General features: G+C 42.3%; 1 protein-coding gene across 1 annotated transcript; it reads left to right on the plus strand.

Moving 5' to 3' along the window:
• Positions 1-1,814: 1,814 nt before the first annotated feature.
• Positions 1,815-84,465, plus strand: SLC7A11 (solute carrier family 7 (anionic amino acid transporter light chain, xc- system), member 11). The gene is made up of 12 exons (XM_015411578.1): positions 1,815-2,091; positions 4,993-5,119; positions 12,681-12,796; positions 23,375-23,500; positions 28,727-28,826; positions 30,650-30,694; positions 64,215-64,338; positions 64,701-64,804; positions 65,599-65,695; positions 68,109-68,258; positions 72,129-72,306; positions 84,398-84,465. The coding sequence occupies exons 1-12, from the start codon at positions 1,815-1,817 to the stop codon at positions 84,463-84,465; spliced, it is 1,512 nt and encodes a 503-aa protein (XP_015267064.1).
• Positions 84,466-122,402: the final 37,937 nt, after the last annotated feature.

A 122,402-nucleotide genomic window follows, 5' to 3' on the forward strand; every position in this document is an offset into this window, starting at 1 on the left:
GAAAGAGGGGAAAAGAGTAAAAGAATTATGGAAAGGAGTAAGGAGAGAGACAAGTACACTTCTCCAGATACTTGCATACAAAAGCTTATACCTTGAATAAAACTTTGTTGGTCTTAAAGGTGCCACTGGAATCAAACTTTGTTCTGAGACTGAGAGAGTGAGTGAGTGAGAGAAGGGGTGAACATAAAGCCATAAGAGCCCTGCTGGCAAAGGTCCATCTAGACCAGTATCCTGTCTCACACAGTGGCCAACCAGTTCCTCTGGATGACCAACAACAGGGCATAGTGGCCGAAGCCTTCCCCTAATGTTGCCTCCTGGCTCTGGGATTTAGAGGCTTAGTGTCTCTGAATGTGGAGGTTCCCCTCAGTCACCATGACTTGTAATCATTGATAGACTTATCCTTATTCAATCTTCTTTTAAAGCTGTTTATTCCTGTGGCCATCACTACATCTTCTGGCAGACAGGGTGGGAGACAGGAGAGGAAGCAAAGGCGGGGGGTAAGGAGGTGGCAGCTCCCCTACTTGTCTAACTCTATTAGTAACTCCTCAACATTTCAGGCAGAAGCTCTGTTTAACACAATGCCTATTAATCTTCACAGCCAATCAGAAGGCCTGATGGGCAAAGGCCCAACCTAGCCTCACCCACTTTGAAAAAGCCATTGGTGGGCACTAGGAAAGGTGTTGGCGGGCACCATGGCACTCCTTATTGTGCCATGTTTACTTTTTCACACTTTCACTCAGCTGAAGCAGCAGCAAAATCAAAGCAATGAGAATGCATGAACTTATCAATCAATCAATCTGTTTAAGAACAATCTGTAATTGAAATCCCACCTCTCCTGCATTCAGTGACACTATCCTCGGGTCATTTTTACAAGAAGTAGGGGTACAAGGTACAGTGATTTCATTATGACTGAAAATAGCATTTTCATCACTGAGGGATCCATTAAAAAGACATGCAAGCACCAAAATACATATGAGGACTTCCAAATTATAGGAGCAAGGCAGGCTCCATTTGTCTGATTCGGCTGTGTTGCTAGGCAACATGGGGTAGCAAAAAGGTTGGCATGCACTTGCTTATGTAAATGTATGTGGTCTTGATATAAAATGTTGAATTAGATCAAACAAAAATGACTGCCTATCACCTCTATTAGCTTTTAATAGTTGGGATAAAACATTTGGAAAGGAACCAAAAAATGAAACATTCTCCTTGTTTTCTTCCCTTTACAAGCGATGTAGTGCTGTGTTTGAAAACAGATATTTGTTTCTCACTAGGAGTCAGCAAATATTTGGAAGTGTGCCCATAGTAACTCGCGAACTAAGGATTGGTTAGGATTCCCTTTGTTCGTTCTAAGGAGCTCAGGTTAGTTGCTCAACATCCTGTTACTGTGAACAGCAAAAGTGCTGAGTAATGCTACAGCCTCTTTTCTATGGCTGATGCAAACCTGGAGAATTTGCATCATCATTCAGCAAGAATAACTTGGTATGACAGGAGCTTATATACAAGTCCACGCGGAAGCTAGCTGGCTTCCAATGACAGAACGACACCAAGGTAGCCGTGTGAAAGAGCAGGTGTTCCTGAGGAGCATTTAGATAGCAGCAAAGGAAAAAAAGTCCAGGACACCTGAAGAGTTTTCTACCTGTTGGCACAAGTGGGTTGAAAGGCTAGAGGCAGTGAGTTTGTGTGTGTGTATGTGTGTGTGTGTGTGTAAAAGCAATTAGCTACACGGAGGCACAGAGAGGAACGGAATACCTGAAGTGCCTGTTGGAGAGTTTTTAAAAATCCTTTTGTCTTGAGTGAGTTGGCAGTGCTGAAGCATGTTTAGGAAAACGACTGTGCCGACAATCTCTAATGGCAGCTACCTGGAGGAACAATCAAATGGCAGGTTGGTCTCTGTGTGCAACACCAAAGCAGTGCAGGGAGACAAAGTGGTCCTGAAGAAGAAAATCACTTTTCTGAGAGGGGTATCTATTATAATTGGCACCATCATTGGAGCAGGAATATTCATCTCTCCCAAAGGAATACTTGAGAACACAGGCAGTGTGGGAATGTCCTTGACTGTCTGGACTGTCTGCGGCATCCTTTCACTCTTTGGTAAGTTTGCAAAAGTTTATAATTGATCCTTGGAGGCAGCTAGCAGATTTTAAAATGTTTGATACCGGATGTCAAAAGCCTGGTTGCAGACACTGGACTAATAGTGCTCCAGAATTTGGGAGGCTGTTCTGCTGCTTGGCAGGTGCTGTAAACTGTACAGGTTGTCATGCAAAACTCTGCTGAACAGTTCAAATGGGATTGCTTATGATTCCCTGAAGTAGCTGGAGAGAGGAGTTTCCTTTATCGCACCGTAAAGCTTGCCATTTGTGTTGGCTTTCTGCTCTGAACAAGTTACAGCATGCTCACAGAGCATTGGCAGCTGGGGAGAGGAACCACTCAGTCTGAACACCTGTGAAATGTGTACCTGGACTGACCCAGTTTCCCACTGGATAAATGAAATGGAGTAAACTTCTACTGAATGGTTTGCTGGAAAGAAGGCAGGAGTGGTGTGAGAAAATTTACATTGTTAAAAGGCCATTGAAAAGGTTCTGGTCTGCCTGGAACTTGTGCATGCTGACCCATAAGCCTCTCCTCTTGACGCATGCTCTAGTCCATGAAAGTTTATGACACAATCTGTTAGCATTTAAGGTGCTGCCAGTCTTCTGGTTGTATTGCTGCAACAGACTAATGCTTTAGAATATGGTGCCTTAATATATAGTTCACTCACTAGTGAAAACAGGATACTTTATGTATGCTCAGAAATACTGTTATGTTGGTAGTTCCAGCATTGAATCCTGACATGTGAAGGAGGTTGTGGAGCTCTCAGATTAGGCCTTAAGAGTCATTATTACTAGTTGGCCTGGCTGTTTTAGAATTGACATTACTGTGCTTCTTTAAAGAAAAAAACCAGGTTTCCCCATATATCAACATAAAGAATACAAAGAATTACATTCAGACCAGTCATACCAAACAATGAGTCCCTTGACTACTTTAATAAGTTAATCTGAAGGAAGCCGAAGGCCCGCATGACTACTGGCATCATGATCAGCCCAGACTACTTATTTTCTGGTATTAGGAACTGTGGGTGCTGTGAGCGAGTGTCAAATATCCACTTCAAACACGTGAATGTTTGCCTGCGTAAACTTGCACACTTCGAACTTCATAGAAAAGGCTTCATCCACCCTTACTAAACATACAGTTGAACCAAGTCAAAAGAGATTTTCCTCAGAAGCTGAACATATTGTTATTGCTCCAACAAGAGTCTAGAGGGACGTTTTAGGGATTAGCCTCAAAACCAATAACATTTTTATAGGCAGAAGATAGAATTTATTTGTATCTATGCTACATTTTAATTGACTGAAGTAACAGAAAACATACACTGCTCTGGAATTTGTAACATTTATAGCTTTTGGACTTTGTAACATTTATAGCTTGTTCTAAAATCTGTTAGAAAGATTTGTCCCATAAAGGTCTTCTTAATGCTCTCTGAACATTTTTGACTACAATAGTATTGCTGCTGCCTTGAAACGTTGCCACCTTCCATTTGTCTCCCCCATGGACTTTGCAGAGAGAATTCTAATAACAGAATTTTAAAATAAAAAACAAATAGCTGTGTAACGCTTACACATAATTCTTCTACACAAGCCTCATACAAAATCAGACCATTGATCCTGCAAGGTCAGTACTGTTTACTCTGACTGACAGCAGCTCTCCAGGGCCTCAGGGAATCATGTCACCCTCTGCTTAATTCTTTTTGACTGGAGATGCCAGAGATTGAACCTGGGACCTTCTGCATTCCAAGTAGACATTCTACCACTGAGCCAAGGCCTCTATATAAGGGTAAGCAGTGTTAATTTAAGAGGAAAATTTTCATATAGGGTTGCTATCTTTCTCAGACAAATTATTATCATGCATTCTGGCTTTCACAAGAATAATAGATAAATAGATGTGCATTCAGGATTAAGAGAAATGTTAGGTATATGCATGTAGGTATATGTATTCCAGTGGTAATAGAGGTGAAAATTAGCTCACTGGAGTGTTTCTTTACTCCAACAGGAAACTAATGCAATGGCTGAAGTCCTGGTTTTCACTTTGGCAAACTCCTTATCATTGAGAGATGAACTCTCATTTCCTACCGTATCACCAGTATCTTTTAGATAACATTTTATCCTGATAAAAGCATGAGCTCTTGTTGGCATCCTCAAAAACGATACTCAGCAGCACACCAGTGTTATAGATTTGAGGAAGGTGAGCCCCTCAGTGCTGTGCTTCCCTAGTCCACATAATATTTAGATTTATATTCAGACATGATGCTATTAATCATTTGTGGATTAATATTCAAATGGAATTCCTTTATCCAGTGCCAAATACAGTCAGTACTGAACAAACGTTAAGACTACATGTTCTCAGTTAATTGGGGGGGGGGGGAAGAGAGGCAGACCTGGATACCTTCAGCCAATTTACCTGTGTTTAGTCAATATCTGAAGGAAGAGGGTGCCAGTATGAAAAGTAACTGATATAGATTTTCATCCATCTTTGGATAAAACTGGTATCTGGCATATTCTGGTCTTGTGCAAACCTAAACCTGTTAAAACAGAAGGTACCAGTTCCACTGCTCTTACTGCTTCTGATCTCTTCAGGACTCTGTGGCTGAATGTATTTGGAAATAATGAACCGCCATGTCCCAAGATCACCTTCTGAAAGCTCTTGGTCAAGAAAAATCTGAGGACCAAACTGGGCTTTACTTGGGATGTCTGCAATAAGATCCCTTAACTTTTTATAACAATAAATCCTGAACAATACTTTTGCGGACACTTGTTAGTGGTCTGAAGAAAGCATAATATATTTGAAAACAATGTTTATTGAGAACAAATAGGAGACCATTTTAAAACTATATATTAGAGTGGTTTTTGGTAAACAGTTGATCTGCTTTTTAAAAAAACATGACCTATGTTTTTGAAGGTGCTCTCTGTTATGCTGAACTGGGAACAAGTATTAAGAAATCTGGAGGGCACTATACATACATCCTGGAAGCCTTTGGCCCATTGCCTGCATTTGTAAGAGTCTGGGTGGAGCTCCTCATCATACGGTAAGTAAACTTTGTTTACATTTTGTATCTTACTGCTAGTGCACAAAGGCAAAGAACATTTTTACATAGCAGGTATGTGGACATAGTTAAATGTGCTTTGTCTCTTAACCCGTGCTCCTCCTAGCTGCCTCCAAAAATATTTTGATTGTTGGTGATGCAAAATAATTTATAACTACATATTATGACAGACATGGCTCCAACCCATGGGGGGGGCTGTTTCAGCACGGCTCAGAGGGAGGAAACAAGATCATTTGTTGCCACCCTGCCATGAGCCGTAATAGGACTGGAACCTCACAGCAATTTTTAAATGGCTAAATTTGCTTCTAAAATGGTGTTGGTGGTCACAGGTTGGACTCATGGCCATCATCACATGTAGTTTGGCTCTGTGTTTCTCAATCTGGGGTCAATGGTCCCCTGGGGGTTCACATTGGTACTTTAGGAGGTCCACCTGCGGGATCCTCAAGAACAGAGGGAAAGCTCTTTCATACCCACCTAGCTAATGTGAAAAGTGAACCCTCTCAGTTTTCTAGGAATGGGACATTGTGTGTAGAATTTAAATGTTTATCAAACTAGAGTCTGGGAGACTCAGGTTCAAATCCCCCTTCTGCCATGGAAGCTTGCTGGGTGACCTTGGGCCAGTCATACAATTTCAGGCTAAGTTACATCACAGGGTTATTGTGAGGATAAAACAGAGGAGAGGAGAATGATATAAGCTGCTTTGGGTCCCTATTAAGGAGAAAGGCAGGGAATAAATAAATTAAGACTAAGGAGAAGAAGGACAGAAATGATCTTTCAAAGAGCAGGACTGAGAATTGCCATAGTCACCTGTCTTTCAGAGCAGAATGCTATTCAGTTTGTTGTTGTTCATTCGCACAGTCAAGTCCGACTCTTCGTGACCCCATGGACCACATCATGTCAGGCCCTCCTGTCTTCTGTCGAGCTCCGGAGTTTCCTTAATTTCATGTTTATTGCATTGATAACACTGTCTAACCATCCCATCCTTTGCCGTCCCCGTCTTCTTTGACCTTCAATCTTACCCAGCATCAGGGTCTTCTCCAGTGAGTGCTCCCTTCTCATTTGGTGGCCAAAGTATTTGAGCTTCAGCTTCAGTATCTGGCCTTCCAGGGAACAGTCAGGGGTGATTTCTTTGAGGATTGACTGATTCCCTCTCCTTGCAGTCCAGGCATTCAGAAAACATGTTATTGGTTGCTGGGATCCATTAGCTCTACCCTAGGAATTCTAATTGGATGAGTGGCACTGAGGAGTACAGTCCTAATGGTGCACTCCTTAGTGCCACTCAGGTTGAACAAAGCTGGTTTCACTAGGAAGATGCTGTTCACTGATCTCTGAACTCAAAATGGTTGTTATAGATGGATACGGCTCCATTTAGGACTTTAGGGTCAATATAAGCACTTTTAATTGAGCCCAGAAACAAATTAGTAATTCTGTAACAACTGAAGTTTCAAAGGCAGCACCACTTTCATCAGGTTACAGTAATCTAATTTGGTTGTAATTAAAACATGTGTGGCTGAAGCAAGGTCCACTTTTTTCTAGGAACAGGCACAATGCTGTATTAGCCTGTGCATACAGACTCAAGAATCATGGTAGATACATGCAGGGCTAGTATGCTAGTATAGCCATTGTGATATATTTAGAATATGTATAGGATGAATATGTGGAGGGTTGTAGGATCATACTGATGACCCTATCCTCAACCGTAATGTGTTTGGCTCTAGGGAAATGTTTTATACAAACTGGTTCTGTATATATGATGGGGACTCAGAAAGATGCTCTGTTGAAGCATCTATGTTTTATTGTATTTACTAGGAAAAAGGCCCGTTGTGGAAATAAATACAACGGCCTCTAGAAAGAGGCTCTGGGTGGGTGCCCCGGCCTTGGACACTCAGTGTTAATTTGCTGTGGCGACCTCAGCAGGGTATAATGACACTGAGTCCACCATTTTCTCCAGAGGAACTGATCTCTGCTACCTAAAGGACAGTTGTAATTTTGAGTGATCTCCAGTCCTCACCTGGAGATTGGCAATGATGGTTCCCCAGAAGGGAATAGTTGGTTTGGAGGGTGGAGTCTATGGCTTTGTACACTGTCCGAAATCCCACACCTCCTGAAACCTCACCCTCTCCAGGCTCCATAAGTAACATTTCAAAATTCAAAACTGATTTATATTTTGACTCAGTTAGTGGGTTGGTACAATAGACCCATGGAGCTCTATAGGTGGTTGCAGGTGGGTAGACTGAGTTTTGGGACAGTACCCTAAAAGAAATGAAAGAAGATGGTGACTGTCAGAGGTCTCACAGAGTCTGTTCATTTGGGCCCTTCTTGAACAAATGCAAAACTTCCTTTGCAGTGTCTTTCAGTATAATGTGGAAATCTGTATTATATTCATTTGGTTGCCCTCTACAATTGGGAGATATTATGCTTCTTCTACTATTATATTCCCTGTGTGGAAAAGGAGAAGACCAGGCTAAACTGGTTCAGCAGCACTCCCCCCCCCTCCGAGATATAACATTTTTAGATGGAGTCTTAGCTGACCAGGAGCAATCTTGTCAAGTACAATTTACACCGGTAATCTCCTGCAGTGAACAATCACACAGTGTCCAGTTGTGTGAATTACTTCATACATTTGTGCTAAGTAAACAAATGTAGCTTAAGTGGCCAGCTAGGTAATCAAATGATATGCCCGGGATTTAGCCTCTCGATCTGTTTATCTTGGTTCTGTGTCTGATTGTCTCATATTACTGAACATAATTCACTCAAGTGGAACAAGCTTGTTTCCTCATTTCCTCCCTCCCCCAGTCTTGACAGCTCATATGGGCTGATCTTATTGCTACATGCACAGACGTAACAAGCCGTAGTACTGAGTGATTTGATAAAAAAGAAGACAAAAGAATACTGCTAAGTCACTATGAGCTTGACATTTCAAATGTGTCACTTTCCCAGCAGTATTTTGAAAACACTAAATTAATTATCAAACACTAACATGGTCTGTCCAGGAGATGCAAATAGTGCATGAGAAGAAAGACAAACTCTTTTCCTGCCATGAAAATTGCCATATGACTTGGGAGGTGTACTATAGTTGTCTAATTGTTGTTGTTCAGTCGCACAGTCGAGTCCGACTCTTCGCGACCCCATGGACAATCTCCCGCCAGGCTCTCCTGTCTTCCGCCGTCCTCCGAAGTTGGCTCAATTTCATGTTCGTTGCATCGATGACACTGTCTAACCATCTCATCCTTTGCCGTCCCCGTCTTCTTTGACCTTCAATCTTTCCCAGCATCAGGGTCTTCTCCAGTGAGTGCTCCCTTCTCATTTGGTGGCCAAAGTATTTGAGCTTCAGTTTCATTATCTGGCCTTCCAGGGAACAGTCAGGGTTGATTTCTTTTAGGATTGACTGATTTGATCTTTTTGCAGTCCAAGGGACTCTCAAGAGTCTTCTCCAGCACCATAGTTCAAAAGAATCTATTCTTCGGCGCTCGGCCTTCCTTATAGTCCAACTCTCGCAGCCATACATGACTACTGGGAATACCATTGCTTTGACCATGCGGACTTTTGTTGGCAGGGTGATGTCTCTACTTTTTATCATGCTTTTTAGGTTCGCCATCGCTTTCATCCCAACGAGCAGGCATCTTTTAATTTCATGGCTGCTGTCACAGTCTGCGATGATCTGGGATCCCAGGAACGTGAAGTCTGTCACTACTTCCATGACTTCCCCTTCTATTTGCCAAGGAGTGATGGGGCCGGATGCCATGATCTTAGTTTTTTTGATGTTGAGCTTCAAGTCCACTTTTGCACTCTCCTCTTTTACCCTGAGCAAGAGGCTCTTTAGGTCCTCTTCACTTTCTGCCATTAGAGTGGTATCGTCTGCATATCTGAGGTTGTTGATCTTTCCTCCAGCAATCTTAATTCCCACTTGTGATTCATCCAGGCCAGCATTTCGCATGATGCACTCTGCATATATATTAAATAAGCAAGGTGACAATATACATCCTTGTCGTACTCCTTTTCCTATGCTAAACCAATCACTTGCTAGCGTGTGATATGAGTGCAATTGTGCAATATTTTGAACATTCCTTGGCATTGCCTTTCTTTGGGATTGGAATGTATACTGACCTTTTCCAATCCTGTGGCCACTGTTGCATTTTCCAAATTTGCTGGCAAATTGAGTGCAGCACTTTAACAGCATCATCTTTTAAGACTTTGAATAGCTCAGCTGGAATACCATCACCTCCACTAGCTTTGTTGTTAGTAATGCTTTCTAAGGCCCATTTAACTTCACCTTAGAACACTTACCTGGGAGTCAGCCCCGCTGATAGTCTTGAGTAGAATCCTTAGTAAACATGTTTAGGGTTTTCACTGAAAATCTCTCTCTTCCTCTGCATTAACTGTGAATGGATTTCTGATTTCCACTATCAATTACAACAAAAGTTTGTCCTGTGTTATACCTCAGTATTTATATAAACATTGGGGAGAATTCCCAGAATCTAAAGAAGTCAGTTTGAAGAGACTGGAATTCTGGGCAAATAAGTAGGGAGGGGTTACTTAACCCTTTACTTAGGTTTACACTCCAAATCACAATCCTGGGTGCTTTTCCTTCTGTGGGCTCCAAAATGCATGGGAGATAAGGTGGAACCTTATGATACTCCACACTGGAACCTGGTTCCCTTTATACCTATCTTGGCCAATCAGTCCAGGAGAATGGCATGATAAATGGGAACAAAAGTCACCAAGAAGTCAAGGAGAATCAGAGAGAGGTCATCCATGCATCAAGGTAACCAAAGCCATGTCAGTTCCAAAATCAATTTGGAAATTAATTAAAACTGGTTTATAATCTGCCTAATCCTAGAAAACTTGCACAGTTATCACACACTTGAGTATCTCACTCCCTCAAGGGATATTTGCTACTGAATTATAGTTATTTAAAGACCACAGGTGGTTTCTCCAGAGAGATTTCACAGCCACGTCCCACAAGGTGATTGGCGTTAGCCCCCTTTCAATCAAGTATTCAGTACTCCCAAACACATCCCCACTGGCAAGATATAACCGGTTAGCTTTGATGGGAAGGGTTGAGCACTGCTCTATGCCATTTATTCACTTCCTCAGGCTACAATATCTAAAAGCCATAGTGGCTTGTCCAAGCCCTGATAACATCCTATGATTGAGCAACAGAATTACTGGCATCTGTATTGTCATGGATATAAGAAATTTTATCAGTGAAATGTTTAGCAAACAAGTCACAGCTAGCCTCCGCATCTTCCATAACCAGGGGGCTTGATGAAGAGCTCAGCTAGAATGCTTTACACAGATTCACTGGTGGCAAAGAAGTATAAATGCTTCCTTGCCACCACTGCCATAAAATACACCCAAAGGTGAGTTCTAACCTGTGTTGAGTTGTATTTCCTTTGAGTTCTCCTCCATTTATACTCATTGTTTCATCTCCCCAAGTTCCATAGTAAGTCAAAGGGCAGAGTGGCCTCTGCAAGATGGTGAAGGCTCATACGGGCAATCATGCCTACCCACAAATGGACCAGGGTTTAATGACTGACTGTGACAGAGGTAGACTGAGATATAGTGGTTTTGTTACTCCAAATGGTCTGTGTCATCCCACAAGTGGGATTGTCTCCTATTAGAGTTGGGGAATTAGCAAGGAGACCAGGGTTTGCAGGAGGGGGGTAATCTAGTGAGATCTTTCCATTACAGAACTCTCAAATAACCAGTCTGTTGCTTAACCAAAAGGGTTGTTTTTATTAAATGAAAACATTCTAATAAAATGCACACATACTGAAATAAAACTAAAACATACACAAAAGTACTGGAAATACAGAGATGAGTGGGACTCATAGGAGGCTTTTGGGAGTTATAATTGCCATTCCAGATGTGCAGACGTCCATGGAGAAGGGGCCATGAAGATGGAAAGGTGCCAAATGAATTTGGGGGTGACCTGTGAATAGGTGCCCAGGATAGACACACTGCAATGGAGAAATGCTTGTCCAGATATAGGGCAAAATGATACCTCAGGGCATGGTGACGTGTTTGCCCCTTGAAACAATGTACTGAAGGGATTAACTGGGACCAGAACAATGTGCAGGGGAAACTCTGAGTAGCATTCCCAGGAGAAGACAAATACATTGTCATACTTTGCATTTGTGTGGATGAATAAATTTCCTGGTGCAAACAGGAACTGTTAATGTTTTTGTTGGAATGTGGCTAGGAATATGAGAAGTTAATGATCCACTGATGATCCCTGATTGCTGGAGAAAAAAGGTTACCCAGTTATGTGAATAGCCTATTGATTAGAATGATTTGACCAGGAAGGGATGAGCCAGGTGATAGGGTTTTGTACCTGGGAGGAGATCTTCTTTCCTGTGGGCTCCAAAGCCGAGGGAAATATCTCTTTGTTTCGGATGGGGGAAAAACTATTAGTCTGACAGATGCCCTAAAGCCACCTCCCCAACATAGCAAGTTCAGACTTGTCCTTTGCTGCTAGGAACCATTTTTTTGGCTCTGTTTCATCTTGGTGTATGTTTCCAGGCCACCATGTATACAAATACATGGTTTGTACTGAGCATCATTTGCAATGTAAATCACAGTTTGATTTTCCAAATAATCAGGCAAACCATGTTTAGCATTCCCATATTGCAGCAACTTCCAGGGGTTTAGCAATGACTGGCATTGCATTTGCTAGTATTGAGGACAAAATGTGCAGCTTGCACAGGGATGTAAACAAGCTGGGAATAATTGTAGACCTGGAATGTATCACTCACAGACCAATAAGTGTAGGGTACAGCTTACTTTCACCATCCCATATAATACTAGTATTTGTTTCATTTTTTTCTTTCACCTGTTGTTTCACCTGGGCTTGACTAGTAATAGATAGGAGGTAAAGGAAGATCAGATAGTAGCAGGAGTGTGGCAGGAGTGGAAAGGAATGGGGCTGGGTGTGGAAACAAACCCTAAAGTGAAGAGTTGTATCAATCCTGAATTGTACTTATTAAGGGTGGAGTTACTTTCTTGTTTGAATGGTGCTTTTTCTGTAATTTGTTTTCTCTTTCTGCGGCAACTACTTGCACAATTAATTTTCTCTCAAAACAATAGACCTTTCCCCTGGTTTCAAGGCTTGGTGACTTTATCTGTAAAAGACATAGAAGTGAGGCTCATGAAAGGCTCAAGATTATGAAGGGATTAAAAAAACCAACAACCCGGTGACTCAGACGTATGGTACTGCATCACGCCAGCCATTACTTCTGCTTTCCAATGAAGAAACAGAGGGGAAAAATTGTCGTCAATAAATTGTTAGTTTGGCTGGACATTTTGCTGTTTTTTATTTTTATATATTCTTTTACAGGTTATTTCCCAGTTATTATGATTTCTGCTTTGTATAAAGCTATCAAACTGTTTGATATTTTTGTATATTTTGTATATTAAGCCCATGAGGTAATTTGTTGCATGCAATATATTTGATGTAGCTAGCAGTTAATATAGACATGTATAAAATGGTATTCCTGTTCATTAGTAAAATGACAGTTTCCTTCTTTTTCTCTGTTGTTAGCCCGGCTGCCACCTCAGTGATATCCCTGGCATTTGGACGCTACATTCTGGAACCATTGTTTATGCAGTGTGAAATCCCAGACCTTGCTGTTAAACTTATTACAGCTGTGGCCATCAGTAAGTGCTAGAGTTTAGAGAAAACAGGGTGAGGCAAACGATGCATCCAGTGTTTTGACAAGATACATATTATTTGAATTGCTTTTCCTTCTTGGTACCCAATTTAATACAAAAATGTAACTTTTAATTTTTCTAATTGTTACCTTAAAATAGCTGGGTTTTTTAAGATTCCTCACAGGGACCATACTGTAGTCCTAAAAGTATACAATATGTAAGTGAATCTATGTGAGTAGATCTGGGAAGGGTGGGGAAGATATGGGCAAAGGACTTTTAGCAGTGAGAAACAGAATTCACTATTCCGTTGCCCTTGTCAAGAGTTGAAGTGGCTGATACAATGTGTTGGCAGCTGCTGAATCAGGTACAGCAGAATCCCAATACAGATGGAAATAAGAAGACCAGGTTAGGCAAGGTGAGGTACAAGTGCAGATACAATAAAAATTAATGGCTCAACTGCTGCAGGGAACAAGAGTAGGCTAATCCCTTCTGCTAGTCAAACAGAGAGCTCCGAACATAAAATATGTAGCCTTGAGGGCAGCTACATAAGTTAAGCCATGTCAGTTAAATGGCATCCTGTTGTTAGCATGCCTGAAAATTCCATGGTGAGAGGTATAATTTGGCAGTTTTAAACTCCTTATTACTGATGGGACGAAGAGGCTAAGTGAGGCTTGTCTACTGTGGCTGACTAGGATTGCCAGCTTTGGGTTGGGAAATTTCTGGATATTTGGTAGCAGGAGAGGGTGGAGTTTTTGGGAGGGGAGAAAGCTCAGCAGGGACAGGATCCCATAGCGCACGCCCTCCAGAGCTGCCATTTTCTCCAGGGGAACTGATCTCTGTAGTCTGGAGATCAGTTGTAATTCTTAGAGAACTCCAGGCCCCATCTGGGGGTTGGCAACCTAATGGCAATTATTTTAAGACAGAAAAGTTTGAGTCTTTCATCAGTCTTTTCCCAGTATTTCTGAGCCTTTTGCTATAGCTGATTATCTGGTGTTTGTTGGTCAAATGCAGGAAGTACTGGAGTCTCCCTTGGGCTCCAATAAATGTCCATTTTATGTCCTCCATTCCTGTATAATTAAACTCCATACTCTAGCTTCAGTATAGTTCTACGGAGACTTGATATAGTTGGGGGACTGGATCTGAAAAAGCTGACTGTAACTAAATCCAGCCAAATCTGAAATATTAATGTTTGAAGGTCCTGTGTCATGTAGAGAGCATGGACTCTTGCCTTTGGTGGGATCTGGCTTCGTTTTGGAGGCCCACTGCAGGAAGCTTATTACACAGGTATTTCCAAGTTAGCCTCTGGCTTCCTGTACCTTGTCCAAGGAAAGTGCATATTTTTTTCCATTTTCCTTAGACAGCTCTAAATAGCATGTATGAGAAATTCTCTCATTCCCTACTTGTCGCTCTTATCTCATTGTTGCAAAAGAGAAAATAGGTTTAGACTTCAGCTAATGCTAAAATTAAGTGTGCATCTTTTAAGACAAGATTTAAAGTTTAGTACATACAACAATGTCTAATACTAAAAGAAAGAATCAGGAAAAAAGACAGATCCACAATTTTGTTTTCTTACATTTTCCATCTGCTGCACATATAGCTGATGTATGCCTTGATAGTAGTAAAATGCTGTGATAACAGGTTGGCTTCTTATACAAGTATGAATTAGAAAGCAGCACCCAGGCCAGGGACTAGAAAGAAAATTAAAAGCATAGAAGAGTAGGGAAGTCATGCAAGGCAATTCTGGTTACATAAGGAAATGAAATCATTTGGCACTTTCTCAAGTTGAATTGACCTTGCACTTCCAGCCCCCTAAAGAAAGAAAGAGAAAGAGAGAGGTTATTTGCAGATGGGCTTTTCCACCAAGGTAAAAAGACAGAATGAATCGATACTGGCCTGCATTTCTTTTCTCCTAATTATGTTAAAACCTGAAGATCCATCTGAGTAATTGAATTAAGATTGTGTTTTACAGGTTAATGCTTAAAATATTTCATGGAAAGATAGCTGTAAAATGGATGTTTGAAAACTACAAGGACTCTGAGAAAGAATTGGGGGGGGGGGTTCCATTAGAAATAATTTCCTAAGCATATGTAATTTGCACCCAATAACAGAATCATCTGGTATGGGATTTCATTATTGCTAACTTAATGGGAAAATCTTTGGAGATAAACCAAGAGTTTATACAGTAATTTTTTTTAAAAAAGAGAAAGAATCAATATTGTAGGAGGGTGGAGTTTTCCTGTAATAAAGACACCCTCATGAGGAGTTAGGAGTGAACAGCAAATCGTTGCCATGGGAACCAAATGAGAGGCTGTGTTGAGTAAGTGAGATGACTTTGTTGCTTCAATGAAACCGGATTCCTTTAGGAAGCCCTTTGAGAGTAAACCATACTGCTCTCAGGAGAGGCTCTGAAAGACATGGGTGAGGAAGTAATTACAGCAAAACTGAAGTGAGAGGACTCCTGCAAGCGTGGGGCATAGCAAACTGCAGGGGAAGTCAATTTGTCATTGGAGAACAAAAAACAAAAAATAATCTTTGTACCTGTGACTTAATATGGGAGTATGTCTGCCCCTAAATGTACGAGTAAGAGCCACCACACAAGCTCTGTGAGGTGGTGTTAATCCTTACCTCAAGTTGCTCTTGATGTTTGCTTATATTTCCCTGTCCCCACCTTGGAGCTAGCTGCAGCTTTGTGGGGACAATTCAGAGACCAACCCTAAGGAGGTCTGCACAAATTCCTCCCAAGAAAATGTTGTTAGGATTGCACTGTTAGATTAGGAAAACAGAAGAGCGGGAATGGTTCAACACTCCATTCTGCCACCTTTAGCCATGCACCTCTGCTACATTTGAGTAAAACAAAACAACGTAGGAAGACAAGCTCTGGATTCCCCCTTATTACCTGCAGTGTGGCTCTTATAGAGCTAAGATACAAAATCTAAACAAGGGTCCCTTACAGCTTGCGTGCTCTGCAAGCTAACCTTTGCAAAGGTTCGGTGCTGAAACTGGGATGGACATACACAAAACCTTAATGCAGGGTAATACATAATATTTTAGGGACATCTTATAGCGATTGAGATTAACCTCTGTGCGGTAGAAGAAAAGAGTTAAGGGGAAAGAATGATTAAACCTAAAAGAAAAAACGGTTTGCCTGGCACTGAAATATTTCAAGAGAAGGCACTAGGTGAAGGGAAAGGGAGCATTCTGAAGCAGGAAGGCCACCCATGAAAAGGCTCTCTCGAGTGCAACCCATCTCACATCTCAAGGTGGGGGGATACAAAGAAAGGCCTGTAATGATGAATGTCCTAGCCATGCAAAACTATATATTCTTACCCATTGAAATCTAAACGGCAAAGTAATTTAGGTGGATTCCTTCTGTTCTGGCTTGTGTCAATGTTATGGATTGGTAGGAAATCAGAACTGTTGCTACTTCTCTGGATATAGTCCATGTTTTGCAAAGTCAGGGCTATGTAAAAGTGGACTGAGAAATGTAACCAATTAAGTCCTTGTCATGTGTGATTATATATCCACGGTGTGGCTCAGTGAAAGAACCTCTGCTTTGCATGTAGAAGGTCCCAGGTTCACACCTTGGCATCTCCAGTTAAAAGGACCAGGCAGTACAGTTCTCTCTAAGATGCACTAGGGGGCACTTTCACACAGCATTTCGGAAGCCAGCTCAGAGGATTTCTGCTTCAGCTCACAAACAATGGAGGATGGAGGCATCTCTTTCTGGGGCCCATAGAATTAGACCCCCTAGTCCAATCTTTTTGAAACTTATTTGGTGTCTCTGCTTCAAACACACACACACACACACACACACACACACACACACACACAAAACAGCCCTCCCGAGCACCAGGTACCCCTGGATCAATTCTCCATTATAGCCTATGAGACCATTGACTATAATGGCCCCCTTAGGTTATAACTGAGCCAGGGGAAAAAAACTGATTTTTTTTTTTACACACCCCTATCATGCTTTTCAGTATGATTTGTAAGCTGCCTTGAGTCACAGGGAAAAATGGGATATAAGTATTTGAATAAACAAGTAGTTTGGGCAGGTTGATAACATATAAGCAACTTCCTGTTTGTTAGGTTAGGCAGGGTTCTGACAGTGATTGTTCCTCTTCTGTTATACTTGACCTGTAACCCACCTGGAGGTTGGCAACCCTGGAAGTAGGGCAGACCAAGAGAGACAGTGGCCGACCCAAGAACACCCACTAAACTTGGGTGTTAAATGCAGATTAGTATCAAGATTTCTAAACTGAATCTAACCACTACACCGCACGTGTTCTCCCTATTGGACATGACTGCTCAGGCCCTGTAGAGAACAATATTTTGTCTAATGATTCTGTTTTCTCTTGTAATATATAATTTTTTCTTAAAAATATAAATTATAGCTTAAAAGAATTCATTCTGAGATTTTTACAAGGTTATGTAAATAATCTAAAAATAATTTACACAATAGTCCAATTTAGACTTACAACTTTAATGCTACTAGCTTTTTTCACTCACAAGGTAGAATTTTTTCTCACAACACTGTGGAGATCAGAGGGAACATTGCCAGGCAGTAGGTGATGTGAAAGACCTCAGCCTGATATCTTGGAGAGCCACTGCCAGTCTGAGTAGACAGTACTGACTTTGATGGACAAATGGTCTGATTCAGTATAAGGCAACTTCATGTGTGTTCAGTCTTTCTCATGATTGAGATACCTTGTTTGCAATCCCTGCCTTTCCAAGTATGATGTTACCCACCTCTGCCTTTGGGCTTTAGTTGAAAAGCTACCATTAAAGTTAGGATTGTGCAGCTGGCTGATCAGACAAATGTAATTACAAAAGCAAGCCTGTATGTTGTAATGTTAAATTATATCTTTACCCACTTCATGTCAAACTACAAAGCCACAGTAGAATACCCACTAAACAAAACGAAACAAAACAACTGGCAGCTTCATGACTGGTCTGCACATGGTAGATCTTATAATAAAACCAAGCTCTAAATACAGATCAACTGTTCTCATACAGAAGCTGGATTTTTCATTGAAAATGAGTTTGATTTATTTAAGCAATCTGAAGAGAAACCAGAGTAGGTCATGATTTATATTCATGATTCATTTGCGTGATTGCTCAGATAGAAAGCCATAGGATACTGCCATTCACATAGCTCAGGTCCTCACTAGCTATTATCTATTGGTTATCTTGTACATACTACAAGGTGGGTCACTGTATTGAAATAAAAGTGTTAGTTGAGGTCAGTTCTCATTAAAAAAAGATGCTTCATGTTGCTTATTCATACCTGAGTTGTATAATAGAGTTCAAGGCAAAGTAGCTGAATACATCATATTTAGATGTTTACTTTACCTAACAAGCTGGTGTTTACCTCTTTGCAGACACTTCATCATGGCTTCTAGTCAGCCTGTACATCCCCTTATGAATCCTCATACTATCAGATATATTGTCCTTTTTCACAATTGAAAGAGGAAGGGTGAGACACCTCTAAAAACTGTAAAAGAAGAGGTACAGAGTACCAGAGGTTATAAAAAGACACAGTTAATAGCGGTTACTAAAAAAAAAATTCCAAAGACAGTCAGGTGACGAGAGAGGAGGTCCTAAAACTGATAGACAACTCAAAAACCGATAAATCACCAGGCCCAGATGGCATACATCCAAGAGTTCTGAAAGAACTCAAATGTGAAGTTGTGGATCTCCTGACAAAAATATGTAATCTTTCCTTAAAATCTGCCTCCATTCCTGAGGATTGGAAGGTAGCTAATGTCACTCCCATCTTTAAAAAGGGTTCCAGAGGAGATCCGGGAAATTACAGGCCAGTCAGTCTGACGTCGATACCGGGTAAATTGGTGGAAACCATTATTAAGGAAAGAATTAGTAGGCACATAGATGAACAAAACCTATTGAGGCAGACTCAACATGGGTTCTGTAAGGGAAGATCTTGTCTCACTAACCTATTAGTGTTCTTTGAGGGGGTGAACAAACATGTGGACAAGGGGGATCCAATAGATATTATTTACCTTGACTTCCAGAAAGCTTTTGATAAAGTTCCTCATCAAAGGCTCATAAGTAAGCTCAAAAATCATGGGATAGAAGGACAAGTCCTTTTATGGATCAAAAACTGGCTAGTTCATAGAAAACAGAGAGTGAGTGTAGGTGGGCAATTTTCTCAGTGGAGGGTGGTAAGCAGTGGGGTACCACAGGGATCAGTACTTGGTCCACTGCTTTTTAACTTGTTCATTAATGATTTGGAGATGGGAGTAAGCAGTGAAGTGGCTAAATTTGCGGATGATACAAAGTTGTTCAAGGTGGTGAAAACCAGTGAGGATTGTGAGGCACTCCAAAGGGATCTGTCAAAGATGGGCAAGTGGGCGTCAACATGGCAAATGGGGTTCAATGTGGCCAAGTGCAAGGTGATGCACATTGGAGCCAAAAATCCTAAATATAAATACACATTGATGGGGTCTGAACTGGCAGAGACTGAGCAAGAGAGAGATCTTGGAGTTGTAGTGGATAACTCACTGAAAATGTCGAGACAGTGTGTGACTGCAATAAAGAAGGCCAATGCTATGCTGGGGATTATTAGGAAGGGTATTGAAAACAGATCAGCCAATATAATAATGCCCCTATATAAATCAATGGTGAGACCTCATTTGGAATACTGTGTGCAGTTCTGGGCACCACACCTTAAAAAGGATATTATAGCTTTGGAAAAAGTGCAGAAAAGGGCAACTCGAATGATAAAAGGGTTGGAACACTTTCCCTATGAGGAAAGGTTAAAGCGCTTAGGGCTCTTTAGCTTGGAGAAAAGACGACTGAGGGGTGACATGATCGAGGTTTATAAGATTATGCATGGGAAAGAGCAGGTAAAGAAAGAGGTACTTTTCTCCCTTTCTCACAATACAAGAACTCGTGGGCACTCCATGAAACTGCAGAGCGGTCGGGTTAGAACGGATAAAAGGAAGTACTTCTTCACCCAAAGAGTGATTAACACATGGAATTCACTGCCACAGGAAGTGGTGGGTGCTACAAGCATGGACGGCTTCAAAAGGGAATTAGATAAGCATATGGAGCAGAGGTCCATCAGTGGCTATTAGCCACAAGGTATAGCTAGGGGCTCTGGGGCAAGTGATGCTCTGTCTTCTTGGTGCTTGGGGGGGGGGTCAACAGTGGGAGGGCTTCTAATGTCCTGGCCCCACTGCTGGACCTCCTGATGGCACTGGTATTTCTGGCCACTGTGTGACACAGAGTGTTGGACTGGATGGGCCTTTGGCCTGATCCAACATTGGCATCTCTTATGTCCTTATGTCAGTTTGTAAATGAAAGATAACTTCTGTGAAAAATCCCAAAACAGAAAATGTAAACAGTAAAGCAGTCTGAAAGCAGTCAGACAGTATAAACAATGAAACAGTCCAGTCTTCATTAGAGTTGAATGATGTGTGAATAAATCCTTCCAAGGTTTAGGGTTGGCATGGTTTTTCAAAATGGACCACATCCAGTCACTGCATCACTGCTTCTTCCTTTCCCTCCTGTCCTGTTATCATATGTTTGTGTCTGATATTGGTATTCTGATCAAAGATGTACTCATTAGTGGATTTAAAGTAAATCAAGCAAAAGTGAGACTAACTTGTGAATTCTGATGTTTCATATTAAAGAACCAAGCACAGAGTTCCTGTTCACCAATGACACCAAGCATAGAGATACACTCTAGTATAAGCTGTCTGTGAAGGTTTATCTTTCAGGGTTTTTCTAAGTGCCCATTTTATGTATCTCTCATTGTGGTTTATGTGCTGGAAACAAATCTCTGTGTTAAAAGGCAGGTATATAATTTTTGGATAGCAGTACAAATGAAGCCTGAGTCAATTTCCAGGCTCCACAAATGCCTCCCACAAGTGCAGGGCATATGATGACTAAAACAAGGACACGTTTAATGGATGCCATAGCAATATTTAAGAAAGGGCAGTGCACCCAGGCAGTGTAGGTCAAAGTGTTCAGGTGTTCGCTGCCTCATCCAAAGGTCTGGCAGAACAGCTCAATTTTACAGGCCCTGCGGAATTCCATTAAATCTCACAGGGCCCTTATCTCAAGTGGGAGCATATTCCACTAGGCTGGGGCCAGGGCAGAATATGCCCTGGACCTGGTCGAGGCCAAGCAGACATTGGTTGGGATGGAGATTACCAGCAGATGTTGCTCAGCAGAGCACAAAGCTCTTCGGGGCACATAGGAGGACAGGTAGTCCCACAGATATGTTGGTCCCAGGCCGCAAAGGGCTTTGAAGGTTAATATCATAACCTTGAACTAGATCTGGTAGGCAATTGGCAGCCGCATTTTGCACTAGCTGCAGTTTCCTGGTCAGGTTCAAGGGCAGCCCCATTTAGAGCATGTTACAGTAATCCAACCTAGAAGTGACCATTGTATGGATCACTGTAGCTAACACTTGAGAGGAGAGATAACCAGCCAAAAATGGTAAAAGGCTGATCTAGTAGCCGTGGTGACCTGGGCCTCCATTGAAAGCGAGGCATCTAGGACCACCCCCAGGCTCTTCACCCTCAGTACCGGTGACAATGGTGTCCCACCAAGGGTTGGGAGCCTGATTCCTGATCCCTCCCCCCATGGCTCAGATACAGGACCTCTGTCTTCATTGGATTTAACCTCAGCCAGCTTTTGGACAAAGCTGTGAAGTTGTAAATCCAATATAAGTTCAGAATACAGATACCCCCTACTACACCTTCTTTCTAGGCTGAACTGAAAGTTGCAGAGTTTTATGAAAGTCCCAGTTCACCTACTTTGCTTCTCTTTCCATGGTACAGGAAACAGAAACTGTACTCTGATGCTGCTGACCATCACTGTTTTTACCTGCTTTTAGCGAAAAGATATCAGTGGTTGATAGAGTTGCCAACTTCGGGTTTGGAAATGTGAAGATTTGAGGGTAGAGGCTGGGAGAGTGGGGTTTAGGGAGTGGAAGGACCTTGGTAGGCTATAATGCCATGCAGTCCACCTTCCTAAGCAGCCATTTTCTCCAGGAGAAGTGGGATAATTTTTTAAAAACAAATAAATAAAAAGTGATTTAGGTAGTCTAGAGATCAGCTGTAATTCCAGAACTTCAACCCCCACTTGGAGGTTGACAACCCTAGTGGGGGAGCAGGAAGCACTGGCTTCATCCTGCTTTAGCTTTTTTGACACTTGTCTCTCTTTGGCTACATGGTACCTGAAAAGTACTGGGTTCGATACATCAGGACTCGGACCATGACATAGGCAAAGACGTGTTTATTAGTACTTTACACACGGAACAACAACTAATGGCCGGGTGGCTAACTTTATACAATTGGGGAGGGATGCCCCTAGGTTGCCCCGCCAAGGTCCCTATTGGCTCCTTACTAGAAGTTCAAGAGCCTAGTCCCTATTGTCTTTGGGACTCAAGCTCTAGCTGCCTCTGGCTGGCGCCTGGCAGTGGTCTGAGGACATAACAGTACCATCATATTGCTAAATATGCTTTCATTCTGGCATCATTGGTTAAAAACTGAACAAAAGAAGAATTGCTTAGTAGCAGCAGACAGCAGGGTGGTCAGAAAGTTGGGAAATTCCCAGATTTTTGGGGATGGAGCCTGGGGAAAGTGATATTTGGGGAGGGGTGGGACCTAAGTGGGGTATAATGCTACAGAGGCCACCCTCCATAGCATCCCTGGTCTCCAGGGGAACTGATCTCTGTCATCTGGAGATCATTTGTAGTTCCTGGGGCTCTTCAGCCCTTCCTAGAGGTTAGCAAGCCTAGCAGAAAATACAGCCGCTATTACCAGATAGGAGCAATGCCCCTTTCAACAGCTCCTCTTCAAGTTGCCAAAGGAACAAACTATTTGAGACATACCATTGGGGAGAGGATGTCAGTTCTGCATTCTTTTTTACAACTGCTGAAAAGCATGTCAGACAGGTACTGCTACAGTTCTTAAAGGGGTGGAACCCTGTAAGAGGGTTGTAAGATATCCACCTCTGCTAATTTTCATTCCATATATGAGACCTCTTTTTACAGGAAATCATGAGTAGAGGAGCAAGCAGGAGGAAATTAATGTGAGCATTAAACTTAAGGACAATGTTTCATAGGGCCATAATTGTGAGGTCTTGAATGATTATTTTATCTAGTCTTTAATTTTTCAAATGACATGGAAATCTACTGTTAAATCAAACAAAGATTACAACTGAAAGGGGATGTGAAATTAATTTTCAGTTCAAAGGCAGAGTTATACCAGTCCATCAATTATCAGCACTGAACGGTTTGGCCAGGGATGGGGGGGGGAGGGCTTTAATGTTTTCCCTTGAAAGCCTGCAAAAAGATTTATGGTTGGAACAAGGGGGGGGGGGGAGAGAGAGATTTAGCAAAGACACGTTAAAGGATAGTGAGTGGGAGGGAAGATAGAAAAGATGAGTTGCAAGAAGGCTGCTGAAGGAAATATGCTGAAGGGCAACTCTCTCCATTTTACAAATGCCCAGAACCTCTACTGGGGAAAAGCTCTCCCTGGACAGAGTTTATGGTGCTTTTGGAAGGATGCAAACTTTCCTTTAACCATTCTCTCTTTTTCCTCCCTCCAGCGCTTGTAATGGTCCTGAATAGCATGAGTGTCAGCTGGAGTGCCCGCATCCAGATTTTCCTCACCTTTTGCAAGCTCGTAGCAATTTTGATAATTATAGTCCCTGGAGTTATGCAGCTAATTAAAGGTATGAACAGAAAAGTAAATGCTGTTTTAAGTGCTTTTATCTCCCCCCCTTCTCGCCCTTGCCCCTGCCAAATGTTGCTTATACCAGCAAAATCACTTAATTAGTCTCTGCTTGTTTAACTTAAGCTGCATACTGTCAGGTAAGTGACTGGAAGTGGAACTATACTGAGAATAACTTGTATTTACTACAGCATGCTGATGAGAGGATATCGGGGCTGGATCCATAAGTTTTAAACTAAGGACCAGAAAATTGGGCCTCTCAGCATAAATTGTATTGGGAGAATAATTTCTTTTAAAGGAAGAAATCCCCTTTACAATAGTAGATCAACCAGATAACTATTTCTATAGTGCAGTCTGTCTATTGACAGTGTATTACTGAAGCAGAGATAAATCAATTGGAGTGAATGGCTTGAAGGTTATAGCTCTGCTTAAGATGGCACTGTTAGTATTTTGCTGTTATTTTGAGGTTTTAGTTGCTTAGAGTATGTTTGGCCATGGAGTTTATATGACATGAAAATACAGCACTATCCATAGAGAAATATGCTGTTCACTGTAAATCAGACATAAAGAAACCTGAAACCTGGTCTTATATAGCACATGCATTTGTCTCAAGAGTGAGCACAAATAGTTTCAGGAACATAGATGGCTTGTGACTGAAATACTTCTGCAGCAGTTGCAGTCTTTTTAACAGCCATTTTCCCTTCCCTGACTGATCCACTTCAGTGCTCCCTGACTGATTCACTAGTCAAACTTTTGATCTGAAGTTTTCCATCTTCCTCTCTCAAGCTGACACTCCTCTCGATTGGTTTTTACTCTTTGTCTCGAAGCTCCTCTCAGTGTTTTATGCTCCTCTAGCAGATACTTGACTTGGTAACTTTGGACTGCTTTGGATTATCCTGAAAGTCTGCTTGCACCACCTGTTTTTGACAAAATTGGTATCAGGATGCAATACAAATATATTTTATAGTCACTCTGTATTTCAACCTGATTAGTGCTCCACTTCCAGTTTTTCTGTAGGATAAAACATCTCACAATATCCCCTGTGCCAAAAGGTCTCCTTTAGTAGCCAAACTTTCCATTGCAAGCGTCAAAAAAATTCTTTAACAAAGAGTGCTTGCCATTAGCGATGTAAAATTTTATTTCTATATATTTATTACAGTTCTTACACTTGTTTCATTATTTTGTTCTTTGCTTCCATGGGTTTAAAGAGAAAACACATTTCTAGCTGAGACCCCTTTCTGCCCCTGTGGTTTGCCAGGTTGCTGGTAAACCCAATTTTTCCGCTGCTAGTCAGGAGAAAAGTAAACAACAACAAAATTCTGCAGGGCCAACAATATGATGTCACTTCTGTGGAAAACCATATTTTTTTGACATTTCCTATAGAGGACTGATGTAATTTCTGGGGGCAACTTCACACTAGAGTTGCCTCACGGCGCAGCCCCGTTTGCCCTGACACAAACATGTTAATCTCACACCCGAGGCTGCGGGGCTGCATTTTACCTGCGGCTTTGCCCGATTTCCTCCGCAGTTTCGTGATCCTCAAAAAACCTAACCCATCAAACCACAATTGAAAGGTTGCCTGGGGCCCGGCACCCCTGGCACTGCCCCCGAGCCCTCCCCCTGTCTTGACCTGGTTCCCCCTTTATTTCCCCCTCCCGCTGACTTCCTGTCAGTGCTGGTGCCTCCTAATGGTTCTGGCCTCTGGGCACCTGTCCCTCAGGGGCGCCCATGTCACAGGAGGATGCAGGGTGCATACCCCCGCATGTGCTGCAAGCATGTTTAAACTTGCACAGCTTCCTTGCACAGTTCCCCGTGGCATTGAAACCCCAGCAGATGAGTCAAGGTTGAGCCCACTGCCTCTCACCAGCCTCCCGTCCAGCTCCCACATGCGACTGTGCCACCAGGTGCCCAATGTCTGCATACCTGCCTGAAATGGCCCCTGCAGGGCCCATGCATTGGGACCAGAGCTCTTCGTGCTCCCGATCCCATGGCAACGAGGGATCCAAGGCCACCCGAGAGTGGAACCTCTCATCGTATCGCAGCCAAAGCCGCCCCTGAGTATTCTTTATCTGCCCTGTGGATGAGGTCCTGATACTTTATTAAGGCTGCTCCATGGAATGGGTAGGTTTGCAATACCACCCCCATGTAAATGGTATAAGCCGAAAGCCAGTTGTCAAAGGTCTTGTCAATTTGCATCAGCTTTATCTTCTCTAACTCTCTGGGGTCATCTCTCACACTTCCCTTCTCCTCCACATCCCTAAAGAGGAGTGTGAACATGGGGGCCAGAGTGGGACACTCTTGTAGTACTGGAGGACTCACCCATCTCTGCCAGGTCATCTGGTACTGCTCCAGCTCTGCTGCTCGATGCCTGTGTATCCTCTTCATCTTTGGACTCCTGTAATTGTGCCAACCTGGCATATAGGGCTTGCCTTTCTTGCGCACGAGCCATGGACCGGGGATGCTTATGGGGGGGGGGCTGCCCCTGACTTGCCCCTGACTTGCCCTTGCCACCCGGCTTCCACTTCGCCACCTTGGGCCTCAATTTTGGCTGTCAGGTCTTGCAAGGAGGGACCACCCTCGTCCTCAGAGGATGAGATAGTTGGCAGCACCTGCCTGGGTGCCTTTCCAGCTGGGCCGCCTTTCTTCTGTGGTGCCTTCTTAGCTGCCATCCTATACCCTTGGAAAGAAAATGACAAGGGGAGATGTTAAAGCCAAGTGCACCCTCCCCAAGCAATGTTAAGGCCCAGCCCACCCTGCCTGAGAGGAATCCCCCCCAACCATTCTCCCTAGCTAACATAAGTTGGCGAAGAGAAGCATGCCATGCTGGCTAATTCCTGGACAGATCCCTGAAGCTGTTAGTGGAGGGAGCAGCATCCTGCTGTCTTATCCTGAATAAGCCAAAGCCCCATAAATTACTGAGGAAAGTTCCTGGGGATCAGCTTCCCTAGAGGACTGATAACACAGGGAAGAAACGAGAGACAAAGAGAAAAATTGAAGCTGCCTTAGACTGAATCAGAAACTTGGTCCATCAGGCAGCATACTCCCCTCAGACCAGCAACAGTTCCCTAGGTCCCTGGCTGAGATCCCTTTGTTAGAGAGGATGTGCTAAGCTGCTGACCTTTCACCCCTTGGCCCCCTCTTCGCCCTGGCGGAGGCCTGCTGAATACTCCCATGGAGGGCCCCTTTCCCACAGAAGCAATGGCCAGCAAGCCCCGAGCAGGCGGGCCATGGGAGGGGTGGGGGCGCACAAAATGCCTAAATGGGATGGAGCAGGCGGCCAGGCACCCACAGACGAGTGTCCGGATGGCTGGGGCAGAGAGCAAACAGGCGCTTCCACCGCCGCCTGCTCCACGACTGCCCAGCAGCCTACCCTAGGCAAGCCTCGCGCAAGGGGAAATGGGTGCCGGTGCCTGAATGTATGGGGAGACAAGCGAGCAGGCACAGCCACTCCTGATTGGTCCGGTGCTGCCCAGCAGCCTACCCTGGGCAAGCCTTGCATGAGGCTGAAGGGGATGAACACCAGTGCGTAGATTGATGGGGAGGGGAGCAAGCCAGCGCCGCTGCCATGCAGTCCCGCACAGGCAAGCTTCTCACCAGGATCTGGGGGGAACAGGCGTCAGCACCCAACAGCACATGCTCTGCTGGCGGCACATGGAAGAGTGCCCTGGCTTGCTGTGCGATGCCCCGGTGATCTCACCTGCCCGGCAGCCTCCCAGACCAGTGGGGCAGGGGTGCAGGCAGCTGGAAAGAAATGCGACGGCTGCAGCCTGTGCACCCATGCAATGAGTGGGCCCTGGAATGCGGACCCAATGCTGAAGGCCCCCCAGCCACCCCACCTGCCCAGCAGCCTCCCTGGCCAGCAGGGCAGGGGTGCCAGCAGCCAGAAGGACACAGGCAAGGCCTGTGGGCCACATGTGACAGCCCGAAGCCCCTGAGGAAGCTGCCCTGGGATGAGGATACACCAAGGGATGCACCCGTTAAGCGGAGCCGCGATGCAGGGGAAGCCGGCCTGGTGGTACAACTGACCTTCCCCCCCCATTGGAGTAAATCCACCGTTGCTCCATTCCCCTGGGTCCCTCCAACCTTGTCCTCCTCTGTAATGATGCTTGCTTTGGTCCTCAGGTCCTGCTTGGGAGTTCCGCTGCCACCAATAGAACCCCACGTGGCTGGTCCTCACACTGGTGCGCAGCTCCGTCCTACCTCAAGCTTGCACTGGGCCGATCTGAGCATGGAGGGCGGCTGCTGCCAGACCTGGCCAGTGAGCTCGCCCTTGGTTGGCCAGCGCTCCCACACTGAGCCATGATTGGCTCGCCCCACCTGTGCTTCATCCAAGAAGTTGGTGGTGGGCAGGCAAATGCCGCTCCCTGCTCCATGTGCAGGCACCAGTCAATTAGGAAGTCTGCTTTTGTTTGTCATGTGAAACCATAGTTCAGACCAAAGACAGACTATTGTTTCAGATTCTGATCTGACAGTTCCCAACTATTCATCATTTGTGCAATGGCCTGCATTCAGATGGTCACACCAGCCATTTTGTCTTATGTCTGAACTGAACTAAATTGACTTTATCAACAATAACTAAACACTTACCAAAACATCTGAGAATATGGCTCCTGGTAGTTGGAATGATAAGAAATTTGGCAGTCTTAAAGTTCCTTGACAAACATGGATGGGGCCATCTTTGCCCAGCCCCTCCTCCTGCCACGTATCCTTCCAGTAAGTTAAGTTAATGGCAGAAAAGGCAAAGTAACATGACTTAAGTAACATTGCTAAAACAGTTTGGAATGTATTTGTAGTGGCTGAATAATCCCCACAACAAATTTTCTGACAATTTCCTTTTATATAATATAATGAAGCTGAATATATATTTGTGAATATATATTTGTGAAGTGGAAAGTAACAAAACATGCCTTTTTTAAAGATATGAATGCCCACAGGGAAGAAATTATTTTGTCAATACGTTTCTCTGGTAGCTTTTCTTAAAATTAGCAGAATCACTTGTAAATCTGTCTTCATAGGAAATTAGGGCTGGAAGGTAAATATTCCAAACAGTTGGCAAATATGGGCACACAGCCCATTATTCTGTGTGTGCAGCCATCTCTTGGGCATCCTTGCCAACATATTGAGTAATTACCCTGAATTAGTGCACTTTTTATAAAAGAATTTATGTTGGTCTCTTTCATGTTTTTTGCTTAACATTTTGTAAGATTTTTTAAAATCTGTTTTTCAGGTGAAACACAGCACTTTAAAGATGCATTTGTGGGAAATGCAGCCAGTGTCAAGGGATTACCTCTTGCTTTTTATTCAGGAATGTATGCCTACTCAGGCTGGTAAGTTGTGTGGCTGACTGTTTTATGTTGAAGGGTTGCTTGGTTATGAAGTTCAGTATACCATTTAATAGTGTCCTATACACATTTATGGCCATGTTTAAGTTAGAGTACAAAAGATGGCTGCGATATAGAGATCAAATATAACGTACATAAGAAGTAGTGATGATTTCAAAGTCCTTATCCCTGCTGGTTCAACCAGAAAATTTCTGCCTGTGAAACAAACTTATGATTCTTTCTTTTCATGCCATATTTTTCATGGCACCATTTCCCTCTGTATAATGTACATTTTCCCAGCATTATTTGTGCATCAATCAATATATGCATAAATACCATATAAATTGTGCATAAAATCTGTACAATATGTACAAACAAATCTACAAAACTAGTAGCATAGATCTGAATCTGCTGATAAGAACATAAGAACATAAGAGATGCCAATGTTGGATCAGGCCAAAGGCCCATCCAGTCCAACACTCTGTATCACACAGTGGCCAGAAATACCAGTGCCATCAGGAGGTCCACCAGTGGGGCCAGGACATTAGAAGCCCTCCCACTGTTGACCCCCCCAAGCACCAAGATGACAGAGCATCACTTGCTCCAGTGTCCCTATCTATACCTTGTGGCTAATAGCCACTGATGGACCTCTGCTCCATATGCTTATCTAATTCCCTTTTGAAGCTGTCGATGCTTGTAGCCGCCACCACTTCCTGTGGCAGTGAATTCCAAGTGTTAATCACTCTTTGGGTGAAGAAGTACTTCCTTTTATCCGTTCTAACCCGACCGCTTAGCAATTTCATGGAGTGCCCACGAGTTCTTGTATTGTGAGAAAGGGAGAAAAGTACCTCTTTCTCTACCTGCTCTTTCCCATGCATAATCTTATAAACCTCAATCATGTCACACCTCAGTCATCGTTTCTCCAAGCTAAAGAGCCTTAAGCGCCTTAACCTTTCCTCATAGGGAAAGTGTTCCAACCGTTTTATCATTCGAGTTGCCCTTTTCTGCACTTTTTCCAAAGCTATAATTTCCTTTTTAAGGTGTGGTGACCAGAACTGCACACAGTATTCCAAATGAGGTCTCACCATTGATTTATATAGGGGCATTATGATATTGGCTGATCTGTTTTCAATACCCTTCCTAATAATCCCCAGCACAGCATTGGCCTTCTTTATTACAGTCACACACTGTCTCGACATTTTCAGTGAGTTATCTACTACGACTCCAAGATCTCTCTCTTGATCAGTCTCTGCCAGTTCAGACCCCATCAATGTGTATTTATATTTAGGATTTTTGTGCATCACCTTGCACTTGGCCACATTGAACCCCATTTGCCATGTTGACGCCCACTCGCCCACCCTTGACAGATCCCTTTGGAGTGCCTCACAATCCTCACTGGTTTTCATCACCCTGAACAACTTCATATCATCCGCAAATTTAGCCACTTCACTGCTTACTCCCAACTCCAAATCATTAGTGAACAAGTTAAAAAGCAGTGGACCAAGTACTGATCCCTGCGGTACCCCACTGCTTACCCCCCTCCACTGAGAGAACTGCCCATTTATACTCACTCTCTGTTTTCTATTAATTAGCCAGTAACCATTTCGATATAAAAAGTAACAAATCAGGTAACATTTGCTCTTTAATTGTATATTATCTTTCCTATGATTAGTGTTATTTACAAGGTTTTTGGCTGCTACAATAGGCTATTGTTTCTGCTCTAACACGTCATTATTGTGAAAATAAAGTCAGAATTGAACAGTTTATTGGATGCTAAGAAACCCTACATAAATATTAACATTAACTTTATTAAAACTTTCGTTTTATAGGTTTTACCTCAATTTTGTTACTGAAGAGGTAGAGAACCCTGAAAGGCATGTATTATCTCCCTTTCTGTCTTCTCAAAATGATCTTAAGTTTTCTGCTGCTAAAAAAAATTGTATATGCAAATATCTGATATTTGTTTGAAAGTGGATTTGGTAATTTTTAGTTGGCTTGACCTGAGAAAACCTCTAGAAAAGAGCAAAGAAACGGACTCTCCAGAATGCTCATTCTCCTTTTTAGCATATGAGTAATTTTTAGTGGGATCATTCAGTGGAAGACACTAACACATCCCTCAGGGAGGACTGGACTCTGAATGCATTTGTAGCAGATTTTTAATGTTTAATTTATTATTATTAATTTAAACTGCTAAATATATATTGCATGCTTAGGTCAGCACACTTGAAGTGTGATTTTTGACCACTTTACGGTCTGATTTTCACATGGCAAAGCCAAATGTAAACATACTGAGGTAAGGGTTCTGTGTAGCTGCTGCCTTATTTAAAAGGCACTTTACCATATGCCTGCAGGCCATTCACATGCAGTGTTAGCATGTCAATTGCCTGTGTGGCCTGGAAAGATCTGTTGCTGGCAGGCTAACTCTGTGCACAAAATGGCCCAGTATATGCAGTGTTCCTTTAAATGAGTTGACAGCTATATGGAATGATAATTTGGATTAGAGTTTTCCACACAGCCTTTTCAAAATTAAACTGAGCCTTAATATGGTCAAATCACATTATTCACACCCAGGGCTTTTTTTGTAGAAAAAGCCCAGCAGGAACTCATTAGCATAATAGGCCAAACCCAACAGAAAAACCTATTGGCATATCAGGCCATGCCCCCTTCCCTTGGCTTGCCTGGACAAGCTGGCCCTTGGACAGGCTGGGGAAGGCACGGGGAGGCATTTAAATTCCTCCCTGATCCTTCCAGGGCCCCCATTGGCCCGCCTACCTCGGAGTCTCAGGGGGTGGGTGTCGCTCTCCAGGCCTTCCCTCTGTAGCCACGCACACAGAGGTTTTGGCTGTAGTGGGCGTGGCCAACTCTGAAGCCAGCCGGAACTCTGTTCCTGTGCGTTCCTGCTCAAAAATAGCCCTGTATCATACCTATAGGAAAGTGATTTCTGTGTACCCTTATTATATGTCTGCTGTGTTTAAGTAACAAATCTAACCCTTATCTGGTTGTTTCAATCCAAATGAATGAATGAACTTGTCTAGAATTGTGTGGCTTTTGTTTAAGTTATTTTGGTAACAATTTTAATACTCGGACTTTCATATCCTCGTTATACACTGCTGCTACTATGTTGGGGTGAGAAATATAAAATAAATATTAACTTTAAGAGTAGGAATCTACAGACTTTCAAGTATATATAACTCTTCCTTACGCAGAATGGAAATGTAGCTAATTCTTTACTAGATGGGAACTAAATATAACTGTATGATTATTTCCCCTGGTCACTATGGATAGAGTGCTTTTATCACATTTCTAAGTGGGTGCATTCTATTGAGACTATGCATGCTTGTAATCTATCAGCTAAGCTCAGTATCTTTTTCATTTCTGGGTGAGTAAGTCTCTGAACATGCCACTCCATAATCCTTTGGTTCCTACCCACGTTAAAAGCTATCTGGAGCAACAGCTTTGAAACACTTATCTTATTGAATACAAACTGCCACTGGATAGGCATCTTCCATTTTCGTTTATAGTTGGAGTAAATAGAATTGTCCTTCCTCACTAGGAAGTTTTTCTCCATAAAGAAATGGCTCTTCTTCCTTCTGTGAGAAGAAGGTTCTTCACTTATTTGAAGGGAGTCCATGGATCCAACACTTTCTCTCCCTACCTTGTGTATTAGCCAGATCCAATGTTCTTCTGTGTGCCCAGAAATCTAGTTTAGGGCTAGCCTTCCAGCACTGTATTTCAGGGTTATTTTATGCTCCCATTTTATTTTTCAGACATTTTGTCATAATCTGTAGCTAGTTTTTCCTACTAGATAATTTTAGGTAACTTGTTTAGCCTTAACTCATTTGCCCTGAGGATGAACTGAAGCTGTGCATATAGAATACTTTTGTGTGGATTCTATATCTCAGGGTGCGATTTACATATTAAGGTAGATGTGCAAAAGGAAAATTCCTTAAGATTATTTAATAGCTATCAGGATATAGTCAGACTACCAAATTGCTACTGATGGACTGGTTTTTGGCCACCGTGTGACAGAGTGTTGGACTGTATGGGCCATTGGCCTGATCCATCATTGGCTTCTCTTATGTTCTTATGTTGCTATGCAAACAGAAACCTCTATGCTGGCAGTAAATCAGAAAGGTTTGCTTCTTTAGAGAGACAGCCCTGAAGCAGAACTAATTAAATCAAACAGTGGGATTTTTTAAAATTCAGTTTTTATGTGCACTAATGGTCAAGAGATTCTAGCAGTCTCTCAATGTCCAACTAGTCTGACATTTTTCAAGTGACCAAGGCACTTCCCTGATCCATGTCATTAAAAGGGCACTGGATGACAACACTTTTGCTCCATCATCTATTGAAATCAGAGACAGTATTTTTAGTGAACATAATTCACTATTGCATGAAGCCTCTAATGAAGGGCTGAAGATATAAAGCTTGATAATCTGAGCAGGCAGGGTTTGACTCTCTCGCACCTAGGGATTAGTAGGTACACTGTTGGGCGTACTTTGTTTGCTTTGCGATAGGTACTCTATTTAACTTTTCTGCAGAAATTCCCATTGTACATGTCTGCTGCAGAAGGTCTTTTTACAGTTGAATTTAAATGGACAATGGTGGCTGTTGTTACTATTGCTGTGAATAGGATCAGGTTTGTAATTCTTCCAGATGCATAATTTGTTATACTTTGTAAAGAGCTGTAGATGCAAATAACTGCCTGGAATAAGAAAGTGTATAATGATTCCTTCTGTCTTGTGATTTGCCAAAGTAAATGTTTACTTCAGCATCAGTCACAGTTGTAAGTTTCCAGGTGCACTTCACCACATAGAATAACTGGCAGCTGGTATTGCTATAATCAAATCATGCTCAAACTGTGATAATTAACCTTCTGCAATGTGAGGAATGAGAGTGTACCTGAAAAGAATTATGGGATGAACATGGATATCTATACCTAGATGTATTAATTCCCAATGCCACAAGGATATGTAAACATGATTTCTATAGCTCCGTAGCCACCATATCCCCCCCCATTTGATTTGAACCAAACCTATGAGAAAATTAGCATGTTATCCTGTTTTACAACAAATAAGGTTGATGGATGGCTAGCTGCAATGTGTTATGGGCATAATTTAATGCAGGACTTCCAAGTCCATATCCAAGACTGTATATCAGAGTACAGTGGCTTTTGCATTAGGAAACCTCAAGCTGCCATTTGTTATCTGACAAGGAAGATTTGCTGTGTCCCCCACCTTGAATATACTTCAGTTACAAGCCATTGAGTACTATTATGCTAAGCATGGAATGAACTGGGAGTAATATGTACAACACATAGCCATTATTTTATATAAAACATTTTGCTGTAGTAGAATGAAAAATATTGGCCACAGTGCATTCCAAATCCACCCAGGCAGTTTTGAGTAAATTTAGATTTAGATCTTTGCCAAATACTCCACTTTGGTATTTGCTATATTGGCATTTGTTAATTCTTGTTTTCTTATGTGAGATGCATAGTTCATTTATCAAAATAAATATAAGATAGTAAAGTGAATGAAGGTGTAATAATGATAATATATGGACATGAAGAAGGACCTGATGAAACTATCCAATAATAATAAAGCACTTGAAACTTCAGTGCTTCACATTAAATTTGTTCACATTTCTAAAACATTTTTTTCAGCTATGGAACTTTAAAGTAAAGCTTTCCAAATATCTAGTATATAAAAGGATGAAAGTGTAAATAAAGAAATGATAAGACCCAAAGGCAAATGTTCTTTGAGACCTAGAGCAGCTGACACTTCTGGAGGCATTCTTTGAAATGCCTTTGATGTTGTAAAGTATTGCTAGTATTTGCATTAAATGTATATGTAGCAATTCTTTGTTTAAACATGAAACAGGCCTTTTTAAACGTTTGCAAATGTTCTGTTTTTGTTTGCTAAATAAGTTTGAGGCCATATAAGCAATCTATCTTTGTTTTAGAAATTACACAGTGCAAAGAATGTATTATTGAGATGTATAGTGTTTGTAAGCCTACTCTCCGATTGATAAATCATGTCTAGCGCCTGTTGGAATACAGAGAATGAATTGCTTTGCTGTGACCTTGGGGTCTGAGATTAGTCAGTTTGTCTATTAGACTTTTCCAGCATTCTTCTCACTTCATTTATTCCTTCTGTTCTGCGGAGCCAAGATGCAACAGACTTAGAGCAAGTTGCCAGGGCTTGATATCATCCGTCATGTTGGGAAAGTAGGGGATCAAAATGGCTTACAAATATATATATTTAACATCAGGTTTAAATAATCTGAGCATCACATAAAATTAATACTCTGCTACTGATTTATATTAATTAATGGCTGAAAGTCACAACATATTGAGTCAATAAGAAATGAATAGAAGAAGCATAATATTGGATATTTTTTCCAGACTTAAAAAAGGTGATGCAGACACAGATAAATGAAAGTTAAGCAGCTTCTAAAATGTCAGAGCTCTTACAACACATTGGTGGATTCCAGCCCTTTAAGTTTGGGCATACTTCATTTTGATTCACTATCACAGCTGTTTCAATCAATAACTCATATGATGCTTTAAATATCAAGTCTGATAGGTTTCTAAGCTCTCTTGAAAACCTGGGGTGGGGGTGGGGGAAGACAGAATGGGAGCAGTTGGATGCTCAGCATTTTTAGTAACAATATTTGCTGTGGGACCTGAATGTTAACAGATCTCCTTTAGAAGTCATATTTATGTTTTGGGGGTTGAAGTGCTGAGAAGTCAGGTTATGACTTCTTTGGAAAATATAAGGGATGTAATTAAGTTGTGTTTATGAATAGAGTGAACAGCAATACTACCATACTTATGTATCTAGATTTGTTCTAGAGTACTCAGAAATCCAGGGCTATTTTGGGGCAGGAACGCACAGGACCGGTGTTCCGGCTGGTTTCAGGATTGGCCATGCCCACTACAGCCAAAACTTCTGCATACGTGGCTACAGAGAGAAGGGGCGCCTGGGCAAGCCAAGGGAAGGCAGTTTAAAATGCCTTCCCTTCATTTCAAGGGCTGGCTTGCCCCAGCTCCCCGCAGCTGCTACCAGGGGGTGTGGCCTAATATGCTATTGAGTTTCTGCTGTTGGATGTGGCCTATTATGCTAATGAGTTCCTGCAGAAATTTACTGCAGAAAAAGCCCTGCAGAAATCTATTGGAAGCCGTTCTGTTTTTCCATATTCTGTCTTATCAGTAGCATTTTGTCCGGAGAACAGGTTGTGCAGCAAAACAATCATACACTGTGGCACACCGATTTCTTTTAAAACCAACCAGCCTTTCATAATTCACACTGTCAAAAGCTATGCTATAATCAACTAAACACAATCTGATTTTCTTATGAAATTCTTTAGTATGCTTCAGTAACCAACATAAATTTGCAATATGAACTCTAATGCCTCTTCCTTTTCTTAATCCACCTGAGCATCTGGCATTTCTCATTCCATATATGGTAACAGTCTTTGTTGTAAAATTTTGAGCATCACTTTACACACTTGAGAAATTAATGTGATGGTCCAGTAGTTGCTGCAGTCTTTGATGTTCTTTTTTGGGGAATTGGAATGTATATTGAGCATTTCCAGTCTGTGTGCCATTGGTTTGTTTGCTATATTTGTTGGTATATTCTTATTAAGATTTTGATGGACTCCATTTCTGTGGCTTGGAATAGCTCTGTTGATATCCCATATACTTCTAGTGATTTGTTTCTCCCAATTGCTCTCTGTGCAGCTTTCACTTCACTTTCTATAACTGTAAGCTATTCTTCAAAAGATTCTTCTTTGAAGAAACCTCTCATCCTGCCATCTTTTCTGTAAAGCTCTTCAGTGTATTTTCTTGCCTTTTCTTTATTTTGTCCTGTTCAGTTAATGTTCTTCCTAACCATGCTTTATATTTCTTTTTAATTTCTTGGATCATGTGGAACAGATCTCTTGTTCTTCCTTTTTGTTGTTCTTTTATATTTCTTTACATTGGTTGTTATACTAGTTCTCTTTGTGTCTATGTGCAAGTTGCTGGAACTCTGTGTTTAGACTTCTGCTTTGATTTAACTCACCTTTTACTTTTGCTTCTTGAGTTTTATCAGTCTTTCATTGAAGCTTTTAATTTTTTTGGTTAGAGGAATAGTCTTTGCTTCAACCCATAGTTCTTTCAGTTCACATTCACTTGAACTTGGTAATGGAAATCTTTTCTGTACATGGTCTTCAAAGTCTTCAGGAATGTTGTTTAGATTGAATTTTGGCACTATGAAAGTTTTGGTATTTTTTTTTAGCTTTACTCTAATGTTTGATATTAAAAATGCATGGTTTGTACCACATTCGGCTTCTCCAGCTTCTGCTTCTGATTATGTAATCTATTTGATTTCTTTATTAGCCATCTGGTGATGTTCATGTATACACTCATCTTGAGTAGTCAGAGCTTGTGATCTATTATGGTAGGGGAACTGAGGTGTAGCATTGATTGATGAAGACTATGCTTAATATTATGGTTTTATTCCATGGGAGTTGTAGGATACATTGTAAAAGTAGACTTAGGCTGTGTCCACAAGGCATCCTGCAACTAGATTGGATATGCATCTCCAGGGGTCATTTCATAGAAAAAGAGCTAGGGGAACTCATTAGCATAACTCATTAGCATATGCCACACCCCCTGACATCAGGGGCCCGGCGGTGGACCTGCAAGGCCGGCGGGAGTGCGAGGAAGCCCCGCCAAGGCCCTCCCTGGCCCCAGGCAGGTAGGGGTGGGGAGAGGTGGGGAGGAAGCAACTTACCCTCCCTCTTCTCCTGCCTCCTCCTGGCTGAATGAGGGCCGGAAGCGGGGCGGCCGGAAGAAGGGGGCGGGGCTTCGTCATGTGTCCCGCCCCCTGCACCTCACCCGGGGGAACTGTGTTCCCCCGCGTTCTCCCCCGAAATGACCTCTGTGCATCTCATTTTACTCATTTTTCTACAGTCAAGATGCAAGGGCAATTTGATCTGTCTAGTCCCAATCCATCTGTATGGCAGATATAGCCCATTGCAGGTCAAGGCCTACTGGTATATTAAGTGCCAGAGTATGGGATAGGCTAATTCTCTCACTATACTAGGAGTCCATTTAAACTAGGGATTTAGTCTATAGAAATGTTAATCCAAATCTAGGGAAATGAAATATATAGGTGTTGGCTTGTGTAAACTAAAGGGATTATATGTTTTATTACAGACTTCAATCACTGTTTAAGCCATAAGTAAGCAAGCTGTTTCCCCACGGTAGTTTCACAATCAAGTCTTTGTGTACCTGTAATACATTAATCAGAAAGGGAATCTTCCCAGTATAATATATACAGCAGATTAATTTGAGAGATGCATTTACTATCGAAATAACATAATTGCTATTAACTATTGAACACTCACATGTTTTTTAATTCTGCATGCAGGAGGTGAATGAATGTGTTTAATGGAATTTATTTTCTGAATTTAAATTTTTCATTAAGAAAGGAGTATTCATGAATGCTTTTTGCCCAGAATACTGGCTGATGGCCCAGGGCTAGAAATATTAATGATCTGTCTGCATTTCTGTTACAGCCACCTATCTTTAGAACTTTATAGTTTACCAATAAATTTGTCTGCAAGTTGGCTTCTGAACTCTAATTGGCTTTTTAAAGGCAAATGAGGATGAGATAATCTGTTTGAAAACTGACAGTACAAAATTGTTAATTTAATCCCCCCCCCTAGAATCTCATGTACTTTTAATGCTACATTTAGGCCAAGTTCAGACTGGCAGTTTGGCCCGGCAGCCAAACGTTTTAGGAGCATTTCAGTAGCGGATTAAAGGGGCGACATCACACAGGCACAACTGTCAGGCGTCCCCCAGCCGTACTCCAGGCGTCTTGTGCTACTTCCCTCCCGAGTTTAAAAAGTACCAGGTGAAAGTGGTAGCAAACTGTGTGTAGAGCGGGTTGATTCTGGTTCCCTGACATGTGAACACAAGCGCTGCTAAGGCGGGAACAACCCACAGTTGTTGTTAATAGGCGCTGGCGGTTTTTGCAGCAGGTGCCCATGCTCCCATGTGCATAGGCACATGCAGCGGAGCACAGAAACAGCCGCTAACAGCCCGCCGAGGGCGGGCCGACAGTGCAAACGCTCCTTTGCGCTTCCTCCACGGTATCCTCCCGCTTCATTTGCTGCAGTGTGAATGGGAATACCACGAACAAGCCGTTCCCAGTCTGTTCCGGGTCTTCTTTGCCACGACTCCCTAGCGCTTCAAATTGCCAGTCTGAACTCGGCCAGGGATTCAGTATAAGCAAGATGGAATAGTGAGATGAACAAGATAGGATGCTCCATAGAGCAAGGAAGAATGGGGAGATGGAAGACTAGAAGCAGCAGTCCAACGTTTTTACTTTCTGTTATTGAATGTCTCTGTTTAGGGCTGCAACTTTGTGGCACATATGACTTCTCTACATGCTTACAAAACATGTACTGAACACAGAAAGGCCCTTCACCTGCATCTGTAACCACAGCTTTCTGTGATGCATTCCCACCTGGTCAAGAAAAGGCCATATGATGTGTCTCAGCCATGTTGTTCAATTATTCACACCATGTGGGCTTTGCACATCTGTGGCTTCCTGTTAAGGACAATATAGACAGGTCTCATAATAGGCATACAAAGCAAGACCCATGTGAACACAGCCCCACTCAGCACACATGGGAGTCAAGGGCTTGATAAACACTCTGCTTTTGCTGCTTGCTTGGAACTACAGAATTGGTACATATGCCCTCCTGCCAATACAAGGCAAAATGTCTGTGAACTAGATTTGGCTTTATGGGTTAAAGTTCTACAGCCCTCCATATACCAATCATTGTTAGCTGAAATTATACTATTATGACAATATTTGGCCTTTCCCTGCTCTGTATGTTTCTTTGCCCTTTCTCCTCTTCTTTTCTGTGTCTCTGTTTCTAGGTTTACTGGGAAATAAGTCTGTGCAGAGAGCCATTTGCTGTAATGTCATACCATGGGAAATGGAAATTATCTCCAGTTGCAGCTTTGAGGCATTAGTAATCTCAGCCACTGGAGGGTACTTTCTGAAAACTTTTTTTTTGTTGAGAAAAGAGCCAAAAGCACTTTAAAATCAGATGACTTTCTAACCTTATATTTGCTGCTTCAACAACACTGTCTCTGTATTTTAATGTAAAAATTACAGTTATTCGTGACAAAGACTAAGTTGATATGCCTATCAAGGTTGATATGTCAGAGTGCCAATCTTCACTCCATGCTCAGTTTGAATTGTAGGTTGAATGAATATTAAGTTCAGTCCAAATTATGTGTTATCAGGCACAACTAATTCATAGGAAGATTAAAACTCTTTGGGCACAAAGGGGTGGATCCCATGCAAAACATCCACAGATGGAAGGGATTTCAATCAGTGGGGCAAGACTTCCCTCCCTTCCTCCCTCCTTTCACTGCAGCACAAAATGTCACAAAATTATTGCTTCTGACGGACAGGGGATCCCCAGAAGCAGCAAAGGCAAGCCAGAGGTCTATCGTGGGAGGGGGGAGGGAAACTCCCTTTGTCACAGAAAATATCCACTGGGCCCAATGTAAAGTAATGTGATATACAACCAGTATAATCAAAACTATTGAATCACATACAAAATGGATGTTTGGACTAGGGATGGGCATGAGCCGAATTATGAACTGATATTTGTGACAAACCAGGCCCGGTTCACATGAACCTCACAAGCCATACAAAACTCCCATGAGCCTTCCAGGGGGGTTCATGTGTTTCATGCTGACAGACACACTGGAGCCAGTGGCAGAGCTTGGAGAAGGCATCTAAAAAGACCACGGTCTGTTTAAACGCCTTCTCCAAGCCCTGCTGCCATTGACTCGCTGAGTCATGCTGCCACGGCGGCACAACTCAGTAAGTGAACTGGGAAGGCATTTAAATTCAGCGATCCCTTTCACTCCCCCCACCACTTCCAAGAATGGAAAGGGTGGAAGACCTTGCTAAAGCCATTTAAAGGGAATGTTCCTTCTAAATGGCTTTTGCAAGCAGGCACTACAGCCAAGTGGTGAATTCACCCAGAAGTGGTGACCTACTGCTTGGATTTCACTAGCGCGTGGTGCCTGCTTGCAAAAGCCAGGGGAGGTTCATTCTAGTTTGTGGTTTGTGAGATCTCCTGAACCATAAACCAGGATGAACCTCCATTTTCCTGGTTCATGCCTGTCCTTAGTTTGGACAACTGGTTGTAACACTTCACAGAGCTATCATGTTTCCATGTATGCACATCTCTCATTGGCAGAAATGTTTGAAAATCTGACAGACTCTGTACTTTATTATTTAAAAAAATATTCAAAGATGGCAAATAATTATTTTGGGGCTTTGTAAACATTCATTTTAAAGGAAACAACAGTGTTACTCCCTAGGTTCTATATTGCAGTACTTACTATCCTGTTGGGTAGTCTTTATCACTTGAGGTTCCATGGTCATTCATCTGTCTTTCACATAAATAATAAAGACTAAATGCCTCTGTCAGCTATGTTCAGCCAATGCAGATAAATAGTTTTTACCTTGGCTGTGGAGGAACTCCCTTGGACACTTCTCTTACTCCTGAAAATTCTTAACAAACCAGCCACACAATCCATTGTGAAACCCTAGAATATGAGTGGACTGAATGTCCTAACTATTAGTCACCTTTTATGAGCCCTCTAAAAGAAAACTAAACAGGATTCATAGACATCGTAATTCATTGCACATTTGCAACTTGACATTAATGTTCTGTAACTCAGTTGCATGCAGTACCATTTCATTTTTGAACTTATTTGTAAAGGCTTAGCTAAGCAAAAATATGAATTTAATTTTCCTGTACCGAGTAACTATCAATCAATTTATTTCTGAGGTGGCTTAAACGCATGCATGTGCACATGCACACACAAATAGAACTCATAGTAATATGACCATAAAGCTATAGACATCCAAAGTATTAAAATAAGTCAATGAAGTAAAAAATAAACAGTAATAAATAATGACCAATCAGCCAGACAACTTAAAACATTAAAACCAATTTGCAGCAGAAACCAACATAAAAGAAGTGTAGACATTTAAAAAAATAATTTTACAGAATAAAACCAATATATATATCAGAATCAATATGAAACCTAAAATGGAGTCATATAAAGTGGAGTAATATAAAAACCAATATAAAAATTGAACAAGTTCAAAGCCAGGCAGGTAGCTTTGGAGAAAGGTCCTGTCCCACATAATCACATTTCAGAAGGTGAAGGAACATGAAACTGAGCCCTTATGAGGGATTTTAGTTGATGGTTACAAATCGGGTTATATGGTAGTAGACAGTGCTTTAACTACCCTGTTCATTCCTACTCCCTAAGTTTCTCTCTCCATTTTTCTCTTTTAAAAAATCACCTTACTATGCAAAGAGAAAGTGATGGGTTTAGGGTTGCTAGGTCTGGGCTGGAAAATACCTGGAGACATTGGGGGTGGATCCAGGAGAGGGCGGGGTTTGGGGAGGGGAGGGGCCTCAGCATGGTACCATGCCATAGATCCCACCCTTCAAAGCAGCCATTTTCTCCAGGGGAGCTGATCTCTGTCAGCTGGAGATCAGTTGTAAAAGCAGGAGATCCCCAGGCCCCACCTGGAGACTGGCAACCCTAGGTGGGTGTGATGCTGATGTGGTTGGGTTGTAACCTACAGCCACCAGCTGTATCTTGCAATTGACTAATTACTTACCTGTGGTCTAGGGAAATGATGTTATGCTGAAGAACTATATATCTTATCAGATTTGGAGACCAGATAAAGTAACATATTTCATTAGTACTGGGCTGGACAATATGGAACTCTTAGAATAATTTTTTTGGCTGATCATCCCTGTGGTTTTGTAAGCTGCCTTGGGTGGTTCTCTGAAGAGGTGACAGAAATATTCTGAATAAATAATAAATAGGTCTTGTGATCCCTGGCAGCTCACTTTTTGGAGGTGAAAAGAAATCCTTTTTTCTTGTGCCAATAGAAAAGCTGGTAGGGTCTGATCCATGCTTAAGAGTGTGACTGCAATAAGGATCATACTTCTTACTGTATGCTGTCACATTTTTAAAATTGGTTGGGCTGCCTCACCACTTACTGACTGTCTCTTCTACTTATTTGCCAGTCCTTGAACTGTACTCATGTCTCACACCTATTTTATATATACAGACTAGAGAGAGAGAAAAAGTATGGCTTTGGCACAAGGACTAGACTACTTCTGTAATCTGTACAACATCTGCTGTGCCATTAGTACTTCATAAATTTTAAAGAGATGTTGTATTTTATGACTATTTAAAGAATAACAAAAATAAAAATATATTATTTCTCTTTAACTCTTTTATCAATAGTTGTTTTTAAATCATTAGTCAGATTAGAAGGCTGCTTTGAGAATGAGTGAAGGGTAGTGGGCCAAGGCCCTACTCCACTGGCTAGTCAGCTGTCACTGCTGCCTCCTTTTGTCTTTGAGCTGATTTACTTATTTACAGATTCTTACTAAGGAAGATCCAAAGTTGGTACAACAACATTGTCTCTTTCACTTAATTCTCACAACAACCCTGTTATACCGAGAAAAAGATGACTCACCTAAGGTCATCCAGTGCACTTTTATGGCAGAATGGAGAAGGGAACCTGAGTCTTCCAAGTCTTTGTATGACTCTCTAACCACTACTCCTTGCTGACTCTTAGGCTTGCCAAGTCCCCCCGGGGGGTGGGGAAACCCCCGTCCCAGACACCCATTCCCCACCGCCAGCGGATCGGGCCCCGGGGGGAACCCTACCCCCAAAGTACGTGACATGTGCGTCACCCGGAAGTGACGCGACCACGCCGGGCATGCTGGGGGCGGGGCCACGGTCATCCAAGGGAAAACTCTATGGCTCCAAATTCAAATTCTATTGACAGTAGCACAGTGCACAAGAATGCCATCTAAATTAAGATCCTCAGTGGGATGTGTTTAAAAATGCATATCTGAATGAGCACTTCTTTCTTTCTTTCTTTCTTTCTTTCTTTCTTTCTTTCTTTCTTTCTTTCTTTCTTTCTTTCTTTCTTTCTTTCTTTCTTTCTTTCTTTCTTTCTTTCTTTCTTTCTGCCAAAAAGGTGCAAAAGCTGGTGAAAAGCATGAATAGGTTTAATGTGGATAAGGAGAGGGTGTGAAATGTGCCTGGTGCAGATTGGCCATTAAGTCCACCAGGAAAAATCCCAGCAGGCTGATGGCTGGGACTCCATCCCCCCAGGGCCACCCTGGCCCCAAGTGAGGGGCAGCCCTTGCCTCATTCAGAGTGGGCCTCCTAGCCTCCGCCCTGGCAAGCTGCCAGCTCTTGCAGCCATCCATGCTAGAGGGTATCACTACATCCCTCAGTATTACCATTAGTTGCTCTTTTCTTCCTTGAATGGCACAACTTCAATTCATCGCAAAGTTTCAAAGGCATCATGTAGCAACAAACTGCCCTTTTATGATCCTTGCTTTTAAAGAATCTACCTTTATAAGGATTTAGTGTCATATAGAACAACAAAGAAGAAAAAGTAATGAACTTTGGGAGCGCAGGCCATCATGCTTTGATGCCATCAAAACAACAGATTATAAAATACTGAAAGAAATATCCATTTAAAGAAGAAGACCCCCCCTCCTTTTGGAACTCCCATCTCCAGAAAATGTTTTGTATCCAGATTACTCTAACAATGTGCTGTCTGAAGCTGACAGTTCATTTTCAGAATAAGGGCGACTCTCCATTGCCCTTTTAAACACATTGCTCATGTTTAGGAATTTGCTGTCTATAAGCATTTGAACTAGATGCATTCAGCAACCCAAACCTCAACAACAGACAAGTCTACGTCACAAGCTCATCTGTAGTCAAAGGACTGCGGTAATTACAGTGGCAAGGAATTGAAATCTGACAGGCTAGTTTATTTCTAAATGAGATCATCTTCTCTGTGCTGTGTTCTCCCATATCTTTCCCCTAGCTGTGATGTTATTGATATGCGGCATTTGGTCTCTTTTGGCTCAGTTTTCCAGTGCTGTGAGACTCAATCTGTTCTTTCTCTTGCTCAGATGCCCTTATTTCTACCTCTAAGATCCACATGAGTGAATGCCAGTTCATTGCCTAGTGCTGTTCATATGAGGCTTCTGGTAAGCTTGATATTAAACTTCAGCAAGCTTTTTCCCCCGTCTCCCTACTAAAATGATTTTGGCTGGGGGCACTGTAATTCTTGCTCATAAATCAGGTGCTCAGAGATTTAATCATTCCAAATTCACATGAGAATGTAGTGCAATAAAATATTTATCCTTCTGTTCATTCTTTCTTTCATTCCTTTTGTAATTGTGCCACCCAACTTTTATTTGTTTTTAACATGTGCTTGATGTATCTTGCAGCTATTAGCCCAAGTGTAGAAAACCTGAGCTGATAAATCCAGTTTGGATTAATTATCTGAATGTTATGGGTTTTTAAATATATCTTTAAAAATAATTTGGAAGCTTGCCATTATAGATTTTCTCCCTTAATATGCAAATTTATTCTGGCCTATGTATTCCACATACAGTTGAAGCCAAAATGTTAATTCTATCCTCTTCAATTGTGTGGTTGAAAAGGGCAAATAATTTGATGCTGGTTCTTCATTGTGTTCCAGGCTGAAAAATCTCTCTTATGTTGGAAAGACAAAGGTTCATGTTTACAATTCCATATTCACCTCTGTCCTCCCGTTGTTTTATCTTAGCATAAAGATGGAGAGCACCATGAGTCTGTTAGTCTCCAGGCATTCCCTGTACATGTACATCGGGGCAATCCCTCTGTGTCAAAGCATCCCATCAGAAAATCACATTGTTTCTTGCTGATCAAAGGTTGCCCAGGGTCTTGTAATCATACATCATAAATATTCATGCAGGCAGTTTACATAAAATTCTTGCTCTAGGCAAAACGTTTTCAAATTATGTTAACAGAAATATGGGAATTTTAGGGGAAATTCATTGCTGATACCTTAATGAGAAGATTAGCTATTATCTTTGCAGTTAACTGCTGAGGACTAGCCCATGTGGATAAAAAAATTGCCACATGGCCAGTGAAGGCTAGAATTCAGGATTCAGAAGCCACAGGTCTGTAGAAGAAAATTAATTTGGTAGTAACTCCTTCAAGCTATTAAGACTGTGCATGTCCAGACACTACCAACCCCCCACCCCGAGACTGAGGCAGCATACTGGGTTGCTATAGAAACCCTAAATGCCACCTGACATTGTGGCAGTGACCACCAAAACTAAGGAGGAAAGCAGAGCTTGTATGTTGTTTGGAGGGGAAAGGAGCCAGTTAGGACTAGAGCCAACACTTGAGTGCAGGAAAGGAGCAGGTGCGAGGGCAAGAAGGAAAGGGAAGCCCAAGCATGTAAATTCCTCAACCTTCATGGTCCCTGAGAAGGAAAGGGAAGCCCAAGCTAAAGTGACAGAAGCAAGGGCTGGTTGAATTGTACATGTAAATTCCTCAACCTTCATGGTCCCTACTCTTGCTATTATTCATTACTTATACAGTGTACATGCTTTACAGAATACCAGAAGACAGGTCCTTGCCTTGAGCAATTTACAATCTAAAATTTGAAATACGGGAGACAATAAAGGGAGAGGAGAGAGGTAAAACTGAGTGATAATCTGAGAAGAAAGGTTGTTTCTCTTGAAATAACCAACAAAGGTACAAAAGTTTTCTTGTGTTTAGTTTATTTACTTCATATCTAAAGCTTCAGAGGCTGTGCAAATTTCTATTCTGTGCATACATTGCTTCTACAAACTGAAACACAGAATATACCTGATCCACACATTATGGAATACATGGGCTCTAGGGATGCCAGCCTTCACATGGGACCTGAGGATCCCCTGGATTTACAGTTCATTTCCAGACTACAGAGAAAATGGATGCTTTGGAGGGTGGTATTTATGGCATTGTACCCCACTGAGGTGCCTGTCCTCCCCAGGCTCCATCCCCAACCTGGATCTGGCAACCCTACCCCTCACCCCCCCACTGGTGGCCAGGGAGGACCTGGCAACCCTAGCTGGGGCTGAAGTCCCCACCATCTGTAACCATCAGACAAGAGTTGTGAGTTCTCCTCAGTTCCCAAGTGTGTGTTGTGGATTTGTGATTTCTCCTTGATTCCCGTGTGTGTTATCTAATTTGTATCAGCATATGGAGAAGGGGCTTAGCCTTCCATCTTCTACTCCATTTTCATTACCTGAAACAGCCACGGGGTGGTGGTGGTGTTTGTCCAGTTGGAGACACCTGTATGTATCTTTGTTGAAAGGATGTTATGTCCTTTTTTAGAGCATTCAAAATGGTGCAGAGCCAATGCATGGAAGAGGGATGTCCCTGCCTCTACCCTTTCCATGTTGATTGGAAGGCCTGAAGGGACAAATAGGCTTCACCTGAATGATTAAGGCTGTGGTCACATACACCAGTTGGAGTGGAGGGGAAGCGAGGCTATCTCCTCCGGAGGAATTTGACTCGCAGTTGTGAGATCACACAACCCTTTGTGCTGCAGGCTCAGCCCATCACTGTGTGATCAGACACCACCGTGGGTGAGTCTTTTTTTTTTTTTGCCCTTTTTTTCCCGTGTGCTAAATGAGGAATCACACCTCCACACTGAGGGTTCCCCATGGAGTATGCAATTATGCGCAGACTGCAAAGGGGGGGGGGAACAGCACCAAGTCACAATGGAATGATCAGACCATCCCAACGGCATGAGAGCGTGCTTGAGCGATCAGACAGGGGAAAGTCTGTCTGTGGCCTGTCGGAACCAGTTAGAACCCGACTTTCCCTGGTGTCTTTTAACTCTGCATTTTTGGCAGAACAGCATGTGTTGCTGACAACTGTGGGATGTTTCCCAGATGTTGCTGTCTGATTGTGCCCTTTAGATCTGTCAAGTATTCGCAGCTATGTCAGATTTAAAGGAGCGTATGATAGCAGCCTAAGAAGCCTGAAAAGAATAATCATTTTGTAAGTCTGAAAAGAGCTATTGTCCACTCCCACCCCAACAAACATCATTGCCAAAAGCATGAGCAAAATATTAAACAATCTCATTCAGTTCAACATTGCACTGGCTGCTTCTAGGCCATAAAGATTCATTGTAGTTCAGAACTCATTGATGCCAGGAATGAAACATACTGACAAACACTGAAGAGAAAGTGTTTTTCTTCTCACAGATATCAAAACCAACATAATAAGCAGTTATTGCCTAAAGCCACTAGACAGAAAATTAGTACAAATGTATGTATTAGCATTTCAAAATATGCCCATAAAGTGTCAGCCACACTGTAAAGGAAGCTTTTTTTTAAAAAGTTGTCTTTGTAACTAGCTTGTTTATGTTATATCATCTTGAGGGGAGAAACGTTGTCCATCATGTTCATATTTCATGTGGTTTCCTGCTGATCGCGGGCGATCGCAGTTCCCCTGGGTGAGGTACGGGGGGCGAGGCACATGATGAAGCCCCGCCCCCTGCTTCCGGCCACCCTGCTTCCGGCCCTCATTCAGCCAGGAGGAGGCAGGAGAAGAGGAGGGTAAGTTGCTTCCTCCCTGCCTCTCCCCAACCCTGCCTGCCTGGGGCCAGGGAGGGCCTTTGCGGGGCTTCCTTGCACTCCTGCCGGCCTTGCAGGTCCACCGCCGGGCCCCCTTGGGGCTCAGCAGTGGAGCTGCAAGGCCGGCGGCGGCCGGGACCATTGGGGGCGGGGTGTGTGGCCTTATGACACACTTCCGGTGATGTCATGGGGTGTGGCATGTGCTAATGAGTTATGCTACTTAGTTCCCCTAGCTCTTTTTCTACGAAACGACCCCTGATTTCTAGTATAATAATACATTGTTTTTAAAAATGAGAATTCAAGAGAAAGTTTAGACTAAAAGGCAAACATAATAATCTGTCCATAAAATTAGTCATGTTCTGTGCACAGACTTAAAGTATCATGCATTTACACTCAGCTCTTGATAGATTGCTCTTACTAGCATTGCCAGACTGAAATGTCTACCTTGCATTCATTCCTATTTTTTAAAAATCACATAAAAACAAAATTTTATTGATGTCCAGTAGAATATTCTTCTATGTAAACAAGCTGTTTCAGCCAAGACAACCAATGAAACCATGCCTTATATTTTAACCATGATTAATTTGTGAAACCAGGATTCAGCTCACAGACGATTACTTACATCCTGAAGTTGCTTTAACAAATGCTGGTTTCATTTCTTTTTCTTTGCAGCCTGAGAAGGTATCACTGAGGGACAAAACATGGTTAAGCCACAACATCTCTGTTCATGCATTATGTGAAACCATAGTTAAGACTAACTGTGCTTAATTAATTAAGGTCAGATTTTGGTTTCCTAGTCTGACAGATCCTAACTAGCCACTCATAGTGGAATGGCTTACATTCAGATGATCCTAGCAATACCTGTTTTAAATAACCTATGGTTATTTAGCTTATGGTTTCATGAAGTGTCTGAGTCACAAACTCATGTCGGAGCACTAAAGGTCATATTATTCTCAGCACTCTGATACCAATTTCATTTACTTGGGATTTCAGCTGTGTCTATCTGCTCACAGATGGGTGCCCTGATCTGCTGCTACTACATGTTCTGTTGTCTTACAGCTTTTCACTTAAGCCTTGTTATGGCTTAAAACAGTCCTATCCAAAACTCCCATACAGTTTTGTTGAAGTCTGAAGAAAGGCTTGTGGTCCTCCAGGACAGGAAAAACTGTTACAGGAAAACCCTAGAGGAAAAGGGCTTGGGTTTTTTCTAGACATGTCTGCCTCCCTTTGCCCACTGTTCCTGATGCAAGTGAATGAAATACAATATTTAAAATTGCTGCTGGCAATGGTGGGATGTCACTTCTGGGAAAACCCTGAAGTGATGTCAGTCCTCTCTAGGAATCACCAGAAACTCTATAGTTTTACCAGGAAGTTATGCCGTGCCATTGAAGAAGAGAAGAGAAGAAGAAGAGATTGGATTTATACCCTGCCCTTCACTACCCAAGGGAGTCTCAGAGCGGCTTACAAACTCCTATCCCTTCCCCTCCCCACAACAGACACCCTGTGAGGTAGGTGGGGCTGAGAGAGAGCACTGACAGAAACTGCTCTTTTTCCAGGACTGCTGTTATCAGAACTATGGATTGCCCAAGGTCATCCAGCAGGTGCAAGTGGAGGAGTGGGGAATCAAATCCAGTTATCCCAGATTAGAGTCCGCGCACTTAACCACTACACCAAACTGGCTCTAGTTGCCAATGGTAACCCCACAATGTCCCTGTCCCCCTGTCTCCCACTAGTTGCTAGTCCTTGCCTGGCCACCTTAGAACTAGTTTGGTGTAGTGGTTAAGAGCGGTGGACTCTAATTTGGAGAACCAGGTTTGATTCCCCACTCCTTCACATGAAGCCAGCTGGGTGACCTTGGTTCAGTCACAGTTCTCTGAGAACTCTCTCAGCTCCACCTACTTCACAGGGTGTCTGCTGTGGGTAGAGAAAGGGAAGGAGATTGTAAGCCACTCCAAGACTGCTTCGGAAAGTGAAGGGTGGGGTATAAAACCTCCTCCTCCTCCTCCCCCTCCTCCTCTTCTTCCTCCTCATTAATTTTCAGTTTTGTTCAACTGCCCATTTGTGCTCGCAACAGTTGGGGAATCAGGCAGATTGAATGAATGCAGACCTATGTAAAAAAAAGGCTACCTTTGAAATTCATGCAGGGGCTCCAAAATGAGTATGTAAGAATGACTCAAAGATGCCATGCTTCTGGTAATTCCCAAACCAGAAAGAAAATACTTATAAATTCTGATGCACGTCTAACTCTTATATGTCCCCATGGCATTTTACATGTGCCATCAACTGCCATCAACTGTTGGATTTTAAATGGTTTTAATTATGTTTTATATTGGCGTTTGCCCCTATGTAAGCCGCCCTGAGCCCGCATTGCGGGGAGGGCGGGGTATAAATTGAATTAAATAATAAATAAATAAATAAACTGTTAACACTACCCAGAGTGTACAATGGGCAATATAAAAGTAAATATATATAAACGAATAGCCATTATATTTGATCTTAATGTGAACACATGACACTGTTTATTTATAGTTTGCCTTTCTTGCTGAGATGCAAGGCAGATTACACAGTGTAAGGCAGTGCAATCAACAGGATGGGGTAGCCAATAAGCAATGCAATAGGATTAAGACTATGGGAATTAAAGTCAAGTAGAAATCTGGAACAAAGGTGAAAAAATACATATTAATATGGCATATTAAACAGTGCAGAAATTACATAATAGGATAATACATACAACGATAATAGGTATTGTACACAGTGCCTTTCTCTTTATTAAACCATTCTCCCTGAACCATTCCATTATAATAAAGGCCTATTACCTTTTTAAAATACCCTTTTTTATAGTTTTGTGTAGTTCATGAAATGCTAGGAGTCTGGAAGCCATAGGCATCAACTGGGTGTGTGTGGGGGGCCTTGGGGGCTCATTCCCTCCCCAATTTTCCAGGGCTGAATGAGTTTCCCCCAGGGCAACCAGTGCCAGTTCAAAACTTTCCTGCAGCTTGCTCTGTGCTGCTTCCAGTGTCGCAGCTCCTGTTCCCCAGCCTCTCCTATTTCCTGCTTGGGAGAAGAGAAAAAGAAAGCCTTCCTTTGATTGGCTGAGGGCTCCTCCCCTGGGTAGGGAGGAGGAGGAAAAGAGCCAGATAGAGGGGGGAAAATGGAGTCAGTAACTCATTTAAAAAGACTAGCAACGTTTTCTTCCTGCCCCAGTGTTTATGTTCTGGCCTCCTGGGAACTTCCAGGATGCCTTCATCCCCCCCCCCCCTCCAGCCAGCATGGGCACTGAGCTTTGAAGTGAGGACTTTGCAGAAGAACAACACAACCTTGAAGCTGCCTGTGTCTGGGGTCACTTTTTGCCATCTAATACAAATTAAGTTAGCATTCTTTTCTTCCATTCATACTCCCTGCCTCTGTCTGGGGTGTTGATTCTTTCACTCAGATGCTTTGAGATGACAGTCTTTTTTGTTAATTAACTCTGCTTTTAGTTTTCTAAGTGAGAGTTCTTTAGAGGTGCCCAGGTAAGGGCCTTTCACTATGTTATGGGAATGAAAGCTTGCAGTTTTCTTTAAGTTTTTCTGCTGAGTTGAGCTGTTAGAAAGGTCTGAAGTCCCCTCCCTCCGCTTTTCACTGAAATGCTTCTTAGTTGCCTGAGTTCTGCTTCTGGCCGCCTTCAATGGCATGTTAATGGTGCTTGTTCCTCATCTGTCAAATAAGCACTTTGGGGGAGTTTAGGATGAAGGACGTTGTAGATCCATGAATTAGGGTGTAATCCTAAAAATACTTTCCTGGCAGTAAGCCTCACTGATTAAAGCTAGAGTTACTTCTTAGTAGACCTGTTTGAGTTTGTTCTCTTAGTCTGGTATCTTGTTTGTTTGTTTTTTTAAAAAAAACCAGCCGGTTATTTTATATGTTGGATAATGGGAAGCATGCATGAGGTTGTGATGCAAATCTGAAGTAATTATGGAAACTGCAAATCGCTAAACTTAGTCGACTGTTTTAGATAAACATATGGAGCAGAGGTCCATCAGTGGCTATTAGCCACAAGGTATAGATAGGGACTCTGGGGCAAGTGATGCTCTGTCATCTTGGTGCTTGGGGGGGGGGGTCAACAGTGGGAGGGCTTCTAATGTCCTAGCCCCACTGGTGGACCTCCTGATGGCACTGGTATTTCTGGCCACTGTGTGATACAGAGTGTTGGACTGGATGGGCCTTTGGCCTGATCCAACATTGGCATCTCTTATGTTCTTATGTTCTTATGACTGCAAGGCTTGTTTACTTTTGCTGTGGAAACCTCCCTTGAAACCGAGCTTAGATGCTCCTCCCCTTTCCCGCTGGCAAAGGAAGCCTCGAGGGCACAAGTAGACCTGCATAAAGAGATCATCTTTGTTTGTCGCTCCTGCCCATGTTGTTATTGCTGGTGTCCTCCTGTGAGTTACATTTTGGCTTTATGGGTAGGTGGCTCAGAGGTGACGAAAAGCTGCTTGGGTTTCTCTCTGTGCACACCCTGCCCATGAAAGGGGCACTGTGGAACGTAACTCTCAGGCAGCAAGGTGGAGGGTTCAGCCTCACAAGAGGGCTTGTGGCTTTGCATTTTTGAAGTAGGGAACTTCTTGGTTCCAAATGGAGGTTTGAATCAAATAACTGTTTCCCTTTTTCTGTTCACATCCCCTTTAAAGCCTTTTTAACTCTATGAATTTTATTGCATTGGTTTTGTATGGGCTGTTGCCTGTAGTGTGTGTGTATATAAAACCATGCAAAAAGGTAATTTTACCTACGAAGGTATCATTGAGAAGAGAACCTCCATGATCAAAGGCAGTGTACCGCTGATTGCTGGACATGGGGGTGAAGAATGAAAGTAAAGTTGTGGTTGTGAGACCTTCCTATGGTATCTGCCTGCCTAGGGAACATAATTCAAAGCTAAGTGGACTCTTCATCTGGTCCAGCAAGGCTGTGTTTGCTTTCAAGTTTCTTTCTTCCTAGTGATGTAGAATTGCCAGATGTGTGTTTGTGTGTGCATGTGAATGTTCATTTCACAAAACTTTAATGCGATCTGTCTTGTTAAAAAGCAGATAAGGAAACCTTTACAAAACATGACCATCCTATTCCATGTAGGGTTGCCAGCCTGGAGATCTCCTGATATTACAATTGATCTCCATGCAACCAAGATCAGTTCCCCTGGAGGAACTGGCTGCTTTGGAGGGCATTGTACCCCTCCCCATACTCTGCCCTCCCCAGGCTCCCCACTCCAAATCTCCAGGTATTTTCCCACCCAGAGCAGGCAGCCCTAATTCTGTGTATGGCCAGGAAAACTTTTAAAATGTTCCCCTACAGGTTTTTCTGTGTTGCCCTTCTTAGTTTCAAATTTGTGACCATTTATTTGTCTTATGCACATGGTATGTATATTTGCAGATCTTAAAAGTGACTATTCTAAAAGTGAACTTAAATAAAGGACACAGCAGGAGGCCGCTGAGATACCACTATAACCACTGGCCACCTTTTACTGGGTTTAGCCCAGCCCAGGGGCATGGCTAGGGGGGTTCCAAAGGGTTCTTATCCCCCCCTTAAATTTTTGGGGAGCCCCTTACTAAATCCCACATGGCTCCACCTCCATAGATAGTGACAATGGCCTGTGATGTTACTGGCTCCTCCCTAAGATGTCACTGGGCCTCAGTTCTTTTAAGGACCTAGCATAGCAATGCCTCTGGCCCAGCCCCAGGCCCCCAGCTCCGGGAAATTGGAAAGTCTATGCCCTTGCTGGGAGCCTTCCTGACCTCATCAGGTAGTCCATTCCATAAGGCGGGGGCCACAACATAGAATGCACATGTATGGGCCATTGTTGAGCTTGGCCATTTGCATGGTGTTACCTGCAGAAGGCACTTTTCAGATGAGTGAAGCCTTGCAGATATGAGGGTCCAAGGCCATGACGGACTTTGAATGCAATAACCAATAATTTGTATGAAACCCTGTAACTGATGGGCAGCCAATGAAGTGCAGAATGGGGACTAATATGTATTACCTGCCTAGCTTTTGATAATAACTGAGCTGCGGCATTCTACACCAGCTGGAGTCTCTGAGCTGACTCTGAGGGGGAGACCTATGCAGAATGTGTTACAGTAGTCTAGTCTCCAGGTTAGCATGACAAGAATCTAGGTGGCCAGACTGGCCAAGTCAAGGTAGGAAGTCATCTTCTGGGCTAAACTACATTGGTATAAAGTGTTTTTTTGCAAAGGCATTAATTTGTTTCTCCAGTAGTAATGCTGGATCCAGTATAACCCCTCAGCTGTTAACTGAGTCAACAAGGACCAGCAGAACCATGCTGAAGGTGGGAAATACAGTGTCCTTCAAGATCTCCACCTTCCCAATGAGCATTACCTCTGTCTTTTCAGGATTTAGTTTCAATTTGTTCACTCCTAACCATTTAAGTACAGCAGACAAGAAGTGAGAAAGGACCTCTACCATATCACCAAGAGATTTGGATAAGGAGATATAGACTGATTGTCCTCAGCATATTGCTGACAGTCAACCCCAAACTTGTCTTAGATATGTGATATAATATTAAGTGTGGAAAAGGTAAGGAGGCATTAGGTCATGGGACTGCTGTTATCATACCTTGGTAAGTGCGTTGCACTCTGGTCACAATCTCCCTTCCTTGGGCCTGCCATGTACTCCATCATCTAGGATTGTACTCCTAAACAGGAGAGAAATGAAGCTGGAGAACTCTCTCTGTCTCTGTTCCTTCTTTGTGGCTAGAGAGACAGATTGCAGGGGAAACAGTTGGGTGGACGGAGGAATTTGTTTTTTTTTTCATATAACTTCAGGTATTTTTGCTTCATACTTGAAAAGAGAAAGATACTTTCAAGCAACTACTTATATGAAAATATTAGATTTTAAATGAAATTCACAGAAACAGCTTGAAATGCCTCCAATAGTAACATTTTGTCACACTAAAGTTGTAAATGGTCTGGAAATACAGAATAATGGAAATTTACTTCATTTACTGTCATTGTAGCTATGTGAAAGAGCTTAAGACGCTTGCTGATTAAGGTTTATTCAGCTGTGACATTAACTTCTGGCCATTACTGCACAGCTCAAATGATACTGGGCTAATTTATTTTGGGTTTGTTTTATTTTGACATGCTAGATTGGTTCAATAATTCTTTGGTGGCTAATCAGCCCAAACCTGCTTAATTTAAAAACAGCAACTAAAATCCCAGTGCTAATGGGTACGGGGCCAAATTTGCTTTATGTTAGCAAAGTAAGACAAGAAAGTTCATCTTTTCTTGACTAAATACTGTTGTTAATGGTGATTGCTCACTTTACTGTTTGTGTACGTGGAGATGAATTCCAAGATATATTTGCTTTGTGTCAATTGAGAATGACATGCACTCATTTAAGTTATTGCTTTTTAAAGCAAAATATAGAGAAGTGGCAAACAGGAAATGAACAATCTGCCATCTTTGCACTAGTGTCTGATGCAGCAATTTAAGTCAATCAGGTTATATGTGAACATACTGGGCGTTTAATATAAAATTGTTCCCATAATGAAGCTCACAGTACTCATGGGATAATTGCTGTTTGTTGTGCAGTCTGGAAATGTATTTTGGTACCATCTGTGGCCATGGTTGCTGCTATCTTATTTTACAACTGCTTAGGCTTCTTTAAACTATTTCTCATATTCAAATGTATTACAGTAGTAGTGCTCAAAGCATATTTACTATAAGTGCTTGAGAAATCGTAATTGCTCTTTAAATATTTTCTGCCTGGCCTTAGTAGAGTTTAATACCCTCAGAAAATGCTCTACTGTCTTCAATAACTATTTTTACTTCGGATGTATATCTTCATGGAGAAGGGGAAAACCTACTTATTTCATATTTTTAACTGGATGCTTACATTGAGGCAGGAGATGATTAAATTAAGGGCTTATTCCCACAATCAGTTTGAAAGTGGAGAATGTGGGCTGATCCATCCAGAATGCAAAATACACATGTGATATTGTTGGAGTAAGCAACTCAGCACGCTTGAGCATTGGTGGCGCTGCATCACTCTAAGTCTGTATAAGTGTTACCTCTTTGAATGGGATCTCTGTGTCTTAACCAGGGAGCTGTCCTCTGACCCCTCCTCTCTGTGTCCTTTGTTCTTTTCCATTTCTGCATGGCTCTTCATGTAGTCACAAGTCTCTACAGGTCTCTCCTGCAGAAACAATGCCCGCATACTTCTGTACTCATGATGCTGGATTAGCTAGCCACTTGTAATAGGGAAAGTACTCTTCAGATTAGGCTTTTCTTTCTCCTTTTGACTGCAACCTTAATGTAGATTGAATCTATTTGAATAAATGTAAGTTTTAATTTTGCAATATACTTCTTGGGAGATTTATTTACTGTGCTCAATATCATGCTTCTATGACTGGGCAAACTCTGCTATATTAACCAAATATCCCAACAGATATTTCATCGTGTCATATTTCAGCACATGCCCCAAATCCTACTTCAACCATGCCCCACCTCAACCTATTTTTGGCAGTTTTGCAGTGGTGTGGTTAATGTGATTTAATTTTGGGTTTCTGCTGAAATAATCAGGGCTGATGGGGATAGGAGAACATTGGTTAAGTCCAGCAATAATTTCCACTGACAGATTTCTGTCTGTGAAGTGGGACTTTGTTATATCTGCCTTCCCAGTGCAGTCTGAAATGCTCCTCCAAACACTGTTTCCAGGAGAAAGATCATAACTGGCAAACTGGGACTCTGAAGTGCAAGGAGCAAGTTAGAAAAAAAATTGCCTGCCTTCTGTTAGCAGGAATTTACCTCTGAATCCAATCTAGCATACTAAAAAAGCACTATTGATAGCCAGTGGCAAGATTTTCTGTTGGTTTGTGCTTCCCTCTCTCCATGCAGGAGGCTAAGAGGCTTCATGCTACTGAACAAACTGGTATTTCTGCACAGAGATGTCACAATAAACCGTTTAATATGTTATGGTTAACAAATCAGATTCAAATTAAGGTTTAGCATTCTCACTTGGGGCTCACTATCATTTGTTGTGCAGACTGCAATAAGTCACATCAGTTTAATCAAACCAGCTTAGTGTAGTGGTTAGACTATTGGACTTGGATGTGGGGCACTCAAATTCAAATCCCCACTCAGCTAGGGAAGCTTGCTGGGTGATTGTGTGCCAGTCACACACACTCAGCCTAACTTACCCCAGCCTAACCTACCTCATAGGGTTGTTGTGAGGATAAACTGGAAGAAGGGAGAATGATGCAAACTTATTTGGGTTCCCTTTGGAGAGAAAAGTGGTATATAAATGAAGCAAATAAATGAATAAATAAAATCATGATTTATAAACCGTGGGTGATCCTGACACCTGAATGCAGCCAAAGATGGAAGCCTCTTGGGCATTAACTAGTGGTGAAACAGGAAACAAGAATAAATTGTGTATTTTTTTCAACTTCCTGCTTGACATATGAGGCAAATTCAAGAGAGAGTTGCATGACCTAATTGCTAGGATTAATCTATTCCTCTCTCCATTCAATTTAATTGTTCATTGTTAACAGCAGTCACCAAACCCCTCCCCCCCCCCCCCCACCCCCCCCTCCTAGCTTCCTGTTGTAACCAGATAATGCCCAAAGAACTATTAAGCTATGTAGGGAAGATCAGAACTTTGAGAAATATGAAAACAAAAATATATTTTTCTTTCAAATTCTGTTGAAGGTGTTGACTATAGTTTCCATGCAGTTCCTCTGCAGATATTAGTGGCTGACATGCTGAAGACTTACATATGATATGCAGACCACTAGATGTTAATAAAACTTGACATATTGTAATTTTTTCTCATTTCCTGATCTTCTTGTTCAATTTGCTGTCTCCCTGGTACGGTTCTTTGGCTAATATTTATACTACGAGCAGCACAACAGGGGCTATTTGTTTGCATTCTTGCCTATGCTTCTGTTGTAGCACATTCAAAATCTGTTGTAAATATTGACCAGAGTTAACTTTCACAGAGTCCAAGGGGGAAAAAAACTTCTACAGTTAAACAGTAAAAATTGGCGCAATTTAAGAGGTTTTGGGAATCATCTGATTTCTTACATACTGATTGCCACCAAATCTCTGCCCTTCACTACCCAGAGGAGTCTCAGAGTGGTTTACAAACTCCTTTCCCTCCCCCTCTCCACAACAGACACCCAGTGAGGTAGGTGGGGCTAGTAACTGCTGTAGGAATGAAGAATATGAAATGTATCAAAGTTAATTATAAGTTTTGGGGAAAGTTGTATGGAGACCTAATTTATGGGTAAAATAGGGGCATAAGAAAAGAGGAGGGATTAAATGAGATTTTAAAAGATTGGTTTGATGAAATAGCAACCTCAGGGAATTTTTTTTCTTTTTCTTTTTCTTGCTGTGTAAAAAAATTGAAAATGAGTATATCAATAAGATGGGTAACGATTTGTGTATATGTAGATTGATAGATATACTCAATAAAAATATTATTATACAAAAAAATGCTGTTTTAGCCACAGTTTGTACTACCACAACTGATGGCCCAGCTTTTTGCAGATCAATCGCCATACAATATTTTATTGTAGACCTGAAGGTTTAATATAAGGCAAAATAGACACCAATTTTGAGGCTACTTAGATTTACGGGAATCACTACATGACTGAAAGACGAACTAGCGGCTTTTGCAAGATACTCTACCGTAACAATTTTGCTTCCCCAAATATTAACAAATGCCAGGCCTGGCATTGGAAATGCTGGAATTCTACCATATGATAAGCTGATGTTTCAGAGTGAAATCAAAGGAAGTTTGATATAACCTAATCCAGGGGTCCCCACTGTGGCACCTGTGGGCACCTTGGCAACCTCCAATACCATTCCTGGTGTGAGTGGGGCTCCTGCCCAGCAGGGCTTCTGATTTGCCACTGGAGAGCTAATTGGCTACACAGATGACACAGTGTTTGTTTTATATTCTATCATCACTCCTCAATCCCAGTGTATTTTTAAAAATGACTTCTCTTGTCCCCTGCATTTAGAGACACAGTGTTTGTTTTATATTCTATCACTCCTCAATCCCAGTGTATTTTTTAAAATGACTTCTCTTGTCCCCTGCATTTAGGCTTCCTGTGCGTGTGTATGTGGTTGGCTCCACCTCTGTTGGCAGCCATTTTGTGGTTGTGCCCACCACCCTATGTCAGAAATCCAAAAGTGCCCACATGCTCAAATGTGTCAGTGGGACTGATAATATCTATGTTCCTCTGGATTATACTCTGAATTGTACTCTACGTTTCAGCAAAGTAATGAATGGTATGTACCGATAATTTATTTAGGGTTGGTTTTTTTTGCTTCACAGCAGGAGCTAGTACTGCTCAGAACTCTGTTATACATATGGATTATACTCTGTTTGTGAGAATCCTGCTGTTTTTCAGTGTTTCTCTTAAACACCTCACCTGTGAATGAGAATAGGAAGAATGATATGATTCTGTTTTCACTTTCTTTCCCTTCTTGATTGTTGTGGCTTTACAAAAAAAAAAACTGTGCCTCCAAGGATAGGTGTGTGTGTGCTGTGATGGACAGGAGGCTGTCCTGCCCCAAATGTGAAAACAGCCACTCATTTGAGCCCGTGAGATTGCTGTTCTGGCATCCAATCACCTTTTGGGAGGGGGCTGGAGTGTTGGAAGGAAGCACTGCAGGAATTTAGTCCCCATCAGCCTCAAGGTGAGTGCAGAGAGAGTTCAATTTTGCCTCAAGGAGAGAATAGTTATAGCTCAGGGCTGGCTCCGAAAAAGAGCAGACAGGGTGAAGGCTAGCTCTGCTTGGTAGTGTGGCAGAATGGTTTAGCTCTACCTCTGAGAGAGAATAGAGTAATAATTGCTAGGCCTGACTCTGGTAATGAACAGACCTTGTACCATTTAGTATAACTCTTGGAAAATGGCAAGCTGGTAAAGGTAGAATCCTATGTGTGTGAGAGGATCTAACCTAGTGACTAGTCAGTAAAAGCCTGTTTATACCTGAAAGTATTAAAAAAGCATTCAAACTACTCTCTGAAGTCATAACTAGTTTAAATTAATGTGCCTCAGCCATGTTTCTCTTTTCCTGAGAGCCAGTGTGATGTAGCATTTAAGAGTGGCAAACTCTAAAATTTAAGAGTGGCAAACTGATTCCCCACTCCTCCACATGAAGCCAGCTGGCTGACCTTGGGTCAGTCACAGTTCTCTCAGAGCTCTCTCAGACCCACCTACCTCACAAGGAGATAGGAAGGGAAGGTGACTGTAAGCCACTCGGAGGCTCCTTTGGGTAGTGAAAAGCAGGGTATAAAAACCAACTCTTCTTCTTCTTCTAGTCTACTTGGAGATTTGTGCTGCTTATCTGTTCTTTGAAACCAGCTTGTAAATAAATAAATCTTCTGTGTTGTTAATATATATTTCCTGCCTCACCAATCTCTGTATTCTATTTGCTCACCATAAAACTTACCTATGGCAGCAAAGCCTAAGCCTATACACTCGCTACCTTTAGAACATCTGGTAACTGAGGGAAGGTTTATGATTTAACACAAACCTAGTTCCCTAAAAATCATAGGAAGCTGTGTGGGTCCCCTCAGTTGACAGAAACGGCTTGTCACAGGGGCCTTATTCTGAAACATGCTACTCTTTTTCAATTTCCAAGAAGGAATATATAAATAATCAGATAAATTGCTTTAGTACTGGCATCTAGGCAATGGGGTTCTTCAACTTCTATGAACCTGAAACTTCTGTGGCACCGAGGGCCGATATATAAAGTATATATGTGCCAAGACATTTTAATTCAGAATGCCCGATTTACACTCTCAGAGGCAGATGAGGCATCTTTTAAAGGTGCTAGACTGCATTTTAACACAAGAGCTGAAATGTGGGCTAATGCATTACATGGTGATTGAAAAGACAATATAACTCTTCAGCTGAAAATGGATATGAGTTGGATGGCTTATCCCTTAAATCATGAAGCCAGAGGGTTTTTTTGTCCGAGTTTGTCACTGCAAGCCACCAACTAACAAGTCACACTTGCTGGTGTTGCATGCTAATGGATTGCAGCCCCCTAAAGGCCTGATTGTGCTGGGAGGGGGGGGGGAAAGGCAGATGAAGCATGGCTTCTACATTAAAGTACTCAGACCTCGGAGGTCACAAAACCTCTTATTCTGCTCAAGGCTTCTGGGAACATGGAGTGTCCCAGTCTTTCAGCAGAATAATGAATGGCGCTTGCTGACTAGTTATTTAGGGTCCCGTCCCCCCCCCCCCCACAGACTGGGTTAGATGCGCCAGCCTAATGAGCCAGGAGTCAGAGTGCCAAATAACACAAGTCCAACAATGCTTTCTCCCTAGTTGGTTATGAACTTTACTTTTATTTTTAGAGGGAATCATATTAAGATATGTAGTAGAGCTGCCCTGTAGTGCTTTTCTCTAAAGGTTGATAACTGCTGAAAATGCAGAGCAGAAAGTCTGAGATCAAGGAACTGAAAGTATGCTTTGTCTGAACTCCAGAGAGCCAAAACAGGTGAGTAAAAGTTAGTATATAAAAGAAATACTAGGAAAGTGTTTCCAGGGTCACTTATCTCAGGGCCTTTTCTAGTCAGTAATTCAAAGCACAGTTTTTGCCATGAGCATGGCGTGAGATGACTTTCTTGTCCTTTGCGCTGGGCAGCTGGTATGTGCTGTAGAATATAGCTGTTCGACTGACTAAAATACTTCCTCTCAGACATTATAAACAGTGGATTTTGTAGTAAAACTTTGTTTACTACTGACTCAAAAAGTCTTCATCTAAAGCATTCTTGGTGACTATTTTTAGATAGGTGTTAATTCAGTGATAACACCCTTTCCTTTCAAAATTCCAAGGAAGTAGAGCCTGCAGCCGCTACACATCATGCTCTGTTCCTCCACTGGTCCATTTGCCCCCTCCTCCCTTACCTGCTGTTGGGCAAAATTAGGGCCCTGCTTGCTCCAGTGTAGAAGGGTATGCAGAGGTACTGGTGGAGGTATGGAATAGAAGGCACAGCTTCAGCATCCTCAGGACTTCTAATGGGCAGTGTCTTGTAATCGGGCAATCCTACTCTTGTTGATTGCTCCACATTGTCCAGGATTGGGAGCTCAGGACACAAGGCATGATCATAGGGATGTTATTGTGGGGATAATACAGTATTTGGGGGTAATACAATAATGCTTATAGCCAGTCCAGAACATCTCTTGTGAATTTCAAAATGTCATTATAATATTGTGCCTTATTATGCACTGAAATGGTATAATTATTTCAATGAATCTTTGGGCTTCATGTTTCTTCACGTTTGGGTTTGTTTGTTCAACTGCTTGCTGTGTATGATATTCTACTTAGGTTCAGTTTTATCCATCACCATGTTATCTGGTGAGGTTCATCTGTGAAACAAAGAGTACAGCAAAGTCACGGAGTATTGTACCAAATTCCATTAGCAGTTCCCAAATTTCAGTTCTATCCTGTGGTAGTTTATTGCCAACTGTGGTGACTGTCACTTTAAGAATTTCTAGATTATTAATTTTTTAATGTCAAGTAATCTTCTCAATAATGTCAACAAATTATCTCATAAACATCAATACTTTAAAGATAATGATTTAACTTATGGCTAAAGTAGGATTTGAATGCAGGTTTCTCAGGCCCAGACTCTTTGCTCTGAAATATAAATGTGAAGCTACAATTTGAGGATCATTCTTTAGAGTGGTTACAAATATATCATATTACACTGATTTATAAACTAATACTCCTTGCAGATGGTTTTAGGATAAATCAGGCTTCAACATACTCTCTAGTATGCAAACAAAACAGCAAAGTGAATAGGGTCAACTCAGACTTCCTTGCTATGATGTGACCATCATTTCAAGATACAGTTAGGTCCTGGTCACATGGGCTGGAAAATGCAGGGGGGAAGCATGGCTGTTTGCCCTGAAGCAAAGTAACGCGTGGCAGCCCGATCACATATCCTGTCAAGGTCCCGTGGTTAGGCCGTGAGGTGCCGATCACACGGCTATCCTGCAGCACGGCAAAGAAGCGGCACGGCACGATCACACCGGCAATCGCTAGGCACCGCTTCTCTGGCAAATGGGATTTTTTTTTTCACACTGAAGTTTGCACATGCGCATGATTGTTTGTGTGCATCCTGTGAGACTTACAAAAAAACCCCCATCCGGTGTGCGACGGGACATGGACGGGCACCGGATGCCATTGGATTAAAGCGGAAACACGATCAGATGCCCGCCCTTGCCCCGCGTTTTCCAGAAACTAGTACATTGTATGTGGTAGTTTTTTACTCCGCATCTTTGGTGAGAAGCCACGGGTTAGCCACGGGTGTACTACGCTTCCCAGATGTTGCAGTGTGATCACACACCGAAAATCCACCTATCATCCGTGTCTTTAGCATGGCAGATGTTGCAGTGTGATTGCACACCGAAAATCCACCTATCATCCGTGTCTTTAGCGTGGCAACTTCTCCGTGTGAATGGGACCTTAGAGCAGCAATTCTCTGCAGAGTTACTTCAGACTAAGCCCATTAAAATTAATGGAATAACTGTGCGTAGAATTCTACTGACAAGTCTTTTTGAGCATAGCTTAAGAACAATTTGTCTTCTATTTATAATGTAAACAGATAAGGGTACTCATATCAGAAAGTTAGAAATAAGCTCTTTTGACCTATGATGTTTGATATTTGTCTCCAATTAGGTATCATGTAGCAAGACCTAATCGAGTGTGCAAAAGTATACCTGTCACGATGGAGGTCCAATGACACAAATAAAATTTCTTTCATAACCAAATTGATTCAGTGCAGATGGATAACAGTAAATTTCTTTTTCTCTTTCAGAAATATACCACTTGCCATTTGCACTTCAATGGTTATTGTCACAGTTGGCTATGTGTTAACAAATGTGGCCTATTTTACAACAATCAGCCCTGAAGATCTGCTAATGTCCAAGGCAGTAGCAGTGGTAAGTTGTGGTGGAATTGTGACAGAAGATTTTAGACAAAATGTGCAATGTTATACAGAGTTGTCTAACTCCTTGATTTCAGTGGACTAGACTGGTGTAACTCTGTTTAGGATTAAAATGTAAGTCTTTAACTGTGTGCACACACAGAATATATAGGATTCATGTCTCAAAATTGTGGAATGGGGTAGGAGTTCTTTATAATGAATAACCTTAGTAGTGGCTTCCAAATTTATGGAAGTATCAAGGGGTCCTAACTATTTCAGAGACCTTGTTGCATGTGATACAAGCAGAGGACAACTGTAGTTCATTTCATCCGTTGACTAATAGAAGTGTGGATTTATGTTTCTCTTTCTTTTTTTCAGACTTTTTCTGAACGTTTACTAGGAAGTTTTTCTTTAGCTGTTCCCATTTTTGTTGCACTCTCTTGCTTTGGGTCAATGAATGGTGGTATTTTTGCTGTCTCCAGGTGAGCCAATGTTAATAGCATTATATCTGAAGATTAAGTGATCAGTAAGGATAAAGTCTGTAAATTATAGTGTAGAAACACATGGACCTGCTTTTTACATAATTCAAACCACTGGTCTATCTAGCTTAGTTTTGTATATTCCGCCTGGAAGTGGATCTCCAGGCTTTCAGGCAGAGGAGGATTTTTCCCAATACCTTTCCTTAGGGAGGTCTATATGTAATACATATGCTTTACCCCTCCAGAGGACCAGAACCCCTTCCCTGATAACTTCTTCAAAGGAAGTAAATAGATAACAACGTAATACTGGCACAACTGTACAGGGAATTGTGTACATTTTCTCTCCTTTGGTTATCACATAGTTAATAACAGTGAATGCAGCAATGGAAAATTGAATGCAAACTGCAGAAAAATTGATTACATTTTTTGCCCAACTTCCATTTATTTTAATGGGACTTAAACAGAAGTTTCTGGTGGATTTTTGCTATAGTACTGAAGTAATGATTGCTTTGCTCAGATGAGAGAACAAAAAAATGAAAGCAGTGCTTTAAAATATTTGTTTCTAAAGTCTGTCAAAGGTGGGGGCTAGAAATACATTTTAAAGGCCTATTTCCTTGGTAGCTGAATTTGTTTTCCTATATTCTTTTCAGTTGGGACTTCTGATGCATGTATTAAATAGGAACAAAGTACTACTGAGTATAACTTTTGTGAATGTATTTTACATCTTTGGTGTGTTACTTCCATTCATCTTGGTAATGAGCATCTTTAAACACTGTCCAAATTTATTTTCCCACTAGGATGTTCTACGTTGCATCCCGTGAGGGTCACCTTCCAGAAATTCTCTCCATGATTCATGTCCGCAAGCACACTCCTCTGCCAGCTGTCATTGTTTTGGTAAATCATACAAACAAATGTCCCTGTAGAAGGCTGTGCAATATAGGCGTCCCCTGCAGGATTTCAATATGACTTAAATAGTTCTTGAATTTCCGTTATTTATTTCCATTTCATAGGTTGGCTATGTATGTAGAGAGGTGGGGAGCAATTACAGAAGTGATCTATTTCAGAGAGTCCTCCTCTAACTCTATGTTAGTCACATTTGACTCTTCTAGGCTGGCACCTAAATCACACCTCATTACGTTTTATTTGAAAGTTTGAAGGAGAATGATTAGTTAAGCATTTCTCAGTGGAATGAATCTTCATGGGTAGGAATGCAGAGTAATAAAATTTCACATAAAAGCTACACTTTAATGTACTGTCTGTGAAGTCTCATTATAGATGACTTGCAGAGAAAATGCAAACAACAGTAACAGATAGTGGGATATTACTGTCCTATTCAGGACACTGAAACTATCATCATCATAATCATTGTTGTTGTTGTTGTTATTATTATTATTAGTAAACTAATTAACAACAACAACAACAATAATAAACTCCCTCATACATGGATACGGAATATGCTATAAATGATAGGCATCAGCAGAACTGCAATAACGCTTATCAAAACTGCCATGAGTAAATGGAACACCAGGTTGGTGCTGTACTGAATGGAGAAGAAATTGGAACAGGTACTATCAAACATGGAATTTACAAGGAGACCACTGCTTCGTCATTGCCCTAATACCACTCACAATCATTCTCAGCTGCACAGGCTTAGGATCCCAGCTTTCAAAGACAGTCCCACTTACTGTATATGGATGATTTGGAAATGTATGGAAAGTCATAATCAGAGATTGATTCTTTACTAAATACAGTTCGAATGGTCAGCAAAGATATAACAATGAAATTTGGCCTCGACAAGTATGCAGGATTAGCATTGAATAGAGGAAAGATTGTTATACAAGAAGAAATCAAGATGCCAAACAACATCAAAATACTGAGCTTTGAAGAAAACTACAAAGATCTTTGAATTTTGAAAGTTGACAACATCAAACATACCCTTGTTAAGAAAAATACAACCAAGAAGTTTTACCAAAGAGCTTCTGTTAATGTTCTCCTGAGGAGTCCTTGCTATTGCTGAGCCCTGGCTGACTCATGACACAAAGATTCTTTGGGACTTCTGATTGCAAATAGATAAGCACCTGGAACGAAACAACCCTAATATCACAATTGTAGGCAATTCAGATTGGGTCTTATATTTCCTTTAGTCCTCTTGATGTAAAATGTCTCAGGTGAACATTTACAATGTGATTCATATGTAATTTACTTGGCTGCAATTCAGTATTGTCTAGGGACTTCATTATCTTCAGAATAATGAGGATATTTATATATAGTTAAGAGGTCTGATTGCCCCCATAGACGGGGGACGAGGTGCAGACTGTCCGAGTGAGTCCAGGGCCAACCGTTAAGACGGCGCTGGCCCCTTCCCTTAAAGTACCCAGCTGCATGCAGCCGAACTCCTCCCTCCTTTCATAGAGGCAGTCGGGTCTCAGCAGGATGCCTTCGGCATCTGCTGGGGAGCCGGATATGATGAAAGTTGCAGTCAGTGTTCTTAGTGGAGCTCTATGGAAGGTCTAGTGTGTAGATAGCACTTCCACATGCAATCAAACTACTTGGGTTGGCTGATTGAAAAAGAGATTAGGAGATCACTCTCTATCTACCACCTCAACCACCACTGGTGATTGCTTTAAAGCCATAAATATAAGTAAAATATCATAGCTGAAGGACCACTTACTCCTTTATGAACCTGCTCCACCGCTATGGTAATCTTTGGAGGCCTCCTTTGGGTGCCCCTGCCTTTTGAGATTAGGTGGATGGCAATCTTAAAGAGGGCCTTCTTGGTCATAGCACCAGAGCTCTGGAACTCTCTCCCTTCCTGTTGCTGTATTCTGCCAGTGGGTGAAGACTTTTTTGTTTCATTTGGCATTCCCTCATTGATCCCTTCTTCCTCTAACTAATTTTAATTGCTGTTTTAATGTTTTATATATGTTTTAATGGATTTAAAAAGAGATTTTCTCATGCATGCTTTGAATTGTTAGTCACCTTGGTGGTCCTTGTTAGGGCTGAAAGACAGAATTCAAATTTTGTGAATAAAATAATATAGCTAATTTGTTGTCATGGACCATTCCAAGAACTAAGGATTATTCCATTCAGGGTTTTTTTTTTTTAAAAAAAGCTTTACTTGTTAACCTGTAAATTTTCCCCTAAAATTGTTTGTCAAATTCCAGATATTCCAAATATGTATTTATATAAAATATGTGGTATTTATATAGCTATTTAAGGAATTTAGAATGTAAGGTATGTAAGTATATGCAATAACATTTGGGACAAGACCCACTCATTGGGGGTTTTTTTGTTTTTGTTTTGGCAGCACCCTCTGACTATGATTATGCTCTTCACAAGTGATATCTACAGTCTCTTGAATTTTCTCAGTTTTGCCAGGTGGCTTTTTATTGGATTGGCAGTTGCTGGGATGATTTACCTCCGATACAAACGCCCTGATATGCCTCGTCCTTTCAAGGTAACCTCAGTAATGTGATTGTTTTGCATAAATACTTTGTCCACTATTCATATCTCTGCCTCTTCAATGAGAAAAGGACCACCATCTAGGTTACCATCTAATAGTTCCTTTATAGTACAATAAATAGTTTTAAAAGATTAATATTGTATTCATATCTATTTTAAAAATATTACAGTAAAAAGAAAACAAATGAAGAGAACAAAGTTATACCTTTGATAACACTTTTTTATTAAGAGTAATCAAATTCCAGTATACACTAAATGGTTGCTATTGGTCAAACAATGTAATTTTTGTTACATTTTTTCATATGCATGCCATGCATGCAGCTGTTCTTCTACAGTAGACAACAGGTTTGTTCCCAGAATAATGGCAAAAGAATAGAAGGATTTCTCAACAAATTAGCCCCAATTAGCTTATTATTTTTTTTAAAAAATACTTTTTTAGAGACTCCTACAGACTTTTCAATAAACTTAATGTCACATTGTACTCTCTAATATCTTTGATAACTTAAAACTATATTTTACAAAATAATAAATTATATTAACATTATATAAGCATTTAGTATCTTAAAAATTGAATATCAAGATTCAGTCTGTTTCTTTATAAGACCACTGCTTAAGAACAAATTGTTAAACTTTGTTGCACAAGGGCAACAAAGCCTCTCTTATTCAGTGCTGTTGGGGTTAGTGGGAAAGATTGTGAACCTGAACATCCTTGAGATCCAGTCTGTGGAAAATGCACATGTGGTATCATATAAATGTGGGTTAGGAAAAAGGAAGACCACTGTAAAGGGCGGCTTCATAAAACTGTAGTAGCACAATTGGGTTCGATTGATTAGAAATTTCAGAGGGCAAAATGAGGGCCAAAACAAGTGTGACACTGGAAGTTTTGTCATTTCCTTCCTTTAAATAGTAAGAGAACACCATGGGGAGAAGGCCTAACTCCCTTGCTTTCCTTGAGCCACGGTCCCAGTCTGAACTGAATTTGCCTTCACCTGTTATTAAAAACAAACAAAAATGAGGACTACCTTACATAATCAGGGTCACCAGAATCACAAATGGTTTGGACCTTAATGCTTATAGTATTATAGTACTCTGGATATAGGAACTGGCTTTCCTAAGCTATGGTGGACACACTTTTGGCAATATTTTTCTATACACACTGGCTGCAATTCCTGCCCACAAGTGCAAAATCTACCTTTCTGGATTGAGCACTCCCCTGTGTGAGCCACTTTTTAAAACTTATGGCATTATTAAAATTATTTAATATACAACAATAATATTTCCTGGATATATTATGTAGAATTGGATTAGGGATGTGCAAGGAAAAAATAGTTATTTTTTTGGATTTGGGATTTTTGGACCCTTAAAAATTCAGTATTTTCTTGAAAACCTGAATTCCTATATTGGTATTGTATTGGAATTCGAATAAAATTTGGCAATCCTGAATTTTTTGGCTCCATTATACCCTATGGGGCCTTTATAGTCAATGGCAAATCTCGTAGGGTATATTCAGTGGGCTGGTGGGGAGGGGATTTGAGGTAACCAAATTTGTAGTGTAGTTGCTGGAGCCCCAAGATTCAAAAACATTGGACCAGGGGGTCCAATTCTATGGACACCCAAAGTGGGTGCTCCCATCCCCCATTGTTTCCAATGGTGGGAAAAAAGCAACTCAGGCATACAACAAGCCCAGCAAATTCTCCTGGAGAATCTCTGCAATAGAAAATGGGGAGGGGGCATGTTTGCAAGGCCAGCAGCAGAACCAGTGCAATGTGCCCAGCAGAATCAGTGCCACTCTGGCAGTGCCAGAATCCAACAGATTTGACCTAAGTTCTGTTGGGTTTTGACACTGCCAGAGTGGCACTGATTCTGCTGGGCACATTGCATTGGTTCTGCTGCTGGCCTTGCAAACATGCCCCCTCCCCATTTTCTATTGCAGAGATTCTCCAGGAGCATTTGCTGGGCTTGTTGTATGCCTGCATTGCTTTCCCCCCACCACTGGAAACAACAGAGATTTTCAGATTTGCCCTTAGTTCTGTTGAGTTATGGCACTGGTTCTGCTGGGCACATTGCATTGGTTCTGCTGCTGGCCTTGCAAACATGCCCCCTCCCCACACTTCACTTCCTACTTTCTAGTACTTTCTACTCTGGGAGAATCTGCTGGGTTTGTTGTATGCCTGCATTGCTTTTTCCCCACCATTGGAAACAATTGAGGACTTGAGCACCCTCTTTGGGTGTCCAATCTTTTTGAAACTTGGGGGCTCTTTTGGGGAGAGGCTCCAGCAGCTACACTGCAAATTTGGTGCCTCTACCTCAAACTCCTTCTCCCCAGCCCACTGAATATACCCTAGGAGATTTGCCATTGACTATATTGACCCCATGGGGCAATGGTGGCTCAAAGGTTAAGACACTGAGCTGCAGACTGGAAGGTCTGTAGTTTTGCAGTTCGAGACCCTGGTGCCATATGACAGAGTAAGCTCCCATCTCTGGTTCCAGCTTCTGCCAACCTAGCAGTTCGAAAGCAAGAAACTGCAAGTAGATAAATAGGTACCGCTTTGGTGGGAAGGTAACAGCATTCCGTGCACCTCTGTGTTTAGTCATGCTGGCCACATGACCATGGAAACATCTTTGAACAGTGCTGGCTCTTCAGCTTGGAAATGGAGATGAGCACCACACCCTAGAGTTGGATTCCACTGCTTTTGAGCAAGGGCAACCTTTACCTTTAAAAAGACCCCATAGGGTATAATAAAGCCAGAAAATTTGAGATCCTTGAATTAATTCGGGATTCTCTTATCAGTAAACCAAATCAGATCAGAGAATCTGATTTGGCTTAACTAATGCCTGAATCATGATTCAGGTATTAATTTGGCTTGGAAATGCTGAATGCACATTCCTAGATTGGATCCAAAGAATCCATGCATTCTACTATGGGAATCTGTCAGAGGAAGATTCTCACTTAGCAGAAGAAAGTCTTTAGAGATAACTCAGTGTCTAGCAGGAAATACCTATATTACATACCTTTTGGGTGCTGTGAATAAAAAAAAAACTCTTCAGGAGCAAAAGTGTCTGTTCATTAATCAATAATTCCCATTGATTTTAACGTAACTTGCTTGACTGTATGGGTGTGCTTTGGATTACAGCTGTGGGCAAGCACACCAAGTAGAACAAAGCTGAACAGAAAATTTAAGATGCTCAAGGCATTAAATCAGCAACTAAATAATATCTAGAGATGCCAATCCAGTTGGCAACATCAAAAGATTTTTCCTTAACAGAGAGTCATAAAGAAAGCATCACATAACAGCTTTGTTGCCCTTCTCCATTTTAAAAATGGCTTCAATAATACTATCAGTTGTGGTGACAGACACATACAATTTTGAAGAACAGGATGATTGCATAATGAGATTGGACATCCTTATGCATGATTTTTATTTGAATTTCTCCTACCAGATTTTGACCCCCCCCCCCAATGTCCTTGTTTTTGTAAGTTAAAAATGTAGCCAGCAAACCCAGGCCTCCTGCTGCATTGCACAAGAGATTTTAATGGGTAGTGACCTTTGCCTCAGTTGCTTCTGTTTTCAAATGGAGCAGAGGGACTAGGAAAGGGAGTTAATGCTAGAAAATGCTAGAAAATGTATAGTACGATGGAGTTTGTTTGAGTGGGTAATTAGGCAGCTGCTGGAATGGTTACAGCAGAAAAGTGCATTTTAATTTCATTTCTTTAGTTTCCTGCATTTGGATTGGCTATCCTGTATGTTCTGCAGGACTTCAGTGGGCTGCTGTGGCTTCTCCAATTCACATTTCATGGAACATTAAATACATTCAATAGCCAAGGTCAGTGCTATTGCAATAATGTTTTTGATGTGTGTTCCAGGTGCCGCTCTTTATTCCTGCGCTGTTTTCCTTCACCTGCCTCTTCATGGTTGCACTGTCACTTTATGCTGACCCTGTCAATACTGGCATTGGCTTTGCAATAACACTGACTGGTGTCCCTGCTTACTACCTCTTTATCATATGGGACAAGAAGCCAAGGTGGTTTAGGCGACTCTTGGGTAAGTGAATGTTGATAGAAGATTATTCAGTACTTTGTTTCTTTCGTGGATCATGGCAGTCAGTCTTGAAAGCAGTGTGTTGTTTTTAAATTGTTCTCACCCCTTTATGAGTGTTGCAGTAAGGCCTCTCCCTTTTATTTTTATGCATTAGCTGTTTTGTCTGTTAAAATAAATCTCAGGCAATTAAGAAATTTGTCTTGCATCAATAAAATTCATCATTCAGAAATCTGAACAAAAGCAATTTTATCTTCTTTAAACTCCCCTGACATCACATTCCCATTTCTCTGCTAGTTTTGGGGTTGGGTGGGCAGTGGTTTTTGAATAGCTCTGTATTTCTCATATGAATGGAGAACCAGTTGGTTGTTCGATTATCAGTCTGAAGTGTTAATTGTAGTTGTTGGGGCATTGGTTTGCAAACCTTAATAGTGCAGAAAATAGCACAACTGAGTTCTAAATGCATATGAGTTTATGCACATAGTGTAGATTCCCCCCCCCCTTACTTGTTTCTGTTCCCCAAACAGGAGAGAGTATATGTATTGCATTGTGGGATTAAAATCAGGAATATCAGGGAAATATTTGAGTGAACATCTCTTGATCAGAACTGCTGTGGTGTCCTGAATCCCCCCCCCATATATTCCTTTGAAATAATTAGGAGCCATTTTATGAAATTCACAAATAAGAATATTCCTAACTAGATTAGTAAACTATTTCTCACTGTCTAAACAATAAGTGAAGTTAAACTCCCCGCATGCAAGTGAAGTCCAAGTGGCAAGTTCACTCCCGGCGCCCACTTGCAAAAGCCATTTAAAGGGAATGTTCCTTTTAAATGGCTTTTGCAAGATCTTCCCCCCTTCCATTCTGCTGGCCTTGGGGAACCACTGCCAGCAGTCAGGAGAGAGGGAAGATCTCAGATCTTTCCCCTCTTCCATTTTGCTGGCCTCAGTGAGCCATCCCCAGCAGAAGGGAGGGAGGGAAGGAAGATCCCCCTACCAAATCACAAACCTCAGAAAACAAACCAGTTCATTAAATGGGGAGGTTCATGAAGGTTTGTGGTTTGCATGACCCCACAAACGACGAACTGTGATGAACCTCCATTTCCCCAGTTCGTGCCCATCCCTATTTACAATTGCTCTTAAATTGAAGGAAAGAGGATACCTTCTTTTTCTGATAAGGTGTTGCTTAAAGATGGAGCCACCATAATAAAAGCCTTCCTATGAGCTCCCAGAGACTAAGGCAGACAAAGGGAATGGATCTCAACAGCCTCTGATACCCTGATCTCAGCTGACATTGGGATTGCTATGGTGGGAGTCTGGTTTTCATTCTATTGGTATTCATTCTATTGCCTTCATGTCCAAAAGACAGTGTTAAGGTCACTGATTCACAGCACCATAGGACAGAACTGCATGTTACATGAAACTCCTTAATTTCCCCAACAGTCCAGTTTTATCCTAAACCTTGTTTATCCCCTTCTATTTTTTGTATTTATTTTTTAAATTAAGGCAATGGCAAAGTGAATTCTCATCTTTATCAATATCAGTACCTTTTCCGCTTTATCATCTGCTCCCACTTGTGTATCTCAAGCTATTACAAAATCTCCAAAGAGGTTTTAGTGTGGCTTCTATTTTGTATACTTTGGCCACTGCTTTTGATGGATATATGAGTTGCTGAGTGAAAATTTAAAAGAAAAAACAAGCCAGTCTCAGAATCAAATAATTCAGTAATATTAATGGGAGATGCAGAAATATTCCTTTTGTTTCTTGATTCTACTTAGCTGAGGAGAATGTTATGGGATATATTTTTCCATCTTTTTAAAAAAAATTCCACCATGTCCAAGGAAGCTCACCCCATCAGTTCCTGTAGGTGCAAACAAGGATAATTTTATCTTGTAGTATTACATTTAGTTTGAGCTGTTACTGTTATTATGTTGATTGAAAACCATTATGTCGGTGAAATTGTTATGGCCTTGGAACAAAACAAAATGAACTACAGCTACTACTTGATGTGAGCAAGGATTATATACAATAAGCAATTATACTATTTATTAATATATATTTTTACCCCAAGTTCTCTGTGAGTAGTTCTCTAAGCAGCCAACATAGAACAATTTAAAACAATGTCAACACACAAAATTACCACTATCTATGAAAAATAACCAGTTGTTAACATTGTTACTTAACAAATAACTATTCCATGGTTAAAGTAGCATCACTGCTTTTTACATTTTAGAAAATAGATGATTAAGGGAAGACATGATAGAAGGTTATAAAATTATGCTTGGAGTGGAGAGAGTTGACAAAGAAAACCTTTTCTCCCTCTCCCCAAACACTAGCATTAGAGGGCAACCAATGAAGCTGTTGGGTAGTATATTCAGGACAGATAGAACAAGATACTTCTTTACACAACATGTTCTTAAACTGTGGAATTTGCTTCCAGAGGATGTAGTGATGACCACAAGTATAGGCAGCTTTAAAAGGGGATTAGACAGATTCATGGAGGATGGGTCTATTAGTGGCTACTAGCCATGGTGACTAAAGGGAATCTCCACTAGGGTGTTCAATGAAAAAATATTCATTCAAACAGTGAGACCAACATTTGTTCCCTTGCAACCAGTGTGAAACTAGAATTGGCTAACTTCCCAAGCCCTTCAGAACTTAACAGTGAGACATGCACGGAAACCTCAACTCCAGTTGGTCCCTTACTTGTCTTCTCCTTCATAAAATCCACCAACTGGCAGGCTGTCACTCACTCTCCAATAGAAGCATCCAAGCTATCTGATTTCAGCTTTTCAAAATCAAATTAAGCCATTTTACTTAAAGATTTCAACAAAACAGCAGGTAGAGAATTGTGGATACAGGATAGCGTCCAGCCGCAGAACCCAGTGCCATTGTGGCAAATGGCAGCTCAACATTACTGGGCTTTTGTCTATTGGGCTGGCCTTGGTTCAGGTGGGCTAACAAAATTGCCTGCCTACCCTGCTCTTTTGAGTTTTCTGTTGGGCTTCTACTGCCCTTGTTCCTGCCATTTTTTTTTAAAAAATAACTCTGTTGGGATTCTCTGGTGTGACATTGGCAAGTTCTGTTGCTGCCACATTGGTACTGGGTTCTGCTGCTGGGCACTAGTACATTGCACTGGTTCTGCTGTCCTTTCAGAACTCCCCACCCCCCAGTTTCTACTTCAGAGATTCTCAGATTTGACCTTAGTCCTTTTGGGTCTTGTCACTGCCACAGTGGCACTGGTTCTGCTGGGCCCATTGCCCTGGTTTTGCTGCTGGCCTTGCAGACATGCCCCTCCCCTTCACTTTGCAATTGGAATGTAGAAGACTTTGGAAAGTACTGGACTTACATTCTATTATTTATTCTTTCTGTCATTTAATTGTTTATCAATTATCAATTTGGACTTTTATACATGCAGTTGAGTATAAGATAACACACATTTATTGTTCATAATCTTGTCACAGCTATTTTTTCACTGCTTAGGCTTTTTACCATGATTCTCTCTCATGGTTTCATCTGATTTGGTATTTGGATGAATGAACACCTGAATAATATTATTTGAGTATTTATTTGGCTCGGTATATACCGAATGCACACCCCTAATCTCCACGTTCAGAGGCAACAAACCTCTGCATCCCAGAGCCAGGAGGCAACATCAGTGGAAGGTCTCAGTCTCTATGACTTGATGTTGGACCTCCAGAGAAACTGGTTGGCCAGTGTGTAGGACAGGATGCTGGACTAGCTGGACCACTGGTCTGATCCAGCAGGGCTTTTCTTATGTTCTTAACACTGGTAGTCTTGTCTTTAGCAGCCACCCATCCACTTTGCACAAGTGGGCCACACAGAACAGGACATCTGAGGAAGATCTTAGTCAGCAAGTGGCCAAGCCTCAGCGCAGGTGGTCCTTGAAGGACCCTGGCCTCAGGCTGAGAAAAGCTATGAATGCCTACTGCACAGGAAGGAGGAGGAATGAGTTAGTAGAAATTAAATGGCAAGGATCACAATGGAATGGGCTAACATAGCCACAGCTTTAAGAGTATGTAACTGTCCTTTGTAATGAGTTTAGAATAGAGAATAATTTTCCAGATAACAAATGTTTCTGATTAGCAGTTTGTCTTCCAAGTTTTTATATATATATGTGTGTGTGTACATATCTGTATTACTGAAAAGCAAAAATGAAGCTTGCTTTGCTTCAAAGAAAACTAGGGACATAGCTAGAAATTTCTCATGACTGCATGTAACAAAACTTTCAAGGCTGCTGCTCATAGGGCAGAACAAGTTTGTACCTGGGAAGATTCAGAGAAAAGAACTGGTGGAAAGTGTACTTCTTCCATCCATTGCTTTTCCCCCCTAAGTCTATCCTTTCTCCTTTCAAGGATATGTCTCGAACTGCATTGAGGGGACAGTCGCTGATGAAGGTAGTCTTAAGCGGGTAAAAGCAATGGGCAGGTTAAATACCAAATGATCCTGGGCTTCTCTGCTTCAAACTGCCTCCTATTGAAGCTAATTAGCCTTACATGAGGTGGCATGGTTACACTTATGCCAAGGCAGTTAGATACTGATCTTTTAGATAACACTTTTTTTTGCTTAGGGCTAATTATTTAAAGTTTTGCTGCTGTATTTTTTAGGAGAATCAGTTTGTCAATTTCATCAGTAGAATTAAAGTATTAGTACAAGGTAAGCTCCGCTTACATTATTTTGAGGAAAATGGAGTGAAAATGGTATCGTCTCCCATATGGATCACACTTGTATAAGAGGGTTTAATAGTTGGGAAAATTCCAGCAATTTGACTAATGCAAAATTATTTCATCTATTCCCTTCATTATTTAGTATGCTTTCATTCCTGGTGGGGACCCTAAGTGGCTTACAAAAGGACACTTTTACACTAATTTTATAAAACATTATAACAAAAAAAGCCAAAAATTAAACAAGACATCCTGGGCTGATGTCCATCAGGTTAATTGGTCTGGCCAAGGCCACAAACTGTGTAATCCACAGGCTACCTGGCCACGCCCTGACTATGAATACCTACAGTAGCAAAAACAACCCCCCCCAAAAAAAAACAACCCCACACTCAGCATAGGTATTTAAAGCAGGCAGCCATCTTCCTTTAATTCTCACTCTTGCGTATAATATCACTTCAGGGTCTATATCATTATGCAACCAGTAATATAAAATCAGTTCAGAAGTTTGATGCTCACAAAACAGAAAATTTCAGTAAGCCACATGTTAGTCACAAAAAGATCCTAAAGAAGGCAGCATTACATTACACTAATTTTACATCTCAGTGCAAATATAGGCATTGGGTTTTTTCCTTTGCAATATTCCAATAGCCATGTCAAAAATAAACAAGAGTTAATAGATGAAATGCTATCATACCTCTGTTCTTTTGTCAGATGCAGAGAAGCAATGTTTTCCTACAAGCACTGGTATAAATAAAAAGAAGTTACAATGAAAATGTATGATGCATTCTGTAAAAATCACTAGTGCCATTGAAATTGATGTCTGTAGCAATTTATTTCTCTCCATCTGGGAAAAAGACGGCAGAGATCTCATCTTTTATTTGGTTGTCAGGATTTCCAAAGGCTTTGGATCATAGTTTCATGAGTCTGTGTGGCCACAGGATGCCAGTATTGAACCATTTAACCGAAGCAAAACAGAAGAGGCTTCCTTCAACATGATTATTGGGCAGACCTGTTTTCTGCTGGTTCGTGACAATGCAGTTGATTCTTCTAAACCTATGGGGAGAAAAAAAATCAGTGGTTTCTCAGCCAGGAAAAAAAGCCAAATGCCTGTAAATAATACCGGCATGTATAGGACACTTAAATAATATTCACAGACTTTCCTTGGTGGGTTAACAGCTTGTTCATTTACCCTTCATGATTCAAGTAGCAAAAAATTATGCCAATGCACTATAGGAAACATTATTGACCTTTACATCTCTATTGAAGACCTTTTAAAGCTTTTGTACCTTGGACTCCCTGCAGTTTGTATATTTCTGTTGGCAATATTTGGGTTGGATTACTTGTTCTTGCTACTGTTTTCTGTTTCATCATTTTATTATTATTGTTTGTTTTGAATTTGGCTGTGAACTGCCTTGGGGGATGATCTGGCAGAGAGCTGGGATGGATATGTTTTAAATAAATACATAAAAATGAAAAGAGTATGCTACTGGTAACTTCAATTAAGAAGAAATTAAAAAAAGAAAAAAAGAAATGGAAGCATTTAAAATCCCCCAAAATTAAAAAAAAAAGTATTATAAAATGTTATAACACGATATCACCACACCTTAAAAAGGATATTATAGCTTTGGAAAAAGTGCAGAAAAGGGCAACTCGAATGATAAAAGGGTTGGAACACTTTCCCTATGAGGAAAGGTTAAGGCGCTTAGGGCTCTTTAGCTTGGAGAAATGACGACTGAGGGGTGACATGATTGAGGTTTATAAGATTATGCATGGGAAAGAGCAGGTAGAGAAAGAGGTACTTTTCTCCCTTTCTCACAATACAAGAATTCGTGGGCACTCCATGAAATTGCTGAGCGGTCAGGTTAGAACGGATAAGAGGAAGTACTTCTTCACCCAAAGAGTGATTAACACTTGGAATTCACTGCCACAGGAAGTGGTGGCGGCTACAAGCATGGACGGCTTCAAAAGGGAATTAGATAAGCATATGGAGCAGAGGTCCATCAGTGGCTATTAGCCACAAGGTATAGATAGGGACTCTGGGGCAAGTGATGCTCTGTCATCTTGGTGCTTGGGGGGGTCAACAGTGGGAGGGCTTCTAATGTCCTGGCCCCACTGGTGGACCTCCTGATGGCACTGGTATTTCTGGCCACTGTGTGATAAAGAGTGTTGGACTGGATGGGTCTTTGGCCTGATCCAACATTGGCATCTCTTATGTTCTTATGATATACCCAAGGGCTCCTTGAACACCTGTCAATTCAGGTCACGTCTTGTTCGACGGTCATGAACAGGGAGCTGATTTTTTGATGATCATGTTGACAAACAGTTCATGGCTGTTCAACAGGTTGTGTGTTTGCTAAGTGCCATCAAGTTGCTTCTGACTGATGGTCACTTTATGAATGCATGACCTCCAAAATGCCCTATTGTTAACAGCCTTGCAGGTCTTGCAAACTGAGGGCCATGGCATCCTTGATTGAGTTAATCCATCTCATGTTGGGTCTTCCTCTTTTCCTGCTGCTTCAGTTTTTCTGAGAATTATTGTCTTTTCCAGTGTGTCAGTGACTCTTGTCTTCTCATAATGTGACCAAAGTACGATAGCCTCTGTTTAGTCATTTTAGCTTCTCAGGAGAGTTCAGAATTGATTTGATCTAGAACCCACTTACTTGTCTTTTTGGTGGTCCATGATATCTGTAAAACCCTCCTCTAACACCACATTTCAAATGAATCAACTTTCTTCCTGTCAGCTGTCTTCATGGTCCAACTTTCACACCCACACATACATAATAGTGGAACATACTATGGTATGAATTCTCTTCCTCTTGTTCACCAGTGACACACCCTAACCCTTAAGAATTTGTTGTAGCTCCTTCGTGGCTGCCCTTCCCAGTCTCACTCTCCTGATTTCTTGGGTGCAGTCCCCCTTTTGGTAGATGAGGGAGCCGAGGGAATAGAAGATCTTTAACAGTTTCAGTTTCTTTGCTGTCAGCTTTTAAAGTTGTGTCATTCCCCAGTAGTCATTCAATCCTGCTTTTTGGTACTTTCTGCTTTAACCTTCATTAGGAGCTGTTTTCTGCCAGTAATGTGGTGTTACTTGCATATCTCAAATTGTTACTGTTCCTTCCAGCAGTTTTCACTCCACCTTCATCTAAATCTAATCCAGATTTCTTTATGACATGTTCTGCATATAGATTGAAGAGACAGGGAGATAAAATACACCCTTGTTTCATACCTTTGCCTTTTGGAAACCAATCTGTTTCCCCATATTCTTGTCCAGAATACAGGCTGTGCATCAAAACAATCAGATGTTGTGGGAACAGGTAGCTTCACTGTATTCCTTACTAACCATGTACTACACTGCAATTGGCTTCTTATTCATGTATGTTTTCATGCAGCTGGATGACTATTACTGCCAACCCAAACTTTGCTGATAACTGCTCCACACAGCAGGCAATTGTTTAAATAGGTAATTAAATTAGTCACAAATCATAAAATTCAGTGATAAGAACATAAGAAGAGCCCTGCTGGATCAGATCAATGGTCCATCTAGTCCAGCATCCTATCTCACACACTGGCCACCCAGTTCCTCTGGATGGCCAACAACAGGGAATAGAGGCTGAGGCCTTCCCTTGATGTTGCCTCCTGGCTCTGGGATTCAGAGGCTTAGTAGCCTTAGTAGACTTATCCTCCATGAATTTATCTAATGCCCATTTAAAGCTGTTTATTCCTGTGGCCATCACTATGTCCTCTGGCAGTGAATTCCACACTGTAACCACTTTTGGTGTAAAATAGTATTTGCTTTTGTTCATCCTGAACCTACTGCAAATCAGCTTCATTGGATGCCCTTGAGTTCTAGTATTTTGGGAGAGGGAGGAAAAAAAAATTATTTGTCAACTCTCTCTACCCTATCATGTTTCCCTCCCCCAGTCATCTTTTATAAACTGAAAAGTCCCAGATTCTTCAGCCTTTCCTCATAGGAAAGATGCTCCAAACTCCTAACCATCTTGGTCACCCTCTTTTGTACTTATCGCAAGGTTCAAGTCTCCGCAAAGCCCACCGGGGGACCCTGGGCCACTCGCTTTCTCACAGGGTGGCTGTCAGGAGCACACGGAGAAAGGGAGAACCACGTGTGTTCCCCTTTTCTTCTTGGAGCCAGGGTGGAATAAAAATGTGAAGAAAATAATTGAAAAAGAAGTGTGTCTGGTCTCATTTCAGAACTGTAGTCAATAACCTGTAACTGCTCTTGACAAGGCCTCTCTCTGTGAGACAGAAATACTCCTGCTAAATGTATTGATTACACTTGGCAGGGTGATCTCTTTAGAAATGCCAGTTTTCTTGACTGGAGTCTATTCCAGTAACTGTTTAAAAAAATTAATTTTTCATTTTAATCTAACTGTGTTTCCAAAAGCATTCCCTCTGTCACGTCGCCTGACGCAGAGAAGGTCACAGGTCACTGGGGGAGCAGCTGCGTTGTATGTCAGAAGTCCCAGGTTCAATTCCTCTCATTTTGAGTTAAATCTGAATCTCAGGAAACTGGGCCATAACAGCCCTCAGCTTCCAACCTTCAAGTGCCCTCACTTAAATAATTTTTTTTATTAAAAAAGGTGCCCTCACCAGATAGAGGAGACAGTGCTCGGAGCATGTGACACCCCTTCACATGTCCATTGTTTGTTCCTGGGGCAATAAAAGCTCCATTGCCGTCAACGGATTGGATTTAAAACCCACCTTTGTTACTCTTCTGTGGTCTGAATTACAGCCAAATGCACACCAGCTATGATATTCCTCAGCAACTGCTGCCGCAAAACACATTGCCTTTAAAAAAAAAATAATAATTGCATTACAAATTTCCTTTATTTGGCGGAGACCAAGACATCTGCCCTGAGGATGATACAGTTTAATTCTGCTTGATGTTTCTATTAGCATCGAAAGTGCCTAGCCCTAAATAAAAGACGACAGGCGTGCAAATGGAAACGATTAGCGGCTGAAGCAGACGTGAAGGGCAGCTCGGTCCAAGTGCAGGTGTCTGAAACGGCATGGGTTGAGGGCACCAGATCCATTCCACATACCACCCCCGCATGGTCTCCTAGACCTTCAGAGATGGCACCGGTTCCAGCACACCACAGTATAAATATCCTCATAGCTGCTGATATAGATCAGATTTCCCCCACCCCCAATTCACAGGAAAGAAAAGGGATTTTAATACGATGGAAATTGGGGTCTGAATCTATCCTAAACTAAAAGCTTTGCATTTTTGTTTTTATTCCAAGAAAGGATCCGTAAGAATATTTCGTATTTATAGGGGGCATTCAGAGTCAAATTACATAATCTGTTCAAAAGCCTTGTAAGGGAGGTTTATGGTTCTAAGCCAATTTAGACTTCTGTAGAACACATAAGCTGTATTCTGAGAGATGTTCTTCTCAGCCCCAATAGTACCATAAATAGTACCAGCCCCAATACTGGTCCTTACTTCCTTCCATTGTGAGAACTGTCCATTTATTCCTACTCTTTGCTTCCTCAATTGAATCGAGACCTAGGTTTCCTGTCTCATTACTATTACTGATTTCTCCATGCCTATTACCCTTCTGCATATCTCACCTAAATCCAAGCATGCCTGCTATTGTCATTCACCTGCTATTGTCATTTGCCTGCTAATGTCATTCAGCATCTGAAATCACTCCACTTTCCAATAAATAGGACAGATGGACTTCCATTCTAGCTGTATCTGAAGAAGTGAGCAGTGACTCATGAAAGCTCACACCCTACTGCTGCAGACACACGGCTACCCATCTATATATCTAATTCCCAAGGTGCCCCCTGCATGCGGAAATCTAAATCCGCACATAGGGGGCACCTGGGGGACAGGGAGATCTTCCTGCGCATGTGGGGCAATGCCCAGGTGTGCAGAAAAATCTGAAAACTGTAAAAAATACAAGTGGGATAATTAAATCCCAAAAAAGTAAAAGAGCATCCCCTGTACATGCGCAGGGAATGCTCTTAGAATGGCTTTGCCACCGCTGCCACCACCGGAGAGGGGGAGGGGGAGAGGGAGAAGGCTTGGCCAGCCGGCAACGGTAAGCCATTCAGCCCTCGCTGCCGCCCGGGGGGAGGGATAGAGTTTGGCGGGCCGGTGAAGCCTCGCCACCGCCGGGGAAGGAGGGAGGAAGGTGGGCAGGCCAGCGAGGCCTCGCTGCCACCAGGGGAGGGAGAAAGTTTGGCGGGCTGCCGCCGCTGCTGAAGGGGGAGAGGGAGAAAGTTTGGCAGGCAAGAGATGCTTTGCCGCCGCTGGGGGAGGGAGAAAGTTCGATTGGCCAGCAGGGCCTCACCGCGCTGCTGTTGAGGGGGGAGGGAGAAAGTTTGGTGGGCCAGCAAGGCCTCGCCGCCACTAGGGGAGGGGGGAAGCTTGGAGAGGTGCGGGCCTCGCCGTGGGTGCTGGGGACAGGGGAGAGGATTCACCTGCGGCTGCTTCCTTCTCCCATGGAGCTTCTCCTCCCCGCCGCGAGTATCGTGGGTCCCCCTTCTTGTCTTGATCTATTTGTCATTTAACCAGTTTTTAATCCATAAGAGAACCCGTCCTTTTTATCCCATGACTGCTAAATTTACTCAAGAGAGTCTTTGGTGAGGTACCTTGTCAAAAACTGGGTTAATATAATCCTAGGTTTTAGTAATCCTTAGTGATGATAATTGTTGTCTATCGGTTTGAATCAGCAGCATCTTTGTGCATGCACAGTTTTGCAAAAACCCAATGCAAACTTGTCTGGCAGGTGTTCACGGCTGTTCAGCATGAACCAAGCAGGCTGTATTATTGGCTCACATCTGATTGACAGCTTTAAACGCAGTACATTTGACTGTCAAACAGGTTTGTGGTGAAATCTGTAGTGTCCCTTATACATATAATCCTTATAACTATAATCCATATTTTTTTTCCTTTCAAGGCCTACTTAGGTACAGATATTTAAGAGTGTCAGTGAATTTGTATGTGATGTAAAAAGCAATCCTGAACCTCACAATCCAGCATCCTCAAGGGTGGGGGGGACTGCCAGGAATGGTGATGTGTAATGGTGAAAGAGTTAGAGAAAAGCACTAAGTGTCATCCCTCTGCCACTCTCATCTGTCCCAATCAGAAGAAACTTTTCATTTTAAAAGGGATTTCCCAGCTCCCATGCTATGGATATACATAAAATATATAGTTTGGATTAGGGTCTGAACTACATGCTTTGGTCAATGTATGTTTAGTATTCATGTCTTTGAAGTTCTAAATTATCAAGTATAATTATTTTCTTTTCTATTTCTTAGTGGCCTAAGAAGATAGAATTACTGTATTTTCAGCTGACAAGCCAATGTAACCTTAAAAAAAAAATAGTATTGGCCTGTTTGGCTTAAAAGCTCTCTTAAAAGTCTCCCGTGTCTTCTGTTTTACAGGATGGATAACTTCATCTTTGCAAATAATCTTGGAAGTTGTTCCTGAAGAGGACAAGGAGATATCCTGATCATCCATAGCTTTGGAAAGAGAACAAGAGTTGAACAGACATCCAGTTTGTTCACTGGTCAGCTAAAAGACTTCTCTCACCACCGAAGCAAGGAGGCTTGGGGAGAATACATGAGCACCAGTTTTAGACTCATTTCTGATAAGGAACTACAGATGGAACTGTTTGATTTTAGGCATGGTTATCTGTTACTATAGACATATTGACAAAAGTCTTGAAAGGAGATAGTATGAATACTTTGTGAAACAAACTGCATTTTCTCTGTTTACAAGAATACAGTCAATGTGACATAACATTCCCTTTATAATATTGTATCATACAAGGAATGTTGCTTTTCACATTGATGATTGTAGTGTAAATGAACATTTGTTTTAAAAATGTTCAAAAATAGCTAGAAATAATAGGAGTGGCTATATTTATTGGATCTGAAGAAAGACAGAAGTATACAAAAAGGGGCTAATACTATTATTCTTACTTCATCTCTCTAATACCATACCCTTTAATTTAGCTGAGAACATCTAACACATATTAAAAAGATTCAAGTGGATAACCGTGTAAGTCTGAAGCAACAGAACAAAGTTTCAGTCCAGTGGCACCCATAAGACCAACAGAGTTTAATTCTGGGTATCAGCTTTCGTGTGCATGCACACCATCAGATTAAAAAGGTTCATGCCATTCACTTTCTCAAAATAGTGATACTGAAGGTGGGAGTACCTGTCTGGACAAAAAGTCATCACACTTCATCAGATTAAAAAGGTTCTTGTCATTCACTTTCTCAAAATAGTGATACTAAAGGGTGGGAGTACCTGTCTGGACAAAAAGTCACACAACATAGCCAACTGCACTAAGAAGGCCAAAGTGGGGGAAACTGTCCCTCTTGGCCTCTTTGATAAGTGAAAGCCACTGGCAGAATAGGTGTGTGTGTGGGGGGGTCATTTACCACCTTCCCCTCCTCAGTACAACTGTTTGTGTTGCATGGCCTTTCATTCACTTTGGTCTTTCAATCCTTGGCATCATCTTTTTGAATCTCACTGGTGGCTGCTGGGGAAAGGGAGAGGCAGGAAATATCCTCTTCCACCTTTCTCTTATTCTGGTCCTGCATAGAACCCAGCCCAATATTGTGTATTCTGGATGGTAGCACCTTATGGAACTTTGTTAACTAAAAGGCTTGTGGAGTGTTAGAGATTATTATCTCCAATCCAGGACCTTGCCCTATTATCACTTGTCATTTCAATGCTTTGAAGATTACCACTGTGCCAAATCTGATTGTGATGGCTGTTGCTTTTGACCTGTTTTTCTACACCAGCAATCCTGAGACAGTCCCATTAGCACAAAACCTAATTTTGGGTTGCCCAAAGCAGCAGTATTTCTGCCTGTTACTACAAATGCACTGGAAAATATAGCAGCTCATAGAATTAGACCAGAGGAGGAATACCCGTATCTGTTAAAAGTGTAGTAATACATCATAGGAATTGGAGTGTATCTATGTTTTTTACAAAAAGTGAGATATCTAAGAATCTGTTTTCATTATGGATTGGTAAACCTCGAGTTTTGAATTTGCTTGAAATACTTCTCTCAGTCTGAAAACAAAGTATTACTGAGTCTGCTATCATTATATACTTCCAGTCCCCCTCCCCCCCAAAACACATTCTAATTATGGCAATTACCAATGCATTGGTCATTTGCACTCTGGGATCTTTGGGATTTTGGTCAGAATGCAAGGAACCATGCAAACAGTTGAATACACAGAAGTCGGTGTATAGTATCAGGTTCTCTAGTATCAGGTTACAATTTTTGAATGTGAAGGGAGTCTTAGAAAGCAATTTGTGGTTTGACATCTGTGTATACAAAAGAGGAAGAAAATTCACCAACCTCTGTTTGTCTAAGGAGCATTTTGGACAGCTAGATTAGTGCCCAGTAGCACCTTTAATACCAATAAGATTTTCTGGATATGAGCTTTTGCGAGTCATGGATCCCTTCATCAGATACCAGATAAAGGAGGCTATCTCATGAGCATTTTTTGTTCATGATAGTGGGGCACAGTGGCGAGGCTGTTGGTGTACGATCTGGGAGAACCTGGTTCAAATCTCCATTCTGCCATGGAAGCTTGGGCCAATCACTTCCTCTGTTAGTCTAACCTACCTCACAGGTTTCTTGTAATGAGGATAAAATAGAGAAGATGAAGGGAGTAAGATCTGATAAACCACTCTGAGTCCCCTTTGGGAAGAAAAATTGGATATAAATAAAATACAAGTAAGATCATCCACCCGAAATAGTCATATGTTTCCTTCCTGTGTTGTATTTAAGTATCACCAAACCTATTTACATTTAACACAAAGTAGAGGACCTTTCTGATTAGTTTTCCATTACATGATAAAGCTTGTTGTCCTACCAGTTACTTCAAGGTATACTGTGAGGTAAGAGTATCGTATTGTCCTAAACTGACAGCCCTAGTTTAACCTTACATATGAAATGTCAGTAGAATTAGTCCAGTGTGCTTAAATGTCCCTATAATATTATTATGTTAAATGAACATGTTCATTTAAAAGAATGAAGACAATATGTATCATGTTATTGAGCTTTATGTTATATGTTTGTTCTTGTTTTAGTATCAGTAAGGGGGGAAACTCTGATGCTTAAATGTACCATACAACAGTTTTCCATTCTAAGCCAATTTAGACTTCTGTAGAAATTTAGATTCAGAGTTAAATAGTTGGAGTATATGGACGTTGAAATCAACTCCTCAGACCTTAAAAGTTAAGAAATATGCACTCAAATAACACAAAGCATTGGATTATTTTTCTTCCAGGTCCTTGCTATCGTATAGTCACCTGTTCTTTCTGAACATCCTTTCTTTTTTTCAGTGGAAATGAATAACTTATTTTCACATACAGTAATCTTACTTGAAACTGACATTCAAGCTGACGTTACTTATACTATTTTTTTATGTTTTACAGTCTGAAGCATAATATCAGCCAAACCTCTTCAAAACCTTTTCCCTAGGTTTGAGAGCACTTTTGCAGGCTCTATGACCCTAGAGAAGGTCTCACTCATTAATTGTACAACAGCATATCCTGTATATGGTGAAACAATAGTATGATTTTTGAATACACACACGAGAGACTTATTATTCTAATTAATAATAATATTACATCAGTATTTAAAATTATAATCATAACAAAGCTGTTTTAATGGGGTATCCTTTTAAATGGGGTATCCTTCATATTGCAACCCAGGGAGAATAGCTTGTGAAGGAATATAATTGCACAGACCCCAAGTGAAAATAATGTTTCATCATGTATGAAAAAATCTTTGAATTGAGGTACTGATGGACAGAAGACTGGAATTCTAGATATATGATTCATATTCAGTGCTGGGTCACGTAGCTGTAAAGCAAGGGTGAGAGAGGATTAGAAAGAAGGAAAAGGAGGAGGAATCTGTTCCAGGCCTGTCGTCCCCCCCCCGACTAGTGTTGTCAACTCTGGATTGGGAATTCCCTGGAGATTTGGGTGGGGGGGATGGAACCTGAGGTGGGACTCCAGTGTAGTATAGTGCCATAGAGTCTACCCTCCAAAACAGCCATTTTCTTCAGTGGAACTGTTCTCTGTCACCTGGAGATCAATTGTAATTCTGGGAGATTTGCAGGCAAGCATACCTTCAACCCTTCTCCTACTTCCATCAGTCCTGTTTCTTCCAGCTGGGCCTTCACAGAGAATATTTGGAAGAAACAAGGCTGAGGAGAAGATGGGATGAAAGTGGCAGGGAAAGGGTTAACTTTCCCTCTCCTGCCTGTCATTCCTGCACCCCTTAATTTGCTCTCTGTTTTACATAAGACAATAGTCTGTTATTTTCCCCACCTAGTTAGGGCCCAATGAGTACAGGCTTGATTAAAGACCCATGTGCAGACCCTAGAGCTAGAGATATCCACTACTGGTCCAAAAAAGGCCTTGGAACCCCACCCACTAGAATGCATATTGTGGCTCATAATGGGAAAGACCAATGCAGAAAAATTCTGCCCATCTCCACATACTGTTTACTTATTGGTTCTTTGCTGCCCTATACTGTGCATGCAGTCGTGGTTCTAATCTGCTGCTGCTACTGTTGCTGCTGCTTTTGTGGCAATTGCGTGTGTCATTTATGTGGCACCAACAGCGAGTAATGGAAAGTGCTTTCTTTACTTGTGTTTGCCCAAGTATAAGGTGACAAATAATAGAAGAGAGGCTTTGGCACACTGGTAGATCACTTGCTTTGTATGCAGAAGTCCCAGGTATCTCCAGCTAAAGGCTGTCAGTTAGAAAATGTTTGGAAAGACCTTTCTCTGTGAGAGGCTCTGGAGAGCTACAGTGTGGCAGAGCAGACAATGCCAATGGGACAAATTATCTGACATGGCCTCATGCAGTGAGAATCAGCTCCTAGCATCTGTAAAAACACACATTCTGTCCTAATCTTGGTCTGTATCAAAGCCATGCAAATAATTTGTTTCAAAAATAAAAGGGGTGAACACCCCCCCCCATTCTGAATGGAGTATTATAAAAATTGGCCATGCGAACAGTGTAATACAGGTACATTATTAATATACTTGGGTATAGAAAGAATAAGCTGTTGATCAGTTTATACTTTTACCATTTTAAAAGTTTACAGTTGTGTTGGAATGTGTAGGTTTTAGAGCATCTTTATGGAATGAATTTTAAATTTAAAACAGATTTATTACTCACCCTTCAAGGATCCTGAAAGACTCGTTGCTATTAATGTCCCGGTTTGTTTTCAGAATAGCTTTATCTTTGCAAACCTATAAATAAGTCTAAAATTGTTTCAATACGTTTGAGATACGATATAGTTTTTCAATAACTATTGAAGCAATACCAAGCAGGTCTACTCAGAAATAAGTAATTTTGTTCAGTAGGGATTACTCCCAGAAAAGTGCTCTTAAGACTGCAGCCCAATCTCATGGCTCTAATATCATTGCAATCAGAGGCAAAGGAAGGGGAAGGAGAAAAAAAGAAAGGATGAAAGAAATTATTTAAAAAGGAAGAAGGGATAAGCAGAGTAAGTGAAACTTCATACTGCATTGATAATTACACTTTTTGTCTGACAGTCTTCAGCTTGTCACAATTCTTATATAAAGATGTCTGTTTAAACTAGGTAAATGTTTTGAAAGGGGTCCATATGCTGTAATCTGCAAGCCAAAAGCTGTGGATAAAGCAGTCCCATAGCTGCAATTCCTATGTACAATAGATTTATAACTGATTCATCTAGCAAAAATTTCTTCATTTCATATTTAAATACCATTATTGCAAAAGCTGTGTATGTGTAGAAATTCTGAATGTAATCTTACTCATTCGACTCAATGGCCTCTGCTGAATGCATTCTAGGAAATAGTTGTTCCTTCGCCACTGTCCACTAAGCTGTGTTGCCAAGCAAACTGTCCATACCAGTAGCAACTGCACAAGAATTATGCATTGTTGACCATACAGTATGTGTTAGACCCACTGATTTCTTTCTGCTAAGTAAGAGTCTTTTGCCCCAGCAACCCCTAAATGATGACACAAGATGACAGAAAGTGGGTTCAACTAGTTTTTATTTATTTAACATTATTTAACTTAATAGTATGGCTGATGTCATTGCTGATTTCAATAAGCTGATGCTTTTGAAGGTGGGCTGCACTAGGCATCTGCCTAGTGGTGCCTTTCCAATAAATCCACCGGGGTTTTTTGTCAGCCTTGCTTTTTCCAGCCTGCACAGCCATATATGCAGAGTGGTGCCCAGCTTCATCCCTCACCTCTGATGTGCTGCAAGGCTCCTACTAGTTCTAAAGATGCCACTCAGCACCAAGGGTGCTTTTTACAACCACAAGGCATGTGATGTCCTCTTTTGGACACCTCCCCCCCCCAAATCACACAAGATATTTCTCGGTGCTTGCCAATTAGCCTTACCTATCCTGAGCAACCTGCCCTACTCTTGCCAGCTAGTTGTGGCTTCACCATTTTTAAAACTAGGACTGTTTAATGGGCAAAAATCCTGTCCACAGAGACAGTGTAAAGCAGGCAAAAAAAAAAGGGGGCTTCACACCTGGCCAATCCAGAGGAATCCCCCAAAATTCCTGCTTGGCCCTAACTCTAGCATCCAGTTAGTCCCATGTGGCTCATAGGGAAGGTGGGTGGATCAGCCACAGCAAAATTTTTGTAGGTCTGAGAGTGCAGGTGAATAAAACAAGTTGCCACCCACTCCTGATCTGCTGTGAGCCAATAGCATCTTGTGTCTCATTTGAAGTTAAGAGGGGGTGAAGCAAATTGATCCACAGCATGATCTGCTATGAATATCTCTGTCAGACAGAAGAACTTCTCCAATTGAGGTCTTTTACCTTAAAACTTTGTAGTTGTTAACTACTCTGGCAAGGTCTAATGCCCCTGCACTTGACAACCTGACATTGGTACTTTTTCTTAACATAAGGCAGGCAAAACAGGTCCTCTGTAAGCAATGTTTACTTGGAGTTAAATAGTAATAATCAGGAAAAATAAGTCAAGCCACTACCACAAGATTTCCATTTCAAGGACAAAGCTCACCAATTTTTAAATTTAAGGCTCTTAGTAACTAAGGAGTTTCCAAGAACTAAGCTAGATTCTTGGACATTCATGTATTAATACTGTAATTAATGTCTCAGAATAATGTGATATTTGATAAAGAAGTCAATGATCAAAATGGAATTTTCTACCAACCAAGCAAAAATCTTCTCTTAATATTATGTTAGTTTCCTTTTCTCATTTCTAATTGAAACATTATATCCTGTCAATTGGAAAGCAAGTTTTGCATGTACTCTGTGAGAGTTATTGGAGTGAGAGGGGGAGAGGGGCTGTGGTAGGCGTTAAGTACCCAATTTCAGTCATATGATCTAAAATACACTATAGCAAGCCTTGCCAGTAGAAGTTTTGAAATGCAGTCCTAAGAACATTTTCCTAAGAGTAAAGCCCCTTGAATGAATTTGGATATACTTCAAGTAGTCCTGCTTAGGATGGCTCCCTTGGTTACTTTATTATGATATCAAACTGAATTTATGCATAGGTACAGAGCAGCGAATTCTAAGGTGGGTAAGAGCACAAAGCTCCACTAAAATGCTCTTTTTAATGTATCAGGGCAACAAAATCCCCAATGAAAATAAATGCTTATAAAAAATTAAACTGTCAGTATTGAAATGTGATATTTGAATATGTACAGGAGTTGTGTGGCATGGTTTGTTTTTTTGTTTTGTCTGGAAAAGGTGCTGTAAGTTTTTGTAGGCATGGAAATTATAGCCAAAATATGTAGTCAGGATGAATCAGCTTGTTACTATGGCATCATTTTATTAGAAACACTAGAGGGATGTCTTTACAATAAAAAGTGTATTCTGTTGCCTGTCTCTGGCCTTGTTTGGGATGCTTAACTTCTCCTCAAGAATCTCAGCAGCATTTTATTGCCCTTATTCAATCCTCTTCAGCAGGGCTATGTTGAGTAGGAGTCTTTACATTTCATCATGCAGAGCCTCTCCAAGCTAGTTAGCTATGTCTCTTGCAAGGCAGTCTCTCATTTGAAGAAGCTGCCTGCAAAGGGGGTCTAGGAAGTGGGAACAGGTGTGAAGCGTAACAGTGGGGAGTTAAGTCACTGCATAGAGGATTTTTAAAACAATAGATTCTGCATCATAAATAAGAGCAAGTAATGTATAGGCTGGTTTATAATTCTGTGACAAAAGGGATTCGGCTGTTTAGGGTGCCTGGCCAACATGGAGCGAGCAGAAAGGGCAGATTATTCAAAGCCTACATAGATGTTGCCAGCCATTTGCACAGACAGCTGCTCCACCTGTACCTCCCTTCAGACTGTACTGTGGGAGTAGCTGGTTGGCTTTTGGTGCTGAGCAGGAACCTTGGGGGCTTTTCCTACATTGCCCAAGGGATACGCCTTCTCCCCCACCTGTGTCACACTGTCTTGGGCTGTGGTCACACACTAAAGAATCCACTTTCAATCCACTTTCAGGCCCCGGTCACATGGACCAGATATCGCGGGGCGGAGGCGTGGCTAACTGCCCCGGCGCAGTTTGATCCGCGATTATGCGATCAGGTGCGGCACACCACGGGTCCGTCCCTCTGCGCCGGTGGGTAAACGAGGGTGGCAATCACACGACGATCCTGCAGCGCGGCGAAGAAGCGGCACGGCATGATAACACCAGCAATGGCAAGGCGCCGCTGCCGTGACAAACGGGGTCATTTTTTTTAAAAGCCGAAACGGCACTTTCGCTTTCCTCTTTGTGCGCATGCTTGTGCGCATCTTGTGGAGACGTGGGGGGGGGAAAACCTGTTTGCGAAGGGACATGGGCGGGGGCCGGATGCCACCACCGGAAACGCGATCAGACGCCCGCCCTTGCCCCGCGGTTTCCGGAAACTAGTACCTCGGAAGTACTAGTTTTTAACTCCACATCTTCAGCGGGAAGCCTCGGGTTAACCACGGGAGCTCTACGCTTCCCAGATGTTGCAGAGTGATCATGCCTGGAAAATCCGCCTATCTTCTGTCTCTGTAGCGTGGCTAATGTTCCATGTGACCGCAGCCTCAGTGCACTTTCCACCTGGTTTTTACTGTGTGAACTGGCGAAATCCAGTTCGAAAGTGCATTGAAAGTGTATTGACAGTGGATTATTGAGATTGGTGAGTCCCTCAATAAAGTTTGGCAGGATCAGTGTGGATTAGGTGCTACAATTCAGTTTAAATCAGCAAGCCCCTGCCCTGATGTATCTAAGGTTGGAGAGTTGTAACCCAACCAGTTGCTGCAAACTCACTTGCAAGGGGGGGGGGCTTTCTCAGCACTGGGCATCATGACCAGAACTTGCATGCTGACCAGAATAGAGGAAGAGGGTTTGTATCAAGGATCTCTCAACAAGAATAGAGGAGCAGATGACTTATTGCTCTAAACTTTGAGCTTGGGTGGGAAGACTTAATTAAATTGCAGTTCAGATATGCTATAATTAATGCACCATAGTAAAAGCCACATTTGGTATTTTAGTCTTTCTTTTTGTAGTCTGCAGCAAGAAATAAACTTTCTGGTACTCCTGATTTAATATACATCATTAATCCCACCTTTCCAACAAGAGTAGCTTTAACTATATGGTTTTGCAGAGTTGGGCTTTAGGTTTCTGGGAAACTGTAGCAGAGTTGACTGCTACCATTCTTCCATGCTAGAAACCAACCAATTAGAATACAGCAGAGATTCATGAAGAGTGGGGGATACTTGTAGCAGTACACAGTGTAGGCAATTCCCTACCCCACCCCATCCCCGCAAAAAGGACATGAAATTAAAACTTGCATCCCAATGAGCAATACAATTTCATCAGAGGGCTAATTCTTTAGGCAAAAAATGTAGAACAAATCTTTGCCTTTGCATATCGTTTATTAGGACAACAAATTGTTCATTTGGACAGTATGCAAACACCCTGTCGTACTTTCCGAAGCTTTTCATGATAATTAAATTACACCTCAAGCTGCTTCATGAGCCCTGTTTTTAACAGGAGTGTTGATAACTATCCCTTTCAATAAGCAAGCAAGATTGGAACAATCATACAGAGCTCTCACAGTCTGTTGGAGGAAAAGAACAGAAAATGAAAATTAATCTAAAGTACATATAGTGTAATGAAATATCCGTGCCCAGTAATAGTCTTTGCAATTTCTAATTTAAGGATGGACTGGCATCGTTCTCTGTGTAAACAGATGGATGAAGCACTCTTTCTGACCCTGACTGGACCTATTTCCCAGGCATGTAACTGTGTGATAAATGTGCAATTAGGTTTTATTGTAATGCTGTTTGATTACTGGCATTGATGCCTGCTCAGAATTAAACACTTTGAACATTCTGCAGCTATTTATTCTAATGGAGTGGTGGGAATTGAAGATACGGTATCAGACATCTTATGCATCTTTCTGCCTTTCCTTGATCATTGCGCTGATTGGGGAAAGAACTGATAGTGCAGCTGTTACATACCCCGCAGTGGGATTGTGGATTTGTGTTTTTCAGACAGGGACGTGCTCTGACAAACCTGAAAATATACATAAACTTCATGAAAATTATATTTTTAACCATAAGGACATCTCACAAGGAGTCTGTGATATGGCACATGGCATGGGTTTGCTGTTTAAAGGGCAGAGTGTTTTTTTTTAAGTAACACTAGTAGGTACAATTTACTAAAGCAGAGATGAATTACACTATTCTACACCCCAGATGGCTTCACTGATCACTGCTGATCCCCCTAACTGTTCATTTTATTTATTTAAAATATTTCTAGCCTACTTTTGTCTCAAAATAAGACTCAAAATGGTGAAAAAATCAGACACAGGACAGGTGGCTGGCTGCTTTCCTTAAACAGGGCTATGTCAGTGCAGAAGAAGAGCAGGTTTTTATACCCCACTTTTCTGTACCCAAAGGAGTCTCAAAGTGGCTTACAATTGTCTTCCCTTCCTGTCCTCACAACAGACTCTCTGTGAGGTAGGTGGGGTTGAGAGAGTTCTGAGAGAACTGTGACTGTCCCAAGGTCACCCAGCAGGCTTCATGCGAAGGAGTGGTGAATCCAACCCGGTTCTCAGATTAGAGTCTGCTGCTCATAATTATGACGCCATGCTGGCAAAACCAGTGTTCTGAATCCAACTGGCTTTTCACTGCTGAAAGGAGGAAGAGGAGTTCCCCTTTGATATCAGAGAGGGTCTGACAGAAATCCTGAAAGTGCCATGGACAAAAGCCATGAGGGACAGATAGTGTAGTAAGGCACAGAATTAGGTGAGATAGATTGCAGAAGTTGGCTGGATCAAACCCATTGTAAGCCTTTTTCCTCATGTGATCCTGATCTGACTTGGGGCTCCATACAATGAAACTGCCCTTTTCCCAGTACATTTTGGACCTGATATCTGATGGTGTGAGCATCATATCCTATCACATACAAGATGGCAAAGGATCTTTTCTAATTATGAAGATTTCTTTTTATTTCAAGCCATCTTTTTGCCCTCAAGGCAATTGGAAGCCATAATCATGACAACCTTTTGGTGATTTAGCACTAAATCTTAGTAGATCAATACCTATGCACATCAGTGCATTTGGGGAAGGGAGCAGCACAAGAGGCATATTAACTTGCACACCCTGCATTAAATATGTTTTATACCTTAAATGCAGCCCTTTACTACTCCACACTAGCAGCTTGATTCTTATGATAAAGCTCCCAAAGTTTCATAATCAATAAAACAATTTCTACATGAAGAACAGAAAGTTATTAGGGAAGGTGAAATATGTTTTTATACTGAAGTATCTCTTGTTCCAGATTATATGGATATTTCAGAAGCACAGCTACTTAAATTCAGAAATAAAACAAAATCCTCAGGTGTCTTATAAAACATCTCTTTAGCTGAAAAGAAAATGTAGATGAGAGAAAATACTTTGCAGGTGTACAACTAGAACAATTCTGTACACTAATTCTGGGTTGAAGCCTACTCTCTGCAGGAAAGGAATAATGATACTGCAGCTGGAAACCTTCACCATCTAACTTTCAAGTAAAAGTGTTATTATCAATGAATGTGCCCTGAAGCATCTTCTTGTGGTTTCTGAGATGCTGCTGCTATAGTCTTTGATGTTCTACCCAGTGGTAGAATTAGTCAAGCTTGAGCTTTTGAACTACTGGGTGAAACTAGAACCACAGTGCACTTATAAAAAGGAACCATTCCCAACACATGGAGATGCAGGGACAGAGAACGCCACCTAGCTGTCTGTCACACAGCTTCCAAAGTCACAGCAATCCTGCTAGAACAGGAAGTCTGATGATCCCATTCATCCGAACCCACTCCAGCAGATATGTTATTCAGTAAAAGCTTGGATTGTTTCACAGCTTGTTCTAAGTGAGGATTCTTCTACACCCTACTGCTAGTTACTCACATGAACTGTCTTTAGGATGGGACTCTCACTAGGATGTGGGTCAAGGGGCTCTCCATATTGCTTCTGCATATTCTGTACTCTCTGGCTAGTTTTGCTCCATGGTCTGATTTGCCGTGTATGCTTATACCCAGGGCTTTATTTGTAGAAAAAGCTCAGCAGTAACTCATTAGCATAACAGGTCACACCCAACATCAAAAGCTCATTAGCATATTAGGCCACACCCATGACAACACAGATAATTAGCATATTAGGCCACACCCCATGCCTTCCCTTGGCTTGCCTGGGTGCCCCGTGGCTGCAGGGAGCCCCAGCAAGCCAGCCCTTGGACAGGCCAGGGAAGGCATGGGGAGGTATTTAAATGCCTCCCCAATCCTTCCAGGCTCCCCTCTGGCCCATCTGTCTCGGAGTCTCCAGGGGGGTCACTCTCCAGGCCTTCCCTCTGTAGCCACACATGCAGAGGTTTTGGCTGTAGTGGGAGTGGCCAACTCTGAAACCAGCCAGAACTCTGTTCCTGTGTGTTCCCGCCACAAAATAGCACTGCTTATACCAGATAGAAACTGGTTTTGGCAATGATGAATGTTGGGCTCTTTCACACATGCAGTTTCAATCCATTTCACCGACCACTTGCAAGTAGATTTTACCACTTCACACAGCAAAATCCAGTTGCAAAGTGTACTGAAAGTGAATTGAAAGTGTGCTATTTAGTGTGTGTGAAAGCACCCTGAAGTTTACACATTAAAAAGTCACTGTGTGTTTTAAGAGTCCTGTATTTACATTTCCTTATGAAAGTGCCCCCTTGTAGGTAGATAGTATATAAGCATCTTGTCAATTTCATCCAGTTTTCAAGAATAGAGGCAGATTGTGATACTTTCAAGGATGTCATTACTGTCAGTGTCACCAAACTTTTTTTGGTTGGTTCTGCCCCCATACTGCTTATTTCCACACATATTTTTATGCCTTCAGTTTTTTTGGGGGGGTATTTTCTGTTCTCCCCCCCCCCAGTTCTCTTGAGACCACTTTTATCCTGATCTTTTTCTGAAAGCCAATTGTGAGTCTCCTTGGTCCACATGTGTGGTGGAACAGGCCTGCTCTGGCCTGAAGGCCCTATTCCACCCTGCCCTACATGGTTTTCCCAACCACTGGAGATGCTTTTCTTTCTCTCTTAGGTAGCCTGCCACTATCACCTGAACTTGGTAGGAATTGCCCACTGAGACGAGCAAGACTCCCAGACTTCCTTCCAAGTTTTGTGGCCTTGCCTCTGTGTCTCCCTCTGCCCAGTGCCTGGTCACCATGGGGACAGTTTACTGCCTTGTGCACACCTGGAGGAATAGCCACGTGCCAACTGCCTGCCTTCCCACCTTGTGCTCACTTTTAAAATAGCATGTCCAAGACAGTGGAGGCCTATGTGGTACTGAAAACCACTACCAGCATCCAAAGTTATGAAGTATTTATTAAAAAGAAAATGTTCTCAAGCATACGTTTAGCACAGCAACAGATTGAGCAAGGGATTCAAAAGAAATTCAGAGAGCCTGCTAAACCTACCATTACAATGTTAGATTGATATTACAATATTTTAGTGCCACTTTTAAAAAAACAAAACAAAACACAGAAGCTGTGATGTGGGGGTGGGGTGGGGTGGCCACTTCCACTGCCAGAAAAAAGTGGTGCAGTTTGAAAGGGATGATGAAGCATACCAGCTGCCTGGTGGATCACAGTCAACCAAAGGCCACCTGGAAAACAGCAGCCTTGCATGCCCTGTGGAACCTAGGGAGGTCCCACAAGGCATGTACTTCTTCAGGCAGCTGGTTCTACAAGCTGGGGGCCACTACTGAGAAGGCCCTTACTCTTGTTGACACAAGTCAGACAGTTCGTGGATCAGGGACCTTCAATAAATTCTGAGATAAAGATTTTGTTGTACTGCACCCAAATCTAGACACAGAAATGTTTAGACCTTGGAATTCCCCATTTGAATGGTGGCTATTAACACTGAGGTGAGTGTTGCAACAGTCTCAATTGGCTTGAATTGAATGGTGGCTATTAACACTGAGTGTTGCAACAGTCTCAATTGGCTTGAATACACAGAGTTCTTAGAATCCAGATTCCTTTTTCCAGGTATCTCTTGCAGTTCATTTCTCCTCCTCCTCCTTGTCTTTTTCTGCTATGTTATTTTAGTTTATCTACATTTGCAGGGTTTGGTTTATGGAAGAGAGATGGGCACTACTGTAGTGTTTTTAATTTTAATTTTAAAAATGCCTAAATAGAAATGTACTTGCTCTATCCAAATTCTGGTTCTTAATCATAAAGCAAACCTTATTACCCATGCTGTGAAAGCAGCCAGGAGTGGATTCATTGCATCTTTTCCTTGGTTTGAATGCCTTGTGTGGAGGCTGTTTGCCTTTGAGAGAACCAGAAATGAAATACTGCAGAATTAAAATCAACTGAAACTTGTAATGTTTTCAGGGGGGGAAAATCCAACATAAAGATGAGTTTAATTGCCTCACATCTTTGGCAGCATTCTAAGGAGATCAAGGGACCCCATTCCAGTAACTGTGGTCTGTGAGGTAAACTCAATTATGGATTTTACATTAACATCCTATTTCATAGAAACTCCATTTTCTTCATTAACAAAACATAGTCCCGATTTGTATCATGGCACTGCTGCTGTTTTGATTTATGAGTCTGTTATTGTAGGAATTGATTACTGCAACTCTGTTTGAGCTGGTTTTGCTATAAATAACTATGTGCCACATTTAATAGGTTTTCTAAACAACAATTCATGTTCACCTGATATGGGTCAAGAAACCTAGTAATATTTCTTCATTTTTTTCCTCCTTGGCCTTCAGCATATCAGTGTTTACTAGCTGATAATGTTAAAAATCTTGAGTATGGCTTCTGGTTGTTTTTATGTCAGATAACTTCAGTATCATTTTAATTCACTTGCTAAAAACCTGATTTTCCTGTTCTTTGCTGTGGGGCTTTCTTTGAGGCAGACTTTTAGCTTACCCATGACAGAAATTTCTCTTCACAAAGCATTGCTCCATAGGCCCTTTCAATATTTTCTAGCCAATACTCAAACAATAGCCAAATTAAACTTTGCACATATGAAAACACTGGAAGACTGTTCACAGTTTCAGCACTCCTGTAATAAGTCATTCATGTGAGAGGCACACCAAAATGAAAGCAAATGTAATAGTTCATTGCCAAACAAACACAGTATTCTCCTGGCTTCCCTGAATGCTCTCTGGCCCCCTTCTCCCACCTAACCAACAGGGATCCTCTATAAACTCCCATTCTTTAGGTTCCTATAAGGATGGGTCTCTAAATTACAACAATCACCAAAAGCCTGGTTCTATATACTCAGAAGTTTAGCCTGGACCCATATTTATTTATTAGTTCAATTTATACCCCTCCCTTCCAGTCAAAGCAGGCTCAAGGTAGATTACATAAAAATTCAACATATAAATAACAATGGCCCCAGTCACACGGAGCATTAGCCACACTAGAGGGACGGAAGATAGGCAGATTTTCCAGGCGCAATCTCACCGCCACATCTGGGAAGCGTAGAGCTCCTGTGGCTCACCCGAGGCTTCCTGCCGAAGACGCGCGGTAAAAAAACTAGTACCTAGGAGGTACTAGTTTCCGGAAACCGTGGGGCAAGGGCGGGCGTCTGATCGCATTTCTGGTGGCATCCGGTGCCTGCACATGCCCCATTGTGAAAAGGTTTTTTTTTCTTCAAAGTCTGCAGGGATGCGCACAGGCACCCAACGGGGCATGCGCATACTTCAGGTTAAAAAAACAACAACACAACCCCGTTTGCCACGCCGCGCCACTTCTTTGGCACGTCGTGTGATCGGCACCTCCCCTCTAACCATGGGACCTCGACGGGACTGCGAGGAGATGCCTGATCACGCAGTCATGCGTTATTTCGCTGCGAGGCAAACAGCCACGCCTCCCCCCCCCACGATATCCGGCCCGTGTGACCGGGGCCAATTAAAGCCAATAATAAAACAGTCATAAAACCATCCAATTATCATAATATAGCATCATGTGTAGTGTTCTGCATATGTAAGGGGGCATTTATTTATTTATATTTACATTTGTATTTACAAAATTTATATCCCACCTTTCTGCCCTACAAGGAATGCCAAACGGGCAAACAATTTAAAACATTCATGATAAAATACATTATAGAGAGCCTGCGGTGTAGTCATTAAGAGTGCTGGACTCTGATCTGGAGAACTGGGTTTGGTTCCCCACTCCTCCACCTGAAGCCTGCAGGGTGACCTTGGGCCAGTCACAGTTCTCTCAGAACTCTCCCAGCCCCACCTATTTTAACAGGTGCCTGTTGTGGGAAGAGGAAGGGAAGGTGATCAAAAGCTGCTTTGAGACTCCAACTCTTTTTCCTCCTCTTCTCATAAAACCACTAAAATAATCCCCCCTCCCAAACATACCTCATCAAAACAACTTTTAAATGAGTTTTAAAAACAGAGATAAAATAATATAAAATAGTTAAAATATATGCAAACATCAAACATTGGTTAGGAAGGAGGGATCAATGAGGGAATACCAAATGAAAAAGCAAACAAACAAAAAAAGTCTTCCCCTGCTGGTGGAAGACAGTAACAGACGGAAAAGATGGATCTCCCTAGGGAGAGAGGTCCAGAGATTTGGTGCCATGACCGAGAAGGCCATCCTTTGGTTGCCACTCACCTAGTCTGAGAAGGCAGAGCCACCCGAAGGAGGACCACCAAAGATGACTGTAATGTTTGGGTGGGCTCATAAGGGAGTAGAAGGTCCTTCAAATATGTTGCTCCCAAACCATATAGGGCTTTGAAGGTAAAGAGAAGCACCTTGAATTGTGCCCACAAACAAATTGGAAGCCAGTGTAGGTGTGCCACGACTTGAGTGCTGTGGTCCCTACTCCAGTCAACATCCTGTCTGCACAGTTTCCCAACACTTTTCAAGGGCAGCCCCAAGTAGAGCACACTGTGGTTATCTAGCCTAAATGTAACCAAGGCATGCACCATAGTGGCCAGATCTTTTCTGCCCAGCAAAGTCAAAGATGGTAAAAGGCATTCTTGGCCACAGCTGCCACCTGCTTACCCAGCAATATGCCCAAATCCAAGAGCACCCCCAGATTATGGACATGTTCCTTAAAGGGGAGCGCAAACCCATCCAGAATGAGTGACACCAAACATTCCACCCATCAGTAGGACTTCTGTTTTGCTGGGATTAAACTTCAGTTTATTAGCCTGCATCCACTCCAAAACTGCCTCCAGGCACTGGTTCAGGGTTTCTACAGCCTGCCTGGGATCAGCTGGAAGTGCAAGATAGAGCTTAGTGTCATCTGCATATTGGTGACAACCTAGCCCAAATCTCTGGATGTTGTCACCCAGTGGATTCATGTAGATCTTAAAATGTACAGTGGACAAGATGGAACCTTGTGGAACCTGAAAGGCCAAAGGCCAAGGGGCTGAATAGCAGAGTCCCAGTACCATCTTATGAAACCCATCCTCCAGATAGTGTTAGCAGTCAGAGCCCTCCTCTCACAGTGGGGCAGTTTATAACTTAGAGAGGCAGAAACACCTTTCTTAAGAGATCTTCTCAATAAATCATAAGTACAGGACACTGCCTGGGCCAGTATTTTTGGAAGGTGAATAAGAGTGGCTGACTGTCTACTACGATCCATCCCAAGACATGTTGGTAGTGGAGCTAGGAATTCTAGCCCATCTCCAACACTGATGCTGTGTAATGTCAGGTCCATTAATAATAAGACTGTGACACTACAGAGTTATTTTGTGACTCAAGGAGTGGACCTGGTATGCATGACCAAGACCTGGGTGAGGGAAGGAGAGACAGTCATTCTGAAAGAACTCCCCCCCCTCAGGTTTCTCAGTCCTTTATCGGTCTTGGACAAAGGGCTGGCGAAGGGGTGGCAGTGCTCATTCAGGAGTCTTTCTCCTACAGGGCAATCCCCACCCTGGAGATCTCTGGCACTGATAGTGTAAGTCTGGTGTGGGATGCTGAGGAGATTGTGGCTATGTTGCTGGTGTACCAACTGCCTAGAATTCAGAACCTAAAAAGGTTAGTCAGGAATAGAAAAGGGCCAACTCTAAAAATCTAATCATAAAATATACAAAAATATATATGTGTATTTATTCAACATAAATTAAAATAACAAACAAGGGCCCATTCATACCTCATATAAAACTATAAAAACATACAAGGGCTAATAAGATAGACCTAATAAGATAGACCTAACGTGTTTCGGCCTTTACAGGCCTTCCTCAGAGGTCTAATACATACAGAACATACTGGGTGATATGCAAAAATACATACAATTCTACATATACAAAATATGGAATGAAGAGCAGAAATCAATTGTTCCAAAGTTTAACCACTGGGCAAGGAAAAGAAATACAGAAATACAAATGAAGCCTCCAGTGAAATCACATGTCCAGTGGTACTTCTCTCTGGTCAACTGTATATTCATATGAGGTTGTACAGCCAAATGTTCCAAATAAAATGTTCCTTAGGTTAAAAGTACACCAGCTGATACTGGAGTGGGTCTCGAGGTATCCCAGACTGATAGTTCTGGGGGATTTCAACGTCCATGCAGACACCACCCCTTCTTGCTTTGTCTCTTTTAAGCTAATTCCCCCAACTAATTAGGAGACCAGCTCTTTGGGTAACAATAAGACTGGAACCAGCACAGAACTGTGCCTTTTGAGCTGCTTATTTGGGTGGTAACCCTCTAATTTTCAGGGGATCAGCGCAGTGATGTCTTGCTTCTTCACCGTTCCATCAAAAATAGCAGACACTAAAGCTTGAAACCAGAAAACTACTAAACACATGAAATATATACAATGAAACATGTTGTTCTCTTTCATTTATTTATATTGATTTTATTGTTGTTATGACCTGCTTTGGGAAGAAAAGTGGGATATAAATACTTAAATAATTAATTAATGCTTCTCTTACCAAGAAACTTACAGCCATCTAATTCTGCAGAAAGTCTGGAATGGTTCTGGGAGAAATCAGGGTCTCCTACACTTCAGCTAGGAAGGAGTGGCTCCATCATATGCTCCAGATAATGGCTGGTATTCTACCACTCCAGTCAGAGAAGTCTGAAATCTTCCTTCAGCCTAAGATAGCTGTGGCGCAGGCAGTAAATCGCCTGCTATTAACAACATCTCTCGAACAGCTGCCCAGCTGTTCGATACCCCACCGCGGCCAGATTGAGCGCCTGGCCCGTTGTCCCAGCTCCCGCCAACCCAGCGGTTCGAAAGCGCCACTAATATCACTATGCGCGAGTAGATTAATGGGGACCTACCTTAGATGGTAGGGGGCACCCTCCCCCATCCTGGGGGTTGTTGGAGGGCGGAACGGCAGACAGAACAGAGCCAGAAAGCCGCAGCTGAAGATGCCGGGAAAAAGGAAGCCGACCCAAGGAAGAAGATCATCCCCCATTGGGTGCTGGTAGGGATGTCCCCACCCCTGATATACTGTGTGGCCATAGGGTAGGGATAACAGATAACTGTAGCCGCTCAGAGACCCCCTTGGGGGTTAGAGCGGGGTAGCAAGCTGAAAATAAATAAATAAATAAATAAATAGCTTCTTCCAATGTATGCAGTTTTTCCTCTCGCTGAAGAGATGTTTATGCTGGAGGAAGTCTCCTTAGGCTAAAAAAAGGTTTAGGACCCATGGTGATGAGTGAGAGGCTGCTGCTAGAAAGAAAGAAAACCTGTCTGTTTTCTGCATGCATGTGGTTTGGAGGGCCTAGGTATTCAAGGCTTTTAAGTAGTAGTGATGACTGAAAATTCACAAAAGAGGCAGGGAGACAAAAATAGTTAAGCCTGAAACACTAGAGAGACAGTGCATGCACTTTCCCACACCCCAAGGCAACAACGGAAACAGCCTGTTTTGTAAATTATATTTTCTGTTGGGTGCATTGGGTGGACAGATGGGGAGGGGGACAGCTATGGGGAAAATGGTGTGAGTGCATACTTCCATAAATAAACACTCAGATGAAATGGGCAAGACTAGATGAGAGTAGTTTAGCATAGGAAAAGGAGTACGACAAGGATGTATATTGTCCCCTTGCTTATTTAATTTATATGCAGTGTACATCATGCGAAATGCCAGCCTGGATGAATCACAAGCCGGAATTAAGACTGCTGGAGGAAAGATCAACAACCTCAGATATGCAGACGATACCACTCTAATGGCAGAAAGTGAAGAGAACCTAAAGAGCCTCTTGCTAGGGGTAAAAGAGGAGAGCGCAAAGATTGGCTTGAAACTCAACATCAAAAAAACTAAGATCATGGCATCCGGCCCCATCACTCCTTGGCAAATAGAAGGAGAAGTCGTGGAAACAGTGACAGACTTCATGTTCCTGGGATCCATGATCACTACAGATGGTGACTGCAGCCATGAAATTAAAAGATGCCTGCTCCTTGGGAGGAAAACGATGGCAAACCTAACCAGCATATTAAAAAGTAGAGAAATCAACCTGCCAATAAAAGTCTGTATAGTCAAAGCAATGGTATTCCCAGTTGTACTGTATGGCTGTGAGAGTTGGACTATAAGGAAGGTTGAGCACCAAAGAATAGATTATTTGGAATTATGGTGCTGGAGAAGACTCTTGAGACTCCACTGGACTGCAAGAAGATCAAATCAGTCAATTCTAAAAGAAATCAACCCTGACTGTTCATTGGAAGGCCAGACACTGAAGCTGAAGCTCAAATACTTTGGCCACCAAATGAGAAGGGAGCACTCACTGGAGAAGACCCTGATGCTGGGAAAGATTGAAGGTCAAAGAAGAAGGGGATGAGAAAGGATGAGATGGTTAGACAGTGTTATCAAGGCGACGAATTTGAAATTAAGCTAACTCCGGAGCACAACAGAAGACAGGAGGGCCTGGCGTGATGTGGTCCATGGGGTTGCAAAGAGTTGGATTCAACTGTGCAAATGAACAACAACAACAAGAGGAGAGTAACAAGCCATCCCCCTCCTTCTATAGCAGGACCAAAGGGGAGGGGGAATAGTGTAGGAATAATCATACACATAGAATTCTAATGTCCTATTTTTTCTATTGTTTGAAGGCATTGCTCACAATCTGAAAACAAACTGTGATCTGAAGAGCACGTTTGAGCACATCTGCTTTCAAGGTCAACATCAGCATCTTGATTCATATCAGGACGCTAATCAGCAGTCAATCAACCAAGGAAACAAAAGTATATTCTGCCCTTTACATATATTCTTCCAAAAGGCCAGCTACCTGCAGCTTCTAAACCTTTTTAAAGTCAACCTTATTTACAAGTTTTGCAGTAACTCATCATAGACTTCACCTTCACCATCTCATAGAAGATGGCAACATGTTGCCAAACTACTTGAGGGGGAGAGAGAAAGAGGCAGACTTATTTTAGTCAGGGACTCTTGGCCTTCAACCAGGAGCCCTAGGATCTGATGCTGCACTCTAACCCAGTAGCATGCTTTAGACTACATGTGTTCAGCTTCAGACTACTTTTTGGGCATAGCAGTGAACAAGCAAGGACCTTTAAGACATGGGTGGATCCACTGCCAAAAGCTGCTTAGTTCACATGGCAGCTCCCCCTCCCTCATGGCAGAAGAATATCCCCATCTGAGCATGGCCTCATGGTCTGGGTTTATTGATCCACAGGGGAGCCAAGTTCAGCATTAGATATAGGATAGAGAAGTGAAATAGTAGCTCCTGTGATTGGCTGGCAGTATGATCCCTAGATCAACCAAGTCTGGTATGAACAACAGGGATTTGGTCACCTACCATTGCAAGGTCAAATACCAGTTATTTCTGCCTGCTACATTTCAGGCTACTGAACGAGCCTTTGTTTTCAAATTATATCTCCCAGCAATGGATTACAAGCACTTGTCTGGAGAACCAAACCTCTAGCTCTCTTTTTAGGCACAGCTGTCTACCACCTCAGTCTGACTTTGATAGCCACATGGCCCATCTGGCTATACTTCGGACTATTCACAAAAATGGCATCCAATTATTCTCTTCTGCCTCTGCCTTTGTTCAGCAGCAAAATACATCCTTCACTGGCTAAAGCCTTTCTGTGTGGAAGGAGTGGAATGGAATAATTGGATCGAACTTGGCAGAAGGGAGTCTAATTAAGGTATGGTATGTGCACATTTTGTGGGAACTTAGTAATAAAGTAGGATTAACTACAAGTTTGCCTAATTTTTCCTACAAAGAGCCTCACAGAAAAGGAGTTGGGATTGCTTCAGCTTTCCCATTCAGATCTACCATACCAAGCCCACAGAGTTTTTTTGGCTTGAGCCTTCTTTTCTCTTTGGCCAGTGTTTATATGAACCCTTAGAGCCTTGACCACTGGCAGCTTATAAAAGACAGTGTAGACCCACCCAGGTCTCAACTTTCCCTCATCCCCTTCTCTAGTAGAGCTGATTCTGTCTACTGATGCATTTATCAACTGAGCAATACCGATGGTGTTTTCCCTTGAGAATACAGTTGAGTCAAGCAAACATCAGCTTAATAGATAGACTCCGCTTTCTCACTGGGTCTCTGCCATATGCTTTGCAGGAAATGCAACACCTTTATAACAGCCTCTTGTGCAGTAATGTGTAGATTTAATGATGAAACACATCTGCTGGGATGACGTGTTTTTAGAGTGAATGCTCTCTTTTCTGTAGAGTGATTCTAAAGAATGGAGCAATTATTCCTGAGCCAATAAGGAATTCAGGGATGTTTTTGAAGGGATGATTAATTTTATTGCCCACCTCCATTTTTTTTTTGGTAAAACATAAATAATTCTGGACATTCTCACTTGTGAGGCTGGTTGTGGCTTATTTGCTAAAGTACTGTGGTGCCTAAAGGTGCTACTTGCCTTAAGGAGGCTTCAGAAAGGGTTTGCTCAAGTTTTACGGCTGTTTTAATGGCCTGGAAGTGTGCTCTTCAAGCAGGGCTCTTAATCTGACTCATTATAGCTTGACTGCATGAAATGATATGAAGCTCCAAGCTAGATGAATAGGTATCAAATCTGCAAAATGAGCACTGTATTGAACTCTGGTCTTCTCACTGGTACAGCACAACCAAGCTGTAGGGATGACTTATGAGGCAATTCCACTGTATTAATTGAGATGACATGCTCTTCCGTCAGAAAGAGCCAAGGCACTCTTCTGCCCAAACAGCAGATATCTCTTGCTGATTCAGCATCACCACTACTTTTCATTTCACTGCCATAAATTTAAGCCATGGGTAACTACACACATGGATAGGGCCAAGGTTAGTGTTGGCTTTAAAACCAGGAATGGTGTGGTCGTGTTGTATTGCCCTCTGGATGACTGCTGGCATTAAGAGCCTTAATTGCTTATGTATTTCAGTTAAACACAACATGATCTCAGTTAAACATTAAGTAATTCATAGGCTAGGAAACAGATTTCTCAGCATACCTAAAATAATAGTTGAGGGGCAGTTAAACCAATTACTTAGCCATATGAGCTGTTGATACTCTGTGCAGTTGTTGCTCATTTGGATAACCAACTTTGCAGATCTGAAGCAGGTGCTGCAGCCCCAAGAGCACTCTCCTGGAAATAAGCACCACTGTATGAAATGAGATTTACTTCCATAGATGGAAAAAAGAGTCATACAACAGTAGTTGGGAAACTAAAGGCCCCTTTATTTATGATACAATGGCAAGGGCTAAAAGCAGGGGTCTTTTCATAGGAAAAGAGGTGCAGAAGCTCATTAGCATAACTCATTAGCATAACTCATTTGCATATACCACACCCCCTGATATCACCGGAAGTGTGTCAGAAGGCAACACCCACCGCTCAGGCTCCCCTGGACTGTTTTGGATTGCTAGCTATTGCTGGTGGGGGGAAACGTGCAGATCTGTCCTCGCAGAGGAGGGAGAGCTTGTACCTGAATAAAACTTGGTCTTAAAGGTGCCACTGGACTGTTTTGGACCAGGGCCCCCCCCTGCAACTTACCTGGCTGCTTCTTGCTCTGACTGAGGGCTTCTGGGAGTAGGGGGTGGGGCTTGTTGCATGGGCCCGCCCCCTGGGCTCTTTACTGCCGGAGCTCTGCTCCTGTGTGCTCCCACAGGAAATGACCCCTGGCTAACAGTATGAAGCGGCATGGTCAAGGCCTGGGGTCACTCAAACTCAAACCCCACCTTTGCCATAGGACGGGCAACGCACCTGGCCCCCAGGACGTAGCCCGCTGCAAGCGGCTCACACCCAGGCAGCCCAGCCTCGGAGTATGCCATGACGGTCCCTCATCCACAGCCACACGGCCTGTGTAGAGTATCCATCAAAGGCACTCCAAAAGGCAGTCTGCCCATCTCATCCCTGGCCGCAAGGCCGCAGTGATGGTCCTGACAGACCCCTCCGCCCTACAAGGTTACTGAGAGGTGCTTACCAAGCCGCAACAAATTTTGAATGGTGTGGTCATGTTGTATTGCCCTCTGGATGACTGTTGGCATTAAGAGCCTTAATTGCTTACGTGTTTCAGTTAAAACAACAAGATCTCAGTTAAACATTAAGTAATTCATAGGTTAGGAAACAGATTTCTCAGCATACCTAAAATAGTAGTCGAGGGGCAGTTAAACCAATTACTTAGCCATATGAGCTGTTGATACTCTGTGCAGTTGTTGCTCATTTGGATAACCAACTTTGCAGATCTGAAGCAGGTGCTGCAGCCCCAAGAGCACTCTCCTGGAAATAAGCACCACTGTATGAAATGAGATTTATTTCTGAGGACTCCAGAGGTGGGTGTGGTGTTTAAAAGGGTTTCACCTCCTTCACAGGCTCATGTGTGTGCAGCAGGCCCATAGCCAGGAAATTCCCCAGTGGGGGACTTTGGGATGGGGGGGCATTGTGCCCCTGTGACGTCACTAGTGACATCACCACGTTTGACTCTCATCTAAGGAGAGCTGAAGAGGAGGCAGCCAGGTGGCAAGGCAGTGAGAAGTGCTCACTGCCCTGCTGCTTGACTACCTCCTCAGCTCTCCAAGCAGGCAGCCAGTGAGTTGGTTCTCCAAGAACTCTCTGAGAGCTCTCAGAGAGCTCTTGGAGAGCTGACACACTGGCTGTTACGGATGCAGTGAGGCACAGAGGCGGGCCATTAGAGAATGGCTGGCCCCCATGCCTCGTTGCGTCTGCGCCAGCCAGCTGAGCCAGTGAGTCAGCTGTCAGAGAGCTCTGGGAGAGCTGATTCGCTGGCTGGCTCAGATGCAGTGAGCCAGCGAATCGGTTCTCCCAGAGCTCTCTGAGAGCCAACTCACTGTCTATCTAATAAGGGGCTGAGCCCCTAAAGCCCCACTGCTGGCTACGGCCCTGATGTGCAGTACTTGCACAATGCTATTGCTACCGTCAGCTGCACCACTATACAGGTGGGCCCAAATAGGCGAGTCTCTTAAAAGGATTAAAAAGAATAAAGAATGACCTGGCATAGGTGGGAAAGTCACTTGGCAAAAAACATTCAGTAGTACTGACACAGCCACTTTTTACACAGCACACCAAACTGCAGTGGATACATCAGCTTAGGTAGGGGACAGAACTATTGTTCTTTCAATGTTCAGAGATACAATCTATCAGCACTACTGTGGCAAATTCCTCCATAATAAATTAGTAATAATTGTACACAGGTTGTGGAAAATGAATTCCCTGTAGCCAAAAAGGTCTTTACTCTCCAAGGCCACTACCTGTACTTACAAGAAACTGTAATACGTAACACAGCTCCTTGGAATACTACTATGACACATTAATAAAATGATCTGAATATGCATATGCTAGCAATCAAAAAAGTGTTATGCCATATCAAGAATCCTCACAACAGCCCTGTATTACACATAGGGGGCTGACAGAATGGCTTGCCTTGTGACATGTAGTCAGTTCATAGCCGAGGTTAGAAGGTCTCAACAGGGTTTTCAACAATCAATAACACATGCCGAACTGGTCACAGTGCAGAGACCTGCGGGCCAATTTATCAATTTCAGTTCCTAATCATGAGCTGAGGAGAGACTCTAGGGTTAAAAGTGTGATAGAGGCATATTGCCTTGCTTCAAGGGAAATGGGAATAGTGAAGTATGAAGACTGCAGAGGCTGAAGATTGTACCTTTCTCAGCCAGCAGATGCTGAAAGAGATAGTAGCTTTAAATTTATAATTTATAATGGGAATATGTGGACAGTACACCTGTTTCAGTTGATCCCCCCCCCTCCTTATTAGAACCTCCAGTAAGAGATCACCTCCTCCAGTCAATGCATAGGGCTTATTTCTCTGTCAAGTTTTATAATGACATTTTCACCCTGATACGTTCTTCAGGCTTGTATTTTTAGGACAGATGCCCTTTCCTAGGGTTTAATCCATATTTGGTAACACAGATGAAGAAAGCAGTTCTGAACAGGCCTACTGAAAATCCTACTGAAGTCTATTCTGTGGGGCTTACTCCCAAGAAGGTGTTTTTGGATTGCATCTATTCTGTTAGCCTGGTATGAGGACTTTAGCTAGCTCGTTGTATGCGGAAAATCAAAATTGTGCCCTCAGATAAGCACAATATGGAAAATGGTTGAGCGTGTCTATGAAGAAAAATTCTTCCCTCGATGTAAGATTGTTGGAACACAATGTTAGGGATTCTTGGGCACTGATTAGGGGCCTAACCTCACAAAAAAACCTTTTGTGGTCAGGTCCAGTATCCTCAGAATACACAGAAGAAAAGAAGACCCCCAAGACTGGTGTATAAACCTCTGTGATTGGCAGTTTGTATGAAGCACTAGTTTGCCAGACTAGGAGTAAATACTAAAAGCACAGAATACTAGGGTTGCAAACTCCAGATGGGATAATTCCTGGATATTTGAGGATGAAATTTGAACAAGGTGGGGTTTGGGATGGAGAGCAACCATGCACTGCTACTTTTGCCTCAGAGTGGGGAGAAATGCTACTTTTGCCTCAGTGCATATTGTCTGCTCCTACCTCAGGCAACTGTCCTTGGAAACTCTGAGGTGGTGAGTGCACCTTTCAACATATGTCCTAGATGTGTCATACACACTATCAAAATAGACAAGCTTAAGACATTTGAGACATCCTTATTTGATACATACTTAGAGCTCCTGCAAATATGGAAACTAACCTTAAGGGTTTGTAGTAAAACAGATGTAAAAGTGTTTTCACATCATTTTATCATGAAACTCAGATGGTTAAGAAGATTTTCAGTGCAATCCTGTGCAGAATTACTCCAGTCTAAACCTGCTGATTTCAATGGACTTAGACTGGAATGCATGTTCATATGATTATACTATTTATAGACTACAACAATTTAAGGTAAGGTTTAATATCAATAAGGATTGTTTCTAAAAGAAAGCTTAACAAATATGTAACTTAGAAAATTATACTGGGAGTACATTTATATCTGTGAATTTATCTCCAGGCCCTAGTCCACAGAAACTTCAGTACAGGCTCTGTACAGACCTGTGAATTAGGGCCCCAAAGTTTTAAGCTCTTGAAAACAGACTATCTACATTATACCAAGGGGGTGACCAAGATGATTAAAATGTTGAAGCACTTTTCCTGTAAGGAAATGCTAAAGAGTCTGGGACATGCACTCAGGGGCACCCAATGAAATTGATGGGTGATAGCTTGAGGACATTGATGGGTGATAGCTTGAGGACAAACAAAAATAAATACTTCTTTATTTTATGAGTAAATCAATTGTGGAATTCATTGCCAGTGGATTTTGTGATGGGCATGAGCATGGATGGCTTTAAAATGTGGCTAGACAGATCCATGGAGGATAGGTCTCTCAGTGGCTACTAACTATTATGACTAAAGGGAGCAAACCTCTGGATACCAGTGCCAGGAGGCAGAAGCAGAGAAAAGCCATGGCCTCTATGCCCTGCCTGTTGGTCCTCCAAGGTAAATGGTTGGCTGCTGCATGAAACAGGTTACTTGACTAGATGGACCACTAGGGGTGGGTGTGAACTGGGAAAATGGAGGTTCATTGGAGATTCATGGTTCAGGGTTTTCATGAACCCTGAACCACAAACTTCCAATTAGCTCCTCCATTGCACAAACCAGTTTGTGGTTAATGGTTCGGGGAGTTTGGCCCACCTGGAAGTTTAAATGCCTTTAAATACCTTCAGGTTTCAATGCCTTCGGAGCCCATCTCCAGGTCAGGTGGGCCTGACTGAGCTCTAATAGTGAGCTCTGATGGTCATTACAGGCCTTTGGAGCTCAGTCTCTGAGCTGGTTGGGTTTGGAGCCTGCACGAACCCTTCCCGAACCTCAGGATACTCCATGCTTGAACCAGGGTGTGTTTGTGGGTTCGTGCCTATGCCTAAGGACCACTAATCTGATTCAGTAGGTTTCTTCTTATATTCTTATGTATCACCCTGTAAGGGAGCATGATGATCCAGTTTGCCATAGAATCTTGGGCTAACTCTCAGTCTAACATAACTCACATGGTTGTTGTTGGGAGACCACCCTCCCTCCCTCGGGCTGTGATCCCACACCCGCCAGGGACACTCGCCAGGTGCTCAAGCCCCACTGTGCTCACAAGTTGCATGGTGCGCACGTGCCCATTGCTACACAGTGCCATGAACCCATCACTGCTGTCATGGTTCCTTGGCTTGGCTCAGGACTCTTTTTTTTTAAGACAGCGTCACAGTGGGGATCGCAAAAGCCTCAGCACAGGGGGGGGGCTACGAGGGGTTACCTCATTCCCCCCATTCCCCCTGTTCAGTGCAGTGCATTATGCACTCTCTCTCTCTTTATTTTCCAGCTGCAGCCGACCTCCTCCTCATAAAAATTATGGGAACAATAAAAACATCACTCAAAAGAATGCTGTTGGCCCCGGTCACACGAGAGGTTTTGGGCCGGTAGAGGGACGGAACGGGGACACAGCAAACGTGCACGATCCCACAGCAACATCTGGGAATCATGCTGCTTGCTTCCCCGATCCGCCCCTTCCACCCAAAACCCCACACCAAAACAGAACCACCTACCTTGGTGGTTCGTCCGAGAAGTGTGCCCCAAGACCGGCCGTGGGATCGCCGGCACGTCCTTGCACCGGCGCATCCCCGGCCCCTGGCTGAACTGCGCATGTGTGAGCATGCACAGGTTGCCAGCCTCCCCTTCCCACCGTAGCTTTCTCTCCGGCATCTGATCATGCCGGGGAGAAAAGGCGCCGCAGCTCAGGGGATCCATGGGATCTCGCCGCGGCGTCTCAACTTTGGTGCGGCTTTTAGAAGCCGTGCTTTGAGCGAGTTTTCCCCTGCTGTGTGGCAGGGGCCGTTGTTGGGTTTTTAAAAAACCCTATCAGTAAGCCTTTTAAAAATCTTTTTTAAACAAACTAGTTGGGTAGGTGGCTGGCCAGCCTGCCGGGGTCTGCACACTGGCAGAAGCCCCGCCCCCAGCTTCCAGGAGCCCTCAGTCGGGCTGGGACAAGCTGAGCGGGGGCTGCACTTGCAGCATCTTCTGGCCACTGCAAGGGTAAGTTTGCTTGTTTTGGGGGTGGGATGGGGGCCACGGTATGCTCCTGTGTGGTGATTGGCAGGGACTCTGGTGGAGTGGGGGCCGAGTGCCACTGGACTCAAACTTTGTTTCTTATTTTTTTTTAACTTTTAAAAAACTTCTTGCAACCACTATGGGCGACCAAGCCGCTCTGGGGTGGGTTTGTTTGGGAGGGGGTCAGAGCATGCTGAGCTTGCCCACAGCCTCCCCAAGTCAGCTGGCCTGCAGCACCCAGAGAGGAGCATCAAGCCACGGCTTGCAGGTACCTGGCTGCCATCTGGCCTTTGCAAATAAGGGCAGTGGGGGTGGGGGGGAAGAGGCAGAAATTTTTGTTGCTGGGGTCACTGCAGAGCCTGGATTCAGAAGCAGCAGTAGCACATGGCCCTTTTAAATGATGAGCTCCCGGACGTGCAAGGCAAGGCTTCTCTCACACTCTCCCTTCTAGCTGGTTTGGAAAGGTTAGTAAAAAATTCAACTGGCTGTAAAAGAGGGGAGGGAAGGAGCGATTCAGTCCTAGCTGCTCCAGCCCAGTCAGTCCCATCCACTTAGTAAGGAGCCACAAGGGCATGCTGGGCAATGTAGTCTACATGGCTTCCTTTGCAGTGGAAACAAAGTGGGTGAGAAAATCCCAGCCAGCCGGTATGGGGAGAAAGTGAGTGCGGGTGCCTCTCTGCTACACCCAGCAGTTTTGCAGGCAGTCTGGAGAGACGGCTGGAGGAAGGGATAGGGGAAGGGGAAGAGCTACGATTCAATTGGACAGAGGCCAGCACAGGAAGTCGTCGCACAGTTGCAGAATATGGGAGCTTCCCCAGAAGGAGCTGCTGCGGAGCCCGCTGAGACAAGATCCCAGCATAAGGAAGCTGCAGAAGGAAAAAGAACACACACGCCGGCGGGGTGCCTAGTAGGCACCCACTTCCCTATATATATATATACATTGTATGTGGCCCTGGTTAGGAAATGTAAAATGCTTGTAAACCGCTCAGAGCCTCCGGGATTGAGCACTATAGAAATTGAAAGTATAAATAAATAAATAAACATATGAATAGCTGCAAACAATTCATGAATTTTTTAAAAGTAGCCAAAAAGTCTCATTTGAAGGTGGGTCAAAACGGGAGGGGGGGGGAGCTTAAAATACAATTCTGTTGCAATTCAGCAGTCTCTAATCTCCCTTTGAAATTCCTTTGTAAGAGAACTGCTACTCTTAGGTCAGCAACTGATTATCCTAGAAGGTTAAAATGTCCTCCCACTGGTTTTTTAATGTTGTGGTTTGTAATAGCAGTAGAAAAAGTAAGACTCCAGTAGCACCTTTAAGGACTAACACAATTGTGGTAGGGACGTGCTTTTATGAGTCACTGCTCACTTCTTCAGACTTGTTTCCATTTATTCTTTGTATCCTCCTGGGCTAAAATGCATTTATGTTTGAAAATTGGTGGGCTCACGGGGAGGGGGGGACGGGTGCCAGAAGGTATCCTCGCCTAGTATGCAAAAAAAAAGCTGGGGCTGGCCCTGTTAGCACCCATCTCTCTTCATGGGTGGTGAGGCCCAAATGTGCCTCCCACATCATTCATGTGGACAGCATACTTGTGCAGGATGTTAAATGCAAAAGGTTCAGTTTGTTGTTTGGGTCCCTCCCTGAGGCTTGTACATCTTGGGTGACACCAGTTTTATATACGCATGCTATAAAGGCAGAAGAGTGTGAGGCTATTTTGAAGACTGTTAAAATACATCATAAACCTGGTTTAAAAAATATGCTGATCTACTTCAGATTCATTGATGATTTACTTCTGATATTTCAGGGCAATGAACCAGCAGAACAATTTCATGCATGGATAAAAACAATCACCTGCAGTTTAATTTTTTCTGCGGTTGAGAGACACACCACATGTCTATGACACAGCCTTCAAGACTGAAGTTTCTAAACATGCTTTTCTTGTGAAGTTACTTACAGCTCATTTAGACATCTTAATTCTTTGTACTAAATATTCTCTTACTCTTCACTTACTTTCCTGATGTCTGAAGGACAGTAGTAAAAAACACAGTCACATGGGTTGAAAGGACCCTACTTGTTTCCAAAATAGCAGATTTAACTGCCTCCATTCCAGGTTCCTTTTCCTGTATACCTGTTGAGGTGGTAAAGTGACGGCTTAGAAGCAGGTTTTCACATTTTCTGTCATTGTGTGTAATTTGTCTTTCATGGGATATGTGACTTGAGATAAAAGGCTCACAAGAAATGATGGCTCATTGGCCACTGGGTTTCATTGTATTAGAACAGTTTGATGTAGTGGCTAAGAGTAGCCGACTGGAGAACCAGGTTCGATTCTCCACTTCTCCACATGAAGCCAGCTGGGTGACACTGGACCAGTCACGGTTCATTCAGAGCTCTCTCAGCTCCTAAAAACAAGTCTAGCTTACCACCAGCATAACACTAAGAGCTAGAACTTGCAGCTGCCATACAATCTTTGGATCTCCTGGCTATTGTACACAAAATGCCATATGATAATTAATTAGAAGTAAGGAGAGAAACCCACCTCAAGCAATCACAAGAATTCAGAAATCAAACACTGAGAATGTGGTCTTATTCAAGTATTGATTTTAATTAGGTCCACCCCACAATGACTATATTACCAGGTTTCCGTATTTTAATAATGCTCATCCATTAATAGCATATTTTTAAAGATTCCCAAGTGCTTCATGTACATTATTTCAGGTAGTTTCAGAGGGTCATTATGTTGGTCTACAGTCAAATGGCTAGATTTGAGTCCAGTAGAATTTCAGAAATCAACGATATTTTGGGCTGTAAGCTTTTAAGAGACAACGCTCTCGAGAAATCAACGATATTTTGGGCTGTAAGCTTTTAAGAGACAACGCTCTCGAGAGTCAGGTATCTGATGAAGGGAGCTTTGACTCTTGAAAGCTGATACCCCCTCCCCAGATCTTGTTGGTCTCCAAGGTGCTACTCAAATCCAGCTTTTATTTCAGGTAGGCCAGTATTAATGGGTTGTATCCTACCACCCGGCACATCTAATAACCCTAACCCTCCTCAGATGGAAGAAGCTTTTCCACTGGAACAGAAGACTCTTTTGCAGCAGAGGAAGACTGCCTTTAGTGGAGGAATGTGTTATGTAGTGGAGCAAACAACAAATACCCAGTTCTGTTTGGCTGAAGGACTTTTTATTAACAGTAACTGTAGGGCAGGTAACTTGGCTATGGGAATAAGGAACAACAATGCTTAACTAAGCTGTTTCTAAAGCTGGTTCTTCAGATGCTTAGTAGGTCCTGCACTCCTGCAGGCTGCTAGGAGATCGAGAAGAAAACCACTGAGTCCTTCCTGCTCTCCTGCTTGCTCTTAGTGGGACAGCCTATTAAGGAGGCAGTACACAACACTCCTCTTCCTTCGGTAGAATATTCAGCCAAAAACTGAGAAAGAGGTGGCGGGGGGGGGGACACTCAACCCAAGATATGTCTGTGATATATGAATGTCAAGCTAACAAAATAAGTTACTATAAAAATACAAATATTTATTATGGTGTACACGTTAGTAAAAAGTAAAACAGGTTAAAAGAAATGTATAAAAAGTTACACATATACAATTGATGTGTATATCTTTTGACCTAAGGGGCCAAAATGTGTATGATCTACTGGTCATAAGATATATCCATCAGTTGTATATGTATAACTTTCAGCTCTGTGTGTAAAAAGTTTTAAGAGTCTGATATTTGGATCATTTCTTTTAACCTATTTTACCTTTTACTAATGTGTACACCATAATAAATATTTGTATTAGAATATTCAGCCATCCAGGCTGGACATTTTTGCTGCTGCTGTGGTCTTCCCCTTTGTCTTGATTCATCTGCAGTTTCATCAGAGGAAACCTCTTCCACAGGTAACTCAGTAATCAGATCCCCACTTCCTTGCGATGAAGGAGGGTGTTCCTTATTGGCAGGCAGGATCAGGATGGCCTCCTCCAATTAATTCTGAACCTGATGTTGGTGGGTTGATTCACTTAGAAGAGAAGAAGAAGAAGAAGAGATTGGATTTATACCCCGCCCTTCACTTGGAGTCTCAGAGCGGCTTAGAAACTCCTTTCCCTTCCCCTTCCCACAACAGACACCCTGTGAGGTGGATGGGGCTGAGAGAACTCTGACACAAACTGCTCTTTTTCAAGGACAGCTGTGCCAGAGCTTGTGACTGACCCAAGGTCACATCAGCAGGTGCAAGGGGAGGAGTGGGGAATCAAACCCGGTTCTTCCAGATTAGAGTCTGCACACTTAACCACTACACCAAACTAGAAGGTTCCACTGAAGAAGTAGGAGTGTTCATGTGACCACACAGTGGTCCATATGACATCTCCATAACAGTCCATCTGTGGCCTGCACTCTATATGAGATAAGCCCTTTGACTTCCACTATTTTAGAGGGAACCTAGTGTGAACCATTTCCATAGTTCTGAGCCCATATTGGTTCCTGAGGAGGGAAGATAACACAGAGTCCTTGATGTGAAAACAGAATATAGCTCCTGTTCTTTTTTAGACTACAAATTGCTTGCAATATCAGGGTGGACATGATCTAGGGATGTCCTGAGACAATGTCCTATAAGCAACTTGACTGGGCTGGACCTAGTTGAAGGGCAGGGTGTCACATGTTGTACCAACATGAATCTTGCTAATCTGGTTGTGCAGTCCCCAAAAACGATCCTTTTCAGCACATCTTTCTTAGTCTGTACCATATGCTCTGCTTGCCCATTTGCCTGGGGTCTACATGGTGCCACTGTGATAGCCCTAATGAGATTTTTATTAGCAACGTCTTGGAAAATTGCAGAGGTGAAAGCCATGCCATTATCTGAAACGATTGTGTCTGGCACTCCGTGAGTTGCAAAAAGTTGATGGAGAACTGTGATGGAAGCATTCGAGGTTACAGCTGGGACAATGGCTACGTCAAACCATTTTGAAAATGAACCCACAATAATTAGGAAGGTTTTGCCCTGGAAGGGGCCAGCAAAGTCTATGTGGAGACGAGACCAAGGCTTCTTTGTCATTTCCCAAGGGAAAACTGGAGCGTGTTGCATTCTCTCACAGCCCTTTCAATATCAGCATCTACTCCAGGTCACCACACGTAACTTCTGGCCAGTGCCTTCATTTGCTCTATACCTAGGTGTGCTGCATTTAGAGTTTTTAGTATGACTCAGTGTCCTGCTTCTGGAATGACCACCCTGTTTCCCCATAATAGACAACCCTTATGAGCTGACAATTCATACTGACAGGATGAAAATGGTCTGAATAATTCAGCCAGTTTTTTCTGTGGTCCAACCCCTCTGAAAAGTATGCAGACGGAGAGTGATTTCAGCTAAGCATACCTTTATTTAGCCAGGAACAAAAGACAATGGGACCAGCTCGCAGGCTGGTTTATATCTGTTCGGAAAACCCGCCACCAAAACCCTAAACACACCCCCTACTCCCGATAGGCTATTTACAGTAACCGGGCGACCATTGGCCTCCCGGCTGGGAAGCTAGCCCCATTGAGTGGGCCAGCTAGGATCCTTCGGATCCTTTGTCTAAAAGACTGAAGCTACAGAGTACATGTGCCTGGCCAGCCCGGGCAAGTCCGGGCATGTCAGGCTGAATACATTACACCCTCCATACCCAGTTAAGAACACATGCCAAAATAGGATCTTTTGTTGACATTCTAGCAGTCTTTGGAGCCTAAAAAGGAGGTTCTGGCATGGATTCCAGCATCAGGACTTCCACTGGTGGAGGAATGGCACAGTCAGGTATCTGCAGAGGTAGATGGCTTAAGGTATCTGCTTTTGCAATTTCTTTCCCTGGCCTATGAGTGAGATTATAATAATAAGCATTCAGCATGATACTCTAGCGTTGCATATGGGGAGATAAAATGGGAGGTGTTGGTTTGTCTTTGGCAAAAATTCCAAGAAGTGGCTTGTGATCTATTTGGATTTTAAAAGGATGACCATATACATAAAGATGAAAATTTTTAACTCCTGCCACAATAGCCAATGCATCTTTGGTGTAGTGGTTAAGAGCGGCGGACTCTAATCTGGAAAACCGGGGTTGATTCCCCACTCCTCCACATGCAGCTAGCTGGGTGACCTTGGGTCAGTCATAATTCTCTCAGAGCAGAGGTGTCACCCATTTGTTACAAGGGCTGGATCTGACATAAATGTAACTTTGTCAGGCTGGGTCATGTGTGCCATAAAATGTAACACAAGGTACTGGTGATATAAACTTTATAAAGATGATTTCAGATGCCAAATGGTAACAGCAGCCATGAATGGATTAGGTGTGATATGCAGATGGGTGGGGATATCAGCATTGGTGTGATATACAGAGGTGTGGAGATATCAGCATCGGTAATGAGACAGGAAACCTAGGTCTCAATTTGGTACAGGAGGATTCAGTCCAGGAGGATGCAAAGAATACATGGAAATAAGTCTGAAGAAGGGAGCAGTGACTCACAAAAGCACATACTTTAAAGGTGCTACTAGGCTCTTTCTACTACTACTAGAAACCACAACATTCAAAAACCAATGGGGGAACATTTTAACCTTCCAGGGTATTCAGTTGGTGACCTAAGAGTTCTCTTACAAAGGAATTTCAAAGGGAGATTAGAAAGAGAGACTGCTGAATTGCAACTGATAATGAAGGTCAAGACAATGCAAACTCCTGGACTGAATTGAGACTTAGGTTTCTTATCTTATTACCAGTGTCTACTATTGTCATTTGTCTGAAATTACTTTACTCTCCAAGATATAAGGACAGATGGACTCACATTCCAGCTGTATCTGAAGAAATGAGCAGTGATTCATGAAAGCTCATGCCCTGCCACAAATTTTGTTAGTCATTAAGCTGATACTGTACTTCTGCTCCCTTTCACTAATAAGGAATGCAAGCTTTGCTGTTAGGTCTCCCCATCTGTTAGAAACAGAAAGGGCAATGGGACTCCTCCCCCCAGCATGCTCTCTCTGGGTCTTTCGCTCCCCCTCCCCCCCTCTGAAGAAGAAGTGTACATCTCTCTCTCTCTCTCTCTCTCTCTCTCTCTCTCACACACACACACACACACACACACACACACACCTGGAATAAAACATTTTTGGTCTTAAACACAGGAAACTCTCCCTCTTTCTTATACCTGGAAAAAAACATTTTTGTTCTTAAACACAGGAGACTCGGGGGCAGAGAGACAGCGGGACTGCACAGTCACACCCAACACTGCCTCCATGTCGAGCTCCTACAAAAGAACTAAAATTAAAAAATGGACTGCAAATTAAATATCACAGCTTTACCAAAACAATGGGGGAAACTAAGGGATCAAAAGGTGGTAAGAATCACTCCAAACTAATACCTAGAGCAATGCAAGAAAGCCAAAATTCTTTGGACGAGGACTCCCCCCCCCCATTGGAAATGGAGGGAACAGAAGCCTGGGCAAGTAAAAGGAAAAGAGGGGACTCCTTAACTAAAAAGCATTTACAGGAGATGCTTACAGACCTAAAACAAGATTTAAAAGAAGAGATAAGAAATAGCATCACTGATATTATTAATAAGTTGGATGAAGTTAACACCCATCACTCTCTCTTTCTGCCCCCATCACTCTCCTAGCCTTCTGTCTGAATTCTCCCCCACCCTGCATAGCAGCAGCAGCAGTAGTGGCCGTGCTCCCAGCCACCGACCTACTTCCACTCCCCCCGTAGCAGCAGTGGCAGCACTCTAGGAATCACAATGGATCTCCCAGCTACAGAGATCAATTCGCCTTAGGGCTGCCAGCTCCAGGTTGGGAAATTCTTGGAGATTTGGGGGTGGAGCCTTGGGACAGTGAGGCTTGGGGAGGCAAGCAGCCTCAGCAGGGTATAATGCCATAGACTCAAGCCTCCAAAACAGCCATTTTATCCAGGGGAACTGATCTTTGTCACCTGGACAGCATTTGTAATTCCAGGTGATCTCCAGCCCTCACCTGGAGGCTGGCAATGGTGGTTCTTGTGGAGGAAATGGCTAATTTGGAGGGTGGAGTCTATGGCATTACACCAGTCTGAAGTTCCTCCCCTCCTCAAATCCCACCCTCTTCAGGCTTCACCCCTCAAATGCCCAGGAATTTCCCAACCTGGAGTTGGCAACCCTATTTTCCTCCCACCCAATAGCCACTTCCCACTCACTTTATCTGCCTCTCTGTCTTCTGCTTTCTGCCTCCACCCCCATCTCCCACAGCCTCTACCTAGGAAAATTACAGTCTTTCGTCACAGTGGGGACCAAAACAGCTTACATTACTCTCTCCTCCTTTTTATCTGCACAACAACCCTGTGAAGGTGGTTAGGCTGAAATATGTGACTGGTCCAAAATCACACAGTCAGTTTCCACTGCAAGATGGGGATTTGAACCTGGGTCTTGCAGACCCTACTTTGAAGCTCTAACTGCTGCACCTCACTGACTTTCATAGGGTGGCTGATGATGAACGGTAGCAAGCAGCCGGGCCTAGCTGAGTCATGCAAATCCGGGGGG

This window comes from Gekko japonicus, unplaced genomic scaffold (assembly GCF_001447785.1).
Source record: "Gekko japonicus isolate JY-2015 unplaced genomic scaffold, Gekko_japonicus_V1.1 scaffold11, whole genome shotgun sequence".
Classification (NCBI taxonomy): domain Eukaryota; kingdom Metazoa; phylum Chordata; class Lepidosauria; order Squamata; family Gekkonidae; genus Gekko; species Gekko japonicus.

What these genes read in the sequence shown, in the direction of transcription:
- SLC7A11 (XM_015411578.1), top strand. Translation starts at nt 1,815, where the DNA reads ATGTTTAGGAAAACGACTGTGCCGACAATCTCTAATGGCAGCTACCTG. An exon ending in GTGGAGCTCCTCATCATACG is followed by an intron (nt 5,120 to 12,680) that starts GTAAGTAAACTT and finishes CTCTGTTGTTAG; the next exon opens with CCCGGCTGCCACCTCAGTGA. An exon ending in TATTACAGCTGTGGCCATCA is followed by an intron (nt 12,797 to 23,374) that starts GTAAGTGCTAGA and finishes TCCTCCCTCCAG; the next exon opens with CGCTTGTAATGGTCCTGAAT.